Genomic DNA, 144,179 nt, shown 5'->3' with positions numbered 1-144,179 from the left:
AAAACAAGCATTTGCTGATTTCTCTTCAATGCAACATGGGAGAAAAACTAATTCACATCACATTTGTGGGTCTTGGTTTCCTACACATTCTGTGAAATTTAGAGCTGTCTGTGTTTGCTACAAGAGGAGATATCACAAAGCATGCGCTTTTGTTGTTTCCATTGGTTTCAATGCATTTTGGCCTAAAACGAGCATTTGCTGTTTTCTCTGAAATGCAACATGGGAGAAAAACCATTTCACATCACATTTGTGGGTCTTGGTCTTTAACACATTCTGTGAAATTTTTAGCTGTCTTTGCTTAAGAGGAGATATCCCAAAGTAAGCACTTTTGTTGTTTCCATTGGTTTCAATGCATTTTGGCCTAAAACGAGCATTTGCTGTTTTCTCTTAAATGCAACATGGGAGACAAACCATTTCACATCAGATTTGTAGGTCTTGGTCTTCAACACATTCTGTGAAATTTTGAGCTGTCTGTGTTTGCTACAAGAGGAGATATCACAAAGTATGCGCTTTTGTTGTTTCCATTGGTTTCAATGCATATTGGTCTAAAATGAGCATTTGCAGTTTTCTCTTAAACGCAACATGTGAGAAAAACCATTTCACATCACATTTGTGGGTCTTGGTCTTCAACACATTCTGTGAAATTTGAGCTGTCTGTGTTTGCTACAAGAGGAGATATCACAAAGTATGCGCTTTTGTTGTTTCCATTGGTTTCAATGCATATTGGTCTAAAATGAGCATTTGCAGTTTTCTCTTAAACGCAACATGTGAGAAAAACCATTTCACATCACATTTGTGGGTCTTGGTCTTCAACACATTCTGTGAAATTTGAGCTGTCTGTGTTTGCTACAAGAGGAGATATCACAAAGTATGCGCTTTTGTTGTTTCCTTTCGTTTCAATGCATTTTGGCATAAAATGAGCATTTGCTGTTTTCTCTTAAATGCAACATGGGAGAAAACATATTTCACATCACATTTGTGGGTCTTGGTCTTCAACACATTCTGTGAAATTTTGAGTTGTCTGTGTTTGCTACAAGAGGAGATATCACAAAGTATGCACATTTGTTGTTTCCAATGGTTTGAATGCATTTTGGCCTAAAATGAGCATTTGCTGTTTTCTCTTGAATGCAACATGGGAGAAAAACCATTTCACATCACATTTGTGGTATTGGCCTTCAACACATTCTGTGAAATTTTGAGCTGTCTGTGTTTACTACAAGAGGAGATATCACAAAGTATGCACATTTTTTGTTTCCAATGGTTTGAATGCATTTTTTCCTAAAACGAGCATTTGCTGTTTTCTCTTAAACGCAACATGGGAGAAATAACCTTTTTCACATCACATTTGTGGGGCTTGGTCTTCAACACATTCTGTGAAATTTTGAGCTGTCTTTGTTTGCTTAAGAGGAGATATCACAAATTATGCGCTTTTGTTGTTTCCATTGGTTTCAATGCATTTTGGCCTAAAACGAGCATTTGCTGTTTTCTCTTAAATGCAACATGGGAGAAAAACCATTTCACATCACATTAGTGGGTCTTGGTCTTCAACACATTCTGTGAAATTTTGAGCTGTTTGTGTTTGCTACAAGAGGAGATATCACAAAGTATGCGCTTTTGTTGTTTCCTTTCGTTTCAATGCATTTTGGCCTAAAACAAGCATTTGCTGATTTCTCTTCAATGCAACATGGGAGAAAAACTAATTCACATCACATTTGTGGGTCTTGGTTTCCTACACATTCTGTGAAATTTAGAGCTGTCTGTGTTTGCTACAAGAGGAGATATCACAAAGTATGCACATTTTTTGTTTCCAATGGTTTGAATGCATTTTTTCCTAAAACGAGCATTTGCTGTTTTCTCTTAAACGCAACATGGGAGAAATAACCTTTTTCACATCACATTTGTGGGGCTTGGTCTACAACACATTCTGTGAAATTTTGAGCTGTCTTTGTTTGCTTAAGAGGAGATATCACAAATTATGCGCTTTTGTTGTTTCCATTGGTTTCAATGCATTTTGGCCTAAAACGAGCATTTGCTGTTTTCTCTTAAATGCAACATGGGAGAAAAACCATTTCACATCACATTAGTGGGTCTTGGTATTCAACACATTCTGTGAAATTTTGAGCTGTCTGTGTTTGCTACAAGAGGAGATATCACAAAGAATGCACTTTTGTTCTTTCCATTGGTTTCAATGCATTTTGGCCTAAAACAAGCATTTGCTGATTTCTCTTAAATGCAACATGGGAGAAAAACTAATTCACATCACATTTGTGGGTTTTGGTTTTCTACACATTCTGTGAAATTTTGAGCTGTCTGTGTTTGCTACAAGAGGAGATATCACAAAGCATGCGCTTTTGTTGTTTCCATTGGTTTCAATGCATTTTGGCCTAAAACAAGCATTTGCTGTTTTCTCTTAAAGGCAACACGGGAGAAAACCCATTTCACATCACATTTGTGGGTCTTGGTCTTCAACACATTCTGTGAAATTTTGAGTTGTCTGTGTTTGCTACAAGAGGAGATATCACAAAGTATGCACTTTTGTTGTTTCCTTTCGTTTAAATGCATTTTGGTCTAAAACGAGCATTTGCTGTTTTCTCTTAAATTCAACATGGGAGACAAACCATTTCACATCACATTTGTGGGTCTTGGTCTTCAACACATTCTGTGAAATTTTGAGCTGTCTGTGTTTGATACAAGAGGAGATATCACAAAGTATGCGCTTTTGTTGTTTCCATTGGTTTCAATGCATATTGGTCTAAAACAAGCATTTGCAGTTTTCTCTTAAACGCAACATGTGAGAAAAACCATTTCACATCACATTTGTGGGTCTTGGTCTTCAACACATTCTGTGAAATTTGAGCTGTCTGTGTTTGCTACAAGAGGAGATATCACAAAGTATGCGCTTTTGTTGTTTCCTTTCGTTTCAATGCATTTTGGCCTAAAATGACCATTTGCTGTTTTCTCTTAAATGCAACATGGGAGAAAACATATTTCACATCACATTTGTGGGTCTTGGTCTTCAACACATTCTGTGAAATTTTGAGTTGTCTGTGTTTGCTACAAGAGGAGATATCACAAAGTATGCACATTTTTTGTTTCCAATGGTTTGAATGCATTTTGGCCTAAAACGAGCATTTGCTGTTTTCTCTTAAATGCAACATGGGAGAAAAACCATTTCACATCATATTTGTGGGTCTTGGTCTTCAACACATTCTGTGAAATTTTGAGCTGTCTGTGTTTGCTACAAGAGGAGATATCACAAAGTATGCGCTTTTGTTGTTTCCTTTCGTTTCAATGCATTTTGGCCTAAAACAAGCATTTGCTGATTTCTCTTAAATGCAACATGGGAGAAAAACTAATTCACATCACATTTGTGGGTCTTGGTTTTCTACAAATTCTGTGAAATTTTGAGCTGTCTGTGTTTTGCTAAAAGAGGAGATATCACAAAGCATGCGCTTTTGTTGTTTCCATTGGTTTCAATGCATTTTGGCCTAAAACAAGCATTTGCTGTTTTCTCTTAAAGGCAACATGGGAGAAAACCCATTTCACATCACATTTGTGGGTCTTTGTCTTCAACACATTCTGTGAAATTTTGAGTTGTCTGTGTTTCCTACAAGAGGAGATATCACAAAGTATGCACTTTTGTTGTTTCCTTTCATTTAAATGCATTTTGGTCTAAGACGAGCATTTGCTGTTTTCTCTTAAATGCAACATGGGAGAAAAACCATTTCACATCACATTTGTGGGTCTTGGTCTTCAACACATTCTGTGAAATTTTGAGCTGTCTGTATTTGCTACAAGAGGAGATATCACAAAGTATGCACTTTTGTTGTTTCCTTTCGTTTAAATGCATTTTGGTCTAAAACGAGCATTTGCTGTTTTCTCTTAAATGCAACATGGAGAAAAACCATTTCACATCAGATTTGTGGGTCTTGGTCTTCAACACATTCTGTGAAATTTTGAGCTGTCTGTTTTTGCTACAAGAGGAGATATCACAAAGTATGAGCTTTTGTTGTTTCCTTTCGTTTCAATGCATTTTGGCCTAAAACAAGCATTTGCTGTTTTCTCTTAAATGCAACATGGGAGAAAACCCATTTCACATCACATTTGTGGGTCTTGGTCTTCAACACATTCTGTGAAATTTTGAGTTGTCTACATTTGCTACAAGAGGAGATATCACAAAGTATGTGCTTTTGTTGTTTCCTTTGGTTTCATTGCATTTTGGCCTAAAACGAGCATTTGCTGTTTTCTCTTAAACGAAACATGGGAGAAAAACCATTTCACATCACATTTGTGGGTCTTGGTCTTCAACACATTCTGTGAAATTTGAGCTGTCTGTGTTTACTACAAGAGGAGATATCACAAAGTATGCGCTTTTGTTGTTTCCTTTCGTTTCAATGCATTTTGGCCTAAAATGAGCATTTGCTGTTTTCTCTTAAATGCAACATGGGAGAAAACATATTTCACATCACATTTGTGGGTCTTGGTCTTCAACACATTCTGTGAAATTTTGAGCTGTTTGTGTTTGCTACAAGAGGAGATATCACAAAGTATGCGCTTTTGTTGTTTCCTTTCGTTTCAATGCATTTTGGCCTAAAACAAGCATTTGCTGATTTCTCTTCAATGCAACATGGGAGAAAAACTAATTCACATCACATTTGTGGGTCTTGGTTTCCTACACATTCTGTGAAATTTAGAGCTGTCTGTGTTTGCTACAAGAGGAGATATCACAAAGCATGCGCTTTTGTTGTTTCCATTGGTTTCAATGCATTTTGGCCTAAAACGAGCATTTGCTGTTTTCTCTGAAATGCAACATGGGAGAAAAACCATTTCACATCACATTTGTGGGTCTTGGTTTTTAACACATTCTGTGAAATTTTTAGCTGTCTTTGCTTAAGAGGAGATATCCCAAAGTAAGCACTTTTGTTGTTTCCATTGGTTTCAATGCATTTTGGCCTAAAACGAGCATTTGCTGTTTTCTCTTAAATGCAACATGGGAGACAAACCATTTCACATCAGATTTGTAGGTCTTGGTCTTCAACACATTCTGTGAAATTTTGAGCTGTCTGTGTTTGCTACAAGAGGAGATATCACAAAGTATGCGCTTTTGTTGTTTCCATTGGTTTCAATGCATATTGGTCTAAAATGAGCATTTGCAGTTTTCTCTTAAACGCAACATGTGAGAAAAACCATTTCACATCACATTTGTGGGTCTTGGTCTTCAACACATTCTGTGAAATTTGAGCTGTCTGTGTTTGCTACAAGAGGAGATATCACAAAGTATGCGCTTTTGTTGCTTCCTTTCGTTTCAATGCATTTTGGCATAAAATGAGCATTTGCTGTTTTCTCTTAAATGCAACATGGGAGAAAACATATTTCACATCACATTTGTGGGTCTTGGTCTTCAACACATTCTGTGAAATTTTGAGTTGTCTGTGTTTGCTACAAGAGGAGATATCACAAAGTATGCACATTTGTTGTTTCCAATGGTTTGAATGCATTTTGGCCTAAAATAAGCATTTGCTGTTTTCTCTTGAATGCAACATGGGAGAAAAACCATTTCACATCACATTTGTGGTATTGGCCTTCAACACATTCTGTGAAATTTTGAGCTGTCTGTGTTTACTACAAGAGGAGATATCACAAAGTATGCACATTTTTTGTTTCCAATGGTTTGAATGCATTTTTTCCTAAAACGAGCATTTGCTGTTTTCTCTTAAACGCAACATGGGAGAAATAACCTTTTTCACATCACATTTGTGGGGCTTGGTCTTCAACACATTCTGTGAAATTTTGAGCTGTCTTTGTTTGCTTAAGAGGAGATATCACAAATTATGCGCTCTTGTTGTTTCCATTGGTTTCAATGCATTTTGGCCTAAAACGAGCATTTGCTGTTTTCTCTTAAATGCAACATGGGAGAAAAACCATTTCACATCACATTAGTGGGTCTTGGTATTCAACACATTCTGTGAAATTTTGAGCTGTCTGTGTTTGCTACAAGAGGAGATATCACAAAGAATGCACTTTTGTTCTTTCCATTGGTTTCAATGCATTTTGGCCTAAAACAAGCATTTGCTGATTTCTCTTAAATGCAACATGGGAGAAAAACTAATTCACATCACATTTGTGGGTCTTGGTTTTCTACACATTCTGTGAAATTTTGAGCTGTCTGTGTTTGCTACAAGAGGAGATATCACAAAGCATGCGCTTTTGTTGTTTCCATTGGTTTCAATGCATTTTGGCCTAAAACAAGCATTTGCTGTTTTCTCTTAAAGGCAACACGGGAGAAAACCCATTTCACATCACATTTGTGGGTCTTGGTCTTCAACACATTCTGTGAAATTTTGAGTTGTCTGTGTTTGCTACAAGAGGAGATATCACAAAGTATGCACTTTTGTTGTTTCCTTTCGTTTAAATGCATTTTGGTCTAAAACGAGCATTTGCTGTTTTCTCTTAAATTCAACATGGGAGACAAACCATTTCACATCACATTTGTGGGTCTTGGCCTTCAACACATTCTGTGAAATTTTGAGCTGTCTGTGTTTGATACAAGAGGAGATATCATAAAGTATGCGCTTTTGTTGTTTCCATTGGTTTCAATGCATATTGGTCTAAAACGAGCATTTGCAGTTTTCTCTTAAATGCAACATGTGAGAAAAACCATTTCACATCACATTTGTGGGTCTTGGTCTTCAACACATTCTGTGAAATTTGAGCTGTCTGTGTTTGCTACAAGAGGAGATATCACAAAGTATGTGCTTTTGTTGTTTCCTTTCGTTTCAATGCATTTTGGCCTAAAATGACCATTTGCTGTTTTCTCTTAAATGCAACATGGGAGAAAACATATTTCACATCACATTTGTGGGTCTTGGTCTTCAACACATTCTGTGAAATTTTGAGTTGTCTGTGTTTGCTACAAGAGGAGATATCACAAAGTATGCACATTTTTTGTTTCCAATGGTTTGAATGCATTTTGGCCTAAAACGAGCATTTGCTGTTTTCTCTTAAATGCAACATGGGAGAAAAACCATTTCACATCATATTTGTGGGTCTTGGTCTTCAACACATTCTGTGAAATTTTGAGCTGTCTGTGTTTGCTACAAGAGGAGATATCACAAAGTATGCACTTTTGTTGTTTCCTTTCGTTTCAATGCATTTTGGCCTAAAACAAGCATTTGCTGATTTCTCTTAAACGCAACATGTGAGAAAAACCATTTCACATCACATTTGTGGGTCTTGGTCTTCAACACATTCTGTGAAATTTGAGCTGTCTGTGTTTGCTACAAGAGGAGATATCACAAAGTATGCGCTTTTGTTGTTTCCTTTCGTTTCAATGCATTTTGGCCTAGAATGACCATTTGCTGTTTTCTCTTAAATGCAACATGGGAGAAAACATATTTCACATCACATTTGTGGGTCTTGGTCTTCAACACATTCTGTGAAATTTTGAGTTGTCTGTGTTTGCTACAAGAGGAGATATCACAAAGTATGCACATTTTTTGTTTCCAATGGTTTGAATGCATTTTGGCCTAAAACGAGCATTTGCTGTTTTCTCTTAAATGCAACATGGGAGAAAAACCATTTCACATCATATTTGTGGGTCTTGGTCTTCAACACATTCTGTGAAATTTTGAGCTGTCTGTGTTTGCTACAAGAGGAGATATCACAAAGTATGCGCTTTTGTTGTTTCCTTTCGTTTCAATGCATTTTGGCCTAAAACAAGCATTTGCTGATTTCTCTTAAATGCAACATGGGAGAAAAACTAATTCACATCACATTTGTGGGTCTTGGTTTTCTACACATTCTGTGAAATTTTGAGCTGTCTGTGTTTGCTACAAGAGGAGATATCACAAAGCATGCGCTTTTGTTGTTTCCATTGGTTTCAATGCATTTTGGCCTAAAACAAGCATTTGCTGTTTTCTCTTAAAGGCAACATGGGAGAAAACCCATTTCACATCACATTTGTGGGTCTTGGTCTTCAACACATTCTGTGAAATTTTGAGTTGTCTGTGTTTGCTACAAGAGGAGATATCACAAAGTATGCACTTTTGTTGTTTCCTTTCATTTAAATGCATTTTGGTCTAAGACGAGCATTTGCTGTTTTCTCTTAAATGCAACATGGGAGAAAAACCATTTCACATCACATTTGTGGGTCTTGGTCTTCAACACATTCTGTGAAATTTTGAGCTGTCTGTATTTGCTACAAGAGGAGATATCACAAAGTATGCACTTTTGTTGTTTCCTTTCGTTTAAATGCATTTTGGTCTAAAACGAGCATTTGCTGTTTTCTCTTAAATGCAACATGGAGAAAAACCATTTCACATCAGATTTGTGGGTCTTGGTCTTCAACACATTCTGTGAAATTTTGAGCTGTCTGTTTTTGCTACAAGAGGAGATATCACAAAGTATGAGCTTTTGTTGTTTCCTTTCGTTTCAATGCATTTTGGCCTAAAACAAGCATTTGATGTTTTCTCTTAAATGCAACATGGGAGAAAACCCATTTCACATCACATTTGTGGGTCTTGGTCTTCAACACATTCTGTGAAATTTTGAGTTGTCTACGTTTGCTACAAGAGGAGATATCACAAAGTATGTGCTTTTGTTGTTTCCTTTGGTTTCATTGCATTTTGGCCTAAAACGAGCATTTGCTGTTTTCTCTTAAACGAAACATGGGAGAAAAACCATTTCACATCACATTTGTGGGTCTTGGTCTTCAACACATTCTGTGAAATTTGAGCTGTCTGTGTTTACTACAAGAGGAGATATCACAAAGTATGCGCTTTTGTTGTTTCCTTTCGTTTCAATGCATTTTGGCCTAAAATGAGCATTTGCTGTTTTCTCTTAAATGCAACATGGGAGAAAACATATTTCACATCACATTTGTGGGTCTTTGTCTTCAACACATTCTGTGAAATTTTGAGTTGTCTGTGTTTGCTACAAGAGGAGATATCACAAAGTATGCGCTTTTGTTGTTTCCATTGGTTTCAATGCATATTGGTCTAAAATGAGCATTTGCAGTTTTCTCTTAAACGCAACATGTGAGAAAAACCATTTCACATCACATTTGTGGGTCTTGGTCTTCAACACATTCTGTGAAATTTGAGCTGTCTGTGTTTGCTACAAGAGGAGATATCACAAAGTATGCGCTTTTGTTGTTTCCTTTCGTTTCAATGCATTTTGGCATAAAATGAGCATTTGCTGTTTTCTCTTAAATGCAACATGGGAGAAAACATATTTCACATCACATTTGTGGGTCTTGGTCTTCAACACATTCTGTGAAATTTTGAGTTGTCTGTGTTTGCTACAAGAGGAGATATCACAAAGTATGCACATTTGTTGTTTCCAATGGTTTGAATGCATTTTGGCCTAAAATAAGCATTTGCTGTTTTCTCTTGAATGCAACTTGGGAGAAAAACCATTTCACATCACATTTGTGGTATTGGCCTTCAACACATTCTGTGAAATTTTGAGCTGTCTGTGTTTACTACAAGAGGAGATATCACAAAGTATGCACATTTTTTGTTTCCAATGGTTTGAATGCATTTTTTCCTAAAACGAGCATTTGCTGTTTTCTCTTAAACACAACATGGGAGAAATAACCTTTTTCACATCACATTTGTGGGGCTTGGTCTTCAACACATTCTGTGAAATTTTGAGCTGTCTTTGTTTGCTTAAGAGGAGATATCACAAATTATGCGCTTTTGTTGTTTCCATTGGTTTCAATGCATTTTGGCCTAAAACGAGCATTTGCTGTTTTCTCTTAAATGCAACATGGGAGAAAAACCATTTCACATCACATTAGTGGGTCTTGGTATTCAACACATTCTGTGAAATTTTGAGCTGTCTGTGTTTGCTACAAGAGGAGATATCACAAAGAATGCACTTTTGTTCTTTCCATTGGTTTCAATGCATTTTGGCCTAAAACAAGCATTTGCTGAATTCTCTTAAATGCAACATGGGAGAAAAACTAATTCACATCACATTTGTGGGTCTTGGTTTTCTACACATTCTGTGAAATTTTGAGCTGTCTGTGTTTTGCTAAAAGAGGAGATATCACAAAGCATGCGCTTTTGTTGTTTCCATTGGTTTCAATGCATTTTGGCCTAAAACAAGCATTTGCTGTTTTCTCTTAAAGGCAACATGGGAGAAAACCCATTTCACATCACATTTGTGGGTCTTTGTCTTCAACACATTCTGTGAAATTTTGAGTTGTCTGTGTTTGCTACAAGAGGAGATATCACAAAGTATGCACTTTTGTTGTTTCCTTTCATTTAAATGCATTTTGGTCTAAGACGAGCATTTGCTGTTTTCTCTTAAATGCAACATGGGAGAAAAACCATTTCACATCACATTTGTGGGTCTTGGTCTTCAACACATTCTGTGAAATTTTGAGCTGTCTGTATTTGCTACAAGAGGAGATATCACAAAGTATGCACTTTTGTTATTTCCTTTCGTTTAAATGCATTTTGGTCTAAAACGAGCATTTGCTGTTTTCTCTTAAATGCAACATGGAGAAAAACCATTTCACATCAGATTTGTGGGTCTTGGTCTTCAACACATTCTGTGAAATTTTGAGCTGTCTGTTTTTGCTACAAGAGGAGATATCACAAAGTATGAGCTTTTGTTGTTTCCTTTCGTTTCAATGCATTTTGGCCTAAAACAAGCATTTGCTGTTTTCTCTTAAATGCAACATGGGAGAAAACCCATTTCACATCACATTTGTGGGTCTTGGTCTTCAACACATTCTGTGAAATTTTGAGTTGTCTACATTTGTTACAAGAGGAGATATCACAAAGTATGTGCTTTTGTTGTTTCCTTTGGTTTCATTGCATTTTGGCCTAAAACGAGCATTTGCTGTTTTCTCTTACACGAAACATGGGAGAAAAACCATTTCACATCACATTTGTGGGTCTTGGTCTTCAACACATTCTGTGAAATTTGAGCTGTCTGTGTTTACTACAAGAGGAGATATCACAAAGTATGCGCTTTTGTTGTTTCCTTTCGTTTCAATGCATTTTGGCCTAAAATGAGCATTTGCTGTTTTCTCTTAAATGCAACATGGGAGAAAACATATTTCACATCACATTTGTGGGTCTTGGTCTTCAACACATTCTGTGAAATTTTGAGCTGTTTGTGTTTGCTACAAGAGGAGATATCACAAAGTATGCGCTTTTGTTGTTTCCTTTCGTTTCAATGCATTTTGGCCTAAAACAAGCATTTGCTGATTTCTCTTCAATGCAACATGGGAGAAAAACTAATTCACATCACATTTGTGGGTCTTGGTTTCCTACACATTCTGTGAAATTTAGAGCTGTCTGTGTTTGCTACAAGAGGAGATATCACAAAGCATGCGCTTTTGTTGTTTCCATTGGTTTCAATGCATTTTGGCCTAAAACGAGCATTTGCTGTTTTCTCTGAAATGCAACATGGGAGAAAAACCATTTCACATCACATTTGTGGGTCTTGGTCTTTAACACATTCTGTGAAATTTTTAGCTGTCTTTGCTTAAGAGGAGATATCCCAAAGTAAGCACTTTTGTTGTTTCCATTGGTTTCAATGCATTTTGGCCTAAAATGAGCATTTGCTGTTTTCTCTTAAATGCAACATGGGAGACAAACCATTTCACATCAGATTTGTAGGTCTTGGTCTTCAACACATTCTGTGAAATTTTGAGCTGTCTGTGTTTGCTACAAGAGGAGATATCACAAAGTATGCGCTTTTGTTGTTTCCATTAGTTTCAATGCATATTGGTCTAAAATGAGCATTTGCAGTTTTCTCTTAAATGCAACATGTGAGAAAAACCATTTCACATCACATTTGTGGGTCTTGGTCTTCAACACATTCTGTGAAATTTGAGCTGTCTGTGTTTGCTACAAGAGGAGATATCACAAAGTATGCGCTTTTGTTGTTTCCTTTCGTTTCAATGCATTTTGGCATAAAATGAGCATTTGCTGTTTTCTCTTAAATGCAACATGGGAGAAAACATTTTTCACATCACATTTGTGGGTCTTGGTCTTCAACACATTCTGTGAAATTTTGAGTTGTCTGTGTTTGCTACAAGAGGAGATATCACAAAGTATGCACATTTGTTGTTTCCAATGGTTTGAATGCATTTTGGCCTAAAATAAGCATTTGCTGTTTTCTCTTGAATGCAACATGGGAGAAAAACCATTTCACATCACATTTGTGGTATTGGCCTTCAACACATTCTGTGAAATTTTGAGCTGTCTGTGTTTACTACAAGAGGAGATATCACAAAGTATGCACATTTTTTGTTTCCAATGGTTTGAATGCATTTTTTCCTAAAACGAGCATTTGCTGTTTTCTCTTAAACGCAACATGGGAGAAATAACCTTTTTCACATCACATTTGTGGGGCTTGGTCTTCAACACATTCTGTGAAATTTTGAGCTGTCTTTGTTTGCTTAAGAGGAGATATCACAAATTATGCGCTTTTGTTGTTTCCATTGGTTTCAATGCATTTTGGCCTAAAACGAGCATTTGCAGTTTTCTCTTAAATGCAACATGGGAGAAAAACCATTTCACATCACATTAGTGGGTCTTGGTATTCAACACATTCTGTGAAATTTTGATCTGTCTGTGTTTGCTACAAGAGGAGATATCACAAAGAATGCACTTTTGTTCTTTCCATTGGTTTCAATGCATTTTGGCCTAAAACAAGCATTTGCTGATTTCTCTTAAATGCAACATGGGAGAAAAACTAATTCACATCACATTTGTGGGTCTTGGTTTTCTACACATTCTGTGAAATTTTGAGCTGTCTGTGTTTGCTACAAGAGGAGATATCACAAAGCATGCGCTTTTGTTGTTTCCATTGGTTTCAATGCATTTTGGCCTAAAACAAGCATTTGCTGTTTTCTCTTAAAGGCAACACGGGAGAAAACCCATTTCACATCACATTTGTGGGTCTTGGTCTTCAACACATTCTGTGAAATTTTGAGTTGTCTGTGTTTGCTACAAGAGGAGATATCACAAAGTATGCACTTTTGTTGTTTCCTTTCGTTTAAATGCATTTTGGTCTAAAACGAGCATTTGCTGTTTTCTCTTAAATTCAACATGGGAGACAAACCATTTCACATCACATTTGTGGGTCTTGGCCTTCAACACATTCTGTGAAATTTTGAGCTGTCTGTGTTTGATACAAGAGGAGATATCACAAAGTATGCGCTTTTGTTGTTTCCATTGGTTTCAATGCATATTGGTCTAAAACGAGCATTTGCAGTTTTCTCTTAAACGCAACATGTGAGAAAAACCATTTCACATCACATTTGTGGGTCTTGGTCTTCAACACATTCTGTGAAATTTGAGCTGTCTGTGTTTGCTACAAGAGGAGATATCACAAAGTATGTGCTTTTGTTGTTTCCTTTCGTTTCAATGCATTTTGGCCTAAAATGACCATTTGCTGTTTTCTCTTAAATGCAACATGGGAGAAAACATATTTCACATCACATTTGTGGGTCTTGGTCTTCAACACATTCTGTGAAATTTTGAGTTGTCTGTGTTTGCTACAAGAGGAGATATCACAAAGTATGCACATTTTTTGTTTCCAATGGTTTGAATGCATTTTGGCCTAAAACGAGCATTTGCTGTTTTCTCTTAAATGCAACATGGGAGAAAAACCATTTCACATCATATTTGTGGGTCTTGGTCTTCAACACATTCTGTGAAATTTTGAGCTGTCTGTGTTTGCTACAAGAGGAGATATCACAAAGTATGCGCTTTTGTTGTTTCCTTTCGTTTCAATGCATTTTGGCCTAAAACAAGCATTTGCTGATTTCTCTTAAACGCAACATGTGAGAAAAACCATTTCACATCACATTTGTGGGTCTTGGTCTTCAACACATTCTGTGAAATTTGAGCTGTCTGTGTTTGCTACAAGAGGAGATATCACAAAGTATGCGCTTTTGTTGTTTCCTTTCGTTTCAATGCATTTTGGCCTAAAATGACCATTTGCTGTTTTCTCTTAAATGCAACATGGGAGAAAACATATTTCACATCACATTTGTGGGTCTTGGTCTTCAACACATTCTGTGAAATTTTGAGTTGTCTGTGTTTGCTACAAGAGGAGATATCACAAAGTATGCACATTTTTTGTTTCCAATTGTTTGAATGCATTTTGGCCTAAAACGAGCATTTGCTGTTTTCTCTTAAATGCAACATGGGAGAAAAACCATTTCACATCATATTTGTGGGTCTTGGTCTTCAACACATTCTGTGAAATTTTGAGCTGTCTGTGTTTGCTACAAGAGGAGATATCACAAAGTATGCACTTTTGTTGTTTCCTTTCGTTTAAATGCATTTTGGTCTAAAACGAGCATTTGCTGTTTTCTCTTAAATGCAACATGGAGAAAAACCATTTCACATCAGATTTGTGGGTCTTGGTCTTCAACACATTCTGTGAAATTTTGAGCTGTCTGTGTTTGCTACAAGAGGAGATATCACAAAGTATGAGCTTTTGTTGTTTCCTTTCGTTTCAATGCATTTTGGCCTAAAACAAGCATTTGCTGTTTTCCCTTAAATGCAACATGGGAGAAAACCCATTTCACATCACATTTGTGGGTCTTGGTCTTCAACACATTCTGTGAAATTTTTAGCTGTCTTTGCTTAAGAGGAGATATCCCAAAGTAAGCACTTTTGTTGTTTCCATTGGTTTCAATGCATTTTGGCCTAAAACGAGCATTTGCTGTTTTCTCTTAAATGCAACATGGGAGAAAACATATTTCACATCACATTTGTGGGTCTTGGTCTTCAACTGATTCTGTGAAATTTTGAGTTGTCTGTGTTTGCTACAAGAGGAGATATCACAAAGTATGCACATTTGTTGTTTCCAATGGTTTGAATGCATTTTTTCCTAAAACGAGCATTTGCTGTTTTCTCTTAAACGCAACATGGGAGAAAAACCTTTTTCACATCACATTTGTGGGTCTTGGCCTTCAACACATTGTGTGAAATTTTGAGCTGTCTGTATTTGATACAAGAGTTGATATCACAAAGTATGCGCTTTTGTTGTTTCCATTGGTTTCAATGCATATTGGTCTAAAATGAGCATTTGCAGTTTTCTCTTAAACGCAACATGTGAGAAAAACCATTTCACATCACATTTGTGGGTCTTGGTCTTCAACACATTCTGTGAAATTTGAGCTGTCTGTGTTTGCTACAAGAGGAGATATCACAAAGTATGCGCTTTTGTTGTTTCCTTTCGTTTCAATGCATTTTGGCCTAAAATGAGCATTTGCTGTTTTCTCTTAAATGCAACATGGGAGAAAACATATTTCACATCACATTTGTGGGTCTTGGTCTTCAACACATTCTGTGAAATTTTGAGCTGTCTGTGTTTACTACAAGAGGAGATATCACAAAGTATGCACATTTGTTGTTTCCAATGGTTTGAATGCATTTTTTCCTAAAACGAGCATTTGCTGTTTTCTCTTAAACGCAACATGGGAGAAAAACCTTTTTCACATCACATTTGTGGGGCTTGGTCTTCAACACATTCTGTGAAATTTTGAGCTGTCTTTGTTTGCTTAAGAGGAGATATCACAAATTATGCGCTTTTGTTGTTTCCATTGGTTTCAATGCATTTTGGCCTAAAACGAGCATTTGCTGTTTTCTCTTAAATGCAACATGGGAGAAAAACCATTTCACATCACATTTGTGGGTCTATGTCTTCAACACATTCTGTGAAATTTTGAGCTGTCTGTGTTTGCTACAAGAAGAAATATCACAAAGTATGCGCTTTTGTTGTTTCCTTTGATTTCAATGCATTTAGGCCTAAAACAAGCATTTGCTGATTTCTCTTAAATGCAACATGGGAGAAAACCCAATTCACATCACATTAGTGGGTCTTGGTATTCAACACATTCTGTGAAATTTTGAGCTGTCTGTGTTTGCTACAAGAGGAGATATTACAAAGTATGCGCTTTTGTTGTTTCCTTTCGTTTCAATGCATTTTGGCATAAAATGAGCATTTGCTGTTTTCTCTTAAATGCAACATTGGAGAAAAACCATTTCACATCACATTTGTGGGTCTTGGTCTTCAACACATTCTGTGAAATTTTGAGCTGTTTGTGTTTGCTACAAGAGGAGATATCACAAAGTATGCGCTTTTGTTGTTTCCTTTCGTTTCAATGCATTTTGGCCTAAAACGAGCATTTGCTGATTTCTCTTCAATGCAACATGGGAGAAAAACTAATTCACATCACATTTGTGGGTCTTGGTTTCCTACACATTCTGTGAAATTTAGAGCTGTCTGTGTTTGCTACAAGAGGAGATATCACAAAGCATGCGCTTTTGTTGTTTCCATTGGTTTCAATGCATTTTGGCCTAAAACGAGCATTTGCTGTTTTCTCTGAAATGCAACATGGGAGAAAAACCATTTCACATCACATTTGTGGGTCTTGGTCTTTAACACATTCTGTGAAATTTTTAGCTGTCTTTGCTTAAGAGGAGATATCCCAAAGTAAGCACTTTTGTTGTTTCCATTGGTTTCAATGCATTTTGGCCTAAAACGAGCATTTGCTGTTTTCTCTTAAATGCAACATGGGAGACAAACCATTTCACATCAGATTTGTAGGTCTTGGTCTTCAACACATTCTGTGAAATTTTGAGCTGTCTGTGTTTGCTACAAGAGTAGATATCACAAAGTATGCGCTTTTGTTGTTTCCATTGGTTTCAATGCATATTGGTCTAAAATGAGCATTTGCAGTTTTCTCTTAAACGCAACATGTGAGAAAAACCATTTCACATCACATTTGTGGGTCTTGGTCTTCAACACATTCTGTGAAATTTGAGCTGTCTGTGTTTGCTACAAGAAGAGATATCACAAAGTATGCGCTTTTGTTGTTTCCTTTCGTTTCAATGCATTTTGGCCTAAAATGAGCATTTGCTGTTTTCTCTTAAATGCAACATGGGAGAAAACATATTTCACATCACATTTGTGGGTCTTGGTCTTCAACACATTCTGTGAAATTTTGAGTTGTCTGTGTTTGCTACAAGAGGAGATATCACAAAGTATGCACATTTGTTGTTTCCAATGGTTTGAATGCATTTTGGCCTAAAATGAGCATTTGCTGTTTTCTCTTGAATGCAACATGGGAGAAAAACCATTTCACATCACATTTGTGGTATTGGCCTTCAACACATTCTGTGAAATTTTGAGCTGTCTGTGTTTACTACAAGAGGAGATATCACAAAGTATGCACATTTTTTGTTTCCAATGGTTTGAATGCATTTTTTCCTAAAACGAGCATTTGCTGTTTTCTCTTAAACGCAACATGGGAGAAATAACCTTTTTCACATCACATTTGTGGGGCTTGGTCTTCAACACATTCTGTGAAATTTTGAGCTGTCTTTGTTTGCTTAAGAGGAGATATCACAAATTATGCGCTTTTGTTGTTTCCATTGGTTTCAATGCATTTTGGCCTAAAACGAGCATTTGCTGTTTTCTCTTAAATGCAACATGGGAGAAAAACCATTTCACATCACATTAGTGGGTCTTGGTATTCAACACATTCTGTGAAATTTTGAGCTGTCTGTGTTTGCTACAAGAGGAAATATCACAAAGAATGCACTTTTGTTCTTTCCATTGGTTTCAATGCATTTTGGCCTAAAACAAGCATTTGCTGATTTCTCTTAAATGCAACATGGGAGAAAAACTAATTCACATCACATTTGTGGGTCTTGGTTTTCTACACATTCTGTGAAATTTTGAGCTGTCTGTGTTTGCTACAAGAGGAGATATCACAAAGCATGCGCTTTTGTTGTTTCCATTGGTTTCAATGCATTTTGGCCTAAAACAAGCATTTGCTGTTTTCTCTTAAAGGCAACACGGGAGAAAACCATTTCACATCACATTTGTGGGTCTTGGTCTTCAACACATTCTGTGAAATTTTGAGTTGTCTGTGTTTGCTACAAGAGGAGATATCACAAAGAATGCACTTTTGTTGTTTCCTTTCGTTTAAATGCATTTTGGTCTAAAACGAGCATTTGCTGTTTTCTCTTAAATTCAACATGGGAGAAAAACCATTTCACATCACATTTGTGGGTCTTGGTCTTCAACACATTCTGTGAAATTTTGAGCTGTCTGTATTTGCTACAAGAGGAGATATCACAAAGTATGCACTTTTGTTGTTTCCTTTCGTTTAAATGCATTTTGGTCTAAAACAAGCATTTGCTGTTTTCTCTTAAATGCAACATGGAGAAAAACCATTTCACATCAGATTTGTGGGTCTTGGTCTTCAACACATTCTGTGAAATTTTGAGCTGTCTGTGTTTGCTACAAGAGGAGATATCACAAAGTATGAGCTTTTGTTGTTTCCTTTCGTTTCAATGCATTTTGGCCTAAAACAAGCATTTGCTGTTTTCTCTTAAATGCAACATGGGAGAAAACCCATTTCACATCACATTTGTGGGTCTTGGTCTTCAACACATTCTATGAAATTTGAGCTGTCTCTGTTTGCTACAAGAGGAGATATCACAAACAATGCACTTTTGTTGTTTCCTTTGGTTTCAATGCATATTGGTCTAAAACGAGCATTTGCTGTTTTCTCTTAAATGCAACATGGGAGACAAACCATTTCACATCACATTTGTGGGTCTTGGCCTTCAACACATTCTGTGAAATTTTGAGCTGTCTGTGTTTGATACAAGAGGAGATATCACAAAGTATGCGCTTTTGTTGTTTCCATTGGTTTCAATGCATATTGGTCTAAAACGAGCATTTGCAGTTTTCTCTTAAACGCAACATGTGAGATAAACCATTTCACATCACATTTGTGGGTCTTGGTCTTCAACACATTCTGTGAAATTTGAGCTGTCTGTGTTTGCTACAAGAGGAGATATCACAAAGTATGCGCTTTTGTTGTTTCCTTTCGTTTCAATGCATTTTGGCCTAAAATGACCATTTGCTGTTTTCTCTTAAATGCAACATGGGAGAAAACATATTTCACATCACATTTGTGGGTCTTGGTCTTCAACACATTCTGTGAAATTTTGAGTTGTCTGTGTTTGCTACAAGAGGAGATATCACAAAGTATGCACATTTGTTGTTTCCAATGGTTTGAATGCATTTTGGCATAAAACGAGCATTTGCTGTTTTCTCTTAAATGCAACATGGGAGAAAAACCATTTCACATCACATTTGTGGGTCTTGGTCTTCAACACATTCTGTGAAATTTTGAGCTGTCTGTGTTTGCTACAAGAGGAGATATCACAAAGTATGCGCTTTTGTTGTTTCCTTTCGTTTCAATGCATTTTGGCCTAAAACAAGCATTTGCTGATTTCTCTTAAATGCAACATGGGAGAAAAACTAATTCACATCACATTTGTGGGTCTTGGTTTTCTACACATTCTGTGAAATTTTGAGCTGTCTGTGTTTGCTAGAAGAGGAGATATCACAAAGCATGCGCATTTGTTGTTTCCATTGGTTTCAATGCATTTTGGCCTAAAACAAGCATTTGCTGTTTTCTCTTAAAGGCAACATGGGAGAAAACCCATTTCACATCACATTTGTGGGTCTTGGTCTTCAACACATTCTGTGAAAATTTGAGTTGTCTACGTTTGCTACAAGAGGAGATATCACAAAGTATGTGCTTTTGTTGTTTCCTTTGGTTTCAATGCATTTTGGCCTAAAACGAGCATTTGCTGTTTTCTCTTAAACGCAACATGTGAGAAAAGCCACTTCACATCACATTTGTGGGTCTTGGTCTTCAACACATTCTGTGAAATTTTTATTTGTCTGTGTTTGCTACAAGAGAAGATATCACAAAGTATGCGCTTTTGTTGTTTCCAATGGTTTCAATGCATTTTGGAATAAAACGAGCATTTGCTGTTTTCTCTTTAATGCAACATGGGAGAAAAACCATTTCACATCACATTTGTGGGTCTTGGTCTTCAACACATTCTGTGAAATTTTGAGCTGTCTTTGTTTACTTAAGAGGAGATATCACAAAGTATGCGCTTTTGTTGTTTCCTTTCGTTTCAATGCATTTTGGCCTAAAACGAGCTTTTGCTGTTTTCTCTTAAATGCAACATGGGAGAAAAACCATTTCACATCACATTTGTGGGTCTTGGCCTTCAACACATTGTGTGAAATTTTGAGTTGTCTGTGTTTGCTACAAGAGGAGATATCACAAAGTATGCGCTTTTGTTGTTTCCATTGGTTTCAATGCATATTGGTCTAAAACGAGCATTTGCTGTTTTCTCTTAAACGCAACATGGGAGAAAAAAAACATTTCACATCACATTTGTGGGTCTTGGTCTTCAACACATTCTGTGAAATTTGAGCTGTCGGTGTTTGCTACAAGAGGAGATATCACAAAGTATGCGCTTTTGTTGTTTCCTTTCGTTTCAATGCATTTTGGCCTAAAACGAGCATTTGCTGTTTTCTCTTAAATGCAACATGGGAGAAAACCCAATTCACATCACATTTGTGGGTCTTGGTCTTCAACACATTCTGTGAAATTTTGAGTTGTCTGTGTTTGCTACAAGAGGAGATATCACAAAGTATTCACATTTGTTGTTTCCAATGGTTTGAATGCATTTTGGCCTAAAATGAGCATTTGCTGTTTCCTCTTGAATGCAACATGGGAGAAAAACCATTTCACATCACATTTGTGGTATTGGCCTTCAACACATTCTGTGAAATTTTGAGCTGTCTGTGTTTGCTACAAGAGGAGATATCACAAAGTATGCACATTTGTTGTTTCCAATGGTTTGAATGCATTTTTTCCTAAAACGAGCATTTGCTGTTTTCTCTTAAACGCAACATGTGAGAAAAGCCACTTCACATCACATTTGTGGGTCTTGGTCTTCAACACATTCTGTGAAATTTTTAGTTGTCTGTATTTGCTACAAGAGAAGATATCACAAAGTATGCACTTTTGTTGTTTCCAATGGTTTCAATGCATTTTGGCCTAAAACAAGCATTTGCTGTTTTCGCTTAAATGCAAAATGGGAGAAAACCCATTTCACATCACATTTGTGGGTCTTGGCCTTCAACACATTCTGTGAAATTTTGAGCTGTCTTTGTTTGCTTAAGAGGAGATATCACAAAGTATGCACTTTTGTTGTTTCAATGCATTTTGGCCTAAAACGAGCATTTGCTGTTTTCTCTTAAATGAAGCATGGGAGAAAAACCATTTCACAACACATTTGTGGGTCTTGGTCTTCAACACATTCTGTGAAATTTTGAGCTGTCTTTGCTTAAGAGGAGATATCACAAAGTATGCACTTTTGTTGTTTCCATTGGTTTCAATGCATTTTGTCCTAAAACGAGCATTTGCTTTTTTCTCTTAAATACAACATGGGAGAAAAACCATTTCACAACACATTTGTGGGTCTTGGTCTTCAACACATTCTGTGAAATTTTGAGCTGTCTGTGTTTGCTACAAGAGGAGATATCACAAAGTTTACACTTTTGTTGTTTCCTTTCGTTTAAATGCATTTTGGCCAAAAACGAGCATTTGCTGTTTTCTCTTAAATGCAACATGGGAGAAAAACCATTTCACATCACATTTGTGGGTCTAGGTCTTCAACACATTCTGTGAAATTTTTATTTGTCTGTGTTTGCTACAAGAGAAGATATCACAAAGTATGCGCTTTTGTTGTTTCCAATGGTTTCAATGCATTTTGGCCTAAAACGAGCATTTGCTGTTTTCTCTTAAATGCAACATGGGAGAAATACCATTTCACATCACATTTCTGGGTCTTGGCCTTCAACACATTGTGTGAAATTTTTAGCTATCTGTGTTTGCTAGAAGAGGAGATATCACAAAGTATGCGCTTTTGTTGTTTCCTTTCGTTTCAATGCATTTTGGCCTAAAACGAGCATTTGCTGTTTTCTCTTAAATGCAACATGGGAGAAAAACCATTTCACATCACATTTGTGGGTCTTGGCCTTCAACACATTGTGTGAAATTTTGAGCTGTCTGTGTTTGCTACAAGAGGAGATATCACAAAGTATGCGCTTTTGTTGTTTCCATTGGTTTCAATGCATATTGGTCTAAAACGAGCATTTGCTGTTTTCTCTTAAACGCAACATGGGAGAAAAAAAACATTTCACATCACATTTGTGGGTCTTGGTCTTCAACACATTCTGTGAAATTTGAGCTGTCGGTGTTTGCTACAAGAGGAGATATCACAAAGTATGCGCTTTTGTTGTTTCCTTTCGTTTCAATGCATTTTGGCCTAAAACGAGCTTTTGCTGTTTTCTCTTAAATGCAACATGGGAGAAAACCCATTTCACATCACATTTGTGGGTCTTGGCCTTCAACACATTGTGTGAAATTTTGAGCTGTCTGTGTTTGCTACAAGAGGAGATATCACAAAGTGTGCGCTTTTGTTGTTTCCATTGGTTTCAATGCATATTGGTCTAAAACGAGCATTTGCTGTTTTCTCTTAAACGCAACATGGGAGAAAAAAAACATTTCACATCACATTTGTGGGTCTTGGTCTTCAACACATTCTGTGAAATTTGAGCTGTCGGTGTTTGCTACAAGAGGAGATATCACAAAGTATGCGATTTTGTTGATTTCGCATTGGTTTCAATGCACATTGGCCTAAAACGAGCATTTGCTGTTTTCTCTTAAACGCAACATGATAGAAAAACCATTTCACATCATATTTGTGGGTCTTGGTCTTCAACACATTCTGTGAAATTTTGAGCTGTCTTTGCTTAAGAGGAGATATCACAAAGTATGCACTTTTGTTGTTTCCATTGGTTTCAATGCATTTTGGCCTAAAACAAGCATTTGCTGTTTTCTCTTAAATGCAACATGGGAGAAAAACCATTTCACATCACATTTGTGGGTCTTGGTCTTCAACACATTCTGTGAAATTTTGAGCTGTCTGTGTTTGCTACAAGAGGAGATATAACAAAGTATGCACTTTTGTTGTTTCCTTTCGTTTAAATGCATTTTGGTCTAAAACGAGCATTTGCTGTTTTCTCTTAAATGCAACATGGGAGAAAACCCATTTCACATCACATTTGTGGGTCTTGGTCTTCAACACATTCTGTGAAATTTTGAGTTGTCTGTGTTTGCTACAAGAGGAGATATCACAAAGTATTCACATTTGTTGTTTCCAATGGTTTGAATGCATTTTGGCCTAAAATGAGCATTTGCTGTTTTCTCTTGAATGCAACATGGGAGAAAAACCATTTCACATCACATTTGTGGTATTGGCCTTCAACACATTCTGTGAAATTTTGAGCTGTCTGTGTTTACTACAAGAGGAGATATCACAAAGTATGCACATTTGTTGTTTCCAATGGTTTGAATGCATTTTTTCCTAAAACGAGCATTTGCTGTTTTCTCTTAAACGCAACATGTGAGAAAAGCCACTTCACATCACATTTGTGGGTCTTGGTCTTCAACACATTCTGTGAAATTTTTAGTTGTCTGTATTTGCTACAAGAGAAGATATCACAAAGTATGCACTTTTGTTGTTTCCAATGGTTTCAATGCATTTTGGCCTAAAACAAGCATTTGCTGTTTTCGCTTAAATGCAAAATGGGAGAAAACCCATTTCACATCACATTTGTGGGTCTTGGCCTTCAACACATTGTGTGAAATTTTGAGCTGTCTGTGTTTGCTACAAGAGAAGATATCACAAAGTATGCACATTTGTTGTTTCCAAAGGTTTGAATGCATTTTGGCCTAAAACGAGCATTTGCTGTATTCTCTTAAACGCAACATGGGAGAAAAACCATTTCACATCACATTTGTGGGTCTTGGTCTTCAACACATTCTGTGAAATTTTGAGCTGTCTTTGTTTGCTTAAGAGGAGATATCACAAAGTATGCACTTTTGTTGTTTCAATGCATTTTGGCCTAAAACGAGCATTTGCTGTTTTCTCTTAAATGCAACATGGGAGAAAAACCATTTCACAACACATTTGTGGGTCTTGGTCTTCAACACATTCTGTGAAATTTTGAGCTGTCTGTGTTTGCTACAAGAGGAGATATCACAAAGTATACACTTTTGTTGTTTCCTTTCGTTTAAATGCATTTTGGTCTAAAACAAGCATTTGCTGTTTTCTCTTAAATGCAACATGGGAGAAAAAGCATTTCACATCACATTTGTGGGTCTTGGTCTTCAACACATTCGGTGAAATTTTGAGCTGTCTGTGTTTGCTACAAGAGGAGATATCACAAAGTATGCGCTTTTGTTGTTTCCTTTAGTTTCAAAGCATTTTGGCATAAAAAACAAGCATTTGCTGTTTTCTCTTAAATGCAACATGGGAGAAAACCCATTTCACATCACATTTGTGGGTCTTGGTCTTCAACACATTCTGTGAAATTTTGAGTTGTCTACGTTTGCTACAAGAGGAGATATCACAAAGTATGTGCTTTTGTTGTTTCCTTTGGTTTCAATGCATTTTGGCCTAAAACGAGCATTTGCTGTTTTCTCTTAAACGAAACATGGGAGAAAAACCATTTCACATCACATTTGTGGGTCTTTGTCTTCAACACATTCTGTGAAATTTGAGCTGTCTCTGTTTGCTACAAGAGGAGATATCACAAAGAATGCACTTTTGTTGTTTCCATTGGTTTCAATGCATTTTGGCCTAAAACAGGCATTGGCTGTTTTCTCTTAAATGCAACATGGGAGACAAACCATTTCACATCACATTTCTGGGTCTTGGCCTTCAACACATTCTGTGAAATTTTTAGCTGTCTGTGTTTTCTACAAGAGGAGATATCACAAAGTATGCGCTTTTGTTGTTTCCTTTGGTTTCAATGCATATTGGTCTAAAACGAGCATTTGCTGTTTTCTCTTAAACGCAACATGGGAGAAAAAAAACATTTCACATCACATTTGTGGGTCTTGGTCTTCAACACATTCTGTGAAATTTGAGCTGTCGGTGTTTGCTACAAGAGGAGATATCACAAAGTATGCGCTTTTGTTGTTTCCTTTCGTTTCAATGCATTTTGGCCTAAAACGAGCATTTGCTGTTTTCTCTTAAATGCAACATGGGAGAAAACCCATTTCACATCACATTTGTGGGTCTTGGTCTTCAACACATTCTGTGAAATTTTGAGTTGTCTGTGTTTGCTACAAGAGGAGATATCACAAAGTATTCACATTTGTTGTTTCCAATGGTTTGAATGCATTTTGGCCTAAAATGAGCATTTGCTGTTTTCTCTTGAATGCAACATGGGAGAAAAACCATTTCACATCACATTTGTGGTATTGGCCTTCAACACATTCTGTGAAATTTTGAGCTGTCTGTGTTTGCTACAAGAGGAGATATCACAAAGTATGCACATTTGTTGTTTCCAATGGTTTGAATGCATTTTTTCCTAAAACAAGCATTTGCTGTTTTCTCTTAAACGCAACATGTGAGAAAAGCCACTTCACATCACATTTGTGGGTCTTGGTCTTCAACACATTCTGTGAAATTTTTAGTTGTCTGTATTTGCTACAAGAGAAGATATCACAAAGTATGCACTTTTGTTGTTTCCAATGGTTTCAATGCATTTTGGCCTATAACAAGCATTTGCTGTTTTCGCTTAAATGCAAAATGGGAGAAAACCCATTTCACATCGCATTTGAGGGTCTTGGCCTTCAACACATTGTGTGAAATTTTGAGCTGTCTGTGTTTGCTACAAGAGGAGATATCACAAAGTATGCACATTTGTTGTTTCCAAAGGTTTGAATGCATTTTGGCCTAAAACGAGCATTTGCTGTATTCTCTTAAATGCAACATGGGAGAAAAACCATTTCACAACACATTTGTGGGTCTTGGTCTTCAACACATTCTGTGAAATTTTGAGCTGTCTGTGTTTGCTACAAGAGGAGATATCACAAAGTATACACTTTTGTTGTTTCCTTTCGTTTAAATGCATTTTGGTCTAAAACAAGCATTTGCTGTTTTCTCTTAAATGCAACATGGGAGAAAAACCATTTCACATCAGATTTGTGGGTCTTGGTCTTCAACATATTCTGTGAAATTTTGAGCTGTCTGTGTTTGCTACAAGAGGAGATATCACAAAGTATGCGCTTTTGTTGTTTCCTTTCGTTTCAAAGCATTTTGGCATAAAAAACAAGCATTTGCTGTTTTCTCTAACATGCAACATGGGAGAAAACCCATTTCACATCACATTTGTGGGTCTTGGTCTTCAACACATTCTGTGAAATTTTGAGTTGTCTACGTTTGCTACAAGAGGAGATATCACAAAGTATGTGCTTTTGTTGTTTCCTTTGGTTTCAATGCATTTTGGCCTAAAACGAGCATTTGCTGTTTTCTCTTAAACGAAACATGGGAGAAAAACCATTTCACATCACATTTGTGGGTCTTGGTCTTCAACACATTCTGTGAAATTTGAGCTGTCTCTGTTTGCTACAAGAGGAGATATCACAAAGAATGCACTTTTGTTGTTTCCATTGGTTTCAATGCATATTGGCCTAAAACAGGCATTGGCTGTTTTCTCTTAAATGCAACATGGGAGACAAACCATTTCACATCACATTTGTGGGTCTTGGCCTTCAACACATTGTGTGAAATTTTGAGCTGTCTGTGTTTGCTACAAGAGGAGATATCACAAAGTATGCACTTTTGTTGTTTCCTTTTGTTTCAATGCATTTTGGCCTAAGACGAGCATTTGCTGTTTTCTCTTAAATGCAACATTGGAGAAAAAACCATTTCACATCACATTTGTGGTATTGGCCTTCAACACATTCTGTGAAATTTTGAGCTGTCTGTGTTTGCTACAAGAGGAGATATCACAAAGTATGCACATTTGTTGTTTCCAATGGTTTGAATGCATTTTTTTTAAAAAATGAGCATTTGCTGTTTTCTCTTAAATGCAACATGGGAGAAAAACCTTTTTCACATCACATTTGTGGGTCATTGTCTTCAACACATTCTGTGAAATTTTGAGCTGTCTGTGTTTGCTACAAGAGGAGATATCACAAAGTATGCGCTTTTGTTGATTTCGCATTGGTTTCAATGCACATTGGCCTAAAATGAGCATTTGCTGTTTTCTCTTAAACGCAACATGATAGAAAAACCATTTCACATCATATTTGTGGGTCTTGGTCTTCAACACATTCTGTGAAATTTTGAGCTGTCTTTGCTTAAGAGGAGATATCACAAAGTATGCACTTTTGTTGTTTCCATTGGTTTCAATGCATTTTGGCCTAAAACGAGCATTTGCTGTTTTCTCTTAAATGCAACATGGGAGAAAAACCATTTCACATCACATTTGTGGGTCTTGGTCTTCAACACATTCTGTGAAATTTTGAGCTGTCTGTGTTTGCTACAAGAGGAGATATCACAAAGTATGCACTTTTGTTGTTTCCTTTCGTTTAAATGCATTTTTGTCTAAAACGAGCATTTGCTGTTTTCTCTTCAATGCAACATGGGAGAAAAACCATTTCACATCACATTTGTGGGTCTTGGTCTTCAACACATTCTGTGAAATTTTGAGCTGTCTTTGTTGGCTTAAGAGGAGATATCACAAAGTATGCGGTTTTGTTGTTTCCATTGGTTTCAATGCATTTTTGCCTAAAACGAGCATTTGCTGTTTTCTCTTAAATGCAACATGGGAGAAAAACCATTTCACATCACATTTCTGGGTCTTGGCCTTCAACACATTGTGTGAAATTTTTAGCTATCTGTGTTTGCTAGAAGAGGAGATATCACAAAGTATGCACTTTTGTTGTTTTACGATTGGTTTCAATGCACATTGGCCTATAACGAGCATTTGCTGTTTTCTCTTAAATGCAACATGGGAGAAAAACCATTTCACATCACATTTGTGGGTCTTGGTCTTCAACACATTCTGTGAAATTTGAGCTGTCTATGTTTGCTACAAGAGGAGATATCACAAAGTATGCGTTTTGTTGTTTCCTTTCGTTTCAATGCATTTTGGCCTAAATTGAGTATTTGCTGTTTTCTCTTAAATGCAACATGGGAGAAAACACATTTCACATCACATTTGTGGGTCTTGGTCTTCAACACATTCTGTGAAATTTTGAGTTGTCTGTGTTTGCTACAAGAGGAGATATCACAAAGTATGCACATTTGTTGTTTCCAATGGTTTGAATGCATTTTGGCCTAAAATGAGCATTTGCTGTTTTCTTTTGAATGCAACATGGGAGAAAAACCATTTCACATCACATTTGTGGTATTGGCCTTCAACACATTCTGTGAAATTTTGAGCTGTCTGTGTTTGCTACAAGAGGAGATATCACAAAGTATGCACATTTGTTGTTTCCAATGGTTTGAATGCATTTTTTCCTAAAACGAGCATTTGCTGTTTTCTCTTAAATGCAACATGGGAGAAAAACCTTTTTCACATCACATTTGTGGGTCTTGGTCTTCAACACATCCAGGGAAATTTTGAGCTGTCTTTGTTTGCTTAAGAGGAGATATCACAAATTATGCGCTTTTGTTGTTTCCATTGGTTTCAATGCATTTTGGCCTAAAATGAGCATTTGCTGTTTTCTCTTAAATGCAACATGGGAAAAAAACCATTTCACATCACATTTGTTGGTCTTTGTCTTCAACACATTCTGTGAAATTTTGAGCTGTCTGTGTTTGATAGAAGAAGAGATATCACAAAGTATGCACTTTTGTTGTTTCCATTGGTTTCAATGCATTTTGGCCTAAAACGAGCATTTGCTGTTTTCTCTTAAATGCAACATGGGAGAAAAACCATTTCACATCACATTTGTGGGTCTTTGTCTTCAACACATTCTGTGAAATTTTGAGCTGTCTGTGTTTGCTACAAGAAGAGATATCACAAAGTATGCGCTTTTGTTGTTTCCTTTGATTTCAATGCATTTAGGTCTAAAACAAGCATTTGCTGATTTCTCTTAAATGCAACATGGGAGAAAAACCAATTCACATCACATTTGTGGGTCTTGGTATTCAACACATTCTGTGCAATTTTGAGCTATCTGTGTTTGCTACAAGAGGAGATATTGCAAAGTATGCGCTTTTGTTGTTTCCTTTCGTTTCAATGCATTTTGGCCTAAAACGAGCATTTGCTGTTTTCTCTTAAATGCAACATGTGAGAAAACCCATTTCATATCACATTTGTGGGTCTTGGTCTTCAACACATTCTATGAAATTTTGAGTTGTCTGTGTTTGCTACAAGAGGAGATATCACAAAGTATGCACTTTTGTTGTTTTCCCATTGGTTTCAATGCATATTGGCCTAAAACAAGCATTTGCTGTTTTCTCTTAAACGCAACATGGGAGAAAAACCATTTCACATCACATTTGTGGGTCTTGGTCTTCAACACATTCTGTGAAATTTTGAGCTGTCTGTGTTTGCTACAAGAAGAGATATCACAAAGTGTGCACTTTTGTTGTTTCCATTTGTTTCAATGCATTTTGGCCTAAAACAAGCATTTGCTGTTTTCTCTTAAATGCAACATGGGAGAAAAACCATTTCACATCACATTTGTGGGTCTTTGTCTTCAACACATTCTGTGAAGTTTTGAGCTGTCTGTGATTGATACAAGAAGAGATATCACAAGTATGCGCTTTTGTTGTTTCCATTGGTTTCAATGCATTTTGGCCTAAAACGAGCATTTGCTGTTTTCTCTTAAATGCAACATGGGAGAAAAACCATTTCACATCACATTTGTGGGTCTTTGTCTTCAACACATTCTGTGAAATTTTGAGCTGTCTGTGTTTGCTACAAGAAGAGATATCACAAAGTATGTGCTTTTGTTGTTTCCTTTGATTTCAATGCATTTAGGCCTAAAACAAGCATTTGCTGATTTCTCTTAAATGCAACATGGGAGAAAAACCAATTCACATCACATTATTGGGTCTTGGTATTCAACACATTCTGTGAAATTTTGAGCTATCTGTGTTTGCTAGAAGAGGAGATATCACAAAGTATGCACTTTTGTTGATTTCCCATTGGTTTCAATGCACATTGGCCTAAAACGAGCTTTTGCTGTTTTCTCTTAAACGCAACATGGGAGAAAAACCATTTCACTACACATTTGTGGGTCTTGGTCTTCAACACATTCTGTGAAATTTTGAGCTGTCTTTGCTTAAGAGGAGATATCACAAAGTATGCACTTTTGTTGTTTCCATTGGTTTGAATGCATTTTGGCCTAAAACGAGCATTTGCTTTTTTCTCTCAAATACAACCTGGGAGAAAAACCATTTCACAAAACATTTGTGGGTCTTGGTCTTCAACACATTCTGTGAAATTTTGAGCTGTCTGTGTTTGCTACAAGAGGAGATATCACAAAGTTTACACTTTTGTTGTTTCCTTTCGTTTAAATGCATTTTGGTCTAAAACGAGCATTTGCTGTTTTCTCTTAAATGCAACATGGGAGAAAAACCATTTCACATCAGATTTGTGGGTCTTGGTCTTCAACACATTCTGTGAAATTTTGAGCTGTCTTTGTTTGCTTAAGAGGAGATATCACAAAGTATGCGCTTTTGTTGTTTCCATTGGTTTCAATGCATTTTGGCCTAAAACGAGCATTTGCTGTTTTCTCTTAAATGCAACATGGGAGAAAAACCATTACACATCACATTTCTGGGTCTTGGCCTTCAACACATTGTGTGAAATTTTTAGCTATCTGTGTTTGCTAGAAGATGAGATATCACAAAGAATGCGCTTTTGTTGTTTTCCCTTTGGTTTCAATGCACATTGGCCTAAAACTAGCATTTGCTGTTTTCTCTTAAACGCAACATGGGAGAAAAACCATTTCACATCACATTTGTGGGTCTTGGTCTTCAACACATTCTGTGAAATTTTGAGCTGTCTTTGCTTAAGAGGAGATATCACAAAGTATGCACTTTTGTTGTTTCCATTGGTTTCAATGCATTTTGGCCTAAAACGAGCATTTGCTGTTTTCTCTTAAATGCAACATGGGAGAAAAACCATTTCACATCACATTTGTGGGTCTTGGTCTTCAACACATTCTGTGAAATTTTGAGCTGTCTGTGTTTGCTACAAGAGGAGATATCACAAAGTATGCACATTTGTTGTTTCCAATGGTTTCAATGCATTTTGGCCTAAAACAAGCATTTGTTCTTTTCTCTTAAATGAAACATGGGAGAAAACCCATTTCACATCACATTTGTGGGTCTTGGTCTTCAACACATTCTGTGAAATTTTGAGTTGTCTACGTTTGCTACAAGAGGAGATATTACAAAGTATGCGCTTTTGTTGTTTCCTTTCGTTTCAATGCATTTTGGCCTAAAACGAGCATTTGCTGTTTTCTCTTAAATGCAACATGTGAGAAAACCCATTTCATGTCACATTTGTGGGTTTTGGTCTTCAACACATTCTATGAAATTTTGAGTTGTCTGTGTTTGCTACAAGAGGAGATATCACAAAGTATGCACTTTTGTTGTTTTCCCATTGGTTTCAATGCATATTGGCCTAAAACGAGCATTTGCTGTTTTCTCTTAAACGCAACATGGGAGAAAAACCATTTCACATCACATTTGTGGGTCTTGGTCTTCAACACATTCTGTGAAATTTTGAGCTGTCTGTGTTTGCTACAAGAAGAGATATCACAAAGTGTGCACTTTTGTTGTTTCCATTTGTTTCAATGCATTTTGGCCTAAAACGAGCATTTGCTGTTTTCTCTTAAATGCAACATGGGAGAAAAACCATTTCACATCACATTTGTGGGTCTTTGTCTTCAACACATTCTGTGAAGTTTTGAGCTGTCTGTGATTGATACAAGAAGAGATATCACAAGTATGCGCTTTTGTTGTTTCCATTGGTTTCAATGCATTTTGGCCTAAAACGAGCATTTGCTGTTTTCTCTTAAATGCAACATGGGAGAAAAACCATTTCACATCACATTTGTGGGTCTTTGTCTTCAACACATTCTGTGAAATTTTGAGCTGTCTGTGTTTGCTACAAGAAGAGATATCATAAAGTATGTGCTTTTGTTGTTTCCTTTGATTTCAATGCATTTAGGCATAAAACAAGCATTTGCTGTTTTCTCTTAAATGCAACATGGGAGAAAAACCAATTCACATCACATTATTGGGTCTTGGTATTCAACACATTCTGTGAAATTTTGAGCTATCTGTGTTTGCTAGAAGAGGAGATATCACAAAGTATGCACTTTTGTTGATTTCCCATTGGTTTCAATGCACATTGGCCTAAAACGAGCTTTTGCTGTTTTCTCTTAAACGCAACATGGGAGAAAAACCATTTCACTACACATTTGTGGGTCTTGGTCTTCAACACATTCTGTGAAATTTTGAGCTGTCTTTGCTTAAGAGGAGATATCACAAAGTATGCACTTTTGTTGTTTCCATTGGTTTGAATGCATTTTGGCCTAAAACGAGCATTTGCTTTTTTCTCTCAAATACAACATGGGAGAAAAACCATTTCACAACACATTTGTGGGTCTTGGTCTTCAACACATTCTGTGAAATTTTGAGCTGTCTGTGTTTGCTACAAGAGGAGATATCACAAAGTTTACACTTTTGTTGTTTCCTTTCGTTTAAATGCATTTTGGTCTAAAACGAGCATTTGCTGTTTTCTCTTAAATGCAACATGGGAGAAAAACCATTTCACATCAGATTTGTGGGTCTTGGTCTTCAACACATTCTGTGAAATTTTGAGCTGTCTGTGTTTGCTACAAGAGGAGATATCACAAAGTATGCACATTTGTTGTTTCCAATGGTTTGAATGCATTTTGGCCTAAAACAAGCATTTGCTGGTTTCTCTTAAATGCAACATGGGAGAAAAACCATTTCACATCACATTTGTGGGTCTTGGTCTTCAACATATTCTGTGAAATTTTGAGCTGTCTTTGTTTGCTTAAGAGGAGATATCACAAAGTATGCTCTTTTGTTGTTTCCATTGGTTTCAATGCATTTTGGCCTAAAACGAGCATTTGCTGTTTTCTCTTAAATGCAACATGGGAGAAAAACCATTACACATCACATTTCTGGGTCTTGGCCTTCAACACATTGTGTGAAATTTTTAGCTATCTGTGTTTGCTAGAAGATGAGATATCACAAAGAATGCGCTTTTGTTGTTTTCCCTTTGGTTTCAATGCACATTGGCCTAAAACTAGCATTTGCTGTTTTCTCTTAAACGCAACATGGGAGAAAAACCATTTCACATCACATTTGTGGGTCTTGGTCTTCAACACATTCTGTGAAATTTTGAGCTGTCTTTGCTTAAGAGGAGATATCACAAAGTATGCACTTTTGTTGTTTCCATTGGTTTCAATGCATTTTGGCCTAAAACGAGCATTTGCTGTTTTCTCTTAAATGCAACATGGGAGAAAAACCATTTCACATCACATTTGTGGGTCTTGGTCTTCAACACATTCTGTGAAATTTTGAGCTGTCTGTGTTTGCTACAAGAGGAGATATCACAAAGTATGCACATTTGTTGTTTCCAATGGTTTCAATGCATTTTGGCCTAAAACAAGCATTTGTTCTTTTCTCTTAAATGAAACATGGGAGAAAACCCATTTCACATCACATTTGTGGGTCTTGGTCTTCAACACATTCTGTGAAATTTTGAGTTGTCTACGTTTGCTACAAGAGGAGATATTACAAAGTATGCGCTTTTGTTGTTTCCTTTCGTTTCAATGCATTTTGGCCTAAAACGAGCATTTGCTGTTTTCTCTTAAATGCAACATGTGAGAAAACCCATTTCATGTCACATTTGTGGGTTTTGGTCTTCAACACATTCTATGAAATTTTGAGTTGTCTGTGTTTGCTACAAGAGGAGATATCACAAAGTATGCACTTTTGTTGTTTTCCCATTGGTTTCAATGCATATTGGCCTAAAACGAGCATTTGCTGTTTTCTCTTAAACACAACATGGGAGAAAAACCATTTCACATCACATTTGTGGGTCTTGGTCTTCAACACATTCTGTGAAATTTTGAGCTGTCTGTGTTTGCTACAAGAAGAGATATCACAAAGTGTGCACTTTTGTTGTTTCCATTTGTTTCAATGCATTTTGGCCTAAAACGAGCATTTGCTGTTTTCTCTTAAATGCAACATGGGAGAAAAACCATTTCACATCACATTTGTGGGTCTTTGTCTTCAACACATTCTGTGAAGTTTTGAGCTGTCTGTGATTGATACAAGAAGAGATATCACAAGTATGCGCTTTTGTTGTTTCCATTGGTTTCAATGCATTTTGGCCTAAAACGAGCATTTGCTGTTTTCTCTTAAATGCAACATGGGAGAAAAACCATTTCACATCACATTTGTGGGTCTTTGTCTTCAACACATTCTGTGAAATTTTGAGCTGTCTGTGTTTGCTACAAGAAGAGATATCATAAAGTATGTGCTTTTGTTGTTTCCTTTGATTTCAATGCATTTAGGCCTAAAACAAGCATTTGCTGATTTCTCTTAAATGCAACATGGGAGAAAAACCAATTCACATCACATTATTGGGTCTTGGTATTCAACACATTCTGTGAAATTTTGAGCTATCTGTGTTTGCTAGAAGAGGAGATATCACAAAGTATGCACTTTTGTTGATTTCCCATTGGTTTCAATGCACATTGGCCTAAAACGAGCTTTTGCTGTTTTCTCTTAAACGCAACATGGGAGAAAAACCATTTCACTACACATTTGTGGGTCTTGGTCTTCAACACATTCTGTGAAATTTTGAGCTGTCTTTGCTTAAGAGGAGATATCACAAAGTATGCACTTTTGTTGTTTCCATTGGTTTGAATGCATTTTGGCCTAAAACGAGCATTTGCTTTTTTCTCTCAAATACAACATGGGAGAAAAACCATTTCACAACACATTTGTGGGTCTTGGTCTTCAACACATTCTGTGAAATTTTGAGCTGTCTGTGTTTGCTACAAGAGGAGATATCACAAAGTTTACACTTTTGTTGTTTCCTTTCGTTTAAATGCATTTTGGTCTAAAACGAGCATTTGCTGTTTTCTCTTAAATGCAACATGGGAGAAAAACCATTTCACATCAGATTTGTGGGTCTTGGTCTTCAACACATTCTGTGAAATTTTGAGCTGTCTGTGTTTGCTACAAGAGGAGATATCACAAAGTATGCACATTTGTTCTTTCCAATGGTTTGAATGCATTTTGGCCTAAAACGAGCATTTGCTGTTTTCTCTTAAACGCAACATGGGAGAAAAACCATTTCACATCACATTTGTGGGTCTTGGTCTTCAACATATTCTGTGAAATTTTGAGCTGTCTTTGTTTGCTTAAGAGGAGATATCACAAAGTATGCGCTTTTGTTGTTTCCATTGGTTTCAATGCATTTTGGCCTAAAACGAGCATTTGCTGTTTTCTCTTAAATGCAACATGGGAGAAAAACCATTACACATCACATTTCTGGGTCTTGGCCTTCAACACATTGTGTGAAATTTTTAGCTATCTGTGTTTGCTAGAAGATGAGATATCACAAAGAATGCGCTTTTGTTGTTTTCCCTTTGGTTTCAATGCACATTGGCCTAAAACTAGCATTTGCTGTTTTCTCTTAAACGCAACATGGGAGAAAAACCATTTCACATCACATTTGTGGGTCTTGGTCTTCAACACATTCTGTGAAATTTTGAGCTGTCTTTGCTTAAGAGGAGATATCACAAAGTATGCACTTTTGTTGTTTCCATTGGTTTCAATGCATTTTGGCCTAAAACGAGCATTTGCTGTTTTCTCTTAAATGCAACATGGGAGAAAAACCATTTCACATCACATTTGTGGGTCTTGGTCTTCAACACATTCTGTGAAATTTTGAGCTGTCTGTGTTTGCTACAAGAGGAGATATCACAAAGTATGCACATTTGTTGTTTCCAATGGTTTCAATGCATTTTGGCCTAAAACAAGCATTTGTTCTTTTCTCTTAAATGAAACATGGGAGAAAACCCATTTCACATCACATTTGTGGGTCTTGGTCTTCAACACATTCTGTGAAATTTTGAGTTGTCTACGTTTGCTACAAGAGGAGATATCACAAAGTATGCGCTTTTGTTGTTTCCATTGATTTCAATGCATTTTGGCCTAAAACAAGCATTTGCTGTTTTCTCTTAATGGCAACACGGGAGAAAACCCATTTCACATCACATTTGTGGGTCTTGGTCTTCAACACATTCTGTGAAATTTTGAGCTGTCTTTGCTTAAGTGTAGATATCACAAAGTTTGCACTTTTGTTGTTTCCATTGGTTTCAATGCATTTTGGCCTAAAACGAGCATTTGCTGTTTTCTCTTAAATGCAACATGGGAGAAAAACCATTTCATGTCACATTTGTGGGTCATGGTCTTCAACACATTCTCTGAAATTTTGAGTTGTCTACGTTTGCTACAAGAGGAGATATCACAAAGTATGTGCTTTTGTTGTTTTCCCATTGGTTTCAATGCATATTGGCCTAAAACGAGCATTTGCTGTTTTCTCTTAAACGCAACATGGGAGAAAAACCATTTCACATCACATTTGTGGGTCTTGGTCTTCAACACATTCTGTGAAATTTTGAGCTGTCTGTGTTTGCTACAAGAAGAGATATCACAAAGTGTGCACTTTTGTTGTTTCCATTTGTTTCAATGCATTTTGGCCTAAAACGAGCATTTGCTGTTTTCTCTTAAATGCAACATGGGAGAAAAACCATTTCACATCACATTTGTGGGTCTTTGTCTTCAACACATTCTGTGAAGTTTTGAGCTGTCTGTGATTGATACAAGAAGAGATATCACAAGTATGCGCTTTTGTTGTTTCCATTGGTTTCAATGCATTTTGGCCTAAAACGAGCATTTGCTGTTTTCTCTTAAATGCAACATGGGAGAAAAACCATTTCACATCACATTTGTGGGTCTTTGTCTTCAACACATTCTGTGAAATTTTGATCTGTCTGTGTTTGCTACAAGAAGAGATATCACAAAGTATGTGCTTTTGTTGTTTCCTTTGATTTCAATGCATTTAGGCCTAAAACAAGCATTTGCTGATTTCTCTTAAATGCAACATGGGAGAAACACCAATTCACATCACATTATTGGGTCTTGGTATTCAACACATTCTGTGAAATTTTGAGCTATCTGTGTTTGCTAGAAGAGGAGATATCACAAAGTATGCACTTTTGTTGATTTCCCATTGGTTTCAATGCACATTGGCCTAAAACGAGCTTTTGCTGTTTTCTCTTAAACGCAACATGGGAGAAAAACCATTTCACTACACATTTGTGGGTCTTGGTCTTCAACACATTCTGTGAAATTTTGAGCTGTCTTTGCTTAAGAGGAGATATCACAAAGTATGCACTTTTGTTGTTTCCATTGGTTTGAATGCATTTTGGCCTAAAACGAGCATTTGCTTTTTTCTCTCAAATACAACATGGGAGAAAAACCATTTCACAACACATTTGTGGGTCTTGGTCTTCAACACATTCTGTGAAATTTTGAGCTGTCTGTGTTTGCTACAAGAGGAGATATCACAAAGTTTACACTTTTGTTGTTTCCTTTCGTTTAAATGCATTTTGGTCTAAAACGAGCATTTGCTTTTTTCTCTCAAATACAACATGGGAGAAAAACCATTTCACAACATATTTGTGGGTCTTGGTCTTCAACACATTCTGTGAAATTTTGAGCTGTCTGTGTTTGCTATAAGAGGAGATATCACAAAGTATGCACATTTGTTGTTTCCAATGGTTTGAATGCATTTTGGCCTAAAACGAGCATTTGCTGTTTTCTCTTAAACGCAACATGGGAGAAAAACCATTTCACATCACATTTGTGGGTCTTGGTCTTCAACATATTCTGTGAAATTTTGAGCTGTCTTTGTTTGCTTAAGAGGAGATATCACAAAGTATGCGCTTTTGTTGTTTCCATTGGTTTCAATGCATTTTGGCCTAAAACGAGCATTTGCTGTTTTCTCTTAAATGCAACATGGGAGAAAAACCATTATTTATCACATTTCTGGGTCTTGGCCTTCAACACATTGTGTGAAATTTTTAGCTATCTGTGTTTGCTAGAAGATGAGATATCACAAAGAATGCGCTTTTGTTGTTTTCCCTTTGGTTTCAATGCACATTGGCCTAAAACTAGCATTTGCTGTTTTCTCTTAAACGCAACATGGGAGAAAAACCATTTCACATCACATTTGTGGGTCTTGGTCTTCAACACATTCTGTGAAATTTTGAGCTGTCTTTGCTTAAGAGGAGATATCACAAAGTATGCACTTTTGTTGTTTCCATTGGTTTCAATGCATTTTGGCCTAAAACGAGCATTTGCTGTTTTCTCTTAAATGCAACATGGGAGAAAAACCATTTCACATCACATTTGTGGGTCTTGGTCTTCAACACATTCTGTGAAATTTTGAGCTCTGTGTTTGCTACAAGAGGAGATATCACAAAGTATGCACATTTGTTGTTTCCAATGGTTTCAATGCATTTTGGCCTAAAACAAGCATTTGTTCTTTTCTCTTAAATGAAACATGGGAGAAAACCCATTTCACATCACATTTGTGGGTCTTGGTCTTCAACACATTCTGTGAAATTTTGAGCTGTCTTTGCTTAAGAGGAGATATCACAAAGTATGCGCTTTTGTTGTTTCCTTTCGTTTCAATGCATTTTGGCCTAAAACGAGCATTTGCTGTTTTCTCTTAAATGCAACATGTGAGAAAACCCATTTCATGTCACATTTGTGGGTCTTGGTCTTCAACACATTCTATGAAATTTTGAGTTGTCTGTGTTTGCTACAAGAGGAGATATCACAAAGTATGCACTTTTGTTGTTTTCCCATTGGTTTCAATGCATATTGGCCTAAAACGAGCATTTGCTGTTTTCTCTTAAACGCAACATGGGAGAAAAATCATTTCACATCACATTTGTGGGTCTTGGTCTTCAACACATTCTGTGAAATTTTGAGCTGTCTGTGTTTGCTACAAGAAGAGATATCACAAAGTGTGCACTTTTGTTGTTTCCATTTGTTTCAATGCATTTTGGCCTAAAACGAGCATTTGCTGTTTTCTCTTAAATGCAACATGGGAGAAAAACCATTTCACATCACATTTGTGGGTCTTTGTCTTCAACACATTCTGTGAAGTTTTGAGCTGTCTGTGATTGATACAAGAAGAGATATCACAAGTATGCGCTTTTGTTGTTTCCATTGGTTTCAATGCATTTTGGCCTAAAACGAGCATTTGCTGTTTTCTCTTAAATGCAACATGGGAGAAAAACCATTTCACATCACATTTGTGGGTCTTTGTCTTCAACACATTCTGTGAAATTTTGAGCTGTCTGTGTTTGCTACAAGAAGAGATATCACAAAGTATGTGCTTTTGTTGTTTCCTTTGATTTCAATGCATTTAGGCCTAAAACAAGCATTTGCTGATTTCTCTTAAATGCAACATGGGAGAAAATCCAATTCACATCACATTATTGGGTCTTGATATTCAACACATTCTGTGAAATTTTGAGCTATCTGTGTTTGCTAGAAGAGGAGATATCACAAAGTATGCACTTTTGTTGATTTCCCATTGGTTTCAATGCACATTGGCCTAAAACGAGCTTTTGCTGTTTTCTCTTAAACGCAACATGGGAGAAAAACCATTTCACTACACATTTGTGGGTCTTGGTCTTCAACACATTCTGTGAAATTTTGAGCTGTCTTTGCTTAAGAGGAGATATCACAAAGTATGCACTTTTGTTGTTTCCATTGGTTTGAATGCATTTTGGCCTAAAACGAGCATTTGCTTTTTTCTCTCAAATACAACATGGGAGAAAAACCATTTCACAACACATTTGTGGGTCTTGGTCTTCAACACATTCTGTGAAATTTTGAGCTGTCTGTGTTTGCTACAAGAGGAGATATCACAAAGTTTACACTTTTGTTGTTTCCTTTCGTTTAAATGCATTTTGGTCTAAAACGAGCATTTGCTGTTTTCTCTTAAATGCAACATGGGAGAAAAACCATTTCACATCAGATTTGTGGGTCTTGGTCTTCAACACATTCTGTGAAATTTTGAGCTGTCTGTGTTTGCTACAAGAGGAGGTATGCACATTTGTTGTTTCCAATGGTTTGAATGCATTTTGGCCTAAAACGAGCATTTGCTGTTTTCTCTTAAACGCAACATGGGAGAAAAACCATTTCACATCACATTTGTGGGTCTTGGTCTTCAACATATTCTGTGAAATTTTGAGCTGTCTTTGTTTGCTTAAGAGGCGATATCACAAAGTATGCGCTTTTGTTGTTTCCACTGGTTTCAATGCATTTTGGCCTAAAACGAGCATTTGCTGTTTTCTCTTAAATGCAACATGGGAGAAAAACCATTACAAATCACATTTCTGGGTCTTGGCCTTCAACACATTGTGTGAAATTTTTAGCTATCTGTGTTTGCTAGAAGATGAGATATCACAAAGAATGCGCTTTTGTTGTTTTCCCTTTGGTTTCAATGCACATTGGCCTAAAACTAGCATTTGCTGTTTTCTCTTAAACGCAACATGGGAGAAAAACCATTTCACATCACATTTGTGGGTCTTGGTCTTCAACACATTCTGTGAAATTTTGAGCTGTCTTTGCTTAAGAGGAGATATCACAAAGTATGCACTTTTGTTGTTTCCATTGGTTTCAATGCATTTTGGCCTAAAACGAGCATTTGCTGTTTTCTCTTAAATGCAACATGGGAGAAAAACCATTTCACATCACATTTGTGGGTCTTGGTCTTCAACACATTCTGAGAAATTTTGAGCTGTCTGTGTTTGCTACAAGAGGAGATATCACAAAGTATGCACATTTGTTGTTTCCAATGGTTTCAATGCATTTTGGCCTAAAACAAGCATTTGTTCTTTCTCTTAAATGAAACATGGGAGAAAACCCATTTCACATCACATTTGTGGGTCTTGGTCTTCAACACATTCTGTGAAATTTTGAGTTGTCTACGTTTGCTACAAGAGGAGATATCACAAAGTATGCGCTTTTGTTGTTTCCATTGATTTCAATGCATTTTGGCCTAAAACAAGCATTTGCTGTTTTCTCTTAATGGCAACACGGGAGAAAACCCATTTCACATCACATTTGTGGGTCTTGGTCTTCAACACATTCTGTGAAATTTTGAGCTGTCTTTGCTTAAGTGTAGATATCACAAAGTTTGCACTTTTGTTGTTTCCATTGGTTTCAATGCATTTTGGCCTAAAACGAGCATTTGCTGTTTTCTCTTAAATGCAACATGGGAGAAAAACCATTTCACATCACATTTGTGGGTCATGGTCTTCAACACATTCTGTGAAATTTTGAGTTGTCTACGTTTGCTACAAGAGGAGATATCACAAAGTATGTGCTTTTGTTGTTTCCTTTGGTTTCAATGCATTTTGGCCTAAAACGAGCATTTGCTGTTTTCTCTTAAACAAAACATGGGAGAAAAACCATTTCACATCACATTTGTGGGTCTTGGTCTTCAACACATTCTGTGAAATTTGAGCTGTCTATGTTTGCTACAAGAGGAGATATCACAAAGTATGCGCTTTTGTTGTTTCCTTTCGTTTCAATGCATTTTGGCCTAAATTGAGTATTTGCTGTTTTCTCTTAAATGCAACATGGGAGAAAACACATTTCACATCACATTTGTGGGTCTTGGTCTTCAACACATTCTGTGAAATTTTGAATTGTCTGTGTTTGCTACAAGAGGAGATATCACAAAGTATGCACATTTGTTGTTTCCAATGGTTTGAATGCATTTTGGCCTAAAATGAGCATTTGCTGTTTTCTCTTGAATGCAACATGGGAGAAAAACCATTTCACATCACATTTGTGGTATTGGCCTTCAACACATTCTGTGAAATTTTGAGCTGTCTGTGTTTGCTACAAGAGGAGATATCACAAAGTATGCACATTTGTTGTTTCCAATGGTTTGAATGCATTTTTTCCTAAAACGAGCATTTGCTGTTTTCTCTTAAATGCAACATGGGAGAAAAACCTTTTTCACATCACATTTGTGGGTCTTGGTCTTCAACACATCCAGGGAAATTTTGAGCTGTCTTTGTTTGCTTAAGAGGAGATATCACAAATTATGCGCTTTTGTTGTTTCCATTGGTTTCAATGCATTTTGGCCTAAAACGAGCATTTGCTGTTTTCTCTTAAATGCAACATGGGAGAAAAACCATTTCACATCACATTTGTTGGTCTTTGTCTTCAACACATTCTGTGAAATTTTGAGCTGTCTGTGTTTGATAGAAGAAGAGATATCACAAAGTATGCGCTTTTGTTGTTTCCATTGGTTTCAATGCATTTTGGCCTAAAACGAGCATTTGCTGTTTTCTCTTAAATGCAACATGGGAGAAAAACCATTTCACATCACATTTGTGGGTCTTTGTCTTCAACACATTCTGTGAAATTTTGAGCTGTCTGTGTTTGCTACAAGAAGAGATATCACAAAGTATGCGCTTTTGTTGTTTCCTTTGATTTCAATGCATTTAGGCCTAAAACAAGCATTTGCTGACTTCTCTTAAATGCAACATGGGAGAAAAACCAATTCACATCACATTTGTGGGTCTTGGTATTCAACACATTCTGTGAAATTTTGAGCTATCTGTGTTTGCTACAAGAGGAGATATTACAAAGTATGCGCTTTTGTTGTTTCCTTTCGTTTCAATGCATTTTGGCCTAAAACGAGCATTTGCTGTTTTCTCTTAAATGCAACATGTGAGAAAACCCATTTCATGTCACATTTGTGGGTCTTGGTCTTCAACACATTCTATGAAATTTTGAGTTGTCTGTGTTTGCTACAAGAGGAGATATCACAAAGTATGCGCTTTTGTTGTTTTCCCATTGGTTTCAATGCATATTGGCCTAAAACGAGCATTTGCTGTTTTCTCTTAAACGCAACATGGGAGAAAAACCATTTCACATCATATTTGTGGGTCTTGGTCTTCAACACATTCTGTGAAATTTTGAGCTGTCTGTGTTTGCTACAAGAAGAGATATCACAAAGTGTGCACTTTTGTTGTTTCCATTTGTTTCAATGCATTTTGGCCTAAAACGAGCATTTGCTGTTTTCTCTTAAATGCAACATGGGAGAAAAACCATTTCACATCACATTTGTGGGTCTTTGTCTTCAACACATTCTGTAAAATTTTGAGCTGTCTGTGTTTGCTACAAGAAGAGATATCACAAAGTATGTGCTTTTGTTGTTTCCTTTGATTTCAATGCATTTAGGCCTAAAACAAGCATTTGCTGATTTCTCTTAAATGCAACATGGGAGAAAAACCAATTCACATCACATTATTGGGTCTTGGTATTCAACACATTCTGTGAAATTTTGAGCTATCTGTGTTTGCTACAAGAGGAGATATTACAAAGTATGCGCTTTTGTTGTTTCCTTTCGTTTCAATGCATTTTGGCCTAAAACGAGCATTTGCTGTTTTCTCTTAAATGCAACATGGTAGAAAACCCATTTCATGTCATTATTTGTGGGTCTTGGTCTTCAACACATTCTATAAAATTTTGAGTTGTCTGTGTTTGCTACAAGAGGAGATATCACAAAGTATGCGCTTTTGTTGTTTTCCCATTGGTTTCAATGCATATTGGCCTAAAACGAGCATTTGCTGTTTTCTCTTAAACGCAACATGGGAGAAAAACCATTTCACATCACATTTGTGGGTCTTGGTCTTCAACACATTCTGTGAAATTTTGAGCTATCTGTGTTTGCTACAAGAGGAGATATCACAAAGTATGCACATTTGTTGTTTCCAATGGTTTGAATGCATTTTGGCCTAAAATGAGCATTTGCTGTTTTCTCTTGAATGCAACATGGGAGAAAAACCATTTCACATCACATTTGTGGTCTTGGCCTTCAACACATTCTGTGAAATTTTGAGCTGTCTGTGTTTGCTACAAGAGGAGATATCACAAAGTATGCACATTTGTTGTTTCCAATGGTTTGAATGCATTTTGGCCTAAAATGAGCATTTGCTGTTTTCTCTTGAATGCAACATGGGAGAAAAACCATTTCACATCACATTTGTGGTATTGGCCTTCAACACATTCTGTGAAATTTTGAGCTGTCTGTGTTTGCTACAAGAGGAGATATCACAAAGTATGCACATTTGTTGTTTCCAATGGTTTGAATGCATTTTTTCCTAAAACGAGCATTTGCTGTTTTCTCTTAAATGCAACATGGGAGAAAAACATTTTTCACATCACATTTGTGGGGCTTGGTCTTCAACACATTCTGTGAAATTTTGAGCTGTCTTTGTTTGCTTAAGAGGAGATATCACAAATTATGCGCTTTTGTTGTTTCCATTGGTTTCAATGCATTTTGGCCTAAAACGAGCATTTGCTGTTTTCTCTTAAATGCAACATGGGAGAAAAACCATTTCACATCACATTTGTGGGTCTTTGTCTTCAACACATTCTGTGAAATTTTGAGCTGTCTGTGTTTGATAGAAGAAGAGATATTACAAAGTATGCGCTTTTGTTGTTTCCATTGGTTTCAATGCATTTTGGCCTAAAACGAGCATTTGCTTTTTTCTCTTAAATGCAACATGGGAGAAAAACCATTTCACATCACATTTGTGGGTCTTTGTCTTCAACCCATTCTGTGAAATTTTGAGCTGTCTGTGTTTGCTACAAGAAGAGATATCACAAAGTATGCGCTTTTGTTGTTTCCTTTGATTTCAATGCATTTAGGCCTAAAACAAGCATTTGCTGATTTCTCTTAAATGCAACATGGGAGAAAAACCAATTCACATCACATTATTGGGTCTTGGTATTCAACACATTCTGTGAAATTTTGAGCTATCTGTGTTTGCTACAAGAGGAGATATTACAAAGTATGCGCTTTTGTTGTTTCCTTTCGTTTCAATGCATTTTGGCCTAAAACGAGCATTTGCTGTTTTCTCTTAAATGCAACATGGGAGAAAAACCATTTCACATCACATTTGTGGGTCTTTGTCTTCAACACATTCTGTGAAGTTTTGAGCTGTCTGTGATTGATACAAGAAGAGATATCACAAAGTATGCGCTTTTGTTGTTTCCATTGGTTTCAATGCATTTTGGCCTAAAACGAGCATTTGCTGTTTTCTCTTAAATGCAACATGGGAGAAAAACCATTTCACATCACATTTGTGGGTCTTTGTCTTCAACACATTCTGTGAAATTTTGAGCTGTCTGTGTTTGCTACAAGAAGAGATATCACAAAGTATGTGCTTTTGTTGTTTCCTTTGATTTCAATGCATTTAGGCCTAAAACAAGCATTTGCTGATTTCTCTTAAATGCAACATGGGAGAAAAACCAATTCACATCACATTATTGGGTCTTGGTATTCAACACATTCTGTGAAATTTTGAGCTATCTGTGTTTGCTACAAGAGGAGATATTACAAAGTATGCGCTTTTGTTGTTTCCTTTCGTTTCAATGCATTTTGGCCTAAAACGAGCATTTGCTGTTTTCTCTTAAATGCAACATGGTAGAAAACCCATTTCATGTCATTATTTGTGGGTCTTGGTCTTCAACACATTCTATAAAATTTTGAGTTGTCTGTGTTTGCTACAAGAGGAGATATCACAAAGTATTCGCTTTTGTTGTTTTCCCATTGGTTTCAATGCATATTGGCCTAAAACGAGCATTTGCTGTTTTCTCTTAAATGCAACATGGGAGAAAAACCATTTCACATCACATTTCTGGGTCTTGGCCTTCAACACAATGTGTGAAATTTTTAGCTATCTGTGTTTGCTAGAAGAGGAGATATCACAAAGTATGCGCTTTTGTTGTTTTCCCATTGGTTTCAATGCACATTGGCCTAAAACGAGCATTTGCAGTTTTCTCTTAAATGCAACATGGGAGAAAAACCATTTCACATCACATTTGTGGGTCTTGGTCTTCAACACATTCTGTGAAATTTTTAGTTGTCTGTGTTTGCTACAAGAGAAGATATCACAAAGTATGCACTTTTGTTGTTTCCAATGGTTTCAATGCATTTTGGCCTAAAACAAGCATTTGCTGTTTTCGCTTAAATGCAAAATGGGAGAAAACCCATTTCACATCACATTTGTGGGTCTTGGCCTTCAACACATTGTGTGAAATTTTGAGCTGTCTGTGTTTGCTACAAGAGGAGATATCACAAAGTATGCACATTTGTTGTTTCCAAAGGTTTGAATGCATTTTGGCCTAAAACGAGCATTTGCTGTATTCTCTTAAACGCAACATGGGAGAAAAACCATTTCACATCACATTTGTGGGTCTTGGTCTTCAACACATTCTGTGAAATTTTGAGCTGTCTTTGTTTGCTTAAGAGGAGATATCACAAAGTATGCAGTTTTGTTGTTTTCATTGGTTTCAATGCATTTTGGCCTAAAACGAGCATTTGCTGTTTTCTCTTAAATGCAACATGGGAGCAAAACCATTTCACATCACATTTGTGGGTCTTGGTCTTCAACACATTCTGTGAAATTTTGAGCTGTCTTTGTTTGCTTAAGAGGAGATATCACAAAGTATGCGCTTTTGTTGTTTCCATTGGTTTGAATACAGTTTGGCCTAAAACAGTCATTTGCTGTTTTCTCTTAAAGGCAACATGGGAGACAAACCATTTCACATCACATTTGTGGGTCTTGGTCTTCAACACATTCTGTTAAATTTTGAGCTGTCTTTGCTTAAGAGGAGATATCACAAAGTATGCACTTTTGTTGTTTCCATTGGTTTCAATGCATTTTGGCCTAAAACGAGCATTTGCTGTTTTCTCTTAAATGCAACATGGGAGCAAAACCATTTCACATCACATTTGTGGGTCTTGGTCTTCAACACATTCTGTGAAATTTTGAGCTGTCTGTGTTTGCTACAAGAGGAGATATCACAAAGTATGCACTTTTGTTGTTTCCTTTCGTTTAAATGCATTTTGGTCTATAACGAGCATTTGCTGTTTTCTCTTAAATGCAACATGGGAGAAAAACCATTTCACATCAGATTTGTGGGTCTTGGTCTTCAACACATTCTGTGAAATTTTGTGCTATCTGTGTTTGCTACAAGAGGAGATATCACAAAGTATGCACATTTGTTGTTTCCAATGGTTTGAATGCATTTTGGCCTAAAACAAGCATTTGCTGTTTTCTCTTAAACACAACATGGGAGAAAAACCATTTCACATCACATTTGTGGGTCTTGGTCTTCAACATATTCTGTGAAATTTTGAGCTATCTGTGTTTGCTAGAAGAGGAGATATCACAAAGAATGCGCTTTTGTTGTTTTCCCTTTGGCTTCAATGCACATTGGCCTAAAACGAGCATTTGCTGTTTCCTCTTAAATGCAACATGGGAGAAAAACCATTTCACATCAGATTTGTGGGTCTTGGTCTTCAACACATTCTGTGAAATTTTGAGCTGTCTGTGTTTGCTACAAGAGGAGATATCACAAAGTATGCACGTTTGTTGTTTCCAATGGTTTGAATGCATTTTGGCCTAAAACGAGCATTTGCTGTTTTCTCTTAAATGCAACATGGGAGAAAACCCATTTCATGTCACATTTGTGGGTCTTGGTCTTCAACACATTGTGTGAAATTTTGAGTTGTCTGTGTTTGCTACAAGAGGAGATATCACAAAGTATGCGCTTTTGTTGTTTCCTTTCGTTTCAATGCATTTTGGCCTAAAACGAGCATTTGCTGTTTTCTCTTAAATGCAACATGGGAGAAAACCCATTTCATGTCACATTTGTGGGTCTTGGTCTTCAACACATTCTGTGAAATTTTGAGCTGTCTTTGCTTAAGAGGAGATATCACAAATTCAATGCATTTTGGCCTAAATCGAGCATTTGCTGTTTTCTCTTAAATGCAACATGGGAGAAAAAACATTTCACATCACATTTGTGGGTCTTTGTCTTCAACACATTCTGTGAAATTTTGAGCTGTCTGTGATTGATACAAGAAGAGATATCACAAAGTATGCGCTTTTGTTGTTTCCATTGGTTTCAATGCATTTTGGCCTAAAATGAGCATTTGCTGTTTTCTCTTAAATGCAACATGGGAGAAAAACCATTTCACATCACATTTGTGGGTCTTGGTCTTCACCACATTCTTTGAAATTTTGAGCTGTCTTTGTCTGCTTAAGAGGAGATATCACAAAGTATGCGCTTTTGTTGTTTCCATTGGTTTGAATGCATTTTGGCCTAAAACAGGCATTTGCTGTTTTCTCTTAAAGGCAACATGGGAGACAAACCATTTCACATCACATTTGTGGGTCTTGGTCTTCAACACATTCTGTGAAATTTTGAGCTGTCTGTGTTTGCTACAAGAGGAGATATCACAAAGTATGTACATTTGTTGTTTCCAATGGTTTGAATGCATTTTGGCCTAAAACGAGCATTTGCTGTTTTCTCTTAAATGCAACATGGGAGCAAAACCATTTCACATCACATTTGTGGGTCTTGGTCTTCAACACATTCTGTGAAATTTTGAGCTGTCTTTGTTTGCTTAAGAGGAGATATCACAAAGTATGCGCTTTTGTTGTTTCCATTGGTTTGAATGCAGTTTGGCCTAAAACAGTCATTTGCTGTTTTCTCTTAAAGGCAACATGGGAGACAAACCATTTCACATCACATTTGTGGGTCTTGGTCTTCAACACATTCTGTTAAATTTTGAGCTGTCTTTGCTTAAGAGGAGATATCACAAAGTATGCACTTTTGTTGTTTCCATTGGTTTCAATGCATTTTGGCCTAAAACGAGCATTTGCTGTTTTCTCTTAAATGCAACATGGGAGCAAAACCATTTCACATCACATTTGTGGGTCTTGGTCTTCAACACATTCTGTGAAATTTTGAGCTGTCTGTGTTTGCTACAAGAGGAGATATCACAAAGTATGCACTTTTGTTGTTTCCTTTCGTTTAAATGCATTTTGGTCTATAACGAGCATTTGCTGTTTTCTCTTAAATGCAACATGGGAGAAAAACCATTTCACATCAGATTTGTGGGTCTTGGTCTTCAACACATTCTGTGAAATTTTGTGCTATCTGTGTTTGCTACAAGAGGAGATATCACAAAGTATGCACATTTGTTGTTTCCAATGGTTTGAATGCATTTTGGCCTAAAACAAGCATTTGCTGTTTTCTCTTAAACACAACATGGGAGAAAAACCATTTCACATCACATTTGTGGGTCTTGGTCTTCAACATATTCTGTGAAATTTTGAGCTATCTGTGTTTGCTAGAAGAGGAGATATCACAAAGAATGCGCTTTTGTTGTTTTCCCTTTGGCTTCAATGCACATTGGCCTAAAACGAGCATTTGCTGTTTCCTCTTAAATGCAACATGGGAGAAAAACCATTTCACATCAGATTTGTGGGTCTTGGTCTTCAACACATTCTGTGAAATTTTGAGCTGTCTGTGTTTGCTACAAGAGGAGATATCACAAAGTATGCACGTTTGTTGTTTCCAATGGTTTGAATGCATTTTGGCCTAAAACGAGCATTTGCTGTTTTCTCTTAAATGCAACATGGGAGAAAACCCATTTCATGTCACATTTGTGGGTCTTGGTCTTCAACACATTGTGTGAAATTTTGAGTTGTCTGTGTTTGCTACAAGAGGAGATATCACAAAGTATGCGCTTTTGTTGTTTCCTTTCGTTTCAATGCATTTTGGCCTAAAACGAGCATTTGCTGTTTTCTCTTAAATGCAACATGGGAGAAAACCCATTTCATGTCACATTTGTGGGTCTTGGTCTTCAACACATTCTGTGAAATTTTGAGCTGTCTGTGATTGATACAAGAAGAGATATCACAAAGTATGCGCTTTTGTTGTTTCCATTGGTTTCAATGCATTTTGGCCTAAAATGAGCATTTGCTGTTTTCTCTTAAATGCAACATGGGAGAAAAACCATTTCACATCACATTTGTGTGTCTTTGTCTTCAACACATTCTGTGAAATTTTGAGCTGTCTGTGTTTGCTACAAGAAGAGATATCACAAAGTATGCGCTTTTGTTGTTTCCTTTGATTTCAATGCATTTAGGCCTAAAACAAGCATTTGCTGATTTCTCTTAAATGCAACATGGGAGAAAAACCAATTCACAACACTTTAGTGGGTCTTGGTATTCAACACATTCTGTGAAATTTTGAGCTATCTGTGTTTGCTACAAGAGGAGATATTACAAAGTATGCGCTTTTGATGTTTCCTTTCGTTTCAATGCATTTTGGCCTAAAACGAGCATTTGCTGTTTTCTCTTAAATGCAACATGGGAGAAAAACCATTTCACATCACATTTGTGGGTCTTTGTCTTCAACACATTCTGTGATATTTTGAGCTGTCTGTGTTTGCTACAAGAAGAGATATCACAAAGTATGCGCTTTTGTTGTTTCCTTTGATTTCAATGCATTTAGGCCTAAAACAAGCATTTGCTGATTTCTCTTAAATGCAACATGGGATAAAAACCAATTCACAACACTTTAGTGGGTCTTGGTATTCAACACATTCTGTGAAATTTTGAGCTATCTGTGTTTGCTACAAGAGGAGATATTACAAAGTATGCGCTTTTGATGTTTCCTTTCGTTTCAATGCATTTTGGCCTAAAACGAGCATTTGCTGTTTTCTCTTAAATGCAACATGGGAGAAAACCCATTTCATGTCACATTTGTGGGTCTTGGTCTTCGACACATTCTATGAAATTTTGAGTTGTCTGTGTTTGCTACTAGAGGAGATATCACAAAGTATGCGCTTTTGTTGTTTTCCCATTGGTTTCAATGCATATTGGCCTAAAACGAGCATTTGCTGTTTTCTCTTAAACGCAACAAGGGAGAAAAACCATTTCACATCACATTTGTGGGTCTTGGTCTTCAACACATTCTGTGAAATTTTGAGCTGTCTGTGTTTGCTTAAGAGGAGATATCACAAAGTATGCGCTTTTGTTGTTTCCATTGGTTTCAATGCATTTTGGCCTAAAACGAGCATTTGCTGTTTTCTCTTAAATGCAACATGGGAGAAAAACCATTTCACATCACATTTGTGGGTGTTGGTCTTCAACACATTCTGTGAAATTTTGAGCTGTCTGTGTTTGCTACAAGAGGAGATATCACAAAGTATGCGCTTTTGTTTTTTCCATTGGTTTCAATGCATTTTGGCCTAAAACGAGCATTTGCTGTTTTCTCTTAAATGCAACATGGGAGAAAAACCATTTCACATCACATTTCTTGGTCTTGGCCTTCAACACAATGTGTGAAATTTTTAGCTATCTGTGTTTGCTAGAAGAGGAGATATCACAAAGTATGCGCTTTTGTTGTTTTCCCATTGGTTTCAATGCACATTGGCCTAAAACGAGCATTTGCAGTTTTCTCTTAAATGCAACATGGGAGAAAAACCATTTCACATCACATTTGTGGGTCTTGGTCTTCAACACATTCTGTGAAATTTTGAGCTGTCTTTGTTTGCTTAAGAGGAGATATCACAAAGTATGCGCTTTTGTTGTTTCCATTGGTTTGAATGCATTTTGGCCTAAAACAGGCATTTGCTGTTTTCTCTTAAAGGCAACATGGGAGACAAACCATTTCACATCACATTTGTGGGTCTTGGTCTTCAACACATTCTGTGAAATTTTGAGCTGTCTGTGTTTGCTACAAGAGGAGATATCACAAAGTATGCACATTTGTTGTTTCCAATGATTTGAATGCATTTTGGCCTAAAACGAGCATTTGCAGTTTTCTCTTAAATGCAACATGGGAGAAAAACCATTTCACATCACATTTGTGGGTCTTGGTCTTCAACACATTCTTTGAAATTTTGAGCTGTCTTTGTTTGCTTAAGAGGAGATATCACAAAGTATGCGCTTTTGTTGTTTCCATTGGTTTGAATGCATTTTGGCCTAAAACAGGCATTTGCTGTTTTCTCTTAAAGGCAACATGGGAGACAAACCATTTCACATCACATTTGTGGGTCTTGGTCTTCAACACATTCTGTGAAATTTTGAGCTGTCTGTGTTTGCTACAAGAGGAGATATCACAAAGTATGCACATTTGTTGTTTCCAATGGTTTGAATGCATTTTGGCCTAAAACGAGCATTTGCTGTTTTCTCTTAAATGCAACATGGGAGAAAACCCATTTCATGTCACATTTGTGGGTCTTGGTCTTCAACACATTGTGTGAAATTTTGAGTTGTCTGTGTTTGCTACAAGAGGAGATATCACAAAGTATGCGCTTTTGTTGTTTCCTTTCGTTTCAATGCATTTTGGCCTAAAACGAGCATTTGCTGTTTTCTCTTAAATGCAACATGGGAGAAAACCCATTTCATGTCACATTTGTGGGTCTTGGTCTTCAACACATTCTGTGAAATTTTGAGCTGTCTTTGCTTAAGAGGAGATATCACAAAGTATGCACTTTTGTTGTTTCCATTGGTTTCAATGCATTTTGGCCTAAATCGAGCATTTGCTGTTTTCTCTTAAATGCAACATGGGAGAAAAACCATTTCACATCACATTTGTGGGTCTTTGTCTTCAACACATTCTGTGAAATTTTGAGCTGTCTGTGATTGATACAAGAAGAGATATCACAAAGTATGCGCTTTTGTTGTTTCCATTGGTTTCAATGCATTTTGGCCTAAAATGAGCATTTGCTGTTTTCTCTTAAATGCAACATGGGAGAAAAACCATTTCACATCACATTTGTGTGTCTTTGTCTTCAACACATTCTGTGAAATTTTGAGCTGTCTGTGTTTGCTACAAGAAGAGATATCACAAAGTATGCGCTTTTGTTGTTTCCTTTGATTTCAATGCATTTAGGCCTAAAACAAGCATTTGCTGATTTCTCTTAAATGCAACATGGGAGAAAAACCAATTCACAACACTTTAGTGGGTCTTGGTATTCAACACATTCTGTGAAATTTTGAGCTATCTGTGTTTGCTACAAGAGGAGATATTACAAAGTATGCGCTTTTGATGTTTCCTTTCGTTTCAATGCATTTTGGCCTAAAACGAGCATTTGCTGTTTTCTCTTAAATGCAACATGGGAGAAAAACCATTTCACATCACATTTGTGTGTCTTTGTCTTCAACACATTCTGTGATATTTTGAGCTGTCTGTGTTTGCTACAAGAAGAGATATCACAAAGTATGCGCTTTTGTTGTTTCCTTTGATTTCAATGCATTTAGGCCTAAAACAAGCATTTGCTGATTTCTCTTAAATGCAACATGGGATAAAAACCAATTCACAACACTTTAGTGGGTCTTGGTATTCAACACATTCTGTGAAATTTTGAGCTATCTGTGTTTGCTACAAGAGGAGATATTACAAAGTATGCGCTTTTGATGTTTCCTTTCGTTTCAATGCATTTTGGCCTAAAACGAGCATTTGCTGTTTTCTCTTAAATGCAACATGGGAGAAAACCCATTTCATGTCACATTTGTGGGTCTTGGTCTTCGACACATTCTATGAAATTTTGAGTTGTCTGTGTTTGCTACTAGAGGAGATATCACAAAGTATGCGCTTTTGTTGTTTTCCCATTGGTTTCAATGCATATTGGCCTAAAACGAGCATTTGCTGTTTTCTCTTAAACGCAACAAGGGAGAAAAACCATTTCACATCACATTTGTGGGTCTTGGTCTTCAACACATTCTGTGAAATTTTGAGCTGTCTGTGTTTGCTTAAGAGGAGATATCACAAAGTATGCGCTTTTGTTGTTTCCATTGGTTTCAATGCATTTTGGCCTAAAACGAGCATTTGCTGTTTTCTCTTAAATGCAACATGGGAGAAAAACCATTTCACATCACATTTGTGGGTCTTGGTCTTCAACACATTCTGTGAAATTTTGAGCTGTCTGTGTTTGCTACAAGAGGAGATATCACAAAGTATGCGCTTTTGTTTTTTCCATTGGTTTCAATGCATTTTGGCCTAAAACGAGCATTTGCTGTTTTCTCTTAAATGCAACATGGGAGAAAAACCATTTCACATCACATTTCTTGGTCTTGGCCTTCAACACAATGTGTGAAATTTTTAGCTATCTGTGTTTGCTAGAAGAGGAGATATCACAAAGTATGCGCTTTTGTTGTTTTCCCATTGATTTCAATGCACATTGGCCTAAAACGAGCATTTGCAGTTTTCTCTTAAATGCAACATGGGAGAAAAACCATTTCACATCACATTTGTGGGTCTTGGTCTTCAACACATTCTGTGAAATTTTGAGCTGTCTTTGTTTGCTTAAGAGGAGATATCACAAAGTATGCGCTTTTGTTGTTTCCATTGGTTTGAATGCATTTTGGCCTAAAACAGGCATTTGCTGTTTTCTCTTAAAGGCAACAAGGGAGACAAACCATTTCACATCACATTTGTGGGTCTTGGTCTTCAACACATTCTGTGAAATTTTGAGCTGTCTGTGTTTGCTACAAGAGGAGATATCACAAAGTATGCACATTTGTTGTTTCCAATGATTTGAATGCATTTTGGCCTAAAACGAGCATTTGCAGTTTTCTCTTAAATGCAACATGGGAGAAAAACCATTTCACATCACATTTGTGGGTCTTGGTCTTCAACACATTCTTTGAAATTTTGAGCTGTCTTTGTTTGCTTAAGAGGAGATATCACAAAGTATGCGCTTTTGTTGTTTCCATTGGTTTGAATGCATTTTGGCCTAAAACAGGCATTTGCTGTTTTCTCTTAAAGGCAACATGGGAGACAAACCATTTCACATCACATTTGTGGGTTTTGGTCTTCAACACATTCTGTGAAATTTTGAGCTGTCTGTGTTTGCTACAAGAGGAGATATCACAAAGTATGTACATTTGTTGTTTCCAATTGTTTGAATGCATTTTGGCCTAAAACGAGCATTTGCTGTTTTCTCTTAAATGCAACATGGGAGCAAAACCATTTCACATCACATTTGTGGGTCTTCGTCTTCAACACATTCTGTGAAATTTTGAGCTGTCTTTGTTTGCTTAAGAGGAGTTATCACAAAGTATGCGCTTTTGTTGTTTCCATTGGTTTGAATGCAGTTTGGCCTAAAACAGTCATTTGCTGTTTTCTCTTAAAGGCAACATGGGAGACAAACCATTTCACATCACATTTGTGGGTCTTGGTCTTCAACACATTCTGTGAAATTTTGAGCTGTCTTTGCTTAAGAGGAGATATCACAAAGTATGCACTTTTGTTGTTTCCATTGGTTTCAATGCATTTTGGCCTAAAACGAGCATTTGCTGTTTTCTCTTAAATGCAACATGGGAGCAAAACCATTTCACATCACATTTGTGGGTCTTGGTCTTCAACACATTCTGTGAAATTTTGAGCTGTCTGTGTTTGCTACAAGAGGAGATATCACAAAGTATGCACTTTTGTTGTTTCCTTTCGTTTAAATGCATTTTGGTCTAAAACGAGCATTTGCAGTTTTCTCTTAAATGCAACATGGGAGAAAAACCATTTCACATCACATTTGTGGGTCTTGGTCTTCACCACATTCTTTGAAATTTTGAGCTGTCTTTGTTTGCTTAAGAGGAGATATCACAAAGTATGCGCTTTTGTTGTTTCCATTGGTTTGAATGCATTTTGGCCTAAAACAGGCATTTGCTGTTTTCTCTTAAAGGCAACATGGGAGACAAACCATTTCACATCACATTTGTGGGTTTTGGTCTTCAACACATTCTGTGAAATTTTGAGCTGTCTGTGTTTGCTACAAGAGGAGATATCACAAAGTATGTACATTTGTTGTTTCCAATGGTTTGAATGCATTTTGGCCTAAAACGAGCATTTGCTGTTTTCTCTTAAATGCAACATGGGAGCAAAACCATTTCACATCACATTTGTGGGTCTTCGTCTTCAACACATTCTGTGAAATTGTGAGCTATCTGTGTTTGCTAGAAGAGTAGATATCACAAAGAATGCGCTTTTGTTGTTTTCCCTTTGGTTTCAATGCACATTGGCCTAAAACAAGCATTTGCTGTTTCCTCTTAAATGCAACATGGGAGAAAAACCATTTCACATCAGATTTGTGGGTCTTGGTCTTCAACACATTCTGTGAAATTTTGAGCTGTCTGTGTTTGCTACAAGAGGAGATATCAAAAAGTATGCACATTTGTTGTTTCCAATGGTTTGAATGCATTTTGGCCTAAAACGAGCATTTGCTGTTTTCTCTTAAATGCAACATGGGAGAAAACCCATTTCATGTCACATTTGTGGGTCTTGGTCTTCAACACATTGTGTGAAATTTTGAGTTGTCTGTGTTTGCTACAAGAGGAGATATCACAAAGTATGCGCTTTTGTTGTTTCCTTTCGTTTCAATGCATTTTGGCCTAAAACGAGCATTTGCTGTTTTCTCTTAAATGCAACATGGGAGAAAACCCATTTCATGTCACATTTGTGGGTCTTGGTCTTCAACACATTCTGTGAAATTTTGAGCTGTCTTTGCTTAAGAGGAGATATCACAAAGTATGCACTTTTGTTGTTTCCATTGGTTTCAATGCATTTTGGCCTAAATCGAGCATTTGCTGTTTTCTCTTAAATGCAACATGGGAGAAAAACCATTTCACATCACATTTGTGGGTCTTTGTCTTCAACACATTCTGTGAAATTTTGAGCTGTCTGTGATTGATACAAGAAGAGATATCACAAAGTATGCGCTTTTGTTGTTTCCATTGGTTTCAATGCATTTTGGCCTAAAATGAGCATTTGCTGTTTTCTCTTAAATGCAACATGGGAGAAAAACCATTTCACATCACATTTGTGTGTCTTTGTCTTCAACACATTCTGTGAAATTTTGAGCTGTCTGTGTTTGCTACAAGAAGAGATATCACAAAGTATGCGCTTTTGTTGTTTCCTTTGATTTCAATGCATTTAGGCCTAAAACAAGCATTTGCTGATTTCTCTTAAATGCAACATGGGAGAAAAACCAATTCACAACACTTTAGTGGGTCTTGGTATTCAACACATTCTGTGAAATTTTGAGCTATCTGTGTTTGCTACAAGAGGAGATATTACAAAGTATGCGCTTTTGATGTTTCCTTTCGTTTCAATGCATTTTGGCCTAAAACGAGCATTTGCTGTTTTCTCTTAAATGCAACATGGGAGAAAAACCATTTCACATCACATTTGTGTGTCTTTGTCTTCAACACATTCTGTGATATTTTGAGCTGTCTGTGTTTGCTACAAGAAGAGATATCACAAAGTATGCGCTTTTGTTGTTTCCTTTGATTTCAATGCATTTAGGCCTAAAACAAGCATTTGCTGATTTCTCTTAAATGCAACATGGGATAAAAACCAATTCACAACACTTTAGTGGGTCTTGGTATTCAACACATTCTGTGAAATTTTGAGCTATCTGTGTTTGCTACAAGAGGAGATATTACAAAGTATGCGCTTTTGATGTTTCCTTTCGTTTCAATGCATTTTGGCCTAAAACGAGCATTTGCTGTTTTCTCTTAAATGCAACATGGGAGAAAACCCATTTCATGTCACATTTGTGGGTCTTGGTCTTCGACACATTCTATGAAATTTTGAGTTGTCTGTGTTTGCTACTAGAGGAGATATCACAAAGTATGCGCTTTTGTTGTTTTCCCATTGGTTTCAATGCATATTGGCCTAAAACGAGCATTTGCTGTTTTCTCTTAAACGCAACAAGGGAGAAAAACCATTTCACATCACATTTGTGGGTCTTGGTCTTCAACACATTCTGTGAAATTTTGAGCTGTCTGTGTTTGCTTAAGAGGAGATATCACAAAGTATGCGCTTTTGTTGTTTCCATTGGTTTCAATGCATTTTGGCCTAAAACGAGCATTTGCTGTTTTCTCTTAAATGCAACATGGGAGAAAAACCATTTCACATCACATTTGTGGGTCTTGGTCTTCAACACATTCTGTGAAATTTTGAGCTGTCTGTGTTTGCTACAAGAGGAGATATCACAAAGTATGCGCTTTTGTTTTTTCCATTGGTTTCAATGCATTTTGGCCTAAAACGAGCATTTGCTGTTTTCTCTTAAATGCAACATGGGAGAAAAACCATTTCACATCACATTTCTTGGTCTTGGCCTTCAACACAATGTGTGAAATTTTTAGCTATCTGTGTTTGCTAGAAGAGGAGATATCACAAAGTATGCGCTTTTGTTGTTTTCCCATTGGTTTCAATGCACATTGGCCTAAAACGAGCATTTGCAGTTTTCTCTTAAATGCAACATGGGAGAAAAACCATTTTACATCACATTTGTGGGTCTTGGTCTTCAACACATTCTGTGAAATTTTGAGCTGTCTTTGTTTGCTTAAGAGGAGATATCACAAAGTATGCGCTTTTGTTGTTTCCATTGGTTTGAATGCATTTTGGCCTAAAACAGGCATTTGCTGTTTTCTCTTAAAGGCAACATGGGAGACAAACCATTTCACATCACATTTGTGGGTCTTGGTCTTCAACACATTCTGTGAAATTTTGAGCTGTCTGTGTTTGCTACAAGAGGAGATATCACAAAGTATGCACATTTGTTGTTTCCAATGATTTGAATGCATTTTGGCCTAAAACGAGCATTTGCTGTTTTCTCTTAAATGCAACATGGGAGCAAAACCATTTTACATCACATTTGTGGGTCTTGGTCTTCAACACATTCTGTGAAATTTTGAGCTGTCTTTGTTTGCTTAAGAGGAGATATCACAAAGTATGCGCTTTTGTTGTTTCCATTGGTTTGAATGCATTTTGGCCTAAAACAGGCATTTGCTGTTTTCTCTTAAAGGCAACATGGGAGACAAACAATTTCACATCACATTTGTGGGTCTTGGTCTTCAACACTTTCTGTGAAATTTTGAGCTGTCTTTGCTTAAGAGGAGATATCACAAAGTATGCACTTTTGTTGTTTCCATTGGTTTCAATGCATTTTGGCCTAAAACGAGCATTTGCTGTTTTCTCTTAAATGCAACATGGGAGCAAAACCATTTCATGTCACATTTGTGGGTCTTGGTCTTCAACACATTCTGTGAAATTTTGAGTTGTCTGTGTTTGCTACAAGAAGAGATATCACAAAGTATGCACTTTTGTTGTTTCCTTTCGTTTAAATGCATTTTGGTCTAAAACGAGCATTTGCTGTTTTCTCTTAAATGCAACATGGGAGAAAAACCATTTCACATCAGATTTGTGGGTCTTGGTCTTCAACACATTCTGTGAAATTTTGAGCTGTCTGTGTTTGCTTAAGTGGAGATATCACAAAGTATGCGCTTTTGTTGTTTCCATTGGTTTCAATGCATTTTGGCCTAAATCGAGCATTTGCTGTTTTCTCTTAAATGCAACATGGGAGAAAAACCATTTCACATCACATTTGTGGGTTTTGGTCTTCAACACATTCTGTGAAATTTTGAGCTGTCTGTGTTTGCTACAAGAGGAGATATCACAAAGCATGCGCTTTTGTTGTTTCCATTGGTTTCAATGCATTTTGGCCTAAAACGAGCATTTGCTGTTTTCTCTTAAATGCAACATGGGAGAAAAACCATTTCACATCACATTTCTGGGTCTTGGCCTTCAACACAATGTGTGAAATTTTTAGCTATCTCTGTTTGCTAGAAGAGGAGATATCACAAAGTATGCGCTTTTGTTGTTTTCCCATTGGTTTCAATGCACATTGGCCTAAAACGAGCATTTGCAGTTTTCTCTTAAATGCAACATGGGAGAAAAACCATTTCACATCACATTTGTGGGTCTTGGTCTTCAACACATTCTGTGAAATTTTGAGCTGTCTTTGTTTGCTTAAGAGGAGATATCACAAAGTATGTGCTTTTGTTGTTTCCATTGGTTTGAATGCATTTTGGCCTAAAACAGGCATTTGCTGTTTTCTCTTAAAGGCAACTTGGGAGACAAACCATTTCACATCACATTTGTGGGTCTTGGTCTTCAACACATTCTGTGAAATTTTGAGCTGTCTGTGTTTGCTACAAGAGGAGATATCACAAAGTATGCACATTTGTTGTTTCCAATGGTTTGAATGCATTTTGGCCTAAAACGAGCATTTGCTGTTTTCTCTTAAATGCAACATGGGAGCAAAACCATTTCACATCACATTTGTGGGTCTTGGTCTTCAACACATTCTGTGAAATTTTGAGCTGTCTTTGTTTGCTTAAGAGGAGATATCACAAAGTATGCGCTTTTGTTGTTTCCATTGGTTTGAATGCATTTTGGCCTAAAACAGGCATTTGCTGTTTTCTCTTAAAGGCAACATGGGAGACAAACCATTTCACATCACATTTGTGGGTCTTGGTCTTCAACACATTCTGTGAAATTTTGAGCTGTCTTTGCTTAAGAGGAGATATCACAAAGTATGCACTTTTGTTGTTTCCATTGGTTTCAATGCATTGTGGCCTAAAATGAGCATTTGCTGTTTTCTCTTAAATGCAACATGGGAGCAAAACCATTTCACATCACATTTGTGGGTCTTGGTCTTCAACACATTCTGTGAAATTTTGAGTTGTCTGTGTTTGCTACAAGAGGAGATATCACAAAGTATGCACTTTTGTTGTTTCCTTTCGTTTAAATGCATTTTGGTCTAAAACGAGCATTTGCTGTTTTCTCTTAAATGCAACATGGGAGAAAAACCATTTCACATCAGATTTGTGGGTCTTGGTCTTCAACACATTCTGTGAAATTTTGAGCTATCTGTGTTTGCTACAAGAGGAGATATTACAAAGTATGCGCTTTTGTTGTTTCCTTTCGTTTCAATGCATTTTGGCCTAAAACGAGCATTTGCTGTTTTCTCTTAAATGCAACATGGGAGAAAACCCATTTCATGTCACATTTGTGGGTCTTGGTCTTCAACACATTCTATGAAATTTTGAGTTGTCTGTGTTTGCTACAAGAGGAGATATCACAAAGTATGCGCTTTTGTTGTTTTCCCATTGGTTTCAATGCATATTGGCCTAAAACGAGCATTTGCTGTTTTCTCTTAAACGCAACATGGGAGAAAAACCATTTCACATCACATTTCTGGGTCTTGGCCTTCAACACAATGTGTGGAATTTTTAGCTATCTGTGTTTGCTAGAAGAGGAGATATCACAAAGTATGCGCTTTTGTTGTTTTCCCATTGGTTTCAATGCACATTGGCCTAAAACGAGCATTTGCAGTTTTCTCTTAAATGCAACATGGGAGAAAAACCATTTCACATCACATTTGTGGGTCTTGGTCTTCAACACATTCTGTGAAATTTTGAGCTCTCTTTGTTTGCTTAAGAGGAGATATCACAAAGTATGCGCTTTTGTTGTTTCCATTGGTTTGAATGCATTTTGGCCTAAAACAGGCATTTGCTGTTTTCTCTTAAAGGCAACATGGGAGACAAACCATTTCACATCACATTTGTGGGTCTTGGTCTTCAACACATTCTGTGAAATTTTGAGCTGTCTGTGTTTGCTAGAAGAGGAGATATCACAAAGTATGCACATTTGTTGTTTCCAATGATTTGAATGCATTTTGGCCTAAAACGAGCATTTGCTGTTTTCTCTTAAATGCAACATGGGAGAAAAACCATTTCACATCACATTTGTGGGTCTTGGCCTTCAACACATTGTGTGAAATTTTTAGCTATCTGTGTTTGCTAGAAAAGGAGATATCACAAAGAATGCGCTTTTGTTGTTTTCCCTTTGGTTTCAATGCACATTGGCCTAAAACGAGCATTTGCTGTTTTCTCTTAAACGCAACATGGGAGAAAAACCATTTCACATCACATTTGTGGGTCTTGGTCTTCAACATATTCTGTGAAATTTTGAGCTGTCTGTGTTTGCTACAAGAAGAGATATCACAAAGTGTGCAATTTTGTTGTTTCCATTTGTTTCAATGCATTTTGGCCTAAAACGAGCATTTGCTGTTTTCTCTTAAATGCAACATGGGAGAAAAACCATTTCACATCACATTTGTGGGTCTTTGTCTTCAACACATTCTGTGAAGTTTTGAGCTGTCTGTGATTGATACAAGAAGAGATATCACAAAGTATGCGCTTTTGTTGTTTCCATTGGTTTCAATGCATTTTGGCCTAAAACGAGCATTTGCTGTTTTCTCTTAAATGCAACATGGGAGAAAAACCATTTCACATCACATTTGTGGGTCTTTGTCTTCAACACATTCTGTGAAATTTTGAGCTGTCTGTGTTTGCTGCAAGAAGAGATATCACAAAGTATGTGCTTTTGTTGTTTCCTTTGATTTCAATGCATTTAGGCCTAAAACAAGCATTTGCTGATTTCTCTTAAATGCAACATGGGAGAAAAACCAATTCACATCACATTAGTGGGTCTTGGTATTCAACACATTCTGTGAAATTTTGAGCTATCTGTGTTTGCTACAAGAGGAGATATTACAAAGTATGCACTTTTGTTGTTTCCTTTCGTTTAAATGCATTTTGGTCTAAAACGAGCATTTGCTGTTTTCTCTTAAATGCAACATGGGAGAAAAACCATTTCACATCAGATTTGTGGGTCATGGTCTTCAACACATTCTGTGAAATTTTGAGCTGTCTGTGTTTGCTACAAGAGGAGATATCACAAAGTATGCACATTTGTTGTTTCCAATGGTTTGAATGCATTTTGGCCTAAAACGAGCATTTGCTGTTTTCTCTTAAACGCAACATGGGAGAAAAACCATTTCACATCACATTTGTGGGTCTTGGTCTTCAACACATTCTGTGAAATTTTGAGCTATCTGTGTTTGCTACAAGAGGAGATATTACAAAGTATGCGCTTTTGTTGTTTCCTTTCGTTTCAATGCATTTTGGCCTAAAACGAGCATTTGCTGTTTTCTCTTAAATGCAACATGGGAGAAAACCCATTTCATGTCACATTTGTGGGTCTTGGTCTTCAACACATTCTATGAAATTTTGAGTTGTCTGTGTTTGCTACAAGAGGAGATATCACAAAGTATGCGCTTTTGTTGTTTTCCCATTGGTTTCAATGCATATTGGCCTAAAACGAGCATTTGCTGTTTTCTCTTAAACGTAACATGGGAGAAAAACCATTTCACATCACATTTCTGGGTCTTGGCCTTCAACACAATGTGTGAAATTTTTAGCTATCTGTGTTTGCTAGAAGAGGAGATATCACAAAGTATGCGCTTTTGTTGTTTTCCCATTGGTTTCAATGCACATTGGCCTAAAACGAGCATTTGCAGTTTTCTCTTAAATGCAACATGGGAGAAAAACCATTTCACATCACATTTGTGGGTCTTGGTCTTCAACACATTCTGTGAAATTTTGAGCTCTCTTTGTTTGCTTAAGAGGAGATATCACAAAGTATGCGCTTTTGTTGTTTCCATTGGTTTGAATGCATTTTGGCCTAAAACAGGCATTTGCTGTTTTCTCTTAAAGGCAACATGGGAGACAAACCATTTCACATCACATTTGTGGGTCTTGGTCTTCAACACATTCTGTGAAATTTTGAGCTGTCTGTGTTTGCTAGAAGAGGAGATATCACAAAGTATGCACATTTGTTGTTTCCAATGATTTGAATGCATTTTGGCCTAAAACGAGCATTTGCTGTTTTCTCTTAAATGCAACATGGGAGAAAAACCATTTCACATCACATTTCTGGGTCTTGGCCTTCAACACATTGTGTGAAATTTTTAGCTATCTGTGTTTGCTAGAAAAGGAGATATCACAAAGAATGCACTTTTGTTGTTTCCATTTGTTTCAATGCATTTTGGCCTAAAACGAGCATTTGCTGTTTTCTCTTAAATGCAACATGGGAGAAAAACCATTTCACATCACATTTGTGGGTCTTTGTCTTCAACACATTCTGTGAAGTTTTGAGCTGTCTGTGATTGATACAAGAAGAGATATCACAAAGTATGCGCTTTTGTTGTTTCCATTGGTTTCAATGCATTTTGGCCTAAAACGAGCATTTGCTGTTTTCTCTTAAATGCAACATGGGAGAAAAACCATTTCACATCACATTTGTGGGTCTTTGTCTTCAACACATTCTGTGAAATTTTGAGCTGTCTGTGTTTGCTACAAGAAGAGATATCACAAAGTATGTGCTTTTGTTGTTTCCTTTGATTTCAATGCATTTAGGCCTAAAACAAGCATTTGCTGATTTCTCTTAAATGCAACATGGGAGAAAAACCAATTCACATCACATTAGTGGGTCTTGGTATTCAAAACATTCTGTGAAATTTTGAGCTATCTGTGTTTGCTACAAGAGGAGATATTACAAAGTATGCGCTTTTGTTGTTTCCTTTCGTTTCAATGCATTTTGGCCTAAAACGAGCATTTGCTGTTTTCTCTTAAATGCAACATGGGAGAAAACCCATTTCATGTCACATTTGTGGGTCTTGGTCTTCAACACATTCTATGAAATTTTGAGTTGTCTGTGTTTGCTACAAGAGGAGATATCACAAAGTATGCGCTTTTGTTGTTTTCCCATTGGTTTCAATGCATATTGGCCTAAAACGAGCATTTGCTGTTTTCTCTTAAACGCAACATGGGAGAAAAACCATTTCACATCACATTTGTGGGTCTTGGTCTTCAACACATTCTGTGAAATTTTGAGTTGTCTGTGTTTGCTTAAGAGGAGATATCACAAAGTATGCGCTTTTGTTGTTTTCATTGGTTTCAATGCATTTTGGCCTAAAACGAGCATTTGCTGTTTTCTCTTAAATGCAACATGGGAGCAAAACCATTTCACATCACATTTGTGGGTCTTGGTCTTCAACACATTCTGTGAAATTTTGAGCTGTCTTTGTTTGCTTAAGAGGAGATATCACAAAGTATGCGCTTTTGTTGTTTCCATTGGTTTGAATGCATTTTGGCCTAAAACAGGCATTTGCTGTTTTCTCTTAAAGGCAACATGGGAGACAAACCATTTCACATCACATTTGTGGGTCTTGGTCTTCAACACTTTCTGTGAAATTTTGAGCTGTCTTTGCTTTAGAGGAGATATCACAAAGTATGCACTTTTGTTGTTTCCATTGGTTTCAATGCATTTTGGCCTAAAACGAGCATTTGCTGTTTTCTCTTAAATGCAACATGGGAGCAAAACCATTTCATGTCACATTTGTGGGTCTTGGTCTTCAACACATTCTGTGAAATTTTGAGTTGTCTGTGTTTGCTACAAGAGGAGATATCACAAAGTATGCACTTTTGTTGTTTCCTTTCGTTTAAATGCATTTTGGTCTAAAACGAGCATTTGCTGTTTTCTCTTAAATGCAACATGGGAGAAAAACCATTTCACATCAGATTTGTGGGTCTTGGTCTTCAACACATTCTGTGAAATTTTGAGCTGTCTGTGTTTGCTTAAGAGGAGATATCACAAAGTATGCACTTTTGTTGTTTCCATTGGTTTCAATGCATTTTGGCCTAAAACGAGCATTTGCTGTTTTCTCTTAAATGCAACATGGGAGCAAAACCATTTCACGTCACATTTGTGGGTCTTGGTCTTCAACACATTCTGTGAAATTTTGAGTTGTCTGTGTTTGCTACAAGAGGAGATATCACAAAGTATGCACTTTTGTTGTTTCCTTTCGTTTAAATGCATTTTGGTCTAAAACGAGCATTTGCTGTTTTCTCTTAAATGCAACATGGGAGAAAAACCATTTCACATCAGATTTGTGGGTCTTGGTCTTCAACACATTCTGTGAAATTTTGAGCTGTCTGTGTTTGCTACAAGAGGAGATATCACAAAGTATGCACATTTGTTGTTTCCAATGGTTTGAATGCATTTTGGCCTAAAACGAGCATTTGCTGTTTTCTCTTAAACGCAACATGGGAGAAAAACCATTTCACATCACATTTGTGGGTCTTGGTCTTCAACACATTCTGTGAAATTTTGAGCTATCTGTGTTTGCTACAAGAGGAGATATTACAAAGTATGCGCTTTTGTTGTTTCCTTTCGTTTCAATGCATTTTGGCCTAAAACGAGCATTTGCTGTTTTCTCTTAAATGCAACATGGGAGAAAACCCATTTCATGTCACATTTGTGGGTCTTGGTCTTCAACACATTCTATGAAATTTTGAGTTGTCTGTGTTTGCTACAAGAGGAGATATCACAAAGTATGCGCTTTTGTTGTTTTCCCATTGGTTTCAATGCATATTGGCCTAAAACGAGCATTTGCTGTTTTCTCTTAAACGCAACATGGGAGAAAAACCATTTCATATCACATTTCTGGGTCTTGGCCTTCAACACAATGTGTGAAATTTTTAGCTATCTGTGTTTGCTAGAAGAGGAGATATCACAAAGTATGCGCTTTTGTTGTTTTCCCATTGGTTTCAATGCACATTGGCCTAAAACGAGCATTTGCAGTTTTCTCTTAAATGCAACATGGGAGAAAAACCATTTCACATCACATTTGTGGGTCTTGGTCTTCAACACATTCTGTGAAATTTTGAGCTCTCTTTGTTTGCTTAAGAGGAGATATCACAAAGTATGCGCTTTTGTTGTTTCCATTGGTTTGAATGCATTTTGGCCTAAAACAGGCATTTGCTGTTTTCTCTTAAAGGCAACATGGGAGACAAACCATTTCACATCACATTTGTGGGTCTTGGTCTTCAACACATTCTGTGAAATTTTGAGCTGTCTGTGTTTGCTACAAGAGGAGATATCACAAAGTATGCACATTTGTTGTTTCCAATGGTTTGAATGCATTTTGGCCTAAAACGAGCATTTGCTGTTTTCTCTTAAATGCAACATGGGAGCAGAACCATTTCACATCACATTTGTGGGTCTTGGTCTTCAACACATTCTGTGAAATTTTGAGCTGTCTTTGTTTGCTTAAGAGGAGATATCACAAAGTATGCACTTTCGTTGTTTCCTTTCGTTTAAATGCATTTTGGTTTAAAACGAGCATTTGCTGTTTTCTCTTAAATGCAACATGGGAGAAAAACCATTTCACATCAGATTTGTGGGTCTTGGTCTTCAACACATTCTGTGAAATTTTGAGCTGTCTGTGTTTGCTACAAGAGGAGATATCACAAAGTATGCACATTTGTTGTTTCCAATGGTTTGAATGCATTTTGGCCTAAAACGAGCATTTGCTGTTTTCTCTTAAATGCAACATGGGAGAAAAACCATTTCACATCACATTTGTGGGTCTTGGTCTTCAACACATTCTGTGAAATTTTGAGCTGTCTGTGTTTGCTACAAGAGGAGATATCACAAAGTATGCGCTTTTGTTGTTTCCATTGGTTTCAATGCATTTTGGCCTAAAAGGAGCATTTGCTGTTTTCTCTTAAATGCAACATGGGAGAAAAACCATTTCACATCACATTTCTGGGTCTTGGCCTTCAACACAATGTGTGAAATTTTTAGCTATCTGTGCTTGCTAGAAGAGGAGATATCACAAAGTATGCGCTTTTGTTGTTTTCCCATTGGTTTCAATGCACATTGGCCTAAAACGAGCATTTGCAGATTTCTCTTAAATGCAACATGGGAGAAAAACCATTTCACATCACATTTGTGGGTCTTGGTCTTCAACACATTCTGTGAAATTTTGAGCTGTCTTTGTTTGCTTAAGAGGAGATATCACAAAGTATACGCTTTTGTTGTTTCCATTGGTTTGAATGCATTTTGGCCTAAAACAGGCATTTGCTGTTTTCTCTTAAAGGCAACATGGGAGACAAACCATTTCACATCACATTTGTGGGTCTTGGTCTTCAACACATTCTGTGAAATTTTGAGCTGTCTGTGTTTGCTACAAGAGGAGATATCACAAAGTATGCACATTTGTTGTTTCCAATGGTTTGAATGCATTTTGGCCTAAAACGAGCATTTGCTGTTTTCTCTTAAATGCAACATGGGAGAAAAACCATTTCACATCAGATTTGTGGGTCTTGGTCTTCAACACATTCTGTGAAATTTTGAGCTGTCTGTGTTTGCTACAAGAGGAGATATCACAAAGTATGCACATTTGTTGTTTCTAATGGTTTGAATGCATTTTGGCCTAAAACGAGCATTTGCTGTTTTCTCTTAAACGCAACATGGGAGAAAAACCATTTCACATCTCATTTGTGGGTCTTGGTCTTCAACATATTCTGTGAAATTTTGAGCTATCTGTGTTTGCTAGAAGAGGAGATATCACAAAGAATGCGCTTTTGTTGTTTTCCCTTTGGTTTCAATGCACATTGGCCTAAAACGAGCATTTGCTGTTTTCTCTTAAATGCAACATGGGAGAAAAACCATTTCACATCAGATTTGTGGGTCTTGGTCTTCAACACATTCTGTGAAATTTTGAGCTGTCTGTGTTTGCTACAAGAGGAGATATCACAAAGTATGCACATTTGTTGTTTCCTTTCGTTTCAATGCATTTTGGCCTAAAACGAGCATTTGCTGTTTTCTCTTAAATGCAACATGGGAGAAAACCCATTTCATGTCACATTTGTGGGTCTTGGTCTTCAACACATTCTGTGAAATTTTGAGCTGTCTTTGCTTAAGAGGAGATATCACAAAGTATGCACTTTTGTTGTTTCCATTGGTTTCAATGCATTTTGGCCTAAATCGAGCATTTGCTGTTTTCTCTTAAATGCAACATGGGAGAAAAACCATTTCACATCACATTTGTGGGTCTTTGTCTTCAACACATTCTGTGAAATTTTGAGCTGTCTGTGATTGATACAAGAAGAGATATCACAAAGTATGCGCTTTTGTTGTTTCCTTTGGTTTCAAAGCATTTTGGCCTAAAACGAGCATTAGCTGTTTTCTCTTAAATGCAACATGGGAGAAAAACCATTTCACATGACATTTGTGGGTCTTTGTCTTCAACACATTCTGTGAAATTTTGAGCTGTCTGTGTTTGCTACAAGAAGAGATATCACAAAGTATGCGCTTTTGTTGTTTCCTTTGATTTCAATGCATTTAGGTCTAAAACAAGCATTTGCTGATTTCTCTTAAATGCAACATGGGAGAAAAACCAATTCACATCACATTAGTGGGTCTTGGTATTCAACACATTCTGTGAAATTTTGAGCTATCTGTGTTTGCTTCAAGAGGAGATATTACAAAGTATGTGCTTTTGTTGTTTCCTTTCGTTTCAATGCATTTTGGCCTAAAACGAGCATTTGCTGTTTTCTCTTAAATGCAACATGGGAGAAAACCCATTTCATGTCACATTTGTGGGTCTTGGTCTTCAACACATTCTGTGAAATTTTGAGCTGTCTTTGTTTGCTTAAGAGGAGATATCACAAAGTATGCGCTTTTGTTGTTTCCATTGGTTTGAATGCATTTTGGCCTAAAACAGGCATTTGCTGTTTTCTCTTAAAGGCAACATGGGAGAAAAACCATTTCACATCAGATTTGTGGGTCTTGGTCTTCAACACATTCTGTGAAATTTTGAGCTGTCTGTGTTTGCTACAAGAGGAGATATCACAAAGTATGCACATTTGTTGTTTCCAATGGTTTGAATGCATTTTGGCCTAAAACGAGCATTTGCTGTTTTCTCTTAAATGCAACATGGGAGAAAACCCATTTCATGTCACATTTGTGGGTCTTGGTCTTCAACACATTCTATGAAATTTTGAGTTGTCTGTGTTTGCTACTAGAGGAGATATCACAAAGTATGCACTTTTTTTGTTTCCTTTCGTTTAAATGCATTTTGGTCTAAAACGAGCATTTGCTGTTTTCTCTTAAATGCAACATGGGAGAAAAACCATTTCACATCAGATTTGTGGGTCTTGGTCTTCAACACATTCTGTGAAATTTTGAGCTGTCTGTGTTTGCTACAAGAGGAGATATCACAAAGTATGCACATTTGTTGTTTCCAATGGTTTGAATGCATTTTGGCCTAAAACAAGCATTTGCTGTTTTCTCTTAAACACAACATGGGAGAAAAACCATTTCACATCACATTTGTGGGTCTTGGTCTTCAACACATTCTGTGAAATTTTGAGCTGTCTTTGTTTGCTTAAGAGGAGATATCACAAAGTATGCGCTTTTGTTGTTTCCATTGGTTTGAATGCATTTTGGCCTAAAACAGGCATTTGCTGTTTTCTCTTAAAGGCAACATGGGAGACAAACCATTTCACATCACATTTGTGGGTCTTGGTCTTCAACACATTCTGTGAAATTTTGAGCTGTCTGTGTTTGCTACAAGAGGAGATATCACAAAGTATGCACATTTGTTGTTTCCAATGGTTTGAATGCATTTTGGCCTAAAACGAGCATTTGCTGTTTTCTCTTAAATGCAACATGGGAGAAAAACCATTTCACATCACATTTCTGGGTCTTGGCCTTCAACACATTGTGTGAAATTTTTAGCTATCTGTGTTTGCTAGAAAAGGAGATATCACAAAGAATGCGCTTTTGTTGTTTTCCCTTTGGTTTCAATGCACATTGGCCTAAATCGAGCATTTGCTGTTTTCTCTTAAACGCAACATGGGAGAAAAACCATTTCACATCACATTTGTGGGTCTTGGTCTTCAACATATTCTGTGAAATTTTGAGCTATCTGTGTTTGCTAGAAGAGGAGATATCACAAAGAATGCGCTTTTGTTGTTTCCTTTGGTTTCAATGCATTTTGGCCTAAAACGAGCATTTGCTGTTTTCTCTTAAATGCAACATGGGAGAAAACCCATTTCATGTCACATTTGTGGGTCTTGGTCTTCAACACATTCTGTGAAATTTTGAGCTGTCTTTGCTTAAGAGGAGATATCACAAAGTATGCACTTTTGTTGTTTCCATTGGTTTCAATGCATTTTGGCCTAAAACGAGCATTTGCTGTTTTCTCTTAAATGCAACATGGGAGCAAAACCATTTCACATCACATTTGTGGGTCTTGGTCTTCAACACATTCTGTGAAATTTTGAGCTGTCTGTGTTTGCTACAAGAGGAGATATCACAAAGTATGCACTTTTTTTGTTTCCTTTCGTTTAAATGCATTTTGGTCTAAAACGAGCATTTGCTGTTTTCTCTTAAATGCAACATGGGAGAAAAACCATTTCACATCAGATTTGTGGGTCTTGGTCTTCAACACATTCTGTGAAATTTTGAGCTGTCTGTGTTTGCTACAAGAGGAGATATCACAAAGTATGCACATTTGTTGTTTCCAATGGTTTGAATGCATTTTGGCCTAAAACAAGCATTTGCTGTTTTCTCTTAAACGCAACATGGGAGAAAAACCATTTCACATCACATTTGTGGGTCTTGGTCTTCAACATATTCTGTGAAATTTTGAGCTATCTGTGTTTGCTAGAAGAGGAGATATCACAAAGAATGCGCTTTTGTTGTTTTCCCTTTGGTTTCAATGCACATTGGCCTAAAACGAGCATTTGCTGTTTTCTCTTAAATGCAACATGGGAGAAAAACCATTTCACATCAGATTTGTGGGTCTTGGTCTTCAACACATTCTGTGAAATTTTGAGTTGTCTGTGTTTGCTACAAGAGGAGATATCACAAAGTATGCGCTTTTGTTGTTTCCTTTCGTTTCAATGCATTTTGGCCTAAAACGAGCATTTGCTGTTTTCTCTTAAATGCAACATGGGAGAAAACCCATTTCATGTCACATTTGTGGGTCTTTGTCTTCAACACATTGTGTGAAATGTTGAGCTGTCTGTGATTGATACAAGAAGAGATATCACAAAGTATGCGCTTTTGTTGTTTCCATTGGTTTCAATGCATTTTGGCCTAAAACGAGCATTTGCTGTTTTCTCTTAAATGCAACATGGGAGAAAAACCATTTCACATCACATTTGTGTGTCTTTGTCTTCAACACATTCTGTGAAATTTTGAGCTGTCTGTGTTTGATACAAGAAGAGATATCACAAAGTATGTGCTTTTGTTGTTTCCTTTGATTTCAATGCATTTAGGCCTAAAACAAGCATTTGCTGATTTCTCTTAAATGCAACATGGGAGAAAAACCAATTCACAACACTTTAGTGGGTCTTGGTATTCAACACATTCTGTGAAATTTTGAGCTGTCTGTGTTTGCTACAAGAGGAGATATCACAAAGTATGCGCTTTTGTTGTTTCCATTGGTTTCAATGCATTTTGGCCTAAAACGAGCATTTGCTGTTTTCTCTTAAATGCAACATGGGAGAAAAACCATTTCACATCACATTTCTGGGTCTTGGCCTTCAACACAATGTGTGAAATTTTTAGCTATCTGTGCTTGCTAGAAGAGGAGATATCACAAAGTATGCGCTTTTGTTGTTTTCCCATTGGTTTCAATGCACATTGGCCTAAAACGAGCATTTGCAGATTTCTCTTAAATGCAACATGGGAGAAAAACCATTTCACATCACATTTGTGGGTCTTGGTCTTCAACACATTCTGTGAAATTTTGAGCTGTCTTTGTTTGCTTAAGAGGAGATATCACAAAGTATACGCTTTTGTTGTTTCCATTGGTTTGAATGCATTTTGGCCTAAAACAGGCATTTGCTGTTTTCTCTTAAAGGCAACATGGGAGACAAACCATTTCACATCACATTTGTGGGTCTTGGTCTTCAACACATTCTGTGAAATTTTGAGCTGTCTGTGTTTGCTACAAGAGGAGATATCACAAAGTATGCACATTTGTTGTTTCCAATGGTTTGAATGCATTTTGGCCTAAAACGAGCATTTGCTGTTTTCTCTTAAATGCAACATGGGAGAAAAACCATTTCACATCAGATTTGTGGGTCTTGGTCTTCAACACATTCTGTGAAATTTTGAGCTGTCTGTGTTTGCTACAAGAGGAGATATCACAAAGTATGCACATTTGTTGTTTCCTTTCGTTTCAATGCATTTTGGCCTAAAACGAGCATTTGCTGTTTTCTCTTAAATGCAACATGGGAGAAAACCCATTTCATGTCACATTTGTGGGTCTTGGTCTTCAACACATTCTGTGAAATTTTGAGCTGTCTTTGCTTAAGAGGAGATATCACAAAGTATGCACTTTTGTTGTTTCCATTGGTTTCAATGCATTTTGGCCTAAATCGAGCATTTGCTGTTTTCTCTTAAATGCAACATGGGAGAAAAACCATTTCACATCACATTTGTGGGTCTTTGTCTTCAACACATTCTGTGAAATTTTGAGCTGTCTGTGTTTGCTACAAGAGGAGATATCACAAAGTATGCACTTTTGTTGTTTCCTTTCGTTTAAATGCATTTTGGTCTAAAACGAGCATTTGCTGTTTTCTCTTAAATGCAACATGGGAGAAAAACCATTTCACATCAGATTTGTGGGTCTTGGTCTTCAACACATTCTGTGAAATTTTGAGCTGTCTGTGTTTGCTACAAGAGGAGATATCACAAAGTATGCACATTTGTTGTTTCCAATGGTTTGAATGCATTTTGGCCTAAAACGAGCATTTGCTGTTTTCTCTTAAACGCAACATGGGAGAAAAACCATTTCACATCACATTTGTGGGTCTTGGTCTTCAACACATTCTGTGAAATTTTGAGCTATCTGTGTTTGCTACAAGAGGAGATATTACAAAGTATGCGCTTTTGTTGTTTCCTTTCGTTTCAATGCATTTTGGCCTAAAACGAGCATTTGCTGTTTTCTCTTAAATGCAACATGGGAGAAAACCCATTTCATGTCACATTTGTGGGTCTTGGTCTTCAACACATTCTATGAAATTTTGAGTTGTCTGTGTTTGCTACAAGAGGAGATATCACAAAGTATGCGCTTTTGTTGTTTTCCCATTGGTTTCAATGCATATTGGCCTAAAACGAGCATTTGCTGTTTTCTCTTAAACGCAACATGGGAGAAAAACCATTTCACATCACATTTCTGGGTCTTGGCCTTCAACACAATGTGTGAAATTTTTAGCTATCTGTGTTTGCTAGAAGAGGAGATATCACAAAGTATGCGCTTTTGTTGTTTTCCCATTGGTTTCAATGCACATTGGCCTAAAACGAGCATTTGCAGTTTTCTCTTAAATGCAACATGGGAGAAAAACCATTTCACATCACATTTGTGGGTCTTGGTCTTCAACACATTCTGTGAAATTTTGAGCTCTCTTTGTTTGCTTAAGAGGAGATATCACAAAGTATGCGCTTTTGTTGTTTCCATTGGTTTGAATGCATTTTGGCCTAAAACAGGCATTTGCTGTTTTCTCTTAAAGGCAACATGGGAGACAAACCATTTCACATCACATTTGTGGGTCTTGGTCTTCAACACATTCTGTGAAATTTTGAGCTGTCTGTGTTTGCTACAAGAGGAGATATCACAAAGTATGCACATTTGTTGTTTCCAATGGTTTGAATGCATTTTGGCCTAAAACGAGCATTTGCTGTTTTCTCTTAAATGCAACATGGGAGCAGAACCATTTCACATCATATTTGTGGGTCTTGGTCTTCAACACATTCTGTGAAATTTTGAGCTGTCTTTGTTTGCTTAAGAGGAGATATCACAAAGTATGCGCTTTTGTTGTTTCCATTGGTTTGAATGCATTTTGGCCTAAAACAGGCATTTGCTGTTTTCTCTTAAAGGCAACATGGGAGACAAACCATTTCACATCACATTTGTGGGTCTTGGTCTTCAACACATTCTGTGAAATTTTGAGCTGTCTTTGCTTAAGAGGAGATATCACAAAGTATGCACTTTTGTTGTTTCCATTGGTTTCAATGCATTTTGGCCTAAAACGAGCATTTGCTGTTTTCTCTTAAATGCAACATGGGAGCAAAACCATTTCACATCACATTTGTGGGTCTTGGTCTTCAACACATTCTGTGAAATTTTGAGCTGCCTGTGTTTGCTACAAGAGGAGATATCACAAAGTATGCACTTTTGTTGTTTCCTTTCGTTTAAATGCATTTTGGTCTAAAACGAGCATTTGCTGTTTTCTCTTAAATGCAACATGGGAGAAAAACCATTTCACATCAGATTTGTGGGTCTTGGTCTTCAACACATTCTGTGAAATGTTGAGCTGTCTGTGTTTGCTACAAGAGGAGATATCACAAAGTATGCGCTTTTGTTGTTTCCTTTCGTTTCAATGCATTTTGGCCTAAAACGAGCATTTGCTGTTTTCTCTTAAATGCAACATGGGAGAAAACCCATTTCATTTCACATTTGTGGGTCTTGGTCTTCAACACATTCTGTGAAATTTTGAGCTGTCTTTGCTTAAGAGGAGATATCACAAAGTATGCACTTTTGTTGTTTCCATTGGTTTCAATGCATTTTGGCCTAAATCGAGCATTTGCTGTTTTCTCTTAAATGCAACATGGGAGAAAAACCATTTCACATCACATTTGTGGGTCTTTGTCTTCAACACATTCTGTGAAATTTTGAGCTGTCTGTGATTGATACAAGAAGAGATATCACAAAGTATGCGCTTTTGTTGTTTCCATTGGTTTCAATGCATTTTGGCCTAAAACGAGCATTTGCTGTTTTCTCTTAAATGCAACATGGGAGAAAAACCATTTCACATCACATTTGTGTGTCTTTGTATTCAACACATTCTGTCAAATTTTGAGCTGTCTGTGTTTGCTACAAGAAGAGATATCACAAAGTATGCGCTTTTGTTGTTTCCTTTGATTTCAATGCATTTAGGCCTAAAACAAGCATTTACTGATTTCTCTTAAATGCAACATGGGAGAAAAACCAATTCACATCACTTTAGTGGGTCTTGGTATTCAACACATTCTGTGAAATTTTGAGCTATCTGTGTTTGCTACAAGAGGAGATATTACAAAGTATGCGCTTTTGTTGTTTCCTTTCGTTTCAATGCATTTTGGCCTAAAACGAGCATTTGCTGTTTTCTCTTAAATGCAACATGGGAGAAAACCCATTTCATGTCACATTTGTGGGTCTTGGTCTTCAACACATTCTATGAAATTTTGAGTTGTCTGTGTTTGCTACTAGAGGAGATATCACAACGTATGCGCTTTTGTTGTTTTCCCATTGGTTTCAATGCATATTGGCCTAAAACGAGCATTTGCTGTTTTCTCTTAAACGCAACATGGGAGAAAAACCATTTCACATCACATTTGTGGGTCTTGGTCTTCAACACATTCTGTGAAATTTTGAGCTGTCTGTGTTTGCTTAAGAGGAGATATCACAAAGTATGCGCTTTTGTTGTTTCCATTGGTTTCAATGCATTTTGGCCTAAAACGAGCATTTGCTGTTTTCTCTTAAATGCAACATGGGAGCAAAACCATTTCACATCACATTTGTGGGTCTTGGTCTTCAACACATTCTGTGAAATTTTGAGCTGTCTGTGTTTGCTACAAGAGGAGATATCACAAAGTATGCGCTTTTGTTGTTTCCATTGGTTTCAATGCATTTTGGCCTAAAACGAGCATTTGCTGTATTCTCTTAAATGCAACATGGGAGAAAAACCATTTCACATCACATTTCTGGGTCTTGGCCTTCAACACAATGTGTGAAATTTTTAGCTATCTGTGTTTGCTAGAAGAGGAAATATCACAAAGTATGCGCTTTTGTTGTTTTCCCTTTGGTTTCAATGCACATTGGCCTAAAACGAGCATTTGCTGTTTTCTCTTAAACGCAACATGGGAGAAAAACCATTTCACATCACATTTGTGGGTCTTTGTCTTCAACACATTCTGTGAAATTTTGAGCTGTCTGTGTTTGCTACAAGAGGAGATATCACAAAGTATGCACTTTTGTTGTTTCCTTTCGTTTAAATGCATTTTGGTCTAAAACGAGCATTTGCTGTTTTCTCTTAAATGCAACATGGGAGAAAAACCATTTCACATCACATTTGTGGGTCTTGGTCTTCAACACATTCTGTGAAATTTTGAGCTGTCTGTGTTTGCTACAAGAGGAGATATCACAAAGTATGCACATTTGTTGTTTCCAATGGTTTGAATGCATTTTGGCCTAAAACGAGCATTTGCTGTTTTCTCTTAAACGCAACATGGGAGAAAAACCATTTCACATCACATTTGTGGGTCTTGGTCTTCAACACATTCTGTGAAATTTTGAGCTATCTGTGTTTGCTACAAGAGGAGATATTACAAAGTATGCGCTTTTGTTGTTTCCTTTCGTTTCAATGCATTTTGGCCTAAAACGAGCATTTGCTGTTTTCTCTTAAATGCAACATGGGAGAAAACCCATTTCATGTCACATTTGTGGGTCTTGGTCTTCAACACATTCTATGAAATTTTGAGTTGTCTGTGTTTGCTACAAGAGGAGATATCACAAAGTATGCGCTTTTGTTGTTTTCCCATTGGTTTCAATGCATATTGGCCTAAAACGAGCATTTGCTGTTTTCTCTTAAACGCAACATGGGAGAAAAACCATTTCACATCACATTTCTGGGTCTTGGCCTTCAACACAATGTGTGAAATTTTTAGCTATCTGTGTTTGCTAGAAGAGGAGATATCACAAAGTATGCGCTTTTGTTGTTTTCCCATTGGTTTCAATGCACATTGGCCTAAAACGAGCATTTGCAGTTTTCTCTTAAATGCAACATGGGAGAAAAACCATTTCACATCACATTTGTGGGTCTTGGTCTTCAACACATTCTGTGAAATTTTGAGCTCTCTTTGTTTGCTTAAGAGGAGATATCACAAAGTATGCGCTTTTGTTGTTTCCATTGGTTTGAATGCATTTTGGCCTAAAACAGGCATTTGCTGTTTTCTCTTAAAGGCAACATGGGAGACAAACCATTTCACATCACATTTGTGGGTCTTGGTCTTCAACACATTCTGTGAAATTTTGAGCTGTCTGTGTTTGCTACAAGAGGAGATATCACAAAGTATGCACATTTGTTGTTTCCAATGGTTTGAATGCATTTTGGCCTAAAACGAGCATTTGCTGTTTTCTCTTAAATGCAACATGGGAGCAGAACCATTTCACATCACATTTGTGGGTCTTGGTCTTCAACACATTCTGTGAAATTTTGAGCTGTCTTTGTTTGCTTAAGAGGAGATATCACAAAGTATGCGCTTTTGTTGTTTCCATTGGTTTGAATGCATTTTGGCCTAAAACAGGCATTTGCTGTTTTCTCTTAAAGGCAACATGGGAGACAAACCATTTCACATCACATTTGTGGGTCTTGGTCTTCAACACATTCTGTGAAATTTTGAGCTGTCTTTGCTTAAGAGGAGATATCACAAAGTATGCACTTTTGTTGTTTCCATTGGTTTCAATGCATTTTGGCCTAAAACGAGCATTTGCTGTTTTCTCTTAAATGCAACATGGGAGCAAAACCATTTCACATCACATTTGTGGGTCTTGGTCTTCAACACATTCTGTGAAATTTTGAGCTGCCTGTGTTTGCTACAAGAGGAGATATCACAAAGTATGCACTTTTGTTGTTTCCTTTCGTTTAAATGCATTTTGGTCTAAAACGAGCATTTGCTGTTTTCTCTTAAATGCAACATGGGAGAAAAACCATTTCACATCAGATTTGTGGGTCTTGGTCTTCAACACATTCTGTGAAATTTTGAGCTGTCTGTGTTTGCTACAAGAGGAGATATCACAAAGTATGCGCTTTTGTTGTTTCCTTTCGTTTCAATGCATTTTGGCCTAAAACGAGCATTTGCTGTTTTCTCTTAAATGCAACATGGGAGAAAACCCATTTCATGTCACATTTGTGGGTCTTGGTCTTCAACACATTCTGTGAAATTTTGAGCTGTCTTTGCTTAAGAGGAGATATCACAAAGTATGCACTTTTGTTGTTTCCATTGGTTTCAATGCATTTTGGCCTAAATCGAGCATTTGCTGTTTTCTCTTAAATGCAACATGGGAGAAAAACCATTTCACATCACATTTGTGGGTCTTTGTCTTCAACACATTCTGTGAAATTTTGAGCTGTCTGTGATTGATACAAGAAGAGATATCACAAAGTATGCGCTTTTGTTGTTTCCATTGGTTTCAATGCATTTTGGCCTAAAACGAGCATTTGCTGTTTTCTCTTAAATGCAACATGGGAGAAAAACCATTTCACATCACATTTGTGTGTCTTTGTATTCAACACATTCTGTCAAATTTTGAGCTGTCTGTGTTTGCTACAAGAAGAGATATCACAAAGTATGCGCTTTTGTTGTTTCCTTTGATTTCAATGCATTTAGGCCTAAAACAAGCATTTACTGATTTCTCTTAAATGCAACATGGGAGAAAAACCAATTCACATCACTTTAGTGGGTCTTGGTATTCAACACATTCTGTGAAATTTTGAGCTATCTGTGTTTGCTACAAGAGGAGATATTACAAAGTATGCGCTTTTGTTGTTTCCTTTCGTTTCAATGCATTTTGGCCTAAAACGAGCATTTGCTGTTTTCTCTTAAATGCAACATGGGAGAAAACCCATTTCATGTCACATTTGTGGGTCTTGGTCTTCAACACATTCTATGAAATTTTGAGTTGTCTGTGTTTGCTACTAGAGGAGATATCACAACGTATGCGCTTTTGTTGTTTTCCCATTGGTTTCAATGCATATTGGCCTAAAACGAGCATTTGCTGTTTTCTCTTAAACGCAACATGGGAGAAAAACCATTTCACATCACATTTGTGGGTCTTGGTCTTCAACACATTCTGTGAAATTTTGAGCTGTCTGTGTTTGCTTAAGAGGAGATATCACAAAGTATGCGCTTTTGTTGTTTCCATTGGTTTCAATGCATTTTGGCCTAAAACGAGCATTTGCTGTTTTCTCTTAAATGCAACATGGGAGCAAAACCATTTCACATCACATTTGTGGGTCTTGGTCTTCAACACATTCTGTGAAATTTTGAGCTGTCTGTGTTTGCTACAAGAGGAGATATCACAAAGTATGCGCTTTTGTTGTTTCCATTGGTTTCAATGCATTTTGGCCTAAAACGAGCATTTGCTGTATTCTCTTAAATGCAACATGGGAGAAAAACCATTTCACATCACATTTCTGGGTCTTGGCCTTCAACACAATGTGTGAAATTTTTAGCTATCTGTGTTTGCTAGAAGAGGAAATATCACAAAGTATGCGCTTTTGTTGTTTTCCCTTTGGTTTCAATGCACATTGGCCTAAAACGAGCATTTGCTGTTTTCTCTTAAACGCAACATGGGAGAAAAACCATTTCACATCACATTTGTGGGTCTTGGTCTTCAACATATTCTGTGAAATTTTGAGCTATCTGTGTTTGCTAGAAGAGGAGATATCACAAAGAATGCGCTTTTGTTGTTTTCCCTTTGGTTTCAATGCATTTTGGCCTAAAACGAGCATTTGCTGTTTTCTCTTAAATGCAACATGGGAGCAAAACCATTTCACATCACATTTGTGGGTCTTGGTCTTCAACACATTCTGTGAAATTTTGAGCTGTCTGTGATTGCTACAAGAGGAGATATCACAAAGTATGCACTTTCGTTGTTTCCTTTCGTTTAAATGCATTTTGGTTTAAAACGAGCATTTGCTGTTTTCTCTTAAATGCAACATGGGAGAAAAACCATTTCACATCAGATTTGTGGGTCTTGGTCTTCAACACATTCTGTGAAATTTTGAGCTGTCTGTGTTTGCTACAAGAGGAGATATCACAAAGTATGCACATTTGTTGTTTCCAATGGTTTGAATGCATTTTGGCCTAAAACGAGCATTTGCTGTTTTCTCTTCAACGCAACATGGGAGAAAAACCATTTCACATCACATTTGTGGGTCTTGGTCTTCAACACATTCTGTGAAATTTTGAGCTGTCTGTGTTTGCTTTAGAGGAGATATCACAAAGTATGCGCTTTTGTTGTTTCCATTGGTTTCAATGCATTTTGGCCTAAAATGAGCATTTGCTGTTTTCTCTTAAATGCAACATGGGAGAAAAACCATTTCACATCACATTTGTGGGTCTTGGTCTTCAACACATTCTGTGAAATTTTGAGCTGTCTGTGTTTGCTACAAGAGGAGATATCACAAAGTATGCGCTTTTGTTGTTTCCATTGGTTTCAATGCATTTTGGCCTAAAAGGAGCATTTGCTGTTTTCTCTTAAATGCAACATGGGAGAAAAACCATTTCACATCACATTTCTGGGTCTTGGCCTTCAACACAATGTGTGAAATTTTTAGCTATCTGTGCTTGCTAGAAGAGGAGATATCACAAAGTATGCGCTTTTGTTGTTTTCCCATTGGTATCAATGCACATTGGCCTAAAACGAGCATTTGCAGATTTCTCTTAAATGCAACATGGCAGAAAAACCATTTCACATCACATTTGTGGGTCTTGGTCTTCAACACATTCTGTGAAATTTTGAGCTGTCTTTGTTTGCTTAAGAGGAGATATCACAAAGTATACGCTTTTGTTGTTTCCATTGGTTTGAATGCATTTTGGCCTAAAACAGGCATTTGCTGTTTTCTCTTAAAGGCAACATGGGAGACAAACCATTTCACATCACATTTGTGGGTCTTGGTCTTCAACACATTCTGTGAAATTTTGAGCTGTCTGTGTTTGCTACAAGAGGAGATATCACAAAGTATGCACATTTGTTGTTTCCAATGGTTTGAATGCATTTTGGCCTAAAACGAGCATTTGCTGTTTTCTCTTAAATGCAACATGGGAGAAAAACCATTTCACATCAGATTTGTGGGTCTTGGTCTTCAACACATTCTGTGAAATTTTGAGCTGTCTGTGTTTGCTACAAGAGGAGATATCACAAAGTATGCACATTTGTTGTTTCTAATGGTTTGAATGCATTTTGGCCTAAAACGAGCATTTGCTGTTTTCTCTTAAACGCAACATGGGAGAAAAACCATTTCACATCTCATTTGTGGGTCTTGGTCTTCAACATATTCTGTGAAATTTTGAGCTATCTGTGTTTGCTAGAAGAGGAGATATCACAAAGAATGCGCTTTTGTTGTTTTCCCTTTGGTTTCAATGCACATTGGCCTAAAACGAGCATTTGCTGTTTTCTCTTAAATGCAACATGGGAGAAAAACCATTTCACATCACATTTCTGGGTCTTTGTCTTCAACACATTCTGTGAAATTTTGAGCTGTCTGTGTTTGCTACAAGAAGAGATATCACAAAGTATGCGCTTTTGTTGTTTCCTTTGATTTCAATGCATTTAGGCCTAAAACAAGCATTTGCTGATTTCTCTTAAATGCAACATGGGAGAAAAACCAATTCACATCACATTATTGGGTCTTGGTATTCAACACATTCTGTGAAATTTTGAGCTATCTGTGTTTGCTTCAAGAGGAGATATTACAAAGTATGCGCTTTTGTTGTTTCCTTTCGTTTCAATGCATTTTGGCCTAAAACGAGCATTTGCTGTTTTCTCTTAAATGCAACATGGGAGAAAACCCATTTCATGTCACATTTGTGGGTCTTGGTCTTCAACACATTCTGTGAAATTTTGAGCTGTCTTTGTTTGCTTAAGAGGAGATATCACAAAGTATGCGCTTTTGTTGTTTCCATTGGTTTGAATGCATTTTGGCCTAAAACAGGCATTTGCTGTTTTCTCTTAAAGGCAACATGGGAGACAAACCATTTCACATCACATTTGTGGGTCTTGGTCTTCAACACATTCTGTGAAATTTTGAGCTGTCTGTGTTTGCTACAAGAGGAGATATCACAAAGTATGCACATTTGTTGTTTCCAATGGTTTGAATGCATTTTGGCCTAAAACGAGCATTTGCTGTTTTCTCTTAAATGCAACATGGGAGAAAAACCATTTCACATCAGATTTGTGGGTCTTGGTCTTCAACACATTCTGTGAAATTTTGAGCTGTCTGTGTTTGCTACAAGAGGAGATATCACAAAGTATGCACATTTGTTGTTTCCAATGGTTTGAATGCATTTTGGCCTAAAACGAGCATTTGCTGTTTTCTCTTAAATGCAACATGGGAGAAAACCCATTTCATGTCACATTTGTGGGTCTTGGTCTTCAACACATTCTATGAAATTTTGAGTTGTCTGTGTTTGCTACTAGAGGAGATATCACAAAGTATGCACTTTTTTTGTTTCCTTTCGTTTAAATGCATTTTGGTCTAAAACGAGCATTTGCTGTTTTCTCTTAAATGCAACATGGGAGAAAAACCATTTCACATCAGATTTGTGGGTCTTGGTCTTCAACACATTCTGTGAAATTTTGAGCTGTCTGTGTTTGCTACAAGAGGAGATATCACAAAGTATGCACATTTGTTGTTTCCAATGGTTTGAATGCATTTTGGCCTAAAACAAGCATTTGCTGTTTTCTCTTAAACGCAACATGGGAGAAAAACCATTTCACATCACATTTGTGGGTCTTGGTCTTCAACACATTCTGTGAAATTTTGAGCTGTCTTTGTTTGCTTAAGAGGAGATATCACAAAGTATGCGCTTTTGTTGTTTCCATTGGTTTGAATGCATTTTGGCCTAAAACAGGCATTTGCTGTTTTCTCTTAAAGGCAACATGGGAGACAAACCATTTCACATCACATTTGTGGGTCTTGGTCTTCAACACATTCTGTGAAATTTTGAGCTGTCTGTGTTTGCTACAAGAGGAGATATCACAAAGTATGCACATTTGTTGTTTCCAATGGTTTGAATGCATTTTGGCCTAAAACGAGCATTTGCTGTTTTCTCTTAAATGCAACATGGGAGAAAAACCATTTCACATCACATTTCTGGGTCTTGGCCTTCAACACATTGTGTGAAATTTTTAGCTATCTGTGTTTGCTAGAAAAGGAGATATCACAAAGAATGCGCTTTTGTTGTTTTCCCTTTTGTTTCAATGCACATTGGCCTAAATCGAGCATTTGCTGTTTTCTCTTAAACGCAACATGGGAGAAAAACCATTTCACATCACATTTGTGGGTCTTGGTCTTCAACATATTCTGTGAAATTTTGAGCTATCTGTGTTTGCTAGAAGAGGAGATATCACAAAGAATGCGCTTTTGTTGTTTCCTTTCGTTTCAATGCATTTTGGCCTAAAACGAGCATTTGCTGTTTTCTCTTAAATGCAACATGGGAGAAAACCCATTTCATGTCACATTTGTGGGTCTTGGTCTTCAACACATTCTGTGAAATTTTGAGCTGTCTTTGCTTAAGAGGAGATATCACAAAGTATGCACTTTTGTTGTTTCCATTGGTTTCAATGCATTTTGGCCTAAAACGAGCATTTGCTGTTTTCTCTTAAATGCAACATGGGAGCAAAACCATTTCACATCACATTTGTGGGTCTTTGTCTTCAACACATTCTGTGAAATTTTGAGCTGTCTGTGTTTGCTACAAGAGGAGATATCACAAAGTATGCACTTTTTTTGTTTCCTTTCGTTTAAATGCATTTTGGTCTAAAACGAGCATTTGCTGTTTTCTCTTAAATGCAACATGGGAGAAAAACCATTTCACATCAGATTTGTGGGTCTTGGTCTTCAACACATTCTGTGAAATTTTGAGCTGTCTGTGTTTGCTACAAGAGGAGATATCACAAAGTATGCACATTTGTTGTTTCCAATGGTTTGAATGCATTTTGGCCTAAAACAAGCATTTGCTGTTTTCTCTTAAACGCAACATGGGAGAAAAACCATTTCACATCACATTTGTGGGTCTTGGTCTTCAACATATTCTGTGAAATTTTGAGCTATCTGTGTTTGCTAGAAGAGGAGATATCACAAAGAATGCGCTTTTGTTGTTTTCCCTTTGGTTTCAATGCACATTGGCCTAAAACGAGCATTTGCTGTTTTCTCTTAAATGCAACATGGGAGAAAAACCATTTCACATCAGATTTGTGGGTCTTGGTCTTCAACACATTCTGTGAAATTTTGAGCTGTCTGTGTTTGCTACAAGAGGAGATATCACAAAGTATGCACATTTGTTGTTTCCAATGGTTTGAATGCATTTTGGCCTAAAACGAGCATTTGCTGTTTTCTCTTAAATGCAACATGGGAGAAAACCCATTTCATGTCACATTTGTGGGTCTTGGTCTTCAACACATTGTGTGAAATTTTGAGTTGTCTGTGTTTGCTACAAGAGGAGATATCACAAAGTATGCGCTTTTGTTGTTTCCTTTCGTTTCAATGCATTTTGGCCTAAAACGAGCATTTGCTGTTTTCTCTTAAATGCAACATGGGAGAAAACCCATTTCATGTCACATTTGTGGGTCTTTGTCTTCAACACATTCTGTGAAATTTTGAGCTGTCTGTGATTGATACAAGAAGAGATATCACAAAGTATGCGCTTTTGTTGTTTCCATTGGTTTCAATGCATTTTGGCCTAAAACGAGCATTTGCTGTTTTCTCTTAAATGCAACATGGGAGAAAAACCATTTCACATCACATTTGTGTGTCTTTGTCTTCAACACATTCTGTGAAATTTTGAGCTGTCTGTGTTTGATACAAGAAGAGATATCACAAAGTATGCGCTTTTGTTGTTTCCTTTGATTTCAATGCATTTAGGCCTAAAACAAGCATTTGCTGATTTCTCTTAAATGCAACATGGGAGAAAAACCAATTCACAACACTTTAGTGGGTCTTGGTATTCAACACATTCTGTGAAATTTTGAGCTGTCTGTGTTTGCTACAAGAGGAGATATCACAAAGTATGCGCTTTTGTTGTTTCCATTGGTTTCAATGCATTTTGGCCTAAAACGAGCATTTGCTGTTTTCTCTTAAATGCAACATGGGAGAAAAACCATTTCACATCACATTTCTGGGTCTTGGCCTTCAACACAATGTGTGAAATTTTTAGCTATCTGTGCTTGCTAGAAGAGGAGATATCACAAAGTATGCGCTTTTGTTGTTTTCCCATTGGTTTAAATGCACATTGGCCTAAAACGAGCATTTGCAGATTTCTCTTAAATGCAACATGGGAGAAAAACCATTTCACATCACATTTGTGGGTCTTGGTCTTCAACACATTCTGTGAAATTTTGAGCTGTCTTTGTTTGCTTAAGAGGAGATATCACAAAGTATACGCTTTTGTTGTTTCCATTGGTTTGAATGCATTTTGGCCTAAAACAGGCATTTGCTGTTTTCTCTTAAAGGCAACATGGGAGACAAACCATTTCACATCACATTTGTGTGTCTTGGTCTTCAACACATTCTGTGAAATTTTGAGCTGTCTGTGTTTGCTACAAGAGGAGATATCACAAAGTATGCACATTTGTTGTTTCCAATGGTTTGAATGCATTTTGGCCTAAAACGAGCATTTGCTGTTTTCTCTTAAATGCAACATGGGAGAAAAACCATTTCACATCAGATTTGTGGGTCTTGGTCTTCAACACATTCTGTGAAATTTTGAGCTGTCTGTGTTTGCTACAAGAGGAGATATCACAAAGTATGCACATTTGTTGTTTCCTTTCGTTTCAATGCATTTTGGCCTAAAACGAGCATTTGCTGTTTTCTCTTAAATGCAACATGGGAGAAAACCCATTTCATGTCACATTTGTGGGTCTTGGTCTTCAACACATTCTGTGAAATTTTGAGCTGTCTTTGCTTAAGAGGAGATATCACAAAGTATGCACTTTTGTTTTTTCCATTGGTTTCAATGCATTTTGGCCTAAATCGAGCATTTGCTGTTTTCTCTTAAATGCAACATGGGAGAAAAACCATTTCACATCACATTTGTGGGTCTTTGTCTTCAACACATTCTGTGAAATTTTGAGCTGTCTGTGATTGATACAAGAAGAGATATCACAAAGTATGCGCTTTTGTTGTTTCCTTTGGTTTCAAAGCATTTTGGCCTAAAACGAGCATTTGCTGTTTTCTCTTAAATGCAACATGGGAGAAAAACCATTTCACATCACATTTGTGGGTCTTTGTCTTCAACACATTCTGTGAAATTCTGAGCTGTCTGTGTTTGCTACAAGAAGAGATATCACAAAGTATGCGCTTTTGTTGTTTCCTTTGATTTCAATGCATTTAGGCCTAAAACAAGCATTTGCTGATTTCTCTTAAATGCAACATGGGAGAAAAACCAATTCACATCACATTAGTGGGTCTTGGTATTCAACACATTCTGTGAAATTTTGAGCTCTCGGTGTTTGCTTCAAGAGGAGATATTACAAAGTATGCGCTTTTGTTGTTTCCTTTCGTTTCAATGCATTTTGGCCTAAAACGAACATTTGCTGTTTTCTCTTAAATGCAACATGGGAGAAAACCCATTTCATGTCACATTTGTGGGTCTTGGTCTTCAACACATTCTATGAAATTTTGAGTTGTCTGTGTTTGCTACAAGAGGAGATATCACAAAGTATGCGCTTTTGTTGTTTTCCCATTGGTTTCAATGCATATTGGCCTAAAATGAGCATTTGCTGTTTTCTCTTAAACGCAACATGGGAGAAAAACCATTTCACATCACATTTGTGGGTCTTGGTCTTCAACACATTCTGTGAAATTTTGAGCTGTCTGTGTTTGCTTAAGAGGAGATATCACAAAGTATGCGCTTTTGTTGTTTACATTGGTTTCAATGCATTTTGGCCTAAAATGAGCATTTGCTGTTTTCTCTTAAATGCAACATGGGAGAAAAACCATTTCACATCACATTTGTGGGTCTTGGTCTTCAACACATTCTGTGAAATTTTGAGCTGTCTGTGTTTGCTACAAGAGGAGATATCACAAAGTATGCGCTTTTGTTGTTTCCATTGGTTTCAATGCATTTTGGCCTAAAACGAGCATTTGCTGTTTTCTCTTAAATGCAACATGGGAGAAAAACCATTTCACATCACATTTCTGGGTCTTGGCCTTCAACACAATGTGTGAAATTTTTAGCTATCTGTGTTTGCTAGAAGATGAGATATCACAAAGTATGCGCTTTTGTTGTTTTCCCATTGGTTTCAATGCACATTGGCCTAAAACGAGCATTTGCAGTTTTCTCTTAAATGCAACATGGGAGAAAAACCATTTCACATCACATTTGTGGGTCTTGGTCTTCAACACATTCTGTGAAATTTTGAGCTGTCTTTGTTTGCTTTAGAGGAGATATCACAAAGTATGCGCTTTTGTTGTTTTCATTGGTTTGAATGCATTTTGGCCTAAAACAGGCATTTGCTGTTTTCTCTTAAAGGCAACATGGGAGACAAACCATTTCACATCACATTTGTGGGTCTTGGTCTTCAACACATTCTGTGAAATTTTGAGCTGTCTGTGTTTGCTACAAGAGGAGATATCACAAAGTATGCACATTTGTTGTTTCCAATGGTTTGAATGCATTTTGGCCTAAAACGAGCATTTGCTGTTTTCTCTTAAATGCAACATGGGAGAAAAACCATTTCACATCACATTTCTGGGTCTTGGCCTTCAACACATTGTGTGAAATTTTTAGCTATCTGTGTTTGCTAGAAAAGGAGATATCACAAAGAATGCGCTTTTGTTGTTTTCCCTTTGGTTTCAATGCACATTGGCCTAAATCGAGCATTTGCTGTTTTCTCTTAAACGCAACATGGGAGAAAAACCATTTCACATCACATTTGTGGGTCTTGGTCTTCAACATATTCTGTGAAATTTTGAGCTATCTGTGTTTGCTAGAAGAGGAGATATCACAAAGAATGCGCTTTTGTTGTTTCCTTTCGTTTCAATGCATTTTGGCCTAAAACGAGCATTTGCTGTTTTCTCTTAAATGCAACATGGGAGAAAACCCATTTCATGTCACATTTGTGGGTCTTGGTCTTCAACACATTCTGTGAAATTTTGAGCTGTCTTTGCTTAAGAGGAGATATCACAAAGTATGCACTTTTGTTGTTTCCATTGGTTTCAATGCATTTTGGCCTAAAATGAGCATTTGCTGTTTTCTCTTAAATGCAACATGGGAGCAAAACCATTTCACATCACATTTGTGGGTCTTGGTCTTCAACACATTCTGTGAAATTTTGAGCTGTCTGTGTTTGCTACAAGAGGAGATATCACAAAGTATGCACTTTTTTTGTTTCCTTTCGTTTAAATGCATTTTGGTCTAAAACGAGCATTTGCTGTTTTCTCTTAAATGCAACATGGGAGAAAAACCATTTCACATCAGATTTGTGGGTCTTGGTCTTCAACACATTCTGTGAAATTTTGAGCTGTCTGTGTTTGCTACAAGAGGAGATATCACAAAGTATGCACATTTGTTGTTTCCAATGGTTTGAATGCATTTTGGCCTAAAACAAGCATTTGCTGTTTTCTCTTAAACGCAACATGGGAGAAAAACCATTTCACATCACATTTGTGGGTCTTGGTCTTCAACATATTCTGTGAAATTTTGAGCTATCTGTGTTTGCTAGAAGAGGAGATATCACAAAGAATGCGCTTTTGTTGTTTTCCCTTTGGTTTCAATGCACATTGGCCTAAAACGAGCATTTGCTGTTTTCTCTTAAATGCAACATGGGAGAAAAACCATTTCACATCAGATTTGTGGGTCTTGGTCTTCAACACATTCTGTGAAATTTTGAGCTGTCTGTGTTTGCTACAAGAGGAGATATCACAAAGTATGCACATTTGTTGTTTCCAATGGTTTGAATGCATTTTGGCCTAAAATGAGCATTTGCTGTTTTCTCTTAAATGCAACATGGGAGAAAACCCATTTCATGTCACATTTGTGGGTCTTGGTCTTCAACACATTGTGTGAAATTTTGAGTTGTCTGTGTTTGCTACAAGAGGAGATATCACAAAGTATGCGCTTTTGTTGTTTCCTTTCGTTTCAATGCATTTTGGCCTAAAACGAGCATTTGCTGTTTTCTCTTAAATGCAACATGGGAGAAAACCCATTTCATGTCACATTTGTGGGTCTTGGTCTTCAACACATTCTGTGAAATTTTGAGCTGTCTTTGCTTAAGAGGAGATATCACAAAGTATGCACTTTTGTTGTTTCCATTGGTTTCAATGCATTTTGGCCTAAATCGAGCATTTGCTGTTTTCTCTTAAATGCAACATGGGAGAAAAACCATTTCACATCACATTTGTGGGTCTTTGTCTTCAACACATTCTGTGAAATTTTGAGCTGTCTGTGATTGATACAAGAAGAGATATCACAAAGTATGCGCTTTTGTTGTTTCCATTGGTTTCAATGCATTTTGGCCTAAAACGAGCATTTGCTGTTTTCTCTTAAATGCAACATGGGAGAAAAACCATTTCACATCACATTTGTGTGTCTTTGTCTTCAACACATTCTGTGACATTTTGAGCTGTCTGTGTTTGATACAAGAAGAGATATCACAAAGTATGCGCTTTTGTTGTTTCCTTTGATTTCAATGCATTTAGGCCTAAAACAAGCATTTGCTGATTTCTCTTAAATGCAACATGGGAGAAAAACCAATTCACAACACTTTAGTGGGTCTTGGTCTTCAACACATTCTGTGAAATTTTGAGCTGTCTGTGTTTGCTACAAGAGGAGATATCACAAAGTATGCACATTTGTTGTTTCCAATGGTTTGAATGCATTTTGGCCTAAAACGAGCATTTGCTGTTTTCTCTTAAATGCAACATGGGAGAAAAACCATTTCACATCACATTTGTGGGTCTTTGTCTTCAACACATTCTGTGAAATTTTGAGCTGTCTGTGATTGATACAAGAAGAGATATCACAAAGTATGCGCTTTTGTTGTTTCCTTTGGTTTCAAAGCATTTTGGCCTAAAACGAGCATTTGCTGTTTTCTCTTAAATGCAACATGGGAGAAAAACCATTTCACATCACATTTGTGGGTCTTTGTCTTCAACACATTCTGTGAAATTCTGAGCTGTCTGTGTTTGCTACAAGAAGAGATATCACAAAGTATGCGCTTTTGTTGTTTCCTTTGATTTCAATGCATTTAGGCCTAAAACAAGCATTTGCTGATTTCTCTTAAATGCAACATGGGAGAAAAACCAATTCACATCACATTAGTGGGTCTTGGTATTCAACACATTCTGTGAAATTTTGAGCTCTCGGTGTTTGCTTCAAGAGGAGATATTACAAAGTATGCGCTTTTGTTGTTTCCTTTCGTTTCAATGCATTTTGGCCTAAAACGAACATTTGCTGTTTTCTCTTAAATGCAACATGGGAGAAAAACCATTTCACATCAGATTTGTGGGTCTTGGTCTTCAACACATTCTGTGAAATTTTGAGCTGTCTGTGTTTGCTACAAGAGGAGATATCACAAAGTATGCACATTTGTTGTTTCCAATGGTTTGAATGCATTTTGGCCTAAAACAAGCATTTGCTGTTTTCTCTTAAACGCAACATGGGAGAAAAACCATTTCACATCACATTTGTGGGTCTTGGTCTTCAACATATTCTGTGAAATTTTGAGCTATCTGTGTTTGCTAGAAGAGGAGATATCACAAAGAATGCGCTTTTGTTGTTTTCCCTTTGGTTTCAATGCACATTGGCCTAAAACGAGCATTTGCTGTTTTCTCTTAAATGCAACATGGGAGAAAAACCATTTCACATCAGATTTGTGGGTCTTGGTCTTCAACACATTCTGTGAAATTTTGAGCTGTCTGTGTTTGCTACAAGAGGAGATATCACAAAGTATGCACATTTGTTGTTTCCAATGGTTTGAATGCATTTTGGCCTAAAACGAGCATTTGCTGTTTTCTCTTAAATGCAACATGGGAGAAAACCCATTTCATGTCACATTTGTGGGTCTTGGTCTTCAACACATTGTGTGAAATTTTGAGTTGTCTGTGTTTGCTACAAGAGGAGATATCACAAAGTATGCGCTTTTGTTGTTTCCTTTCGTTTCAATGCATTTTGGCCTAAAACGAGCATTTGCTGTTTTCTCTTAAATGCAACATGGGAGAAAACCCATTTCATGTCACATTTGTGGGTCTTGGTCTTCAACACATTCTGTGAAATTTTGAGCTGTCTTTGCTTAAGAGGAGATATCACAAAGTATGCACTTTTGTTGTTTCCATTGGTTTCAATGCATTTTGGCCTAAATCGAGCATTTGCTGTTTTCTCTTAAATGCAACATGGGAGAAAAACCATTTCACATCACATTTGTGGGTCTTTGTCTTCAACACATTCTGTGAAATTTTGAGCTGTCTGTGATTGATACAAGAAGAGATATCACAAAGTATGCGCTTTTGTTGTTTCCATTGGTTTCAATGCATTTTGGCCTAAAACGAGCATTTGCTGTTTTCTCTTAAATGCAACATGGGAGAAAAACCATTTCACATCACATTTGTGTGTCTTTGTCTTCAACACATTCTGTGACATTTTGAGCTGTCTGTGTTTGATACAAGAAGAGATATCACAAAGTATGCGCTTTTGTTGTTTCCTTTGATTTCAATGCATTTAGGCCTAAAACAAGCATTTGCTGATTTCTCTTAAATGCAACATGGGAGAAAAACCAATTCACAACACTTTAGTGGGTCTTGGTATTCAACACATTCTGTGAAATTTTGAGCTGTCTGTGTTTGCTACAAGAGGAGATATCACAAAGTATGCGCTTTTGTTGTTTCCATTGGTTTCAATGCATTTTGGCCTAAAACGAGCATTTGCTGTTTTCTCTTAAATGCAACATGGGAGAAAAACCATTTCACATCACATTTCTGGGTCTTGGCCTTCAACACAATGTGTGAAATTTTTAGCAATCTGTGCTTGCTAGAAGAGGAGATATCACAAAGTATGCGCTTTTGTTGTTTTCCCATTGGTTTCAATGCACATTGGCCTAAAACGAGCATTTGCAGATTTCTCTTAAATGCAACATGGGAGAAAAACCATTTCACATCACATTTGTGGGTCTTGGTCTTCAACACATTCTGTGAAATTTTGAGCTGTCTTTGTTTGCTTAAGAGGAGATATCACAAAGTATACGCTTTTGTTGTTTCCATTGGTTTGAATGCATTTTGGCCTAAAACAGGCATTTGCTGTTTTCTCTTAAAGGCAACATGGGAGACAAACCATTTCACATCACATTTGTGGGTCTTGGTCTTCAACACATTCTGTGAAATTTTGAGCTGTCTGTGTTTGCTACAAGAGGAGATATCACAAAGTATGCACATTTGTTGTTTCCAATGGTTTGAATGCATTTTGGCCTAAAACGAGCATTTGCTGTTTTCTCTTAAATGCAACATGGGAGACAAACCATTTCACATCACATTTGTGGGTCTTTGTCTTCAACACATTCTGTGAAATTTTGAGCTGTCTGTGATTGATACAAGAAGAGATATCACAAAGTATGCGCTTTTGTTGTTTCCTTTGGTTTCAAAGCATTTTGGCCTAAAACGAGCATTTGCTGTTTTCTCTTAAATGCAACATGGGAGAAAAACCATTTCACATCACATTTGTGGGTCTTTGTCTTCAACACATTCTGTGAAATTCTGAGCTGTCTGTGTTTGCTACAAGAAGAGATATCACAAAGTATGCGCTTTTGTTGTTTCCTTTGATTTCAATGCATTTAGGCCTAAAACAAGCATTTGCTGATTTCTCTTAAATGCAACATGGGAGAAAAACCAATTCACATCACATTAGTGGGTCTTGGTATTCAACACATTCTGTGAAATTTTGAGCTCTCGGTGTTTGCTTCAAGAGGAGATATTACAAAGTATGCGCTTTTGTTGTTTCCTTTCGTTTCAATGCATTTTGGCCTAAAACGAACATTTGCTGTTTTCTCTTAAATGCAACATGGGAGAAAACCCATTTCATGTCACATTTGTGGGTCTTGGTCTTCAACACATTCTATGAAATTTTGAGTTGTCTGTGTTTGCTACAAGAGGAGATATCACAAAGTATGCGCTTTTGTTGTTTTCCCATTGGTTTCAATGCATATTGGCCTAAAATGAGCATTTGCTGTTTTCTCTTAAACGCAACATGGGAGAAAAACCATTTCACATCACATTTGTGGGTCTTGGTCTTCAACACATTCTGTGAAATTTTGAGCTGTCTGTGTTTGCTTAAGAGGAGATATCACAAAGTATGCGCTTTTGTTGTTTACATTGGTTTCAATGCATTTTGGCCTAAAATGAGCATTTGCTGTTTTCTCTTAAATGCAACATGGGAGCAAAACCATTTCACATCACATTTGTGGGTCTTGGTCTTCAACACATTCTGTGAAATTTTGAGCTGTCTGTGTTTGCTACAAGAGGAGATATCACAAAGTATGCACTTTTTTTGTTTCCTTTCGTTTAAATGCATTTTGGTCTAAAACGAGCATTTGCTGTTTTCTCTTAAATGCAACATGGGAGAAAAACCATTTCACATCAGATTTGTGGGTCTTGGTCTTCAACACATTCTGTGAAATTTTGAGCTGTCTGTGTTTGCTACAAGAGGAGATATCACAAAGTATGCACATTTGTTGTTTCCAATGGTTTGAATGCATTTTGGCCTAAAACAAGCATTTGCTGTTTTCTCTTAAACGCAACATGGGAGAAAAACCATTTCACATCACATTTGTGGGTCTTGGTCTTCAACATATTCTGTGAAATTTTGAGCTATCTGTGTTTGCTAGAAGAGGAGATATCACAAAGAATGCGCTTTTGTTGTTTTCCCTTTGGTTTCAATGCACATTGGCCTAAAACGAGCATTTGCTGTTTTCTCTTAAATGCAACATGGGAGAAAAACCATTTCACATCAGATTTGTGGGTCTTGGTCTTCAACACATTCTGTGAAATTTTGAGCTGTCTGTGTTTGCTACAAGAGGAGATATCACAAAGTATGCACATTTGTTGTTTCCAATGGTTTGAATGCATTTTGGCCTAAAACAAGCATTTGCTGTTTTCTCTTAAACGCAACATGGGAGAAAAACCATTTCACATCACATTTGTGGGTCTTGGTCTTCAACATATTCTGTGAAATTTTGAGCTATCTGTGTTTGCTAGAAGAGGAGATATAACAAAGAATGCGCTTTTGTTGTTTTCCCTTTGGTTTCAATGCACATTGGCCTAAAACGAGCATTTGCTGTTTTCTCTTAAATGCAACATGGGAGAAAAACCATTTCACATCAGATTTGTGGGTCTTGGTCTTCAACACATTCTGTGAAATTTTGAGCTGTCTGTGTTTGCTACAAGAGGAGATATCACAAAGTATGCACATTTGTTGTTTCCAATGGTTTGAATGCATTTTGGCCTAAAACGAGCATTTGCTGTTTTCTCTTAAATGCAACATGGGAGAAAACCCATTTCATGTCACATTTGTGGGTCTTGGTCTTCAACACATTGTGTGATATTTTGAGTTGTCTGTGTTTGCTACAAGAGGAGATATCACAAAGTATGCGCTTTTGTTGTTTCCTTTCGTTTCAATGCATTTTGGCCTAAAACGAGCATTTGCTGTTTTCTCTTAAATGCAACATGGGAGAAAACCCATTTCATGTCACATTTGTGGGTCTTGGTCTTCTACACATTCTGTGAAATTTTGAGCTGTCTTTGCTTAAGAGGAGATATCACAAAGTATGCACTTTTGTTGTTTCCATTGGTTTCAATGCATTTTGGCCTAAATCGAGCATTTGCTGTTTTCTCTTAAATGCAACATGGGAGAAAAACCATTTCACATCACATTTGTGGGTCTTTGTCTTCAACACATTCTGTGAAATTTTGAGCTGTCTGTGATTGATACAAGAAGAGATATCACAAAGTATGCGCTTTTGTTGTTTCCATTGGTTTCAATGCATTTTGGCCTAAAATGAGCATTTGCTGTTTTCTCTTAAATGCAACATGGGAGAAAAACCATTTCACATCACATTTGTGTGTCTTTGTCTTCAACACATTCTGTGACATTTTGAGCTGTCTGTGTTTGATACAAGAAGAGATATCACAAAGTATGCGCTTTTGTTGTTTCCTTTGATTTCAATGCATTTAGGCCTAAAACAAGCATTTGCTGATTTCTCTTAAATGCAACATGGGAGAAAAACCAATTCACAACACTTTAGTGGGTCTTGGTATTCAACACATTCTGTGAAATTTTGAGCTGTCTGTGTTTGCTACAAGAGGAGATATCACAAAGTATGCGCTTTTGTTGTTTCCATTGGTTTCAATGCATTTTGGCCTAAAACGAGCATTTGCAGATTTCTCTTAAATGCAACATGGGAGAAAAACCATTTCACATCACATTTGTGGGTCTTGGTCTTCAACACATTCTGTGAAATTTTGAGCTGTCTTTGTTTGCTTAAGAGGAGATATCACAAAGTATACGCTTTTGTTGTTTCCATTGGTTTGAATGCATTTTGGCCTAAAACAGGCATTTGCTGTTTTCTCTTAAAGGCAACATGGGAGACAAACCATTTCACATCACATTTGTGGGTCTTGGTCTTCAACACATTCTGTGAAATTTTGAGCTGTCTGTGTTTGCTACAAGAGGAGATATCACAAAGTATGCACATTTGTTGTTTCCAATGGTTTGAATGCATTTTGGCCTAAAACGAGCATTTGCTGTTTTCTCTTAAATGCAACATGGGAGAAAAACCATTTCACATCACATTTGTGGGTCTTGGTCTTCAACACATTCTGTGAAATTTTGAGCTGTCTGTGTTTGCTACAAGAGGAGATATCACAAAGTATGCACATTTGTTGTTTCTAATGGTTTGAATGCATTTTGGCCTAAAACGAGCATTTGCTGTTTTCTCTTAAACGCAACATGGGAGAAAAACCATTTCACATCTCATTTGTGGGTCTTGGTCTTCAACATATTCTGTGAAATTTTGAGCTATCTGTGTTTGCTAGAAGAGGAAATATCACAAAGAATGCGCTTTTGTTGTTTTCCCTTTGGTTTCAATGCACATTGGCCTAAAACGAGCATTTGCTGTTTTCTCTTAAATGCAACATGGGAGAAAAACCATTTCACATCAGATTTGTGGGTCTTGGTCTTCAACACATTCTGTGAAATTTTGAGCTGTCTGTGTTTGCTACAAGAGGAGATATCACAAAGTATGCACATTTGTTGTTTCCTTTCGTTTCAATGCATTTTGGCCTAAAACGAGCATTTGCTGTTTTCTCTTAAATGCAACATGGGAGAAAACCCATTTCATGTCACATTTGTGGGTCTTGGTCTTCAACACATTCTGTGAAATTTTGAGCTGTCTTTGCTTAAGAGGAGATATCACAAAGTATGCACTTTTGTTTTTTCCATTGGTTTCAATGCATTTTGGCCTAAATCGAGCATTTGCTGTTTTCTCTTAAATGCAACATGGGAGAAAAACCATTTCACATCACATTTGTGGGTCTTTGTCTTCAACACATTCTGTGAAATTTTGAGCTGTCTGTGATTGATACAAGAAGAGATATCACAAAGTATGCGCTTTTGTTGTTTCCTTTGGTTTCAAAGCATTTTGGCCTAAAACGAGCATTTGCTGTTTTCTCTTAAATGCAACATGGGAGAAAAACCATTTCACATCACATTTGTGGGTCTTTGTCTTCAACACATTCTGTGAAATTTTGAGCTGTCTGTGTTTGCTACAAGAAGAGATATCACAAAGTATGCGCTTTTGTTGTTTCCTTTGATTTCAATGCATTTAGGCCTAAAACAAGCATTTGCTGATTTCTCTTAAATGCAACATGGGAGAAAAACCAATTCACATCACATTAGTGGGTCTTGGTATTCAACACATTCTGTGAAATTTTGAGCTCTCGGTGTTTGCTTCAAGAGGAGATATTACAAAGTATGCGCTTTTGTTGTTTCCTTTCGTTTCAATGCATTTTGGCCTAAAACGAACATTTGCTGTTTTCTCTTAAATGCAACATGGGAGAAAACCCATTTCATGTCACATTTGTGGGTCTTGGTCTTCAACACATTCTATGAAATTTTGAGTTGTCTGTGTTTGCTAAAAGAGGAGATATCACAAAGTATGCGTTTTTGTTGTTTTCCCATTGGTTTCAATGCATATTGGCCTAAAATGAGCATTTGCTGTTTTCTCTTAAACGCAACATGGGAGAAAAACCATTTCACATCACATTTGTGGGTCTTGGTCTTCAACACATTCTGTGAAATTTTGAGCTGTCTGTGTTTGCTTAAGAGGAGATATCACAAAGTATGCGCTTTTGTTGTTTACATTGGTTTCAATGCATTTTGGCCTAAAATGAGCATTTGCTGTTTTCTCTTAAATGCAACATGGGAGAAAAACCATTTCACATCACATTTGTGGGTCTTGGTCTTCAACACATTCTGTGAAATTTTGAGCTGTCTGTGTTTGCTACAAGAGGAGATATCACAAAGTATGCGCTTTTGTTGTTTCCATTGGTTTCAATGCATTTTGGCCTAAAACGAGCATTTGCTGTTTTCTCTTAAATGCAACATGGGAGAAAAACCATTTCACATCACATTTCTGGGTCTTGGCCTTCAACACAATGTGTGAAATTTTTAGCTATCTGTGTTTGCTAGAAGATGAGATATCACAAAGTATGCGCTTTTGTTGTTTTCCCATTGGTTTCAATGCACATTGGCCTAAAACGAGCATTTGCAGTTTTCTCTTAAATGCAACATGGGAGAAAAACCATTTCACATCACATTTGTGGGTCTTGGTCTTCAACACATTCTGTGAAATTTTGAGCTGTCTTTGTTTGCTTTAGAGGAGATATCACAAAGTATGCGCTTTTGTTGTTTTCATTGGTTTGAATGCATTTTGGCCTAAAACAGGCATTTGCTGTTTTCTCTTAAAGGCAACATGGGAGACAAACCATTTCACATCACATTTGTGGGTCTTGGTCTTCAACACATTATGTGAAATTTTGAGCTGTCTGTGTTTGCTAGAAAAGGAGATATCACAAAGAATGCGCTTTTGTTGTTTTCCCTTTGGTTTCAATGCACATTGGCCTAAATCGAGCATTTGCTGTTTTCTCTTAAACGCAACATGGGAGAAAAACCATTTCACATCACATTTGTGGGTCTTGGTCTTCAACATATTCTGTGAAATTTTGAGCTATCTGTGTTTGCTAGAAGAGGAGATATCACAAAGAATGCGCTTTTGTTGTTTCCTTTCGTTTCAATGCATTTTGGCCTAAAACGAGCATTTGCTGTTTTCTCTTAAATGCAACATGGGAGAAAACCCATTTCATGTCACATTTGTGGGTCTTGGTCTTCAACACATTCTGTGAAATTTTGAGCTGTCTTTGCTTAAGAGGAGATATCACAAAGTATGCACTTTTGTTGTTTCCATTGGTTTCAATGCATTTTGGCCTAAAATGAGCATTTGCTGTTTTCTCTTAAATGCAACATGGGAGCAAAACCATTTCACATCACATTTGTGGGTCTTGGTCTTCAACACATTCTGTGAAATTTTGAGCTGTCTGTGTTTGCTACAAGAGGAGATATCACAAAGTATGCACTTTTTTTGTTTCCTTTCGTTTAAATGCATTTTGGTCTAAAACGAGCATTTGCTGTTTTCTCTTAAATGCAACATGGGAGAAAAACCATTTCACATCAGATTTGTGGGTCTTGGTCTTCAACACATTCTGTGAAATTTTGAGCTGTCTGTGTTTGCTACAAGAGGAGATATCACAAAGTATGCACATTTGTTGTTTCCAATGGTTTGAATGCATTTAGGCCTAAAACAAGCATTTGCTGTTTTCTCTTAAACGCAACATGGGAGAAAAACCATTTCACATCACATTTGTGGGTCTTGGTCTTCAACATATTCTGTGAAATTTTGAGCTATCTGTGTTTGCTAGAAGAGGAGATATCACAAAGAATGCGCTTTTGTTGTTTTCCCTTTGGTTTCAATGCACATTGGCCTAAAACGAGCATTTGCTGTTTTCTCTTAAATGCAACATGGGAGAAAAACCATTTCACATCAGATTTGTGGGTCTTGGTCTTCAACACATTCTGTGAAATTTTGAGCTGTCTGTGTTTGCTACAAGAGGAGATATCACAAAGTATGCACATTTGTTGTTTCCAATGGTTTGAATGCATTTTGGCCTAAAACGAGCATTTGCTGTTTTCTCTTAAATGCAACATGGGAGAAAACCCATTTCATGTCACATTTGTGGGTCTTGGTCTTCAACACATTGTGTGAAATTTTGAGTTGTCTGTGTTTGCTACAAGAGGAGATATCACAAAGTATGCGCTTTTGTTGTTTCCTTTCGTTTCAATGCATTTTGGCCTAAAACGAGCATTTGCTGTTTTCTCTTAAATGCAACATGGGAGAAAACCCATTTCATGTCACATTTGTGGGTCTTGGTCTTCAACACATTCTGTGAAATTTTGAGCTGTCTTTGCTTAAGAGGAGATATCACAAAGTATGCACTTTTGTTGTTTCCATTGGTTTCAATGCATTTTGGCCTAAATCGAGCATTTGCTGTTTTCTCTTAAATGCAACATGGGAGAAAAACCATTTCACATCACATTTGTGGGTCTTTGTCTTCAACACATTCTGTGAAATTTTGAGCTGTCTGTGATTGATACAAGAAGAGATATCACAAAGTATGCGCTTTTGTTGTTTCCATTGGTTTCAATGCATTTTGGCCTAAAACGAGCATTTGCTGTTTTCTCTTAAATGCAACATGGGAGAAAAACCATTTCACATCACATTTGTGTGTCTTTGTCTTCAACACATTCTGTGACATTTTGAGCTGTCTGTGTTTGATACAAGAAGAGATATCACAAAGTATGCGCTTTTGTTGTTTCCTTTGATTTCAATGCATTTAGGCCTAAAACAAGCATTTGCTGATTTCTCTTAAATGCAACATGGGAGAAAAACCAATTCACAACACTTTAGTGGGTCTTGGTATTCAACACATTCTGTGAAATTTTGAGCTGTCTGTGTTTGCTATAAGAGGAGATATCACAAAGTATGCGCTTTTGTTGTTTCCATTGGTTTCAATGCATTTTGGCCTAAAACGAGCATTTGCTGTTTTCTCTTAAATGCAACATGGGAGAAAAACCATTTCACATCACATTTCTGGGTCTTGGCCTTCAACACAATGTGTGAAATTTTTAGCAATCTGTGCTTGCTAGAAGAGGAGATATCACAAAGTATGCGCTTTTGTTGTTTTCCCATTGGTTTCAATGTACATTGGCCTAAAACGAGCATTTGCAGATTTCTCTTAAATGCAACATGGGAGAAAAACCATTTCACATCACATTTGTGGGTCTTGGTCTTCAACACATTCTGTGAAATTTTGAGCTGTCTTTGTTTGCTTAAGAGGAGATATCACAAAGTATACGCTTTTGTTGTTTCCATTGGTTTGAATGCATTTTGGCCTAAAACAGGCATTTGCTGTTTTCTCTTAAAGGCAACATGGGAGACAAACCATTTCACATCACATTTGTGGGTCTTGGTCTTCAACACATTCTGTGAAATTTTGAGCTGTCTGTGTTTGCTACAAGAGGAGATATCACAAAGTATGCACATTTGTTGTTTCCAATGGTTTGAATGCATTTTGGCCTAAAACGAGCATTTGCTGTTTTCTCTTAAATGCAACATGGGAGAAAAACCATTTCACATCAGATTTGTGGGTCTTGGTCTTCAACACATTCTGTGAAATTTTGAGCTGTCTGTGTTTGCTACAAGAGGAGATATCACAAAGTATGCACATTTGTTGTTTCTAATGGTTTGAATGCATTTTGGCCTAAAACGAGCATTTGCTGTTTTCTCTTAAACGCAACATGGGAGAAAAACCATTTCACATCTCATTTGTGGGTCTTGGTCTTCAACATATTCTGTGAAATTTTGAGCTATCTGTGTTTGCTAGAAGAGGAAATATCACAAAGAATGCGCTTTTGTTGTTTTCCCTTTGGTTTCAATGCACATTGGCCTAAAACGAGCATTTGCTGTTTTCTCTTAAATGCAACATGGGAGAAAAACCATTTCACATCAGATTTGTGGGTCTTGGTCTTCAACACATTCTGTGAAATTTTGAGCTGTCTGTGTTTGCTACAAGAGGAGATATCACAAAGTATGCACATTTGTTGTTTCCTTTCGTTTCAATGCATTTTGGCCTAAAATGAGCATTTGCTGTTTTCTCTTAAATGCAACATGGGAGAAAACCCATTTCATGTCACATTTGTGGGTCTTGGTCTTCAACACATTCTGTGAAATTTTGAGCTGTCTTTGCTTAAGAGGAGATATCACAAAGTATGCACTTTTGTTTTTTCCATTGGTTTCAATGCATTTTGGCCTAAATCGAGCATTTGCTGTTTTCTCTTAAATGCAACATGGGAGAAAAACCATTTCACATCACATTTGTGGGTCTTTGTCTTCAACACATTCTGTGAAATTTTGAGCTGTCTGTGATTGATACAAGAAGAGATATCACAAAGTATGCGCTTTTGTTGTTTCCTTTGGTTTCAAAGCATTTTGGCCTAAAACGAGCATTTGCTGTTTTCTCTTAAATGCAACATGGGAGAAAAACCATTTCACATCACATTTGTGGGTCTTTGTCTTCAACACATTCTGTGAAATTTTGAGCTGTCTGTGTTTGCTACAAGAAGAGATATCACAAAGTATGCGCTTTTGTTGTTTCCTTTGATTTCAATGCATTTAGGCCTAAAACAAGCATTTGCTGATTTCTCTTAAATGCAACATGGGAGAAAAACCAATTCACATCACATTAGTGGGTCTTGGTATTCAACACATTCTGTGAAATTTTGAGCTCTCGGTGTTTGCTTCAAGAGGAGATATTACAAAGTATGCGCTTTTGTTGTTTCCTTTCGTTTCAATGCATTTTGGCCTAAAACGAACATTTGCTGTTTTCTCTTAAATGCAACATGGGAGAAAACCCATTTCATGTCACATTTGTGGGTCTTGGTCTTCAACACATTCTATGAAATTTTGAGTTGTCTGTGTTTGCTACAAGAGGAGATATCACAAAGTATGCGCTTTTGTTGTTTTCCCATTGGTTTCAATGCATATTGGCCTAAAATGAGCATTTGCTGTTTCCTCTTAAACGCAACATGGGAGAAAAACCATTTCACATCACATTTGTGGGTCTTGGTCTTCAACACATTCTGTGAAATTTTGAGCTGTCTGTGTTTGCTTAAGAGGAGATATCACAAAGTATGCGCTTTTGTTGTTTACATTGGTTTCAATGCATTTTGGCCTAAAATGAGCATTTGCTGTTTTCTCTTAAATGCAACATGGGAGAAAAACCATTTCACATCACATTTGTGGGTCTTGGTCTTCAACACATTCTGTGAAATTTTGAGCTGTCTGTGTTTGCTACAAGAGGAGATATCACAAAGTATGCGCTTTTGTTGTTTCCATTGGTTTCAATGCATTTTGGCCTAAAACGAGCATTTGCTGTTTTCTCTTAAATGCAACATGGGAGAAAAACCATTTCACATCACATTTCTGGGTCTTGGCCTTCAACACAATGTGTGAAATTTTTAGCTATCTGTGTTTGCTAGAAGATGAGATATCACAAAGTATGCGCTTTTGTTGTTTTCCCATTGGTTTCAATGCACATTGGCCTAAAACGAGCATTTGCAGTTTTCTCTTAAATGCAACATGGGAGAAAAACCATTTCACATCACATTTGTGGGTCTTGGTCTTCAACACATTCTGTGAAATTTTGAGCTGTCTTTGTTTGCTTTAGAGGAGATATCACAAAGTATGCGCTTTTGTTGTTTTCATTGGTTTGAATGCATTTTGGCCTAAAACAGGCATTTGCTGTTTTCTCTTAAAGGCAACATGGGAGACAAACCATTTCACATCACATTTGTGGGTCTTGGTCTTCAACACATTATGTGAAATTTTGAGCTGTCTGTGTTTGCTACAAGAGGAGATATCACAAAGTATGCACATTTGTTGTTTCCAATGGTTTGAATGCATTTTGGCCTAAAACGAGCATTTGCTGTTTTCTCTTAAATGCAACATGGGAGAAAAACCATTTCACATCACATTTCTGGGTCTTGGCCTTCAACACATTGTGTGAAATTTTTAGCTATCTGTGTTTGCTAGAAAAGGAGATATCACAAAGAATGCGCTTTTGTTGTTTTCCCTTTGGTTTCAATGCACATTGGCCTAAATCGAGCATTTGCTGTTTTCTCTTAAACGCAACATGGGAGAAAAACCATTTCACATCACATTTGTGGGTCTTGGTCTTCAACATATTCTGTGAAATTTTGAGCTATCTGTGTTTGCTAGAAGAGGAGATATCACAAAGAATGCGCTTTTGTTGTTTCCTTTCGTTTCAATGCATTTTGGCCTAAAACGAGCATTTGCTGTTTTCTCTTAAATGCAACATGGGAGAAAACCCATTTCATGTCACATTTGTGGGTCTTGGTCTTCAACACATTCTGTGAAATTTTGAGCTGTCTTTGCTTAAGAGGAGATATCACAAAGTATGCACTTTTGTTGTTTCCATTGGTTTCAATGCATTTTGGCCTAAAATGAGCATTTGCTGTTTTCTCTTAAATGCAACATGGGAGCAAAACCATTTCACATCATATTTGTGGGTCTTGGTCTTCAACACATTCTGTGAAATTTTGAGCTGTCTGTGTTTGCTACAAGAGGAGATATCACAAAGTATGCACTTTTTTTGTTTCCTTTCGTTTAAATGCATTTTGGTCTAAAACGAGCATTTGCTGTTTTCTCTTAAATGCAACATGGGAGAAAAACCATTTCACATCAGATTTGTGGGTCTTGGTCTTCAACATATTCTGTGAAATTTTGAGCTATCTGTGTTTGCTAGAAGAGGAGATATCACAAAGAATGCGCTTTTGTTGTTTTCCCTTTGGTTTCAATGCACATTGGCCTAAAACGAGCATTTGCTGTTTTCTCTTAAATGCAACATGGGAGAAAAACCATTTCACATCAGATTTGTGGGTCTTGGTCTTCAACACATTCTGTGAAATTTTGAGCTGTCTGTGTTTGCTACAAGAGGAGATATCACAAAGTATGCACATTTGTTGTTTCCAATGGTTTGAATGCATTTTGGCCTAAAACGAGCATTTGCTGTTTTCTCTTAAATGCAACATGGGAGAAAACCCATTTCATGTCACATTTGTGGGTCTTGGTCTTCAACACATTGTGTGAAATTTTGAGTTGTCTGTGTTTGCTACAAGAGGAGATATCACAAAGTATGCGCTTTTGTTGTTTCCTTTCGTTTCAATGCATTTTGGCCTAAAACGAGCATTTGCTGTTTTCTCTTAAATGCAACATGGGAGAAAACCCATTTCATGTCACATTTGTGGGTCTTGGTCTTCAACACATTCTGTGAAATTTTGAGCTGTCTTTGCTTAAGAGGAGATATCACAAAGTATGCACTTTTGTTGTTTCCATTGGTTTCAATGCATTTTGGCCTAAATCGAGCATTTGCTGTTTTCTCTTAAATGCAACATGGGAGAAAAACCATTTCACATCACATTTGTGGGTCTTTGTCTTCAACACATTCTGTGAAATTTTGAGCTGTCTGTGATTGATACAAGAAGAGATATCACAAAGTATGCGCTTTTGTTGTTTCCATTGGTTTCAATGCATTTTGGCCTAAAACGAGCATTTGCTGTTTTCTCTTAAATGCAACATGGGAGAAAAACCATTTCACATCACATTTGTGTGTCTTTGTCTTCAACACATTCTGTGACATTTTGAGCTGTCTGTGTTTGATACAAGAAGAGATATCACAAAGTATGCGCTTTTGTTGTTTCCTTTGATTTCAATGCATTTAGGCCTAAAACAAGCATTTGCTGATTTCTCTTAAATGCAACATGGGAGAAAAACCAATTCACAACACTTTAGTGGGTCTTGGTATTCAACACATTCTGTGAAATTTTGAGCTGTCTGTGTTTGCTATAAGAGGAGATATCACAAAGTATGCGCTTTTGTTGTTTCCATTGGTTTCAATGCATTTTGGCCTAAAACGAGCATTTGCTGTTTTCTCTTAAATGCAACATGGGAGAAAAACCATTTCACATCACATTTCTGGGTCTTGGCCTTCAACACAATGTGTGAAATTTTTAGCAATCTGTGCTTGCTAGAAGAGGAGATATCACAAAGTATGCGCTTTTGTTGTTTTCCCATTGGTTTCAATGCACATTGGCCTAAAACGAGCATTTGCAGATTTCTCTTAAATGCAACATGGGAGAAAAACCATTTCACATCACATTTGTGGGTCTTGGTCTTCAACACATTCTGTGAAATTTTGAGCTGTCTGTGTTTGCTTAAGAGGAGATATCACAAAGTATGCGCTTTTGTTGTTTACATTGGTTTCAATGCATTTTGGCCTAAAATGAGCATTTGCTGTTTTCTCTTAAATGCAACATGGGAGAAAAACCATTTCACATCACATTTGTGGGTCTTGGTCTTCAACACATTCTGTGAAATTTTGAGCTGTCTGTGTTTGCTACAAGAGGAGATATCACAAAGTATGCGCTTTTGTTGTTTCCATTGGTTTCAATGCATTTTGGCCTAAAACGAGCATTTGCTGTTTTCTCTTAAATGCAACATGGGAGAAAAACCATTTCACATCACATTTCTGGGTCTTGGCCTTCAACACAATGTGTGAAATTTTTAGCTATCTGTGTTTGCTAGAAGATGAGATATCACAAAGTATGCGCTTTTGTTGTTTTCCCATTGGTTTCAATGCACATTGGCCTAAAACGAGCATTTGCAGTTTTCTCTTAAATGCAACATGGGAGAAAAACCATTTCACATCACATTTGTGGGTCTTGGTCTTCAACACATTCTGTGAAATTTTGAGCTGTCTTTGTTTGCTTTAGAGGAGATATCACAAAGTATGCGCTTTTGTTGTTTTCATTGGTTTGAATGCATTTTGGCCTAAAACAGGCATTTGCTGTTTTCTCTTAAAGGCAACATGGGAGACAAACCATTTCACATCACATTTGTGGGTCTTGGTCTTCAACACATTATGTGAAATTTTGAGCTGTCTGTGTTTGCTACAAGAGGAGATATCACAAAGTATGCACATTTGTTGTTTCCAATGGTTTGAATGCATTTTGGCCTAAAACGAGCATTTGCTGTTTTCTCTTAAATGCAACATGGGAGAAAAACCATTTCACATCACATTTCTGGGTCTTGGCCTTCAACACATTGTGTGAAATTTTTAGCTATCTGTGTTTGCTAGAAAAGGAGATATCACAAAGAATGCGCTTTTGTTGTTTTCCCTTTGGTTTCAATGCACATTGGCCTAAATCGAGCATTTGCTGTTTTCTCTTAAACGCAACATGGGAGAAAAACCATTTCACATCACATTTGTGGGTCTTGGTCTTCAACATATTCTGTGAAATTTTGAGCTATCTGTGTTTGCTAGAAGAGGAGATATCACAAAGAATGCGCTTTTGTTGTTTCCTTTCGTTTCAATGCATTTTGGCCTAAAACGAGCATTTGCTGTTTTCTCTTAAATGCAACATGGGAGAAAACCCATTTCATGTCACATTTGTGGGTCTTGGTCTTCAACACATTCTGTGAAATTTTGAGCTGTCTTTGCTTAAGAGGAGATATCACAAAGTATGCACTTTTGTTGTTTCCATTGGTTTCAATGCATTTTGGCCTAAAATGAGCATTTGCTGTTTTCTCTTAAATGCAACATGGGAGCAAAACCATTTCACATCATATTTGTGGGTCTTGGTCTTCAACACATTCTGTGAAATTTTGAGCTGTCTGTGTTTGCTACAAGAGGAGATATCACAAAGTATGCACTTTTTTTGTTTCCTTTCGTTTAAATGCATTTTGGTCTAAAACGAGCATTTGCTGTTTTCTCTTAAATGCAACATGGGAGAAAAACCATTTCACATCAGATTTGTGGGTCTTGGTCTTCAACATATTCTGTGAAATTTTGAGCTATCTGTGTTTGCTAGAAGAGGAGATATCACAAAGAATGCGCTTTTGTTGTTTTCCCTTTGGTTTCAATGCACATTGGCCTAAAACGAGCATTTGCTGTTTTCTCTTAAATGCAACATGGGAGAAAAACCATTTCACATCAGATTTGTGGGTCTTGGTCTTCAACACATTCTGTGAAATTTTGAGCTGTCTGTGTTTGCTACAAGAGGAGATATCACAAAGTATGCACATTTGTTGTTTCCAATGGTTTGAATGCATTTTGGCCTAAAACGAGCATTTGCTGTTTTCTCTTAAATGCAACATGGGAGAAAACCCATTTCATGTCACATTTGTGGGTCTTGGTCTTCAACACATTGTGTGAAATTTTGAGTTGTCTGTGTTTGCTACAAGAGGAGATATCACAAAGTATGCGCTTTTGTTGTTTCCTTTCGTTTCAATGCATTTTGGCCTAAAACGAGCATTTGCTGTTTTCTCTTAAATGCAACATGGGAGAAAACCCATTTCATGTCACATTTGTGGGTCTTGGTCTTCAACACATTCTGTGAAATTTTGAGCTGTCTTTGCTTAAGAGGAGATATCACAAAGTATGCACTTTTGTTGTTTCCATTGGTTTCAATGCATTTTGGCCTAAATCGAGCATTTGCTGTTTTCTCTTAAATGCAACATGGGAGAAAAACCATTTCACATCACATTTGTGGGTCTTTGTCTTCAACACATTCTGTGAAATTTTGAGCTGTCTGTGATTGATACAAGAAGAGATATCACAAAGTATGCGCTTTTGTTGTTTCCATTGGTTTCAATGCATTTTGGCCTAAAACGAGCATTTGCTGTTTTCTCTTAAATGCAACATGGGAGAAAAACCATTTCACATCACATTTGTGTGTCTTTGTCTTCAACACATTCTGTGACATTTTGAGCTGTCTGTGTTTGATACAAGAAGAGATATCACAAAGTATGCGCTTTTGTTGTTTCCTTTGATTTCAATGCATTTAGGCCTAAAACAAGCATTTGCTGATTTCTCTTAAATGCAACATGGGAGAAAAACCAATTCACAACACTTTAGTGGGTCTTGGTATTCAACACATTCTGTGAAATTTTGAGCTGTCTGTGTTTGCTATAAGAGGAGATATCACAAAGTATGCGCTTTTGTTGTTTCCATTGGTTTCAATGCATTTTGGCCTAAAACGAGCATTTGCTGTTTTCTCTTAAATGCAACATGGGAGAAAAACCATTTCACATCACATTTCTGGGTCTTGGCCTTCAACACAATGTGTGAAATTTTTAGCAATCTGTGCTTGCTAGAAGAGGAGATATCACAAAGTATGCGCTTTTGTTGTTTTCCCATTGGTTTCAATGCACATTGGCCTAAAACGAGCATTTGCAGATTTCTCTTAAATGCAACATGGGAGAAAAACCATTTCACATCACATTTGTGGGTCTTGGTCTTCAACACATTCTGTGAAATTTTGAGCTGTCTTTGTTTGCTTAAGAGGAGATATCACAAAGTATACGCTTTTGTTGTTTCCATTGGTTTGAATGCATTTTGGCCTAAAACAGGCATTTGCTGTTTTCTCTTAAAGGCAACATGGGAGACAAACCATTTCACATCACATTTGTGGGTCTTGGTCTTCAACACATTCTGTGAAATTTTGAGCTGTCTGTGTTTGCTACAAGAGGAGATATCACAAAGTATGCACATTTGTTGTTTCCAATGGTTTGAATGCATTTTGGCCTAAAACGAGCATTTGCTGTTTTCTCTTAAATGCAACATGGGAGAAAAACCATTTCACATCAGATTTGTGGGTCTTGGTCTTCAACACATTCTGTGAAATTTTGAGCTGTCTGTGTTTGCTACAAGAGGAGATATCACAAAGTATGCACATTTGTTGTTTCTAATGGTTTGAATGCATTTTGGCCTAAAACGAGCATTTGCTGTTTTCTCTTAAACGCAACATGGGAGAAAAACCATTTCACATCTCATTTGTGGGTCTTGGTCTTCAACATATTCTGTGAAATTTTGAGCTATCTGTGTTTGCTAGAAGAGGAAATATCACAAAGAATGCGCTTTTGTTGTTTTCCCTTTGGTTTCAATGCACATTGGCCTAAAACGAGCATTTGCTGTTTTCTCTTAAATGCAACATGGGAGAAAAACCATTTCACATCAGATTTGTGGGTCTTGGTCTTCAACACATTCTGTGAAATTTTGAGCTGTCTGTGTTTGCTACAAGAGGAGATATCACAAAGTATGCACATTTGTTGTTTCCTTTCGTTTCAATGCATTTTGGCCTAAAACGAGCATTTGCTGTTTTCTCTTAAATGCAACATGGGAGAAAACCCATTTCATGTCACATTTGTGGGTCTTGGTCTTCAACACATTCTGTGAAATTTTGAGCTGTCTTTGCTTAAGAGGAGATATCACAAAGTATGCACTTTTGTTGTTTCCATTGGTTTCAATGCATTTTGGCCTAAATCGAGCATTTGCTGTTTTCTCTTAAATGCAACATGGGAGAAAAACCATTTCACATCACATTTGTGGGTCTTGGTATTCAACACATTCTGTGAAATTTTGAGCTATCTGTGTTTCCTCAAGAGGAGATATTACAAAGTATGCGCTTTTGTTGTTTCCTTTCGTTTCAATGCATTTTGGCCTAAAACGAGCATTTGCTGTTTTCTCTTAAATGGAACATGGGAGAAAACCCATTTCATGTCACATTTGTGGGTCTTGGTCTTCAACACATTCTATGAAATTTTGAGTTGTCTGTGTTTGCTACAAGAGGAGATATCACAAAGTATGCGCTTTTGTTGTTTTCCCATTGGTTTCAATGCATATTGGCCTAAAACGAGCATTTGCTGTTTTCTCTTAAACGCAACATGGGAGAAAAACCATTTCACATCACATTTGTGGGTCTTGGTCTTCAACACATTCTGTGAAATTTTGAGCTGTCTGTGTTTGCTACAAGAGGAGATATCACAAAGTATGCGCTTTTGTTGTTTCCATTGGTTTCAATGCATTTTGGCCTAAAACGAGCATTTGCTGTTTTCTCTTAAATGCAACATGGGAGAAAAACCATTTCACATCACATTTCTGGGTCTTGGCCTTCAACACATTCTGTGAAATTTTTAGCTATCTGTGTTTGCTAGAAGATGAGATATCACAAAGTATGCGCTTTTGTTGTTTTCCCATTGGTTTCAATGCACATTGGCCTAAAATGAGCATTTGCAGTTTTCTCTTAAATGCAACATGGGAGAAAAACCATTTCACATCACATTTGTGGGTCTTGGTCTTCAACACATTCTGTGAAATTTTGAGCTGTCTTTGTTTGCTTAAGAGGAGATATCACAAAGTATGCGCTTTTGTTGTTTCCATTGGTTTGAATGCATTTTGGCCTAAAACAGGCATTTGCTGTTTTCTCTTAAAGGCAACATGGGAGACAAACCATTTCACATCACATTTGTGGGTCTTGGTCTTCAACACATTCTGTGAAATTTTGAGCTGTCTGTGTTTGCTACAAGAGGAGATATCATAAAGTATGCACATTTGTTGTTTCCATTGGTTTCAATGCATTTTGGCCTAAAACGAGCATTTGCTGTTTTCTCTTAAATGCAACATGGGAGAAAAACCATTTCACATCACATTTCTGGGTCTTGGCCTTCAACACAATGTGTGAAATTTTTAGCTATCTGTGTTTGCTAGAAGATGAGATATCACAAAGTATGCGCTTTTGTTGTTTTCCCATTGGTTTCAATGCACATTGGCCTAAAACGAGCATTTGCAGTTTTCTCTTAAATGCAACATGGGAGAAAAACCATTTCACATCACATTTGTGGGTCTTGGTCTTCAACACATTCTGTGAAATTTTGAGCTGTCTTTGTTTGCTTAAGAGGAGATATCACAAAGTATGCGCTTTTGTTGTTTCCATTGGTTTGAATGCATTTTGGCCTAAAACAGGCATTTGCTGTTTTCTCTTAAAGGCAACATGGGAGACAAACCATTTCTCATCACATTTGTGGGTCTTGGTCTTCAACACATTCTGTGAAATTTTGAGCTGTCTGTGTTTGCTACAAGAGGAGATATCATAAAGTATGCACATTTGTTGTTTCCAATGGTTTGAATGCATTTTGGCCTAAAACGAGCATTTACTGTTTTCTCTTAAATGCAACATGGGAGAAAAACCATTTCACATCACATTTCTGGGTCTTGGCCTTCAACACATTGTGTGAAATTTTTAGCTATCTGTGTTTGCTAGAAAAGGAGATATCACAAAGAATGCGCTTTTGTTGTTTTCCCTTTGGTTTCAATGCACATTGGCCTAAATCGAGCATTTGCTGTTTTCTCTTAAACGCAACATGGGAGAAAAACCATTTCACATCACATTTGTGGGTCTTGGTCTTCAACATATTCTGTGAAATTTTGAGCTATCTGTGTTTGCTAGAAGAGGAGATATCACAAAGAATGCGCTTTTGTTGTTTTCCCTTTGGTTTCAATGCACATTGGCCTAAAACGAGCATTTGCTGTTTTCTCTTAAATGCAACATGGGAGAAAAAACATTTCACATCAGATTTGTGGGTCTTGGTCTTCAACACATTCTGTGAAATTTTGAGCTGTCTGTGTTTGCTACAAGAGGAGATATCACAAAGTATGCACATTTGTTGTTTCCAATGGTTTGAATGCATTTTGGCCTAAAACGAGCATTTGCTGTTTTCTCTTAAATGCAACATGGGAGAAAACCCATTTCATGTCACATTTGTGGGTCTTGGTCTTCAACACATTCTATGAAATTTTGAGTTGTCTGTGTTTGCTACTAGAGGAGATATCACAAAGTATGCACTTTTTTTGTTTCCTTTCGTTTAAATGCATTTTGGTCTAAAACGAGCATTTGCTGTTTTCTCTTAAATGCAACATGGGAGAAAAACCATTTCACATCACATTTCTGGGTCTTGGCCTTCAACACATTGTGTGAAATTTTTAGCTATCTGTGTTTGCTAGAAAAGGAGATATCACAAAGAATGCGCTTTTGTTGTTTTCCCTTTGGTTTCAATGCACATTGGCCTAAATCGAGCATTTGCTGTTTTCTCTTAAACGCAACATGGGAGAAAAACCATTTCACATCACATTTGTGGGTCTTGGTCTTCAACATATTCTGTGAAATTTTGAGCTATCTGTGTTTGCTAGAAGAGGAGATATCACAAAGAATGCGCTTTTGTTGTTTCCTTTCGTTTCAATGCATTTTGGCCTAAAACGAGCATTTGCTGTTTTCTCTTAAATGCAACATGGGAGAAAACCCATTTCATGTCACATTTGTGGGTCTTGGTCTTCAACACATTCTGTGAAATTTTGAGCTGTCTTTGCTTAAGAGGAGATATCACAAAGTATGCACTTTTGTTGTTTCCATTGGTTTCAATGCATTTTGGCCTAAAACGAGCATTTGCTGTTTTCTCTTAAATGCAACATGGGAGCAAAACCATTTCACATCACATTTGTGGGTCTTGGTCTTCAACACATTCTGTGAAATTTTGAGCTGTCTGTGTTTGCTACAAGAGGAGATATCACAAAGTATGCACTTTTTTTGTTTCCTTTCGTTTAAATGCATTTTGGTCTAAAACGAGCATTTGCTGTTTTCTCTTAAATGCAACATGGGAGAAAAACCATTTCACATCAGAATTGTGGGTCTTGGTCTTCAACACATTCTGTGAAATTTTGAGCTGTCTGTGTTTGCTACAAGAGGAGATATCACAAAGTATGCACATTTGTTGTTTCCAATGGTTTGAATGCATTTTGGCCTAAAACAAGCATTTGCTGTTTTCTCTTAAACGCAACATGGGAGAAAAACCATTTCACATCACATTTGTGGGTCTTGGTCTTCAACATATTCTGTGAAATTTTGAGCTATCTGTGTTTGCTAGAAGAGGAGATATCACAAAGAATGCGCTTTTGTTGTTTTCCCTTTGGTTTCAATGCACATTGGCCTAAAACGAGCATTTGCTGTTTTCTCTTAAATGCAACATGGGAGAAAACCCATTTCATGTCACATTTGTGGGTCTTGGTCTTCAACACATTCTGTGAAATTTTGAGCTGTCTTTGCTTAAGAGGAGATATCACAAAGTATGCACTTTTGTTGTTTCCATTGGTTTCAATGCATTTTGGCCTAAATCGAGCATTTGCTGTTTTCTCTTAAATGCAACATGGGAGAAAAACAATTTCACATCACATTTGTGGGTCTTTGTCTTCAACACATTCTGTGAAATTTTGAGATGTCTGTGATTGATACAAGAAGAGATATCACAAAGTATGCGCTTTTGTTGTTTCCTTTGGTTTCAAAGCATTTTGGCCTAAAACGAGCATTTGCTGTTTTCTCTTAAATGCAACATGGGAGAAAAACCATTTCACATCACATTTGTGGGTCTTTGTCTTCAACACATTCTGTGAAATTTTGAGCTGTCTGTGTTTGCTACAAGAAGAGATATCACAAAGTATGCGCTTTTGTTGTTTCCTTTGATTTCAATGCATTTAGGCCTAAAACAAGCATTTGCTGATTTCTCTTAAATGCAACATGGGAGAAAAACCAATTCACATCACATTAGTGGGTCTTGGTATTCAACACATTCTGTGAAATTTTGAGCTATCTGTGTTTCCTCAAGAGGAGATATTACAAAGTATGCGCTTTTGTTGTTTCCTTTCGTTTCAATGCATTTTGGCCTAAAACGAGCATTTGCTGTTTTCTCTTAAATGCAACATGGGAGAAAACCCATTTCATGTCACATTTGTGGGTCTTGGTCTTCAACACATTCTATGAAATTTTGAGTTGTCTGTGTTTGCTACAAGAGGAGATATCACAAAGTATGCGCTTTTGTTGTTTTCCCATTGGTTTCAATGCATATTGGCCTAAAACGAGCATTTGCTGTTTTCTCTTAAACGCAACATGGGAGAAAAACCATTTCACATCACATTTGTGGGTCTTGGTCTTCAACACATTCTGTGAAATTTTGAGCTGTCTGTGTTTGCTTAAGAGGAGATATCACAAAGTATGCGCTTTTGTTGTTTCCATTGGTTTCAATGCATTTTGGCCTAAAATGAGCATTTGCTGTTTTCTCTTAAATGCAACATGGGAGAAAAACCATTTCACATCACATTTGTGGGTCTTGGTCTTCAACACATTCTGTGAAATTTTGAGCTGTCTGTGTTTGCTACAAGAGGAGATATCACAAAGTATGCGCTTTTGTTGTTTCCATTGGTTTCAATGCATTTTGGCCTAAAACGAGCATTTGCTGTTTTCTCTTAAATGCAACATGGGAGAAAAACCATTTCACATCACATTTCTGGGTCTTGGCCTTCAACACAATGTGTGAAATTTTTAGCTATCTGTGTTTGCTAGAAGATGAGATATCACAAAGTATGCGCTTTTGTTGTTTTCCCATTGGTTTCAATGCACATTGGCCTAAAATGAGCATTTGCAGTTTTCTCTTAAATGCAACATGGGAGAAAAACCATTTCACATCACATTTGTGGGTCTTGGTCTTCAACACATTCTGTGAAATTTTGAGCTGTCTTTGTTTGCTTAAGAGGAGATATCACAAAGTATGCGCTTTTGTTGTTTCCATTGGTTTGAATGCATTTTGGCCTAAAACAGGCATTTGCTGTTTTCTCTTAAATGCAACATGGGAGACAAACCATTTCACATCACATTTGTGGGTCTTGGTCTTCAACACATTCTGTGAAATTTTGAGCTGTCTGTGTTTGCTACAAGAGGAGATATCATAAAGTATGCACATTTGTTGTTTCCATTGGTTTCAATGCATTTTGGCCTAAAACGAGCATTTGCTGTTTTCTCTTAAATGCAACATGGGAGAAAAACCATTTCACATCACATTTCTGGGTCTTGGCCTTCAACACAATGTGTGAAATTTTTAGCTATCTGTGTTTGCTAGAAGATGAGATATCACAAAGTATGCGCTTTTGTTGTTTTCCCATTGGTTTCAATGCACATTGGCCTAAAACGAGCATTTGCAGTTTTCTCTTAAATGCAACATGGGAGAAAAACTATTTCACATCACATTTCTGGGTCTTGGCCTTCAACACATTGTGTGAAATTTTTAGCTATCTGTGTTTGCTAGAAAAGGAGATATCACAAAGAATGCGCTTTTGTTGTTTTCCCTTTGGTTTCAATGCACATTGGCCTAAATCGAGCATTTGCTGTTTTCTCTTAAACGCAACATGGGAGAAAAACCATTTCACATCACATTTGTGGTTCTTGGTCTTCAACATATTCTGTGAAATTTTGAGCTATCTGTGTTTGCTAGAAGAGGAGATATCACAAAGAATGCGCTTTTGTTGTTTTCCCTTTGGTTTCAATGCACATTGGCCTAAAACGAGCATTTGCTGTTTTCTCTTAAATGCAACATGGGAGAAAAAACATTTCACATCAGATTTGTGGGTCTTGGTCTTCAACACATTCTGTGAAATTTTGAGCTGTCTGTGTTTGCTACAAGAGGAGATATCACAAAGTATGCACATTTGTTGTTTCCAATGGTTTGAATGCATTTTGGCCTAAAACGAGCATTTGCTGTTTTCTCTTAAATGCAACATGGGAGAAAACCCATTTCATGTCACATTTGTGGGTCTTGGTCTTCAACACATTCTATGAAATTTTGAGTTGTCTGTGTTTGCTACTAGAGGAGATATCACAAAGTATGGACTTTTTTTGTTTCCTTTCGTTTAAATGCATTTTGGTCTAAAACGAGCATTTGCTGTTTTCTCTTAAATGCAACATGGGAGAAAAACCATTTCACATCACATTTCTGGGTCTTGGCCTTCAACACATTGTGTGAAATTTTTAGCTATCTGTGTTTGCTAGAAAAGGAGATATCACAAAGAATGTGCTTTTGTTGTTTTCCCTTTGGTTTCAATGCACATTGGCCTAAATCGAGCATTTGCTGTTTTCTCTTAAACGCAACATGGGAGAAAAACCATTTCACATCACATTTGTGGGTCTTGGTCTTCAACATATTCTGTGAAATTTTGAGCTATCTGTGTTTGCTAGAAGAGGAGATATCACAAAGAATGCGCTTTTGTTGTTTCCTTTCGTTTCAATGCATTTTGGCCTAAAACGAGCATTTGCTGTTTTCTCTTAAATGCAACATGGGAGAAAACCCATTTCATGTCACATTTGTGGGTCTTGGTCTTCAACACATTCTGTGAAATTTTGAGCTGTCTTTGCTTAAGAGGAGATATCACAAAGTATGCACTTTTGTTGTTTCCATTGGTTTCAATGCATTTTGGCCTAAAACGAGCATTTGCTGTTTTCTCTTAAATGCAACATGGGAGCAAAACCATTTCACATCACATTTGTGGGTCTTGGTCTTCAACACATTCTGTGAAATTTTGAGCTGTCTGTGTTTGCTACAAGAGGAGATATCACAAAGTATGCACTTTTTTTGTTTCCTTTCGTTTAAATGCATTTTGGTCTAAAACGAGCATTTGCTGTTTTCTCTTAAATGCAACATGGGAGAAAAACCATTTCACATCAGATTTGTGGGTCTTGGTCTTCAACACATTCTGTGAAATTTTGAGCTGTCTGTGTTTGCTACAAGAGGAGATATCACAAAGTATGCACATTTGTTGTTTCCAATGGTTTGAATGCATTTTGGCCTAAAACAAGCATTTGCTGTTTTCTCTTAAACGCAACATGGGAGAAAAACCATTTCTCATCACATTTGTGGGTCTTGGTCTTCAACATATTCTGTGAAATTTTGAGCTATCTGTGTTTGCTAGAAGAGGAGATATCACAAAGAATGCGCTTTTGTTGTTTTCCCTTTGGTTTCAATGCACATTGGCCTAAAACGAGCATTTGCTGTTTTCTCTTAAATGCAACATGGGAGACAAACCATTTCACATCAGATTTGTAGGTCTTGGTCTTCAACACATTCTGTGAAATTTTGAGCTGTCTGTGTTTGCTACAAGAGGAGATATCACAAAGTATGCGCTTTTGTTGTTTCCTTTCGTTTCAATGCATTTTGGCCTAAAACAAGCATTTGCTGTTTTCTCTTAAATGCAACATGGGAGAAAACCCATTTCATGTCACATTTGTGGGTCTTGGTCTTCAACACATTCTGTGAAATTTTGAGCTGTCTTTGCTTAAGAGGAGATATCACAAAGTATGCGCTTTTGTTGTTTCCTTTCGTTTCAATGCATTTTGGCCTAAAACGAGCATTTGCTGTTTTCTCTTAAATGCAACATGGGAGAAAACCCATTTCATGTCACATTTGTGGGTCTTGGTCTTCAACACATTCTGTGAAATTTTGAGCTGTCTTTGCTTAAGAGGAGATATCACAAAGTATGCACTTTTGTTGTTTCCATTGGTTTCAATGCATTTTGGCCTAAAACGAGCATTTGCTGTTTTCTCTTAAATGCAACATGGGAGCAAAACCATTTCACATCACATTTGTGGGTCTTGGTCTTCAACACATTCTGTGAAATTTTGAGCTGTCTGTGTTTGCTACAAGAGGAGATATCACAAAGTATGCACTTTTTTTGTTTCCTTTCGTTTAAATGCATTTTGGTCTAAAACGAGCATTTGCTGTTTTCTCTTAAATGCAACATGGGAGAAAAACCATTTCACATCAGATTTGTGGGTCTTGGTCTTCAACACATTCTGTGAAATTTTGAGCTGTCTGTGTTTGCTACAAGAGGAGATATCACAAAGTATGCACATTTGTTGTTTCCAATGGTTTGAATGCATTTTGGCCTAAAACAAGCATTTGCTGTTTTCTCTTAAACGCAACATGGGAGAAAAACCATTTCTCATCACATTTGTGGGTCTTGGTCTTCAACATATTCTGTGAAATTTTGAGCTATCTGTGTTTGCTAGAAGAGGAGATATCACAAAGAATGCGCTTTTGTTGTTTTCCCTTTGGTTTCAATGCACATTGGCCTAAAACGAGCATTTGCTGTTTTCTCTTAAATGCAACATGGGAGACAAACCATTTCACATCAGATTTGTAGGTCTTGGTCTTCAACACATTCTGTGAAATTTTGAGCTGTCTGTGTTTGCTACAAGAGGAGATATCACAAAGTATGCGCTTTTGTTGTTTCCTTTCGTTTCAATGCATTTTGGCCTAAAACAAGCATTTGCTGTTTTCTCTTAAATGCAACATGGGAGAAAACCCATTTCATGTCACATTTGTGGGTCTTGGTCTTCAACACATTCTGTGAAATTTTGAGCTGTCTTTGCTTAAGAGGAGATATCACAAAGTATGCACTTTTGTTGTTTCCATTGGTTTCAATGCATTTTGGCCTAAATCGAGCATTTGCTGTTTTCTCTTAAATGCAACATGGGAGAAAAACCATTTCACATCACATTTGTGGGTCTTTGTCTTCAACACATTCTGTGATATTTTGAGCTGTCTGTGATTGATACAAGAAGAGATATCACAAAGTATGCGCTTTTGTTGTTTCCATTGGTTTCAATGCATTTTGGCCTAAAACAGGCATTTGCTGTTTTCTCTTAAATGCAACATGGGAGACAAACCATTTCACATCACATTTGTGGGTCTTGGTCTTCAACACATTCTGTGAAATTTTGAGCTGTCTGTGTTTGCTACAAGAGGAGATATCATAAAGTATGCACATTTGTTGTTTCCATTGGTTTCAATGCATTTTGGCCTAAAACGAGCATTTGCTGTTTTCTCTTAAATGCAACATGGGAGAAAAACCATTTCACATCACATTTCTGGGTCTTGGCCTTCAACACAATGTGTGAAATTTTTAGCTATCTGTGTTTGCTAGAAGATGAGATATCACAAAGTATGCGCTTTTGTTGTTTTCCCATTGGTTTCAATGCACATTGGCCTAAAACGAGCATTTGCAGTTTTCTCTTAAATGCAACATGGGAGAAAAACCATTTCACATCACATTTCTGGGTCTTGGCCTTCAACACATTGTGTGAAATTTTTAGCTATCTGTGTTTGCTAGAAAAGGAGATATCACAAAGAATGCACTTTTGTTGTTTTCCCTTTGGTTTCAATGCACATTGGCCTAAATCGAGCATTTGCTGTTTTCTCTTAAACGCAACATGGGAGAAAAACCATTTCACATCACATTTGTGGGTCTTGGTCTTCAACATATTCTGTGAAATTTTGAGCTATCTGTGTTTGCTAGAAGAGGAGATATCACAAAGAATGCGCTTTTGTTGTTTTCCCTTTGGTTTCAATGCACATTGGCCTAAAACGAGCATTTGCTGTTTTCTCTTAAATGCAACATGGGAGAAAAAACATTTCACATCAGATTTGTGGGTCTTGGTCTTCAACACATTCTGTGAAATTTTGAGCTGTCTGTGTTTGCTACAAGAGGAGATATCACAAAGTATGCACATTTGTTGTTTCCAATGGTTTGAATGCATTTTGGCCTAAAACGAGCATTTGCTGTTTTCTCTTAAATGCAACATGGGAGAAAACCCATTTCATGTCACATTTGTGGGTCTTGGTCTTCAACACATTCTATGAAATTTTGAGTTGTCTGTGTTTGCTACTAGAGGAGATATCACAAAGTATGCACTTTTTTTGTTTCCTTTCGTTTAAATGCATTTTGGTCTAAAACGAGCATTTGCTGTTTTCTCTTAAATGCAACATGGGAGAAAAACCATTTCACATCACATTTCTGGGTCTTGGCCTTCAACACATTGTGTGAAATTTTTAGCAATCTGTGTTTGCTAGAAAAGGAGATATCACAAAGAATGCGCTTTTGTTGTTTTCCCTTTGGTTTCAATGCACATTGGCCTAAATCGAGCATTTGCTGTTTTCTCTTAAACGCAACATGGGAGAAAAACCATTTCACATCACATTTGTGGGTCTTGGTCTTCAACATATTCTGTGAAATTTTGAGCTATCTGTGTTTGCTAGAAGAGGAGATATCACAAAGAATGCGCTTTTGTTGTTTCCTTTCGTTTCAATGCATTTTGGCCTAAAACGAGCATTTGCTGTTTTCTCTTAAATGCAACATGGGAGAAAACCCATTTCATGTCACATTTGTGGGTCTTGGTCTTCAACACATTCTGTGAAATTTTGAGCTGTCTTTGCTTAAGAGGAGATATCACAAAGTATGCACTTTTGTTGTTTCCATTGGTTTCAATGCATTTTGGCCTAAAACGAGCATTTGCTGTTTTCTCTTAAATGCAACATGGGAGCAAAACCATTTCACATCACATTTGTGGGTCTTGGTCTTCAACACATTCTGTGAAATTTTGAGCTGTCTGTGTTTGCTACAAGAGGAGATATCACAAAGTATGCACTTTTTTTGTTTCCTTTCGTTTAAATGCATTTTGGTCTAAAACGAGCATTTGCTGTTTTCTCTTAAATGCAACATGGGAGAAAAACCATTTCACATCAGATTTGTGGGTCTTGGTCTTCAACACATTCTGTGAAATTTTGAGCTGTCTGTGTTTGCTACAAGAGGAGATATCACAAAGTATGCACATTTGTTGTTTCCAATGGTTTGAATGCATTTTGGCCTAAAACAAGCATTTGCTGTTTTCTCTTAAACGCAACATGGGAGAAAAACCATTTCTCATCACATTTGTGGGTCTTGGTCTTCAACATATTCTGTGAAATTTTGAGCTATCTGTGTTTGCTAGAAGAGGAGATATCACAAAGAATGCGCTTTTGTTGTTTTCCCTTTGGTTTCAATGCACATTGGCCTAAAACGAGCATTTGCTGTTTTCTCTTAAATGCAACATGGGAGACAAACCATTTCACATCAGATTTGTAGGTCTTGGTCTTCAACACATTCTGTGAAATTTTGAGCTGTCTGTGTTTGCTACAAGAGGAGATATCACAAAGTATGCGCTTTTGTTGTTTCCTTTCGTTTCAATGCATTTTGGCCTAAAACAAGCATTTGCTGTTTTCTCTTAAATGCAACATGGGAGAAAACCCATTTCATGTCACATTTGTGGGTCTTGGTCTTCAACACATTCTGTGAAATTTTGAGCTGTCTTTGCTTAAGAGGAGATATCACAAAGTATGCACTTTTGTTGTTTCCATTGGTTTCAATGCATTTTGGCCTAAATCGAGCATTTGCTGTTTTCTCTTAAAGGCAACATGGGAGAAAAACCATTTCACATCACATTTGTGGGTCTTTGTCTTCAACACATTCTGTGATATTTTGAGCTGTCTGTGATTGATACAAGAAGAGATATCACAAAGTATGCGCTTTTGTTGTTTCCATTGGTTTCAATGCATTTTGGCCTAAAACGAGCATTTGCTGTTTTCTCTTAAATGCAACATGGGAGAAAAACCAATTCACAACACTTTAGTGGGTCTTGGTATTCAACACATTCTGTGAAATTTTGAGCTATCTGTGTTTGCTACAAGAGGAGATATTACAAAGTATGCGCTTTTGATGTTTCCTTTCGTTTCAATGCATTTTGGCCTAAAACAAGCATTTGCTGTTTTCTCTTAAATGCAACATGGGAGAAAACCCATTTCATGTCACATTTGTGGGTCTTGGTCTTCGACACATTCTTTGAAATTTTGAGTTGTCTGTGTTTGCTACTAGAGGAGATATCACAAAGTATGCGCTTTTGTTGTTTCCATTGGTTTCAATGCATTTTGGCCTAAAACGAGCATTTGCTGTTTTCTCTTAAATGCAACATGGGAGAAAAACCATTTCACATCACATTTCTGGGTCTTGGCCTTCAACACAATGTGTGAAATTTTTAGCTATCTGTGTTTGCTAGAAGAGGAGATATCACAAAGTATGCGCTTTTGTTGTTTTCCCATTGGTTTCAATGCACATTGGCCTAAAACGAGCATTTGGAGTTTTCTCTTAAATGCAACATGGGAAAAAAACCATTTCACATCACATTTATGGGTCTTGGTCTTCAACACATTCTGTGAAATTTTGAGCTGTCTTTGTTTGCTTAAGAGGAGATATCACAAAGTATGCGCTTTTGTTGTTTCCATTGGTTTGAATGCATTTTGGCCTAAAACAGGCATTTGCTGTTTTCTCTTAAAGGCAACATGGGAGACAAACCATTTCACATCACATTTGTGGGTCTTGGTCTTCAACACATTCTGTGTAATTTTGAGCTGTCTGTGTTTGCTACAAGAGGAGATATCACAAAGTATGCACATTTGTTGTTTCCAATGATTTGAATACATTTTGGCCTAAAACGAGCATTTGCTGTTTTCTCTTAAATGCAACATGGGAGAAAAACCATTTCACATCACATTTGTGGGTCTTTGTCTTCAACACATTCTGTGAAATTTTGAGCTGTCTGTGTTTGCTACAAGAAGAGATATCACAAAGTATGTGCTTTTGTTGTTTCCTTTGATTTCAATGCATTTAGGCCTAAAACAAGCATTTGCTGATTTCTCTTAAATGCAACATGGGAGAAAAACCAATTCACATCACATTAGTGGGTCTTGGTATTCAACACATTCTGTGAAATTTTGAGCTATCTGTGTTTGCTACAAGAGGAGATATTACAAAGTATGCGCTTTTGTTGTTTCCTTTCGTTTCAATGCATTTTGGCCTAAAACGAGCATTTGCTGTTTTCTCTTAAATGCAACATGGGAGAAAACCCATTTCATGTCACATTTGTGGGTCTTGGTCTTCAACACATTCTATGAAATTTTGAGTTGTCTGTGTTTGCTACAAGAGGAGATATCACAAAGTATGCACTTTTGTTGTTTTCCCATTGGTTTCAATGCATATTGGACTAAAACGAGCATTTGCTGTTTTCTCTTAAACGCAACATGGGAGAAAAACCATTTCACATCACATTTGTGGGTCTTGGTCTTCAACACAATGTGTGAAATTTTTAGCTATCTGTGTTTGCTAGAAGAGGAGATATCACAAAGTATGCGCTTTTGTTGTTTTCCCATTGGTTTCAATGCACATTGGCCTAAAACGAGCATTTGGAGTTTTCTCTTAAATGCAACATGGGAGAAAAACCATTTCACATCACATTTGTGGGTCTTGGTCTTCAACACATTCTGTGAAATTTTGAGCTGTCTTTGTTTGCTTAAGAGGAGATATCACAAAGTATGCGCTTTTGTTGTTTCCATTGGTTTGAATGCATTTTGGCCTAAAACAGGCATTTGCTGTTTTCTCTTAAAGGCAACATGGGAGACAAACCATTTCACATCACATTTGTGGGTCTTGGTCTTCAACACATTCTGTGTAATTTTGAGCTGTCTGTGTTTGCTACAAGAGGAGATATTATCACAAAGTATGCACATTTGTTGTTTCCAATGATTTGAATACATTTTGGCCTAAAACGAGCATTTGCTGTTTTCTCTTAAATGCAACATGGGAGAAAAACCATTTCACATCACATTTGTGGGTCTTTGTCTTCAACACATTCTGTGAAATTTTGAGCTGTCTGTGTTTGCTACAAGAAGAGATATCACAAAGTATGTGCTTTTGTTGTTTCCTTTGATTTCAATGCATTTAGGCCTAAAACAAGCATTTGCTGATTTCTCTTAAATGCAACATGGGAGAAAAACCAATTCACATCACATTAGTGGGTCTTGGTATTCAACACATTCTGTGAAATTTTGAGCTATCTGTGTTTGCTACAAGAGGAGATATTACAAAGTATGCGCTTTTGTTGTTTCCTTTCGTTTCAATGCATTTTGGCCTAAAACGAGCATTTGCTGTTTTCTCTTAAATGCAACATGGGAGAAAACCCATTTCATGTCACATTTGTGGGTCTTGGTCTTCAACACATTCTATGAAATTTTGAGTTGTCTGTGTTTGCTACAAGAGGAGATATCACAAAGTATGCACTTTTGTTGTTTTCCCATTGGTTTCAATGCATATTGGACTAAAACGAGCATTTGCTGTTTTCTCTTAAACGCAACATGGGAGAAAAACCATTTCACATCACATTTGTGGGTCTTGGTCTTCAACACATTCTGTGAAATTTTGAGCTGTCTGTGTTTGCTTAAGAGGAGATATCACAAAGTATGCGCTTTTGTTGTTTCCATTGGTTTCAATGCATTTTGGCCTAAAACGAGCATTTGCTGTTTTCTCTTCAACGCAACATGGGAGAAAAACCATTTCACATCACATTTGTGGGTCTTGGCCTTCAACACAATGTGTGAAATTTTTAGCTATATGTGTTTGCTAGAAGAGGAGATATCACAAAGTATGCGCTTTTGTTGTTTTCCCATTGGTTTCAATGCACATTGGCCTAAAACGAGCATTTGCAGTTTTCTCTTAAATGCAACATGGGAGAAAAACCATTTCACATCACATTTGTGGGTCTTGGTCTTCAACACATTCTGTGAAATTTTGAGCTGTCTTTGTTTGCTTAAGAGGAGATATCACAAAGTATGCGCTTTTGTTGTTTCCATTGGTTTGAATGCATTTTGGCCTAAAACAGGCATTTGCTGTTTTCTCTTAAAGGCAACATGGGAGACAAACCATTTCACATCACATTTGTGGGTCTTGGTCTTCAACACATTCTGTGAAATTTTGAGCTGTCTGTGTTTGCTACAAGAGGAGATATCACAAAGTATGCACAATTGTTGTTTCCAATGGTTTGAATGCATTTTGGCCTAAAACGAGCATTTGCTGTTTTCTCTTAAATGCAACATGGGAGCAAAACCATTTCACATCACATTTGTGGGTCTTGGTCTTCAACACATTCTGTGAAATTTTGAGCTGTCTTTGTTTGCTTAAGAGGAGATATCACAAATTATGCGCTTTTGTTGTTTCCATTGGTTTGAATGCATTTTGGCCTAAAACAGGCATTTGCTGTTTTCTCTTAAATGCAACATGGGAGAAAAACCATTTCACATCAGATTTGTGGGTCTTGGTCTTCAACACATTCTGTGAAATTTTGAGCTGTCTGTGTTTGCTACAAGAGGAGATATCACAAAGTATGCACATTTGTTGTTTCCAATGGTTTGAATGCATTTTGGCCTAAAACAAGCATTTGCTGTTTTCTCTTAAACGCAACATGGGAGAAAAACCATTTCACATCACATTTGTGGGTCTTGGTCTTCAACATATTCTGTGAAATTTTGAGCTATCTGTGTTTGCTAGAAGAGGAGATATCACAAAGAATGCGCTTTTATTGTTTTCCCTTTGGTTTCAATGCACATTGGCCTAAAACGAGCATTTGCTGTTTTCTCTTAAATGCAACATGGGAGACAAACCATTTCACATCAGATTTGTAGGTCTTGGTCTTCAACACATTCTGTGAAATTTTGAGCTGTCTGTGTTTGCTACAAGAGGAGATATCACAAAGTATGCGCTTTTGTTGTTTCCTTTCGTTTCAATGCATTTTGGCCTAAAACAAGCATTTGCTATTTTCTCTTAAATGCAACATGGGAGAAAACCCATTTCATGTCACATTTGTGGGTCTTGGTCTTCAACACATTCTGTGAAATTTTGAGCTGTCTTTGCTTAAGAGGAGATATCACAAAGTATGCACTTTTGTTGTTTCCATTGGTTTCAATGCATTTTGGCCTAAATCGAGCATTTGCTGTTTTCTCTTAAATGCAACATGGGAGAAAAACCATTTCACATCACATTTGTGGGTCTTTGTCTTCAACACATTCTGTGATATTTTGAGCTGTCTGTGATTGATACAAGAAGAGATATCACAAAGTATGCGCTTTTGTTGTTTCCATTGGTTTGAATGCATTTTGGCCTAAAACGAGCATTTGCTGTTTTCTCTTAAATGCAACATGGGAGAAAAACCAATTCACAACACTTTAGTGGGTCTTGGTATTCAACACATTCTGTGAAATTTTGAGCTATCTGTGTTTGCTACAAGAGGAGATATTACAAAGTATGCGCTTTTGATGTTTCCTTTCGTTTCAATGCATTTTGGCCTAAAACAAGCATTTGCTGTTTTCTCTTAAATGCAACATGGGAGAAAACCCATTTCATGTCACATTTGTGGGTCTTGGTCTTCGACACATTCTATGAAATTTTGAGTTGTCTGTGTTTGCTACTAGAGGAGATATCACAAAGTATGCGCTTTTGTTGTTTCCATTGGTTTCAATGCATTTTGGCCTAAAACGAGCATTTGCTGTTTTCTCTTAAATGCAACATGGGAGAAAAACCATTTCACATCACATTTGTGGGTCTTGGTCTTCAACACATTCTGTGAAATTTTGAGCTGTCTGTGTTTGCTACAAGAGGAGATATCACAAAGTATGCGCTTTTGTTGTTTCCATTGGTTTCAATGCATTTTGGCCTAAAACGAGCATTTGCTGTTTTCTCTTAAATGCAACATGGGAGAAAAACCATTTCACATCACATTTCTGGGTCTTGGCCTTCAACACAATGTGTGAAATTTTTAGCTATCTGTGTTTGCTAGAAGAGGAGATATCACAAAGTATGCGCTTTTGTTGTTTTCCCATTGGTTTCAATGCACATTGGCCTAAAACGAGCATTTGGAGTTTTCTCTTAAATGCAACATGGGAGAAAAACCATTTCACATCACATTTGTGGGTCTTGGTCTTCAACACATTCTGTGAAATTTTGAGCTGTCTTTGTTTGCTTAAGAGGAGATATCACAAAGTATGCGCTTTTGTTGTTTCCATTGGTTTGAATGCATTTTGGCCTAAAACAGGCATTTGCTGTTTTCTCTTAAAGGCAACATGGGAGACAAACCATTTCACATCACATTTGTGGGTCTTGGTCTTCAACACATTCTGTGTAATTTTGAGCTGTCTGTGTTTGCTACAAGAGGAGATATCACAAAGTATGCGCTTTTGTTGTTTCCAATGATTTGAATACATTTTGGCCTAAAACGAGCATTTGCTGTTTTCTCTTAAATGCAACATGGGAGAAAAACCATTTCACATCACATTTGTGGGTCTTTGTCTTCAACACATTCTGTGAAATTTTGAGCTGTCTGTGTTTGCTACAAGAAGAGATATCACAAAGTATGTGCTTTTGTTGTTTCCTTTGATTTCAATGCATTTAGGCCTAAAACAAGCATTTGCTGATTTCTCTTAAACGCAACATGGGAGAAAAACCAATTCACATCACATTAGTGGGTCTTGGTATTCAACACATTCTGTGAAATTTTGAGCTATCTGTGTTTGCTACAAGAGGAGATATTACAAAGTATGCGCTTTTGTTGTTTCCTTTCGTTTCAATGCATTTTGGCCTAAAACGAGCATTTGCTGTTTTCTCTTAAATGCAACATGGGAGAAAACCCATTTCATGTCACATTTGTGGGTCTTGGTCTTCAACACATTCTATGAAATTTTGAGTTGTCTGTGTTTGCTACAAGAGGAGATATCACAAAGTATGCGCTTTTGTTGTTTTCCCATTGGTTTCAATGCATATTGGACTAAAACGAGCATTTGCTGTTTTCTCTTAAACGCAACATGGGAGAAAAACCATTTCACATCACATTTGTGGGTCTTGGTCTTCAACACATTCTGTGAAATTTTGAGCTGTCTGTGTTTGCTTAAGAGGAGATATCACAAAGTATGCGCTTTTGTTGTTTCCATTGGTTTCAATGCATTTTGGCCTAAAATGAGCATTTGCTGTTTTCTCTTCAACGCAACATGGGAGAAAAACCATTTCACATCACATTTGTGGGTCTTGGCCTTCAACACAATGTGTGAAATTTTTAGCTATATGTGTTTGCTAGAAGAGGAGATATCACAAAGTATGCGCTTTTGTTGTTTTCCCATTGGTTTCAATGCACATTGGCCTAAAACGAGCATTTGCAGTTTTCTCTTAAATGCAACATGGGAGAAAAACCATTTCACATCACATTTGTGGGTCTTGGTCTTCAACACATTCTGTGAAATTTTGAGCTGTCTTTGTTTGCTTAAGAGGAGATATCACAAAGTATGCGCTTTTGTTGTTTCCATTGGTTTGAATGCATTTTGGCCTAAAACAGGCATTTGCTGTTTTCTCTTAAAGGCAACATGGGAGACAAACCATTTCACATCACATTTGTGGGTCTTGGTCTTCAACACATTCTGTGAAATTTTGAGCTGTCTGTGTTTGCTACAAGAGGAGATATCACAAAGTATGCACATTTGTTGTTTCCAATGGTTTGAATGCATTTTGGCCTAAAACGAGCATTTGCTGTTTTCTCTTAAATGCAACATGGGAGCAAAACCATTTCACATCACATTTGTGGGTCTTGGTCTTCAACACATTCTGTGAAATTTTGAGCTGTCTTTGTTTGCTTAAGAGGAGATATCACAAAGTATGCGCTTTTGTTGTTTCCATTGGTTTGAATGCATTTTGGCCTAAAACAGGCATTTGCTGTTTTCTCTTAAAGGCAACATGGGAGACAAACCATTTCACATCACATTTGTGGGTCTTGGTCTTCAACACATTCTGTGAAATTTTGAGCTGTCTGTGTTTGCTACAAGAGGAGATATCACAAAGTATGCACATTTGTTGTTTCCAATGGTTTGAATGCATTTTGGCCTAAAACAAGCATTTGCTGTTTTCTCTTAAACGCAACATGGGAGAAAAACCATTTCACATCACATTTGTGGGTCTTGGTCTTCAACATATTCTGTGAAATTTTGAGCTATCTGTGTTTGCTAGAAGAGGAGATATCACAAAGAATGCGCTTTTATTGTTTTCCCTTTGGTTTCAATGCACATTGGCCTAAAACGAGCATTTGCTGTTTTCTCTTAAATGCAACATGGGAGACAAACCATTTCACATCAGATTTGTAGGTCTTGGTCTTCAACACATTCTGTGAAATTTTGAGCTGTCTGTGTTTGCTACAAGAGGAGATATCACAAAGTATGCGCTTTTGTTGTTTCCTTTCGTTTCAATGCATTTTGGCCTAAAACAAGCATTTGCTGTTTTCTCTTAAATGCAACATGGGAGAAAACCCATTTCATGTCACATTTGTGGGTCTTGGTCTTCAACACATTCTGTGAAATTTTGAGCTGTCTTTGCTTAAGAGGAGATATCACAAAGTATGCACTTTTGTTGTTTCCTTTCGTTTCAATGCATTTTGGCCTAAAACGAGCATTTGCTGTTTTCTCTTAAATGCAACATGGGAGAAAACCCATTTCATGTCACATTTGTGGGTCTTGGTCTTCAACACATTGTGTGAAATTTTGAGTTGTCTGTGTTTGCTACAAGAGGAGATATCACAAAGTATGCGCTTTTGTTGTTTCCTTTCGTTTCAATGCATTTTGGCCTAAAACGAGCATTTGCTGTTTTCTCTTAAATGCAACATGGGAGAAAACCCATTTCATGTCACATTTGTGGGTCTTGGTCTTCAACACATTCTGTGAAATTTTGAGCTGTCTTTGCTTAAGAGGAGATATCACAAAGTATGCACTTTTGTTGTTTCCATTGGTTTCAATGCATTTTGGCCTAAATCGAGCATTTGCTGTTTTCTCTTAAATGCAACATGGGAGAAAAACCATTTCACATCACATTTGTGGGTCTTTGTCTTCAACACATTCTGTGAAATTTTGAGCTGTCTGTGATTGATACAAGAAGAGATATCACAAAGTATGCGCTTTTGTTGTTTCCATTGGTTTCAATGCATTGTGGCCTAAAACGAGCATTTGCTGTTTTCTCTTAAATGCAACATGGGAGAAAAACCATTTCACATCACATTTGTGGGTCTTGGTCTTCAACACATTCTGTGAAATTTTGAGCTGTCTTTGTTTGCTTAAGAGGAGATATCACAAAGTATGCGCTTTTGTTGTTTCCATTGGTTTGAATGCATTTTGGCCTAAAACAGGCATTTGCTGTTTTCTCTTAAAGGCAACATGGGAGACAAACCATTTCACATCACATTTGTGGGTCTTGGTCTTCAACACATTCTGTGAAATTTTGAGCTGTCTGTGTTTGCTACAAGAGAAGATATCACAAAGTATGCACATTTGTTGTTTCCAATGATTTGAATGCATTTTGGCCTAAAACGAGCATTTGCTGTTTTCTCTTAAATGCAACATGGGAGAAAAACCATTTCACATCGCATTTCTGGGTCTTGGCCTTCAACACATTGTGTGAAATTTTTAGCTATCTGTGTTTGCTAGAAAAGGAGATATCACAAAGAATGCGCTTTTGTTGTTTTCCCTTTGGTTTCAATGCACATTGGCCTAAAACGAGCATTTGCTGTTTTCTCTTAAACGCAACATGGGAGAAAAACCATTTCACATCACATTTGTGGGTCTTGGTCTTCAACATATTCTGTGAAATTTTGAGATGTCTGTGTTTGCTACAAGAAGAGATATCACAAAGTGTGCACTTTTGTTGTTTCCATTTGTTTCAAAGCATTTTGGCCTAAAACGAGCATTTGCTGTTTTCTCTTAAATGCAACATGGGAGAAAAACCATTTCACATCACATTTGTGGGTCTTTGTCTTCAACACATTCTGTGAAGTTTTGAGCTGTCTGTGTTTGCTACAAGAAGAGATATCACATAGTATGTGCTTTTGTTGTTTCCTTTGATTTCAATGCATTTAGGCCTAAAACAAGCATTTGCTGATTTCTCTTAAATGCAACATGGGAGAAAAACCAATTCACATCACATTAGTGGGTCTTGGTATTCAACACATTCTGTGAAATTTTGAGCTATCTGTGTTTGCTACAAGAGGAGATATTACAAAGTATGCGCTTTTGTTGTTTCCTTTCGTTTCAATGCATTTTGGCCTAAAACGAGCATTTGCTGTTTTCTCTTAAATGCAACATGGGAGAAAAACCATTTCACATCACATTTGTGGGTTTTGGTCTTCAACACATTCTGTGAAATTTTGAGCTATCTGTGTTTGCTACAAGAGGAGATATCACAAAGTATGCGCTTTTGTTGTTTCCATTGGTTTCAATGCATTTTGGCCTAAAACGAGCATTTGCTGTTTTCTCTTAAATGCAACATGGGAGAAAAACCATTTCACATCACATTTCTGGGTCTTGGCCTTCAACACAATGTGTGAAATTTTTAGCTATCTGTGTTTGCTAGAAGAGGAGATATCACAAAGTATGCGCTTTTGTTGTTTTCCCATTGGTTTCAATGCACATTGGCCTAAAACGAGCATTTGCAGTTTTCTCTTAAATGCAACATGGGAGAAAAACCATTTCACATCACATTTGTGGGTCTTGGTCTTCAACACATTCTGTGAAATTTTGAGCTGTCTTTGTTTGCTTAAGAGGAGATATCACAAAGTATGCGCTTTTGTTGTTTCCATTGGTTTGAATGCATTTTGGCCTAAAACAGGCATTTGCTGTTTTCTCTTAAAGGCAACATGGGAGACAAACCATTTCACATCACATTTGTGGGTCTTGGTCTTCAACACATTCTGTGAAATTTTGAGCTGTCTGTGTTTGCTACAAGAGGAGATATCACAAAGTATGCACATTTGTTGTTTCCAATGGTTTGAATGCATTTTGGCGTAAAACGAGCATTTGCTGTTTTCTCTTAAATGCAACATGGGAGCAAAACCATTTCACATCACATTTGTGGGTCTTGGTCTTCAACACATTCTGTGAAATTTTGAGCTGTCTTTGTTTGCTTAAGAGGAGATATCACAAAGTATGCGCTTTTGTTGTTTCCATTGGTTTGAATGCATTTTGGCCTAAAACAGGCATTTGCTGTTTTATCTTAAAGGCAACATGGGAGACAAACCATTTCACATCACATTTGTGGGTCTTGGTCTTCAACACATTCTGTGAAATTTTGAGCTGTCTTTGCTTAAGAGGAGATATCACAAAGTATGCACTTTTGTTGTTTCCATTGGTTTCAATGCATTTTGGCCTAAAATGAGCATTTGCTGTTTTCTCTTAAATGCAACATGGGAGCAAAACCATTTCACATCACATTTGTGGGTCTTGGTCTTCAACACATTCTGTGAAATTTTGAGCAGCCTGTGTTTGCTACAAGAGGAGATATCACAAAGTATGCACTTTTGTTGTTTCCTTTCGTTTAAATGCATTTTGGTCTAAAACGAGCATTTGCTGTTTTCTCTTAAATGCAACATGGGAGAAAAACCATTTCACATCAGATTTGTGGGTCTTGGTCTTCAACACATTCTGTGAAATTTTGAGCTGTCTGTGTTTGCTACAAGAGGAGATATCACAAAGTATGCGCTTTTGTTGTTTCCTTTCGTTTCAATGCATTTTGGCCTAAAACGAGCATTTGCTGTTTTCTCTTAAATGCAACATGGGAGAAAACCCATTTCATGTCACATTTGTGGGTCTTGGTCTTCAACACATTCTGTGAAATTTTGAGCTGTCTTTGCTTAAGAGGAGATATCACAAAGTATGCACTTTTGTTGTTTCCATTGGTTTCAATGCATTTTGGCCTAAATCGAGCATTTGCTGTTTTCTCTTAAATGCAACATGGGAGAAAAACCATTTCACATCACATTTGTGGGTCTTTTTCTTCAACACATTCTGTGAAATTTTGAGCTGTCTGTGATTGATACAAGAAGAGATATCACAAAGTATGCGCTTTTGTTGTTTCCATTGGTTTCAATGCATTTTGGCCTAAAACGAGCATTTGCTGTTTTCTCTTAAATGCAACATGGGAGAAAAACCATTTCACATCACATTTGTGTGTCTTTGTCTTCAACACATTCTGTGAAATTTTGAGCTGTCTGTGTTTGCTACAAGAAGAGATATCACAAAGTATGCGCTTTTGTTGTTTCCTTTGATTTCAATGCATTTAGGCCTAAAACAAGCATTTGCTGATTTCTCTTAAATGCAACATGGGAGAACAACCAATTCACATAACTTTAGTGGGTCTTGGTATTCAACACATTCTGTGAAATTTTGAGCTATCTGTGTTTGCTACAAGAGGAGATATTACAAAGTATGCACTTTTGTTGTTTCCTTTCGTTTCAATGCATTTTGGCCTAAAACGAGCATTTGCTGTTTTCTCTTAAATGCAACATGGGAGAAAACCCATTTCATGTCACATTTGTGGGTCTTGGTCTTCAACACATTCTATGAAATTTTGAGTTGTCTGTGTTTGCTACTAGAGGAGATATCACAAAGTATGCACTTTTGTTGTTTTCCCATTGGTTTCAATGCATATTGGCCTAAAACGAGCATTTGCTGTTTTCTCTTAAACGCAACATGGGAGAAAAACCATTTCACATCACATTTGTGGGTCTTGGTCTTCAACACATTCTGTGAAATTTTGAGCTGTCTGTGTTTGCTTAAGAGGAGATATCACAAAGTATGCGCTTTTGTTGTTTCCATTGGTTTCAATGCATTTTGGCCTAAAACAAGCATTTGCTGTTTTCTCTTAAATGCAACATGGGAGAAAAACCATTTCACATCACATTTGTGGGTCTTGGTCTTCAACACATTCTGTGAAATTTTGAGCTGTCTGTGTTTGCTACAAGAGGAGATATCACAAAGTATGCGCTTTTGTTGTTTCCATTGGTTTCAATGCATTTTGGCCTAAAACGAGCATTTGCTGTTTTCTCTTAAATGCAACATCGGAGAAAAACCATTTCACATCACATTTCTGGGTCTTGGCCTTCAACACAATGTGTGAAATATTTAGCTATCTGTGTTTGCTAGAAGAGGAGATATCACAAAGTATGCGCTTTTGTTGTTTTCCCATTGGTTTCAATGCACATTGGCCTAAAACGAGCATTTGCAGTTTTCTCTTAAATGCAACATGGGAGAAAAACCATTTCACATCACATTTGTGGGTCTTGGTCTTCAACACATTCTGTGAAATTTTGAGCTGTCTTTGTTTGCTTAAGAGGAGATATCACAAAGTATGCGCTTTTGTTGTTTCCATTGGTTTGAATGCATTTTGGCCTAAAACGAGCATTTGCTGTTTTCTCTTAAATGCAACATGGGAGAAAAACCATTTCACATCACATTTCTGGGTCTTGGCCTTCAACACATTGTGTGAAATTTTTAGCTATCTGTGTTTGCTAGAAAAGGAGATATCACAAAGAATGCGCTTTTGTTGTTTTCCCTTTGGTTTCAATGCACATTGGCCTAAAACGAGCATTTGCTGTTTTCTCTTAAACGCAACATGGGAGAAAAACCATTTCACATCACATTTGTGGGTCTTGGTCTTCAACATATTCTGTGAAATTTTGAGCTATCTGTGTTTGCTAGAAGAGGAGATATCAGAAAGAATGCGCTTTTGTTGTTTTCCCTTTGGTTTCAATGCATTTTGGCCTAAAACGAGCATTTGCTGTTTTCTCTTAAATGCAACATGGGAGCAAAACCATTTCACATCACATTTGTGGGTCTTGGTCTTCAACACATTCTGTGAAATTTTGAGCTGTCTGTGATTGCTACAAGAGGAGATATCACAAAGTATGCACTTTTGTTGTTTCCTTTCGTTTAAATGCATTTTGGTTTAAAACGAGCATTTGCTGTTTTCTCTTAAATGCAACATGGGAGACAAACCATTTCACATCAGATTTGTGGGTCTTGGTCTTCAACACATTCTGTGAAATTTTGAGCTGTCTGTGTTTGCCACAAGAGGAGATATCACAAAGTATGCACATTTGTTGTTTCCAATGGTTTGAATGCATTTTGGCCTAAAACGAGCATTTGCTGTTTTCTCTTCAACGCAACATGGGAGAAAAACCATTTCACATCACATTTGTGGGTCTTGATCTTCAACACATTCTGTGAAATTTTGAGCTGTCTGTGTTTGCTTAAGAGGAGATATCACAAAGTATGCGCTTTTGTTGTTTCCATTGGTTTCAATGCATTTTGGCCTAAAATGAGCATTTGCTGTTTTCTCTTAAATGCAACATGGGAGAAAAACCATTTCACATCACATTTGTGGGTCTTGGTCTTCAACACATTCTGTGAAATTTTGAGCTGTCTGTGTTTGCTACAAGAGGAGATATCACAAAGTATGCGCTTTTGTTGTTTCCATTGGTTTCAATGCATTTTGGCCTAAAATGAGCATTTGCTGTTTTCTCTTAAATGCAACATCGGAGAAAAACCATTTCACATCACATTTCTGGGTCTTGGCCTTCAACACAATGTGTGAAATATTTAGCTATCTGTGTTTGCTAGAAGAGGAGATATCACAAAGTATGCGCTTTTGTTGTTTTCCCATTGGTTTCAATGCACATTGGCCTAAAACGAGCATTTGCAGTTTTCTCTTAAATGCAACATGGGAGAATAACCATTTCACATCACATTTGTGGGTCTTGGTCTTCAACACATTCTGTGAAATTTTGAGCTGTCTTTGTTTGCTTAAGAGGAGATATCACAAAGTATGCGCTTTTGTTGTTTCCATTGGTTTGAATGCATTTTGGCCTAAAACGAGCATTTGCTGTTTTCTCTTAAATGCAACATGGGAGAAAAACCATTTCACATCACATTTCTGGGTCTTGGCCTTCAACACATTGTGTGAAATTTTTAGCTATCTGTGTTTGCTAGAAAAGGAGATATCACAAAGAATGCGCTTTTGTTGTTTTCCCTTTGGTTTCAATGCACATTGGCCTAAAACGAGCATTTGCTGTTTTCTCTTAAACGCAACATGGGAGAAAAACCATTTCACATCACATTTGTGGGTCTTGGTCTTCAACATATTCTGTGAAATTTTGAGCTATCTGTGTTTGCTAGAAGAGGAGATATCAGAAAGAATGCGCTTTTGTTGTTTTCCCTTTGGTTTCAATGCATTTTGGCCTAAAACGAGCATTTGCTGTTTTCTCTTAAATGCAACATGGGAGCAAAACCATTTCACATCACATTTGTGGGTCTTGGTCTTCAACACATTCTGTGAAATTTTGAGCTGTCTGTGATTGCTACAAGAGGAGATATCACAAAGTATGCACTTTTGTTGTTTCCTTTCGTTTAAATGCATTTTGGTTTAAAACGAGCATTTGCTGTTTTCTCTTAAATGCAACATGGGAGAAAAACCATTTCACATCAGATTTGTGGGTCTTGGTCTTCAACACATTCTGTGAAATTTTGAGCTGTCTGTGTTTGCTACAAGAGGAGATATCACAAAGTATGCACATTTGTTGTTTCCAATGGTTTGAATGCATTTTGGCCTAAAACGAGCATTTGCTGTTTTCTCTTCAACGCAACATGGGAGAAAAACCATTTCACATCACATTTGTGGGTCTTGGTCTTCAACACATTCTGTGAAATTTTGAGCTGTCTGTGTTTGCTTAAGAGGAGATATCACAAAGTATGCGCTTTTGTTGTTTCCATTGGTTTCAATGCATTTTGGCCTAAAATGAGCATTTGCTGTTTTCTCTTAAATGCAACATGGGAGAAAAACCATTTCACATCACATTTGTGGGTCTTGGTCTTCAACACATTCTGTGAAATTTTGAGCTGTCTGTGCTTGCTACAAGAGGAGATATCACAAAGTATGCGCTTTTGTTGTTTCCATTGGTTTCAATGCATTTTGGCCTAAAACGAGCATTTGCTGTTTTCTCTTAAATGCAACATGGGAGAAAAACCATTTCACATCACATTTCTGGGTCTTGGCCTTCAACACAATGTGTGAAATTTTTAGCTATCTGTGTTTGCTAGAAGAGGAGATATCACAAACTATGCGCTTTTGTTGTTTTCCCATTGGTTTCAATGCACATTGGCCTAAAACGAGCATTTGCAGATTTCTCTTAAATGCAACATGGGAGAAAAACCATTTCACATCACATTTGTGGGTCTTGGTCTTCAACACATTCTGTGAAATTTTGAGCTGTCTTTGTTTGCTTAAGAGGAGATATCACAAAGTATACGCTTTTGTTGTTTCCATTGGTTTGAATGAATTTTGGCCTAAAACGAGCATTTTCTGTTTTCTCTTAAATGCAACATGGGAGAAAACCCATTTCATGTCACATTTGTGGGTCTTGGTCTTCAACACATTCTGTGAAATTTTGAGCTGTCTTTGCTTAAGAGGAGATATCACAAAGTATGCACTTTTGTTGTTTCCATTGGTTTCAATGCATTTTGGCCTAAATCGAGCATTTGCTGTTTTCTCTTAAATGCAACATGGGAGACAAACCATTTCACATCACATTTGTGGGTCTTTGTATTCAACACATTCTGTGAAATTGTGAGCTGTCTGTGATTGATACAAGAAGAGATATCACAAAGTATGCACTTTTGTTGTTTCCATTGGTTTCAATGCATTTTGGCCTAAAATGGGCATTTGCTGTTTTCTCTTAAATGCAACATGGGAGAAAAACCATTTCACATCACATTTGTGGGTCTTTGTCTTCAACACATTCTGTGAAATTTTGAGCTGTCTGTGTTTGCTACAAGAAGAGATATCACAAAGTATGCGCTTTTGTTGTTTCCTTTGATTTCAATGCATTTAGGCCTAAAACAAGCATTTGCTGATTTCTCATAAATGCAACATGGGAGAAAAACCAATTCACATCACATTAGTGGGTCTTGGTATTCAACACATTCTGTGAAATTTTGAGCTATCTTTGTTTGCTACAAGAGGAGATATTACAAAGTATGCGCTTTTGTTGTTTCCTTTCGTTTCAATACATTTTGGCCGAAAACGAGCATTTGCTGTTTTCTCTTAAATGCAACATGGGAGAAAACCCATTTCATGTCACATTTGTGGGTCTTGGTCTTCAACACATTCTATGAAATTTTGAGTTGTCTGTGTTTGCTACAAGAGGAGATATCACAAAGTATGCGCTTTTGTTGTTTTCCCATTGGTTTCAATGCATATTGGCCTAAAACGAGCATTTGCTGTTTTCTCTTAAACGCCACATGGGAGAAAAACCATTTCACATCACATTTGTGGGTCTTGGTCTTCAACACATTCTGTGAAATTTTGAGCTGTCTGTGTTTGCTTAAGAGGAGATATCACAAAGTATGCGCTTTTGTTGTTTCCATTGGTTTCAATGCATTTTGGCCTAAAACGAGCATTTGCTGTTTTCTCTTAAATGCAACATGGGAGAAAAACCTTTTCACATCACATTTGTGGGTCTTGGTCTTCAACACATTCTGTGAAATTTTGAGCTGTCTGTGTTTGCTACAAGAGGAGATATCACAAAGTATGCGCATTTGTTGTTTCCATTGGTTTCAATGCATTTTGGCCTAAAACGAGCATTTGCTGTTTTCTCTTAAATGCAACATGGGAGAAAAACCATTTCACATCACATTTCTGGGTCTTGGCCTTCAACACAATGTGTGAAATTTTTAGATATCTGTGTTTGCTAGAAGAGGAGATATCACAAAGTATGCGCTTTTGTTGTTTTCCCTTTGGTTTCAATGCACATTGGCCTAAAACGAGCATTTGCAGTTTTCTCTTAAATGCAACATGGGAGAAAAACCATTTCACATCACATTTGTGGGTCTTGGTCTTCAACATATTCTGTGAAATTTTGAGCTATCTGTGTTTGCTAGAAGAGGAGATATCACAAAGAATGCGCTTTTGTTGTTTTCCCTTTGGTTTCAATGCACATTGGCCTAAAACGAGCATTTGCTGTTTTCTCTTAAATGCAACATGGGAGAAAAACCATTTCACATCAGATTTGTGGGTCTTGGTCTTCAACACATTCTGTGAAATTTTGAGCTGTCTGTGTTTGCTACAAGAGGAGATATCACAAAGTATGCACATTTGTTGTTTCCAATGGTTTGAATGCATTTTGGCCTAAAACGAGCATTTGCTGTTTTCTCTTAAATGCAACATGGGAGAAAACCCATTTCATGTCACATTTGTGGGTCTTGGTCTTCAACACATTCTATGAAATTTTGAGTTGTCTGTGTTTGCTACTAGAGGACATATCACAAAGTATGCGCTTTTGTTGTTTCCTTTCGTTTCAATGCATTTTGGCCTAAAACGAGCATTTGCTGTTTTCTCTTAAATGCAACATGGGAGAAAACCCATTTCATGTCACATTTGTGGGTCTTGGTCTTCAACACATTCTGTGAAATTTTGAGCTGTGTTTGCTAGAAGAGGAGATATCACAAAGTATGCGCTTTTGTTGTTTTCCCATTGGTTTCAATGCACATTGGCCTAAAACGAGCATTTGCTGTTTTCTCTTAAATGCAACATGGGAGAAAAACCATTTCACATCACATTTGTGGGTCTTGGTCTTCAACACATTCTGTGAAATTTTGAGCTGTCTTTGTTTGCTTAAGAGGAGATATCACAAAGTATGCGCTTTTGTTGTTTCCATTGGTTTGAATGCATTTTGGCCTAAAACAGGCATTTGCTGTTTTCTCTTAAAGGCAACATGGGTGACAAACCATTTCACATCACATTTGTGGGTCTTGGTCTTCAACACATTCTGTGAAATTTTGAGCTGTCTGTGTTTGCTACAAGAGGAGATATCACAAAGTATGCACATTTGTTGTTTCCAATGGTTTGAATGCATTTTGGCCTAAAACGAGCATTTGCTGTTTTCTCTTAAATGCAACATGGGAGAAAAACCATTTCACATTACATTTCTGGGTCTTGGCCTTCAACACATTGTGTGAAATTTTTAGCTATCTGTGTTTGCTAGAAAAGGAGATATCACAAAGAATGCGCTTTTGTTGTTTTCCCTTTGGTTTCAATGCACATTGGCCTAAAACGAGCATTTGCTGTTTTCTCTTAAACGCAACATGGGAGAAAAACCATTTCACATCACATTTGTGGGTCTTGGTCTTCAACACATTCTGTGAAATTTTGAGCTGTCTGTGATTGCTACAAGAGGAGATATCACAAAGTATGCACTTTTGTTGTTTCCTTTCGTTTAAATGCATTTTGGTTTAAAACGAGCATTTGCTGTTTTCTCTCAAATGCAACATGGGAGAAAAACCATTTCACATCAGATTTGTGGGTCTTGGTCTTCAACACATTCTGTGAAATTTTGAGCTGTCTGTGTTTGCTACAAGAGGAGATATCACAAAGTATGCACATTTGTTGTTTCCAATGGTTTGAATGCATTTTGGCCTAAAACGAGCATTTGTTGTTTACTCTTCAACGCAACATGGGAGAAAAACCATTTCACATCACATTTGTGGGTCTTGGTCTTCAACACTTTCTGTGAAATTTTGAGCTGTCTGTGTTTGCTTAAGAGGAGATATCACAAAGTATGCGCTTTTGTTGTTTCCATTGGTTTCAATGCATTTTGGCCTAAAATGAGCATTTGCTGTTTTCTCTTAAATGCAACATGGGAGAAAAACCATTTCACATCACATTTGTGGGTCTTGGTCTTCAACACATTCTGTGAAATTTTGAGCTGTTTGTGTTTGCTACAAGAGGAGATATCACAAAGTATGCGCTTTTGTTGTTTCCATTGGTTTCAATGCATTTTGGCCTAAAACGAGCATTTGCTGTTTTCTCTTAAATGCAACATGGGAGAAAAACCATTTCACATCACATTTCTGGGTCTTAGCCTTCAACACAATGTGTGAAATTTTTAGCTATCTGTGTTTGCTAGAAGAGGAGATATCACAAAGTATGCGCTTTTGTTGTTTTCCCATTGGTTTCAATGCACATTGGCCTAAAACGAGCATTTGCAGATTTCTCTTAAATGCAACATGGGAGAAAAACCATTTCACATCACATTTGTGGGTCTTGGTCTTCAACACATTCTGTGAAATTTTGAGCTGTCTTTGTTTGCTTAAGAGGAGATATCACAAAGTATACGCTTTTGTTGTTTCCATTGGTTTGAATGCATTTTGGCCTAAAACAGGCATTTGCTGTTTTCTCTTAAAGGCAACATGGGAGACAAACCATTTCACATCACATTTGTGGGTCTTGGTCTTCAACACATTCTGTGAAATTTTGAGCTGTCTGTGTTTGCTACAAGAGGAGATATCACAAAGTATGCACATTTGTTGTTTCCTTTTGTTTCAATGCATTTTGGCCTAAAACGAGCATTTGCTGTTTTCTCTTAAATGCAACATGGGAGAAAACCCATTTCATGTCACATTTGTGGGTCTTGGTCTTCAACACATTCTGTGAAATTTTGAGCTGTCTTTGCTTAAGAGGAGATTTCACAAAGTATGCACTTTTGTTGTTTCCATTGGTTTCAATGCATTTTGGCCTAAATCGAGCATTTGCTGTTTTCTCTTAAATGCAACATGGGAGACAAACCATTTCACATCACATTTGTGGGTCTTTGTATTCAACACATTCTGTGAAATTGTGAGCTGTCTGTGATTGATACAAGAAGAGATATCACAAAGTATGCACTTTTGTTGTTTCCATTGGTTTCAATGCATTTTGGCCTAAAACGGGCATTTGCTGTTTTCTCTTAAATGCAACATGGGAGAAAAACCATTTCACATCACATTTGTGGGTCTTTGTCTTCAACACATTCTGTGAAATTTTGAGCTGTCTGTGTTTGCTACAAGAAGAGATATCACAAAGTATGCGCTTTTGTTGTTTCCTTTGATTTCAATGCATTTAGGCCTAAAACAAGCATTTGCTGATTTCTCATAAATGCAACATGGGAGAAAAACCAATTCACATCACATTAGTGGGTCTTGGTATTCAACACATTCTGTGAAATTTTGAGCTATCTTTGTTTGCTACAAGAGGAGATATTACAAAGTATGCGCTTTTGTTGTTTCCTTTCGTTTCAATACATTTTGGCCGAAAATGAGCATTTGCTGTTTTCTCTTAAATGCAACATGGGAGAAAACCCATTTCATGTCACATTTGTGGGTCTTGGTCTTCAACACATTCTATGAAATTTTGAGTTGTCTGTGTTTGCTACAAGAGGAGATATCACAAAGTATGCGCTTTTGTTGTTTTCCCATTGGTTTCAATGCATATTGGCCTAAAACGAGCATTTGCTGTTTTCTCTTAAACGCCACATGGGAGAAAAACCATTTCACATCACATTTGTGGGTCTTGGTCTTCAACACATTCTGTGAAATTTTGAGCTGTCTGTGTTTGCTTAAGAGGAGATATCACAAAGTATGCGCTTTTGTTGTTTCCATTGGTTTCAATGCATTTTGGCCTAAAACGAGCATTTGCTGTTTTCTCTTAAATGCAACATGGGAGAAAAACCTTTTCACATCACATTTGTGGGTCTTGGTCTTCAACACATTCTGTGAAATTTTGAGCTGTCTGTGTTTGCTACAAGAGGAGATATCACAAAGTATGCGCATTTGTTGTTTCCATTGGTTTCAATGCATTTTGGCCTAAAACGAGCATTTGCTGTTTTCTCTTAAATGCAACATGGGAGAAAAACCATTTCACATCACATTTCTGGGTCTTGGCCTTCAACACAATGTGTGAAATTTTTAGATATCTGTGTTTGCTAGAAGAGGAGATATCACAAAGTATGCGCTTTTGTTGTTTTCCCATTGGTTTCAATGCACATTGGCCTAAAACGAGCATTTGCAGTTTTCTCTTAAATGCAACATGGGAGAAAAACCATTTCACATCACATTTGTGGGTCTTGGTCTTCAACATATTCTGTGAAATTTTGAGCTATCTGTGTTTGCTAGAAGAGGAGATATCACAAAGAATGCGCTTTTGTTGTTTTCCCTTTGGTTTCAATGCACATTGGCCTAAAACGAGCATTTGCTGTTTTCTCTTAAATGCAACATGGGAGAAAAACCATTTCACATCAGATTTGTGGGTCTTGGTCTTCAACACATTCTGTGAAATTTTGAGCTGTCTGTGTTTGCTACAAGAGGAGATATCACAAAGTATGCACATTTGTTGTTTCCAATGGTTTGAATGCATTTTGGCCTAAAACGAGCATTTGCTGTTTTCTCTTAAATGCAACATGGGAGAAAACCCATTTCATGTCACATTTGTGGGTCTTGGTCTTCAACACATTCTATGAAATTTTGAGTTGTCTGTGTTTGCTACTAGAGGACATATCACAAAGTATGCGCTTTTGTTGTTTCCTTTCGTTTCAATGCATTTTGGCCTAAAACGAGCATTTGCTGTTTTCTCTTAAATGCAACATGGGAGAAAACCCATTTCATGTCACATTTGTGGGTCTTGGTCTTCAACACATTCTGTGAAATTTTGAGCTGTGTTTGCTAGAAGAGGAGATATCACAAAGTATGCGCTTTTGTTGTTTTCCCATTGGTTTCAATGCACATTGGCCTAAAACGAGCATTTGCTGTTTTCTCTTAAATGCAACATGGGAGAAAAACCATTTCACATCACATTTGTGGGTCTTGGTCTTCAACACATTCTGTGAAATTTTGAGCTGTCTTTGTTTGCTTAAGAGGAGATATCACAAAGTATGCGCTTTTGTTGTTTCCATTGGTTTGAATGCATTTTGGCCTAAAACAGGCATTTGCTGTTTTCTCTTAAAGGCAACATGGGTGACAAACCATTTCACATCACATTTGTGGGTCTTGGTCTTCAACACATTCTGTGAAATTTTGAGCTGTCTGTGTTTGCTACAAGAGGAGATATCACAAAGTATGCACATTTGTTGTTTCCAATGGTTTGAATGCATTTTGGCCTAAAACGAGCATTTGCTGTTTTCTCTTAAATGCAACATGGGAGAAAAACCATTTCACATTACATTTCTGGGTCTTGGCCTTCAACACATTGTGTGAAATTTTTAGCTATTTGTGTTTGCTAGAAAAGGAGATATCAGAAATAATGCGCTTTTGTTGTTTTCCCTTTGGTTTCAATGCATTTTGGCCTAAAACGAGCATTTGCTGTTTTCTCTTAAATGCAACATGGGAGCAAAACCATTTCACATCACATTTGTGGGTCTTGGTCTTCAACACATTCTGTGAAATTTTGAGCTGTCTGTGATTGCTACAAGAGGAGATATCACAAAGTATGCACTTTTGTTGTTTCCTTTCGTTTAAATGCATTTTGGTTTAAAACGAGCATTTGCTGTTTTCTCTCAAATGCAACATGGGAGAAAAACCATTTCACATCAGATTTGTGGGTCTTGGTCTTCAACACATTCTGTGAAATTTTGAGCTGTCTGTGTTTGCTACAAGAGGAGATATCACAAAGTATGCACATTTGTTGTTTCCAATGGTTTGAATGCATTTTGGCCTAAAACGAGCATTTGTTGTTTACTCTTCAACGCAACATGGGAGAAAAACCATTTCACATCACATTTGTGGGTCTTGGTCTTCAACACTTTCTGTGAAATTTTGAGCTGTCTGTGTTTGCTTAAGAGGAGATATCACAAAGTATGCGCTTTTGTTGTTTCCATTGGTTT

The sequence above is a fragment of the Taudactylus pleione genome, unplaced genomic scaffold (assembly GCF_031769625.1).
Source record: "Taudactylus pleione unplaced genomic scaffold, aTauple2 ptg000275l, whole genome shotgun sequence".
NCBI lineage: Eukaryota > Metazoa > Chordata > Amphibia > Anura > Myobatrachidae > Taudactylus > Taudactylus pleione.
Note: the sequence above shows the minus strand (reverse complement) of the source record.